This window comes from Meleagris gallopavo, chromosome 3 (assembly GCF_905368555.1).
Source record: "Meleagris gallopavo chromosome 3, MGAL_WU_HG_1.1, whole genome shotgun sequence".
Classification (NCBI taxonomy): Eukaryota; Metazoa; Chordata; class Aves; order Galliformes; family Phasianidae; genus Meleagris; species Meleagris gallopavo.
This window is the reverse complement of record NC_139406.1, coordinates 65,584,092-65,705,987: the sequence shown is the minus strand read 5'-3', so window position 1 is coordinate 65,705,987 and position 121,896 is coordinate 65,584,092. Positions and strand designations below refer to the sequence as shown.

Below are 121,896 nucleotides of genomic sequence, written 5' to 3'. Positions count from 1 at the left end.
CATGACAAAATTGATTATAAAAAAATTAAATAATTGTTGTATAGAAGATCATGGTAAACTTTTGGTTAAAATGATAGCTTGATGAAATCACAGTTTGTGCTTGCTGGTATCTTATAATAAAAGCTTTTTGAAGCTCATGGTGCTGAAGTATATAGCTATCGGGGTGATTAATTGTTTTATATTGCTGTTTGTATTTGCTTTATATTTAAGCTGGTTCATATGAAACCTACAGGTTCACAGGATGCTTACAGGTGCCACAGGAAAAAAACAACAACAACAACGACGAGAACTAGTAACAAGAGCCATCAGAGTTCAAGTAAAAAAGCAAGCACTTATACTTTTGGGGGATAAAGAACATAAACAGCCTTTTACTCTACTAAAATTTTCTGTGCCATTTTCCATCAAAGAAAGATGTATCAGAATGCATTGAAGGCCTCCATTTTTGCTTTAGGAACAAAGGAAAATGAGAAATATAAGGAAGAAACAGACAGAAAATAAAGAGGAATGGCTGAAATTATTTTGTCCCATAACAGAGAAGACTTTGGAAGAAGGAAAATGCACTGAAATAATAATAATAAAAAAGCAATGAAGTAAAATAAGGAAAAAGCCAACACTTTAATATACTGCATTACTTATTCTATTATTATGTTTTCCCGTGACAATTTATTGATGGAGTTTCATGGATCATCAATAAAGTAACACTATATAGATCCCCAGAATCTTATTTCCTTCTGGAGTTAGTGCTAAATTGGTGCTAAGTTGTCATTTATGACAAAAGGGCAACCAGTTTCTTTGCTCAACTTGAACACCCAATTCAGGAACATCAAGATAAACAAATTAATAAATAATTAGTTTCAAGGTAACAGTATTTTCAAAGCAAATGAACAACTTCTGTTACCAAGAAGATAAAGCATTTGACAGCTAATAAGACAGCAAGGCATTCAACTTTCAAACAAGAAAAGGTGAGAGTTTATATTACACTGATGAACCACAAGCATACTGCTGGCTGTTTTTTTTATTAACATTAATGAATGAGCTCATAATACTGATCAGAAGTGGTTGTGGTAGATTTTTTTTTTTTTACTTGTTTAGGGTTTTTTTTTCTTTTTTCTTTTTTTTTTGTTTGTTTTTTTGTTTTTTTTTGTCCACACATCTCACAAAAGAATTTCATGTGACAAACACTATGATACATATGGCAGAAACAAACAGCTGTGGCCACAAATATGTTTTGTTAACTGATGATTAATATATTCAGGAAGCAATCACACTATTCATTAGTAAAAGTTTACAAACATTAAAAAGTGCGTAACATTTGAAACCAACAACAACACAAAAATATATATAATATATATAATATATATAAAGAAAGTGACATCACCTCCCATTAAGAAAAGATCTTTTGACTTTGTGATTAGTGCTTATGTGATTGCCATGGTTTACTAGTCAGTCATTGTCTTTACTCACCTTAATCACACAGAGGTGTAACTGCCTCATCCTGCATTGTTCAGCCTCATGTGTGGCCTTGTCTACTGGGGCTGATGTGGGAAGGAAACCAATCAACACAGCTACTGCAGAATAAGTTATGGAAAAGCTATCCCAGTACTTCAATGAATGTTCAGTTTGGACTGCCATTTTGGAATAGCTGAAATGCGAAAAATCCAGTATTTTGGGTGCTAGATTACAGCTCTCATTTCCATTTCCACAGGTTTGCCAAAGGCTGCTGTAGCAGCTTTTAGCTCTTGGCTGTGCCTAGTGCATCATAAACATGCTACTGGCTGTGTAAACTCAATGGCCTGATCAACTGAGGCAAAGCCAAGGTCTAAACAAAATAAAATATTTCCCCAGGTTGGATCCTCCTCATGATCCACGACTTGGATTATCCTGCAATCAGAAAATCACTCTAAATAGATAATTGGCAATAACCTCTGCCAGTTATTTTCCCACATGTAAACAAGGCCCATCTTTAACAATGTGAACCAGACAAATCTCTAGCACCATGGAATTTGTTTGAATTTTAACCCACAAAAGGTTATAAATGTATTCTTAAAACTACCGTAACGATAAAATACTTGGACTAACATCTTAAAAAAATAGTTGGAGAAAGATTAAGAATTTGGGAGTAAAATTAGAAAATGGGGAAGAATAACATCAAAGATTCACTTTGAGTCTCTGATATGCAACTAACTACAGGCAAGTGGCAAAAATGTACCAAGGACACAAAACACGCCGAAGTATTCACATTAATGAATCGTTTTGAAGGCTCATCTAGTAACAAATTAGAGTGTTTCTGAGTCATTTAGGTTTAGGCATAACCAATTTAGCAGTTGACGTTTTAAAACTATCATGTGCACATCACCACATTATGCAAAAAACCAGCCCTTTCAAAACGCGTGGTAGAAAAATTCACAGTAACAGAAATATTCTTCATAAGCAGTTGAGAAGGGGCAGTGTAGAGCATCTAAGTTGTACAATACAAAAACCATTGTAAGTAACAGAGCTGTAAAACAGATGCAAGTTCTAAAAACAGTGCTTTCTTTACAGTTCTTTTAATGGGTGAACACTTTGGCCAGAGAACTTTAAACTCTGAGGATCACACAAGCCTTTGCTTACGATACACAATTAGATCCTCTAATGTTTCAAAGGCCATTTGCTACAAGATTAACCTGTTTGTTCTACTTTCTAGAAGTGTTCCCATCAAGTAGTCATTATGAAGGGATCCATCTGATGACACTATCCCACAAAACATTACATGTTCAACCATTGCTAATGACAGAGGTAGAGAAAATTCTGTCTTCTGCCACAGCTTGTACCCTCATTTTTAGCATTGCGTTGAGTGGGTTCCAGCAGTGAAGACACATGCACTTTCCTTTCTCCCAGCTTGCTCATGGAAACAAATTTGTTCCAGCATGCTCCTGTAGTCTGAAAACATCTAGCAGCTGCTCCAGTCGGTCAAAGTCAGATGTCAGCTTTCTTGCTTTGCTGCCTCCCCTTGGGCCTCCCCGGTTTGCTCACTTGGATTTCGTTGTGCATCTCCTTCTCCTTCTGCAAGATAGAACAAAAGAATGAGTGATTTACCTTAGACCAAAGATATCTTGCTTGCAGAACCCTAACTCTTCTTCCACCAATCACGAGAACAAAGTAAAAAGAAACTGAAATGGAACACATATCTTGCATTACACATAACACCTTTAACTGCTAAAATAACAAGACCACATCTCAAAGGACACCATGAGCAACAAATTCCTTGCTGCATAAGCCACTATCATTTCAAATACACACTTAAAATGGTTATAAGTGACAGAAGTTAAAAATAATTGTGCTTTTTTGACAATTTACTGTTGATACTATGATAATAGAAAAAAACAAAAACACCTTATCACACCAATTCTGAACAGAGATTAATAAAAAGAGGTGCAGCTTCAATAGACACAGTAGTTCGTTAAAGCTGTATTCATTCTTTGCATTCATTTTCAGTGCCATGTCCCAAAGCTGTCAGCCCAGCTGTCTCACTGCAAACCACAAAACCATCTGAAGAATAGAAAGCATCTTACAATGACACAGTGAGCAGACACCTCAAAGCCTCTAAAGAAAGCTAAGAGGTGCCTTGATAATGGTCTTTAAGTACCTATATGCAAAGCATTATATTGCTTCTTATCTTCTGCCTAATGATTAAAGACCTAACACCTTCAGATGACAAAAAGCTAAGTCCTAATAAGAAAGAAGTCCCTGAATGCTGGTTTAATTATGTAAAGAAATAATGTTAGGACATAGGATGTACTCTGTATCCTGAAGGATTCTGAAACATTTGTATTAGACTGGCAGTAATTAAGAGAAGACAATTATAAAACCTAAGCTGCAAAGAAGTTGAACTAGTTTTAAGTCTATACCTTATTTTATAGGTCACCCCACTATTTAGAGTCTTTAGAATAAAGGCAGAATTCTCAAGGCAGATATTTATTGTTACCCCATTTTAAACCACACCGTACATCTGTAGCCTTATTTCTGTGTATGGAGATAAACACTGTAAATACCTTCTCTTTTCTACATAGAAGAAATAACATAGTGGTAATGGAAAAAAAAAACCTTTGCACTGTAAAGAATACTGCAAAGTGCTCAGTTCGATAGCTGTGTTTTGTGCATGGTCTGTATTTCTGCTGAAAAAATGCCTCAGAATTTTGATAATTACGAAATTCAACCTGATGAAAAGTTGTATGGAAGGCTGATTACCTTCAAAATGTTCGCTGTTTGCTACAGATTGAATTAAAAGTAAGAATTTGCTTTGCAATCCATCTTCTCAGAAAACGCTCCTTATTTCTTATGTTTATTTCCCACATCACAAAGGATTCCAGTAGGATTCATCTGTAGGCTATTACTTCCTACTCTACAGAAAACCCTTTTGCCTGAATTGTCCAAGCATTTTCTACAAAGCTTTCAACGTTTGTTCTGGTACTATGTAAGAACCGACGAGTGTAATCTCATTTTTGTTTCTTTTTTTTGCCTTTTTGCCATCCATACTGACAATTAAAAAAAAAACAACAGGATTCTTAGTTAAAAAAAGACAAAACTCTTGAGAAAAATATTCGCATTTATTTGCAAATTTGAGAAAATTCACCCCAGACATTTTTTTATCTAAACATTAAATGTAGTGCACAAAAATACTGAGAATGAGCATTAAGGTTCTAATATACTACTTCTTCAATGAAGAAAAGCTCAGAAGTGAGCTCTCATAAACTCACTGAAAAACTCACGAGCCTACATCTGCTTAATCTATAATACGCTTTTGTGGTACTACAAACTTGTTCTTCTGCTGACGGACAGACATCCCCTACCAAAAGCCTTCCAATACATTTATGGAAATAATCTTTTGCCTAGGTTCTGAGAATTCAAAAATTGTCTAAGCATACTCTGGAGCTATTCCTTCTGCAACTTGATTGCTATAAGCTATTAAAAGAAAGACTTGCAATTTTTACGTAGTGTTTTGATTCCATTAGGTAGTATTCAAAAAAAAAAAAAAAAAAAAAGATTCTTGGAGCCATAATACACTGGCTATGCTAGCAAAAGCTATTAGTTTTGCCAATATCCAGTTTTTAACACACCTTTCCTCTTAGAACACTACAGGCTCTTCAGTGTCTGTCAGCAGTCACAGTGGTTACATCGTAAACAATTCTACCATGATCCAAAATAATTTTTAATGACAAATTTCTACAGTCAGTCCTCCATTCCACTTCTGTACTACTTTTACATCTCCACTATCTTCATTTTTGTAGATAGTTGAACAATCAGCACTCTTACAAGGAAGCCTCCTTCTCATTCCCGCACTGAAGTACATTCTTTGGGAGATATGTTCTGGTAGATAAGTTTTGAGATGGTAGATATGTTCTGAATATATTTTGTTAGCTAAGAATATTAGACAGTTGTTAACTTATTATGGACAAAGAAGATTGTAACTGTAGTTTCGAAAGGACTATTATAGGTCACAACACATATTACACATGATTATGCAGTCAATTCTTGATTATGTGTAATTGGCTTATCAGTGAGGGGATTAACCAGCACTCACTTCAGGTATCAAGTTGGGCATGACAGAAAATCTGTTGTCATGGAAGAAGGCTTCACCATCTATTGCTGTTCAAAGCTGCTCCTGTTCTTTGCAGCAAGTGTATCTACATGCTGTTCAAAATGAATGTACTAAGTATGCTTGGATAGCTTAATTTACATATATTTGATAATAATTTTACTTTTTTTTTTTTTTTGCTTTATTTGCATTATCCTACTTTGCTGTTACTCTATGCTGTAGAAAGGAGTTGTGCTTGCATTTTTGCAAGATGCATATAGATGTAATAAGAGAAAAAAGAAAAAAAACCCAAACTTGGTGTATGCATTTGTATAACTAGGTATTACTTAGAATAAATAACCTTCAAAGAAATAAGATGTAACTCCTAACATTTGCTTTTCTCTTAACCTCTATTTATGCTGCAAATCTACATCCTGCAAGCACCAGCATATTCTGAACTGAAACTGGGGATGCAAATTTTTTTTTTTTTTATCTTTTCTTCAGTTTGGAAAGACAGGATATGATAACACTGTAATACTCATAGGAATGATAATGCAATATATATTCCAATATTTCTGGTTTGGAGGTTTTTGTCCAGCACCATGGTGTACTAATAATAAAAGTATATTTTCATTGTATCTAATTCAAACTGCATGCCCAAAGAAGTATGTTGCCATTTCTGTATGTCTACCACCTAAGGAAATTTTATAAGCAACTCTGTATACCCCTGAATTATGTATTAACATTTAGGAGAATGGTTATTTAAACCATTTTCATTGCTACAGTGCTAACTGCATGTGCAAAATGCACACTGATGTATATTACAAGTACAAAGTCACGTTCTTTTTATAGTTCACAAAAGAGCATAGTTCTAGCTTAGAAGCACTCCAACAGCTAACTGAAAGGTAGGAATCATGCATATTCTCTAAATGGACAGATCAGACAAGATCAGTGTAAATTTGAGACTGAAGAAACAAAGCAGGAAGGAAGGCTGGCACAATGCATTTCAAATACCTGTCCAACATTTTAGACATATCCCCACTTTAAAACAAATAGACCCCTAGACACATGCTCAACTTTTCTTTTTTGACAGAAAAAAATTAAGAGCCCTGTGCAATTAGAAGTGCATGCATCTAAAAGCTACTATAGGTCCAAAGGTGGCAATGGCAAAAGCAGTGACTTAGGATTAAGTTAGTTTGTGGAAGTCAATAAAGAGCACTACAACCACTACAATTTCATATTGCCAAATCTGATTGTCCAGTGAAGAAATTGTCTCTCTGAGCACTTGCCTACCTCTGAGAAAAATATTTTCACAAAAGAGAAGAGCTGCTTATCAACAGTTTGCTTTTTGCTGCATCTGTTTTCTTCTGCTACTAAAATAAGCATAAATCTCCTTTCCTGAAACCCAAAAAGGCCTTCTGAATATTACTGAGATCAATTCCCACCTAAGTGACAAGAAAATAAATATAAACCATGTTCTGTTTTTATTTAATGTAAAGCCCTTCACTGTACACAGACCCTCCTTTCACTCAGTTGAAGGTGCAAAACCAGCTAAAATTTTGGATAACATTAGCAGCAGGAGTAAGGTTTAGGACTGCATTAGTGCTAATCACCTTGAAAGAAGGAGAAAGCACCATCAGAAAGGGGAAGAGATGACTCATCTGGAAATAAAGATTCAAATGAAAGAAACAATGCATCATTATTTCTTTGTCCTCTGGTATCTGAAAACAAAACTAACCTCCACAAACTTCTAAGCAGACATACGGTCTCTCCTTCCAGCTACAGATTGAAAAGATTCCTTTTAAAGGACACTATGAATAAGCTGGGTCTTAATAAATACTTCCTCATCTTTCTTGTTATGTTTCCTCTTCTATAAAATTTATCTTCAACTAGCAAGCATTCACGGCAGAAAGTTCTTTCTTATTTGCCAACAAGTATCCTTCCCTTTTATGAAATCTGTGTTTTTACTGCAGGCAATATCTGCTTATCCTAGTTGCAGGAAAAAAAATTGTTTTCTGAGGGACTTTTTTTCTTATGAAATTTTAATTAATATATTAAAAGACCAAAACACACTCACCTGCTTTATTTATATCCAGCTCTGATAGCTTTAAAGCCAGTTCACTAGAGTTCCCACCTGGAGAGGACACAAGTATGTCGTGTAGTGCATTTCTTCTACCTGTTCTTCCTGAAGCAATAAAGTCTGCATATGTAGATTCCACATCAGTCATTGCTAACAAATATCCACATAGCAGTACCTGGGTGAGAGAAAACACCAACATTTAGAAGACCAGTAGAACAGATGATGCTATGGAAGCAGAACTAAAGGGCTCTCACTGAGCAGAGGACTGGGTGTGGAGCTAAAGGAGATACCTCGATCTTTAAATCTGGAAAAATTACAGCAGAAACATAAAGGTATGCCAAAAAAAAAAAAAACAAAACAAACAAACAAACAAAAAAAAACCCACAATGAAAAAAACAAAAAAACCCAAAAAGCCCACAAATCAAAACCCAAAACAAACAAACAAAAAAAAATGGTGTGGATTTTATTTTATGCAATTTGTATTCAACAATATTTTAAACAACTTCATTTATCATACTTCATGAAGTGCGACTGAGCACTTTCTAAAAGCAATGACCTCAGCAACATAATTTCTTTATAAAGCTGTTTCTGCTTTTAATATTAGCTGGAAAGTAGGAGGAAGGTAGGGCGTGGAACAAAATTCTTTTCTGCACAAAAAGCAGAGCACAAGGATTAAGAAAGTACAAACTGGTAACACTATGCGCTCATGCACAGGCTCTGATATGTTTTGTGCATTTGCTCTTCCTTTAGTATGGTTAATTTTGGCTTTGTATATGGACTCTTCACATTTATTTTGGTGCTGTAGCTACACCAAAGCATTGAATGCATGACCAAAAAGTCACTGAAGTGAGTGGAGTCAAGCTAACAAAGGGCAAGAGCTGAACTATAACGCATGACTTAAAAAGATATCTGAAAGCTAGATATAGCTCAGAATTCTTTTTCAATGGAAAAGAAGTTATTTTTCATATCAAAATGGAATATGTGATGATATGCCTTAATGTAAAGTTTGCCAACTTGGAAACTTGTATTTCAACCTCAGCAAGAGAATGATTTGCATCTTTGCTGGACTGTCTGCCACAGCTTTAACCAGATAGGTTACAACTTTCTTTTGCTGATACCATTTTCACTGTAGTTCTATTTATACTATTTATACTTTATTTCTGCAAAACAAAACAAAACAACAGATTAACACGCTTTAAATGTAACTTCTCTCACATTTTATGTCTAGATGTAGGAGGACGATCAGGGAAGCTTTTTGGTAGAGCAGTACTCTGAAGAAAAGCAGCATTGGGGAACCACCATACAGCAGCAGTACCCCCAAAGCTATATGCTTCCTTCAGTTCTAAGATGCTCTTCTTGGGCTTTACATATTGCAAAGAGAGAACGTGGCCAGAAGAGGTAGGTTTAGCTGTTATTACTGGAGTAGTTATTTGCACACAGTGTACAAATGCTTTTAACCAGTTCCTACTATATACAGTTCCTGGAAGCCTCTACTAAGAGCAGCAAATCTCTCTAAGTAAAAGGAAAACAAAACTCATTTCATATAAACTCTTTATTTAAATAGATAGATAAGACAAGAGCCAGCTCATTCCTACATTGAATTACCTTCACAAATTCTGTCCATTCATCTTCATCCCAGCCCTCACCTCCACAACTTCAATCAGCTGCATGAGGGGATACATGTAAGTTGCCTGAGAAGCCAAAAGAGGGTTCTAAACCATATTTTATCAAGACTAAATATAACTGTATCAAGTATCACTGCAAGACTGACGTATTTGAAAAAGTTCAGGGCTATCAAGCTTTGGTGTCTCATGCCAAATGCTGGATGGCTGACATGGTAATTTTACTCCTATGAACAACCACTATGAAACAAGAAACTGCTTAAAAAAAAAAAATAAAAAATTAAAACCTAACAACAAACACCCAAGGAATGGAAGGGGTCAGCACTGCCTGAAAGCCTTCCTGACATGCATAAATGGTGCTGTGCCTCACAATCAACTAATAGTACTATACTAATACTAATGCCTTCATGAGCACATGTATGTTTCTTCTTGTGCAGTGCTTACTTCTTGAAGTACCCCAAGAATACTGAAGCAAATGAGAAATCTTGCTTGCAGTTGTTCTTCCCCAGAGGTGCAGTTGTTTCAGTACCAAATATTTCAACAAGGGGGTAATGAAGCATATAAAATGCAAAAGTGAAAAGAAACAGTGAGAACCTGTTCACTGACAAATGTCATCCGGCAAGATCAGAATACAAAATGTCTGAAGTGAAACTTTCTGGAGTTACTATTTGCTTGTGCCTGCAGAAAAAGTACAAGATCTAAGTAATATATGTACAACTTGGATTTTGTCACTAGTTTAGTGTTAGTCCAAAGTCATCATAGGTATCACTCTGGCCAAGCTGTTGATTTTGCTTAATGTGGGTGAAGAGAAAACAGAACCAAACCAACCAACCAAAACCACCACAGAATACTCTTTTACTACTTTGGAAGCTGCAAGTCAGTGCACCAGGAATAGAATAAGCAGAGAAGTCCATGACTGAGACGGAACAAGGTATTTGTCTATAAGACTAGCAAAACGAGGACTGCTCTACTCCATGTACAACTCCCTAAACTTGCACTCCACAGATTACACTTCTGTGAAATTATCATCTTCATGAAACACTCCATAAAACAGAAAACACCAGGGGAATTCTCAGGCTTAACTTAATTTTAGCTAGGAAACAAGCTATAAAGCCATACCAAAATGTACTTGTGGAGAATTTTAAAGGCTCATTTTCTATGGGCTCAATATGGCATTACTACCAACACCCAGAATAGAAAAAGAATGTTACCAAACACACATTTATTAACACTTCCAAGTTTTCCTGTCTGCATCTTTTTTTAAATGTCAAACACCATTCTGTTATGCATTGGCATTATCCTGAGACATTACAGTATTAATATGGAACTCCACTGACATCACCTGAGAGCTCCTCTTCCAGTGACTGCCACAGTGCCCATCAGTCTCTAATAAAGTCACTGAATCAGTCATTAAGGTATTACCATTCACCACTCTTCATTCTGTGTGGAACAAACCGAGTTTGCAAATACTTCTGTGAACCATAATTTAAATTTTCTGATTTCACTAACAGATACTCTTGAAGAAAACGTTGTGGTCCCAGCTTTCTTTCTACCATTTACATATTTCAAGTTACAAAACCAGCATTTTCCCACATGCGTGAAACTGAAAAAAGAAGGCTGAAAACCTCACTGTTTCTGCCAACTGAATCAGCAAACTAGAGGAAGCAGAAACAAGAACAAGAAGAAAGCAGTTGTGTCAGAATAAGGACAAATGAAACCTGGTGCTGTGGAATTGGATACCAAGGTAAGCGGTAAGATATCATCTCACCACAGAATCATAGAATGGCTTGGGTTGGAAAGGATCTCAAAAGTCATCTAGTTCTAACCTTTGCCACATGCACGGTTACCATTTGAAGGCATCCCCCAGCATAGAGCCATTTTGCTTGCTAAAAGGTTAGAATGTCAACTGCAGCACTGGGGATTATCATAAAGCCACTTTCCTCAGCTTCCTAGTTTCATTAAACTTCTCAAAATGCATGAAAGAATTCAATTTCTTTTACCTTTCAACTCCTATGGAGGTTGAAAATTACTTTCAGGCTCTTAAAGAATTACAGAGGATGACGATAGGGAGGAAGGTAAACAGACACAGCATGATCACAGGAGACTTTGCAGTCTTGGATTTTAGCCTGTGTAATATGACATCTTTGTTATTATAAATGACTATCTCAGATAACACAATGCTACACCTGCAAAAGGTCTACTTTTATATCCTATGAAACTGAAGTTGTACTCTAAGCGTTGTGAGGAGTAGAATTAGTATTCAGAGAACTCAGAAGGAGAAAAAGATGACAAGAACAGCATCATAAAGTATGTATGAAAGAATCAGCATTGGTGTTTATAGAAAGCTCCCTGAATACTTCTTGGCCTATGCAATACAACTTCTGTTAAATTTTTCACCTCCAATTTCTTGAGGTAACTGTCAAATTTATACTCTTTTCCTTCCTCTACATACTTGGGTTCTACTGAAAAATAAAAGTCCAACATTTAGTGATGGCTTTCATAAATGAAATCCCAGTTTGATGAGATTTCACAACTCAGTGAAAGAAGTTTAACACAAAGATATTGCTATCAAGAGTTCAGAAGTGAAAGTACATGAAGTTCGTGACATACCAACATAAATTAAAATCAGTGTCTCTGCAGGTCATGGGCTAGAAGTACCCCGAATTGTTGAATTTAATGTTTTCAAGAGATTAATTACCTAAAAGAACTCCAAAACTCTTTAATAAAAAATATCAATTTGCAACAATATTTTATTTTAAAATGGATGACAGAGAGAAAGAATGAGCACTTGATACACGGCTTGTCTACAAGATTTGACATGTGCTACCTTCTAGTACAAGAGAGCTGCAATTTTCTTGGTGAAGATGCAGTGTATGTCTAAGAAGCACAATCCTTCAATGTTTACTTCCCTTCTTTCCTCACACATGCTTAATAATGAGGTTGAATTAAAGGATTCTTAGGTAAAACTCTCCCAGGCTTTGGCTGCTAAATGTTGTATCACAATCAGCACATTATTTAAAGATAATTATCTATGTTATCTATGTTCAGCTTTCATAAAGGAACAGAAAAACAAACTAGAACTTGTCATTTAATAACATGTCTGTGTTAGAGATGTATAATTATGCTTTTAAGATAAATTTTGGTTCTAAATCCTGCTTTAACTTAGAGACAGGACAGAAAGGAGATAGCTCTATTCCACAGCTACCCGTACACTTAGATTTCCATCTAATACATGGACTGCTATGTTGGAAGCAAATGAAATAGAGCAGCAACTTGATAAAAGTATACTTTTTCCACAAGAGATTACATCAATCATGCTAAGGAACAGTACTGTTTTTGAACAGACACAATTGAGCAATAAGACAATAATATCTTACTGGAATTTACTGGGTAACTCAACTGATAAACCATGAAACAGAATAAACAAAATTATCATCCCAGACTTTTTTAACAAGAAAAAATGAAAAGTAGTTTTAATTTGCATTAAAAAAGCATTATGAAGTCGCATATTCATAAGCTCGTAATTTTTATGAAGAAATCATTCAAAAAATAGTTAATATTTTTCCCTTCTACAATAAGTGCTGTTTTAATGTATTCTGACCAATGAGATCTACAGAACTAAAAGGCAAAGATTTAAATATTCTATCTATGCTTAACCAAAATTGACTATGCTTTTGACCACAAGGATTTGGTCTCTCATTTACCACTTAATTTTAGTTCAGTGTTCCTTTCTGCAAAAACTCAGTAGGTACACCAGGACATTTAGTAAAAAGGAAAAAAAACCCACCAAAGTCATGGGTTTTGCTTATGAAGTATCCCTGTCTTCTTTATTCAGGATTCATGCTGCAAACAAGTTATTTCTCTCAGACACTTCTGTCAACAAGTGCCAACCTACACAGATAGAGCTTTAAGGGTATTTATCAACATAATTCTCATCAGAGAACCTAGCTGAATCTTGAAACAATAAGTGGCATACAGACAATATGCAGCACTGTTGAGTACTTTTCCAGTTAAATGGGACGTGGCTGCACTTTGTAAGATCTGGCTCCATCAGGGCTGGGAATAATAAGGCCAAGTTGCTGTGGATAAGGATCAGAGGAAGGCCAACAAGACTGACATCCTGGTGGGATCCTGTTATAGATCACCAAAACAGAACGAGGACACGGACAAGAGATTCTACATGCAACTAGCAGAAGTCATGTAATCACCAGCCCTCGTTCTCATGGAACAACTTCCCTGATACATGCTGGAAATACAATACACTCCAGGGAAGCAGTCTAGGAGGTTCCCAGAGTGTGTGAAAGATAACTTCCTGATGCAGCTGGTAAAATAGCCTACTAGGGGACCTGCCCTGCTAGACCTGCTGTTCACAGAGGACAGATGGGAGATGTGGTGGTCAAGAGCTGCCTTGGGCAGAGCGACCACAAAATGGTACAGTTCTCAATCATTAGTGAAGTTAGGAGGGAGCTCAGCAAAACTGCTACCTTGGACTTACGGAGGGCAGACTGTATAGGACACTGATAGCGAGGGTCCCTCGGGAATCAGTCCTGATGGGCAAAGTTGCTAGCATATGCAGGGAGAAAATCAGAAAGGCTAAAGCCCATTATGAGCTCAACCTGGCCACTGTGGTAGAGGACAACCAAAAAATGTTTTTACAAACATATTAACAGTAAGAGGAAGGCCAAGGAAAATCTCCATTCTTTACTGGATGTGGTGAGAATAAGGGATAAGGAAAAGGCTGAAGTTCTCTATGTCTTCTTACATTTGTCTTTAATGGTCAGATCAGTTACCCACGGGATACCCAGAGTTCTGATGTGGAATTCTGGGGTGGGGAGCAGAATAAATCCCCCATGATACAGGTGGAAAAAGTTAGAGGCTTGCTACTCCACCCGGACTGTCAGAAGTCCATGGGGCCAAACAGGATCCACCTGAGGGTACTGAGGGAGATGTCGAACACGATTGCCAAGTTACTCTGTACCATCCAACAGCAGTCCTGATCAAATGGGGAGGTTCCTGATGACTGGAGACTTCTAATATGACTTCCATCTATAAAAAGGGTTGAAAGGAGAATCAGAGGAACTACAGGCCTGTCAGTGTAACCTCAGCTCTAGGAAAGGTATGGAGCAAATCATCTTGAGTGTGATCATACAGCGTGTGGGACAACCGGGGAATCAGGCCCAGCCAGCAAGGGTTCGTGAAAGGCAGGTCCTGCTTGACCAATCTCATCTCCTTCTATGACTATTTTGATTTTCCTTCTCTAAAACAGTTTCCACTATTTACTGTTGGGCCAAGTTCTAAAATAGTTATGGCCTATAATTTACTCCAGGCAGTACCCCTATCACTAAACTTACTGTTTTCCTCTAGGACAATCTCATTTGATATAATTTGGGAAGGTCTTTTGCCTTCCAATCTCAGAACAAGAGACTTCACTTGCTAGAGTCATCCATCCTGTTACACTGCTCCCATTCCCAAGCGAACAAGAGTTTGCGTTTTCTGATGTTCTGCATTCTGACAATTTGATTGATACAACATCTACAACATCAGCTTGCAGATAACATAAGAATTTCAAAGAGGAAAGTACACAGTTAGACCAGCAAAAAGAAAATGCCTAAATACCACTATAATGACAGCATTTACAACAGGCTATATACTGATCCTCTGAGGAGAGGGAGGTGCATCAGCACTCTCATGAGGTTTCTCCCAGGTCTATCTGCTCTGATTCTTCCATGTTTCATTACAATGTGTAGTCTAGCTATCATGTAGTCAAGGTATATAAAAGCTCCAGAGTTCAGCTATTTTAAATTTCTTCCTTAGTGTTCAGAGGGCAACTGTCCCTTTCCAAGGCATTTTTCTCAATTTTTAAGAAATTGTAACCTACTAGACAGATGCAACGTTATATCATTAATCTTTTCAGCAGGTTCTGTTGCAATAGCTTAACTATCTGCATGTGACTACTTTTCAAAATCATGATTCACCATCAAAGTATTCGTTGCAGCATCCAGAACAGAAGAACTCATTGCTATATCTTCTTGGGCAGTGATAGAAGTAGCAATGGAAGGAAGGGAAGCCTTCTTTTTGGACACCAAAATGATGAACAGCTCTATGTTACCAGATTTTAAATATTGGCTCCTTTATTTGCTCTTAATAAGAAATAATTATCTCTTGCGAAAAGCAGAGTTGCAAAACTACAATGTGCTTCTGTTGAGATTTCACATTTTACATGCAGGCTTAGAGTTTGCCAAGAATACACCCAATGACACTGTACTTCTCAGTATTTGCTAAGATACATACCATGGGCCAGCTTGGAAACCTGTGAACGTGAGACAAGTAGCTTTTTAATAACAGTCTTTTTGTGCCACGGTACCTTAATATTTCATTCATAATATATTTGGTCAACTTCTGGCTCATCAGTAAAAAAAAAATCCAACGCCTCCATGCATTTTCCCTTTTCTTGAAGGCATTTAACATCTACTTTACATCTGAATTAGTTTTTTCAGCCACCAGATTTTCTGTCTTTCTTTTAATGGCTACCATGAAGCTACAAAAAAAAAAAAAAAGCACAGTTTATCTGACAGCACTTCAGCTCTTGATTTAACAGCAGTTCGATTTATTATCTCTCACATGATAAATTCACATTCTGCACTGCATATCATTTCACTTCAGTTTGTCTTCATCTCAGCCTTACATTTTTTCAAGGTTTCCATCCTTTTTGCATTCTGTTCCCATGTGTACTCTGACTGCTTTAGAGTCTAAGGACTGCCTAGCTCTGTTGCTATGCAACAGCATAGCCTACTTAAGGCTTCCTGAAATAATCCTCTCAAATGCCCTTTTTTTAGACTTGTTTCCAGCAGGAATATTTTACTGTTTCATTATAATGGACCACTGATACTATTATCAAAAGATTAGACCATGGTCACCTGGACAGTCTGGGTACTGAGATGACAAAAACAAGGCTATTGCATGTATCTCTGGCACTGAAACAGGAAGGCATAAACATCTCAAATACTGCCATATTCTGGCCAGATATTCTCTAGGTGTAGAAAAGTCATGTATTTCTTCACTAGGGGAAAGTTTTTACCACCCACTAAGGGAAAAAACAAAACCACAAACCTCTACTTAACTTAGAATAAGCCACCAGAAAGAAAAGCAAAAGACAACCAACCAACCAAAAACCAGAACAAAACAAAACCCCAAACCAACCAACCTTGCAAAAACCTCCACTTATCTGAATTCAACTTTAAATTTAACATAATTGAGAGAAGAAACCTGTATGCAAATATTCCAAGTTGCCATTCATTATAACGTATGTCGATTTCAGAATTCCATAGGGCAAGACCCCGCTTCTTTACAATCACACGCTGGATGTCATGAACTTGAGGTAACTTTGTGCTGCCCTTTAGAAGCTGTCCTGTGACATTCAGTCCTTCCAGCCTCAAACTGCAATTTTCTCATTATGACCTTCTAGTGCTGCTGCTGCAAGGGCAGACCAACGTGTTTTGTTTTCTTATTGCTGGCTCATTTGGGAAGCTTCAGTTAATTTATTTCTGTAACAATATGTAGAGCAATATAAACACAAGGCTCTTGTTAAAGCATCAGTCAGTCAACCCAAGAGGGTCAAATGTCTCACTGTGTGCCAGGCAAAGGGACAAAAGAAGGTCTAGTAATACAAAGGAGATTTTAATGAAAGGAAATATCTTACGTCATCCTCTTTTTTTTTCCTGTCCATTTTAGCATGCTCAGCAGCAGTTATGTCTATGGAGAGCAATGCATCAGTCCAGCACTGAGGTAAAAAGAGAAAAGATGTTCCCCAGACCCAGAGAAAGCAGACACAAGGCTTGAATTAAGGCCCCCTCAGAAGCACATCTGCCTACACACTTTTAAAGGGAAAAGGGAACATAGCAGCAATTTCATAATGTTCACAAGATCCTAAGTCTTTCAGATGACGACTTCTTTTAAAAGAAGCATTTTCATACAATACACACTTTGTGTTCATGCCAAGAAATGTTATTCAGCCAACCTAATACAAATTTTCTGCACTCCAAGTTCCAATTCTAGCTCACAGCACAGTCAGAGCATTTGCTGAGTACTAAGAAATGTTAAAAAAAAAAAAAAAAAGCCCAAGAAGAATCTGAACATGCAATTCTTACATACATGCATAAAAACAGTAACATGTAATGAAGTGCAATCCATGTCTTCTCGATATGAGCTAAGGCATCCATATACAGGCATGAAAAGAGATCAAAGATCTTTATGCTTCACAAAGTTCCCAAGGAAGGAATTCATGTTGTCAGACCACATGAATACTTTCACACCAAACCTAAGGCCCTCCCTCTTTTTATCTACCTGTTTGTGTACTGTGGATGATGAAAGAAGTACCAGCTGTCTTCTTACAGTAAGAATGTATGTGTGGGTAGAATATTTTTTAAGTCTTCCAGTTCTGACATCCTGGCAAAGGGAAAAGAACTCCTGAGAATAAGAATCACCCACAGGTGTGAGTTTCTGGGTATCATATTTTCATCAAAAGTCAGGTGCCAGAATAACTTCAGAGAAAGAAGGTAACTATGTATATGAGATGATGTTGCTCCACATCTAAAGCATCAGGGAAACACACATACAGTTCTTGAGGTCACTAGAGAAGAGCTGCCTCGCACTGTAAAAGACCTGATTTAGAAACAAAGAGAATAAAATAGAGAAACTGAGAACCAATGTTGAAAAAGGTCATATAGGCAGGCTGGGATAAAGAAGCATATAAAAATAAATCTAAGTGGACTTTTAAAATTGAGCAGGAAGAGACAATCAACATAAAGTCTCTCCTGTCAACTAGAGACAACTTTTATAACCATTATTCCTCTTTGCAAAGACCTTGGGATGCTGACAACCAGCTTTGAGCCTCTCTCATCCTAACTTAGTGTTCATCTTTAGAACTAGATGAACATGGGAAGTACAACAACACCAGAGGAAAGTAGCAGAAACTAGGAGAACTTCCTAAACAAAGTTTGAATTGTATTATCAAAGCTTTTCTGTGTTAGTATGGACAAGTATTAGTAGTTTTGTTCCTTTTTGCTTATAACAATGCTTGTAGTACTCACTCTCCTTTCACCTTCACAGTCAAGAGTCATCACAGCCCTCCGAAAGAGTTGACTGAACTGCAGGCAAACTGTAGGAACTGCTGTCATCCCCAAATGATGACAATTCTGCCAAGCCCTCCCAGCTATGCAGCACTACAGTAAAAGTAAGAAAAGCAACATGATAATAAGGGAGAAACATGATAATAGGGAGATTTTTACGTGCTGTTAAGAGTTAAAGGGTAACTGTGTACATGCTGGTCTATTGTCCCTGATCTGTACATCAACAGCTTATGTCCAGCTTTCTGGCTGGCAGACACTACAGTCCATGATTAGGAGGGACTTCAGTGTCCAGCTGTTTTTCCATGCAATAACGAGGAAAGAAAAAAAGGAAGATGCACTTCAAATATGATATTTTGAAGTATGTATAGGGTTTATATGGCAATGTTTTGGTAGCAGGGATCTTCAGGAATAGTCTCCATGAGCAGCTGCTCCATGTCAGATTAGAGCCAGCTCTGGCTGCTCCCAAAGGGACCCACTGCTGCCAGAGCTGAGCCATGAGTGATGCTGGGTGTGCTCTGGGAGAGCAGATTTAAGAGAGGGGAAATCTGCTTTGCAACAGCAGCTGGGAGAGAGGAGTGAGAAACGTGAGACAAACAGCTCTGCAGGCACCAAGGTCACTGCAGGAGGGCCCCATGGTATGAAGCCATGTTTGAGCAGTGCTTGGAGAGCTGCAGTCTGTGTGAAGGCCACACGGGATCAGTTGGGGAAGGATGGCATCTGTGGGGTGGAGCAGAGAGTGACAGGAGCAGCAAAGACAAAATGTTATGGACTGACTGCAGCCCCGGTCTGTTCAAGGATAAAAGATGGTGAATGGAAGGAAGGTGTTTTCAGTTTGCTTTTAGTTTTCTCACTGCTCTAGACTGTTATTAATTAGCAATAATTGCCTGTGTGACATACTTTGTCCCTTCTTAAAAAAGAAGGCAGAGGAAGCGTGAGTAAAAAGTGAGAGAAACAGCAGAGGAAACGCCAAGGTCAAAGAAGGAAGGGGAGGCTGTGCTCCAGGCACCAGAGATGCCCACTTTTCCCAGGAGTGGCTGTCAATAGCTTGGTCAGTGGGTCCAGCAGACGGAACCAGCTGGCACTGAGGCTGCACAACGCAGGGCAGCCCCCAGCCTCTCCTCACAGGACACCAACGCAGCCATCCCATTGCCAATACCCTGACACCAGCACGCTCACCAACAGAATTCATGTTTATCACAAGATACTATGCAGATATAAATGGCCGCAAGAAGCAGTTAATAGGCGTTTCAGTGCATTTTTTAAACTTTACTAGCTTGCTGAGACTGCTCTGCTGTCACTTTCTTTCTTCTTCAGACTAGGAAATCACAGGCACGTGATAACCTCGTTTGTCACATGTCCCTGATACCATGTAGCTGATACACGACAGTCTCATTCCAAGTGAAGGCTGTGTGTCAACTATGCTAATAGCATGAGCAGCGGATAAGGCATTATTGTCAACACATCACTCTGTAACATCATAGACCAGGATATTCTCTATGTTCTCAGTAACTGTGATCCTTGTAGCTGTGATTTCTATAAACAACAAAAGCAATGTGATTTTCCCCAAGACTGAGATCCATTTTTTTTTTTTTTTTTTACATGAGAAAGGATGAGGATCTTTTCTCTGTTATTTTAAATAACTTAAACATGAGATTAGTCTTGACATTTTTAGGTTTCTGTACCAGAAGAAAGGTGGAGGAGGAGTACATATCAGCTTTTCAAGCCTATAAGCAGCTTCCAAGCACTATTCACTATAGTAACAAAATTGAGTTCTTTTTTTAAAAAATGACACCACATTATTCTGCTGGATTCTGTCAGAAGAGCAAGAAGGGCCAAGGATGCAAGCATGCTGCATGGGGTGACATTATGGCTTGTAAGCTAAGCTTCGGTTAGTTTGTTTAAAATGCAAATAGTCCACAAGTGCAATAAGTTAAAAAAAAAAAAAAAAAAAGATCTAACATAGTTACAACAGAAAACAACAAATGAAAATACAGTTGCCCATACACAAGAAGTGTGCCAAGTTCAGGTTAATGACCGGTATGCAGAGGCTCGTTTTCAGTTTCAAGTGGCCAAAAGGAGATATTACAAAGGATTTCAAGCTTCAGAACCAGCCTTTACAAAAATATCTTAGAGTAAGCAGTAAAATAAAATGGCAAACCCAGATCTTTTATCTCTTTGAAAATTCAACTTATTGTAATGTTGAAATGTAGGACAGCACCCATGAAATTTGTGTTAATTTCAAGATGTGTTGACGTTGATGAAAACTCTGTAATTTCAGTTGAGTCAGAAATTCACCTACACTGCTAAAAAATTAAAGGAGAAAGACATTTTTCTCTCTGCTGTGAGGCAATTGATGCCCACATTTTCTGACCGCATTGAATTAAAAACGTCAGTGAATAAGTGCTTCATAGGCAGCCTTTAGGTAAGTAAATTTTAACTGATTTTTTTTCTACCCTTACTTGGCAAAAATATTTCCATCGCCTCAACTTTAGGCCTCCCACCTATGGCCTCCTCATGAATCAACAGAAACAGCACCAATGTGTCCACACAAACAGCACAGACGTTTGTGTAACATAAAAATCCATATTTGTGCCTTCCTCACAGACTGAGATGAAATCAGAGGTCAACTGAAAATGGAAAGACGTTTTCATTTAGAAAAAGCTTTTCAGTCCAGTCTTCATATGACAGTTCTTGGATTTAGCCTGCTCAGCCTCAGTGTCTTTCTGTTTAAAATATTTATTTCCAAAATATCCCTCCTTCTCCCTAGCAATTTGCTTGTTAAAGCATTGTTGTGCATATCTAAGTCTGACTTCCAGAATCAGACAATACTTTTCCCCTTTTATATTTTGCCTTTCTTGCTGCTCAGTACCCTACAGGGATTATTCAAATATCACTACTTGAATATATATATATACATATATATAAAGAAAAAATAATATATTTAATTCCATTATTAATTATTAAATGTATTTTGTTAAGAGTTCAAATGCCTGAAACACAGGAAAAATATTCAAGAATCTGTAAAGCTAGAGTGAAATAGAAATCTCTGCTTCTTCTGCTCTTCTGTATGGAACAGTGCTGAATCCACATGTCTCAGCATGTGTCCACTCCTTTCCACAGAGCTAGTTTATATGACATCATCACTTGAACAATGCTCTGTATCCCAACAGCAGTGATCTACATGTGCCAACACATTCTTTGGGAAGCACAACAAATCTTTTTGTCATTTGACTCACAGGCCATATTAGTAAACTTATCTGTAAGCTCAAAGGGAATTTGGCTATTTACATAAAACTCCACATTAAATAATGCAATGATTTCTGAGGTCTGTTAAAGCTATTTTCAGGTGAATTATTCTCCTGCTTGGTAAATCTCAGTATACTGTTTAAGGAGCTGTCAATGCTGATGGGTTCAACAGAAAGTGAAAGCAAACAATCCAACTTTCTCTACAAAAAATTAAATACAATGGAATACTTTTCTTTAAGAATATAAAGCTAGATTGTAGAGAGTAAGAGTAAAGGTGTTCAGTCTCTGAGTTTGATGATCAGAAGATGGTATTATTAGAACATAAGATTAAAGTGAAGAGCTATACCATCCTTGGGACAAAAAACAGCACAGAAACCATACACACTTTAGGAATATAACAATAAAGAAGGAAATTTATTAAAAAAAAAAAAAAAAGCAAGCAAAGCCCATAAAACAAACAACAAGAAAACCGCCACCACCACCACCACAAGAAACCACACCGTGGTCCCAGGGAAAACAAACAAACTACAATTCTCCTATTCTCAATACTACCTAATCCCAAACAAATACATCACAAAGCCTATGTGAGGCACTTGCAATTGACTTTCTAGTTAAGTGCTAATTTGAAAGATAAAAAAAACCCCACACAGAAACAATAAGAGTATCACAGAAAAAACCCTGTAAGTTAGAGAAAACATACTACCACCTCTGATTTGAGGCAAATATAGCTGGTGATCACGTTGCCAACACAAACTGTTTCAGTCCGATTATTAAGCATGTAATCAAATACTCTGTGAGCTCAACTAACACTGCATAAACTTTCTATGAAACTGCGAAGCATTACATCTTTTAGATGCTATGACAGGAGCAATCAAGTATTGCAGAGCTAACCCTTACCACTCTGAGACAATTTTTGCTCTGCTCGGCTTTATATTAGGCTTTCTTCTGCATTTCTTCCTTTAATCTTTGGACATTCTAAACCAACAAGAATAGAGCAGAGGAGGTCTACAAACAGAATTACATCTGATACTAGAGAATGGTCTTACAGATCAAAGGCTGTTAAGATACATGAAGAAGAATAAGTAGCTTTTACTCAGCTTGTATAATTCACTGAGAAGACTACTCTGAGTATACTTTTCCTTAGAGCAGAGACAAAAACACGATATTGCAAGGCCATTTCTACATGCCATGACTGAGCCCCAAAAGCAGGGTTGATTAGGTAATACAAATAAATCAACACAGAATCTAGTAGTCATAATCCTATACTAACTTTGTTACAAAGAAGAAAGAATTATAAACAAGTAAAAGCAAAGTGTAAACTAAGTAGTACAGGACAATTAGACTAGAAATCTGTGCTCTACGTAAAGCAACTTCTTCATATTCTGATGCTATGGGCAATACCAGCAAATATATCTTCTTTTCTGATTCTTCCAGAATTTTTCACTAGCTATCCCTAACAAGCCTGTGCAGAAAACCTTCAGGAGTTGTTGAAAGTGAATACCCCTAAGGAAAAGAAACTGTGAAGTCCAAAACAATGTTGGCAACATTCACAATTATAAAATGCCACGATGTTCTACAGTTCTTGCTTGATTTCTGTTGTTTCTTGCCCTGCACCAGCACAGTTTGAATGCTGAATTATAAACAGTTATTAAGTGTACTCAAATTTAGATCTCAAGATTGCTTCAGTCTTCAGATTTCAGCATGTGATGGAGCTTTTCTTGAATATATTTTATGTGGGTGGGTTTGACAGAAGAGCAAGTTTAGCTTGCAGTGCTTGTTGTCACATATCTATTTGTATTTTTCTGCATCAGAATAAGATACGTTAAATAATAACAAACTCAATAATGCATAAATTTGGGAAAGGTTAGTTAGTTTGCTTCTCATTGTCTTAGTGGGAATTTCACTTTACAAGTCAACCAGGGACATACATGTACAGCTAGGTCCCACAGTGAGTATGGACAACTCCTATCATTGGTCACTTACTCATCATAGAGCTACACACAGTTTGAAAATGTTTTCTTGGATCAATCACAGAATCACAGAATGGCCAGGGTTGGAAGGGATCCTCAAGGATCATGAATCTCCAAACCCCCCTGCCTCATGCAGGGCCACCAACTTCCATATCTAATACTAGACCAGGCTGCCCAGGGCCCCATCCAATCTGGCCTTGAACACCTCCAGGGACGGGGCATCCACAGCCTCTCTGGGCAGCCTGTGCCAGCACCTCACCACGCTCTCTCTTTAAAGAACTTCCCCATGACATCCAACCTAAATCTTCCCTCCCTCATCTTCAAACCATTTCCCCTTGTCCTGCTGTTATCTACCCTAGTAAAGAGTTGACTCCCCTCCTGTTTGTAGGCTCCCTTTAGGTACTGAAAGACTGCAATGAAGTCACCCCGCAGCCTTCTTTTCTCCAGGCTGAACAAGCCCAGCTCCCTCAGCCTGTCTTTGTTGGGATCATCAAGAACCCAGCCTCAACGAAAGAACTGTAAAAGCAAGGGGTACTGGTCTGCATACACATTGCTTAATCCATGATGAGTGAGTTCAAAAAAGTTGTTACTATTATCAACATCATGTCATAGATGAAATAAAACCCCCATTTACACACACATAACTGAGTCTTATTAAGATGATTTCCTGAAATTAATTTGGTGTGCTTTAGAGCTGCTTGATCCTGATACATACTTAAACAATATTTTATTATTGGTCACCTCTAAACAGGTTTATAAAACCAGATTAGAACTCTATTTGCTGGAGGATAACAGATGAGGTTTAGAATGAAGTTGATACTTCTTTCTATCCTACTACAATACAAACTGTTAACATTACAGGCCAAAGCCACTAATCTACAAAGGATTAATCTATAACACTAAACCACAAAGGATGAGAGCTCTGACTTCTCACAAGGCAATCCGTTCTCTCAGCCTGTGGTCTCAGGCAATGATTACCTCGATCTCTGCTCAGAGGCCTAGAAATGTAAGCACTCAGACTGCCTGCAGGAAGCGACCACTGAAAGATCCAACTGGGACACCGAGCAGCATCTATTAAATTACAGTCTGCGTAATTAGGCACAGTAAAGGCCACCTCATCTTCTGCAGAAAGACCTGTTAATTACTTCACTGTCTTTATTCTGCTGCTGTTTCTCGTCCTGAAGGACAAGCTGACATTTACCTCTTTCTTTTCCCCCTACACTTACATCAGTCTATTCCTCTTCTGGAAAAGAGGAGCAGAAGACACTGGTCCCAATATTCAATTAGGAATATGTCCCTTGATATTTTTAAGCCCAAAACATTGCTACAGATTGAGTAACCATTAAAGTTTGATTAATTAAGGTTGCAGAAATTGAAGTATAATCTGATACAAAATTAATGCAAAGCGTTCTCAAGATACCAGCTTTAATTATCTTTACTGGGGAATTTTCACTAGTGAAATCCTCATCAGATTCTACCCACACAGTCAAAAATATTTAATTTATCAAGAGAAGATGACGATATTCATTTTTAACTCCTAAATTTGCAAGACACACACTTTGGGCCTGACCTTAATGATAACTGGAAGAGGAACATTGCTATATATTTTACTACTAACACCTATGCTTGGTCTATATAATAAAGCCTTGCATCTTATCTACAACCTGGGTAGCATAGTACTGGAGACAGAACTATGATCTCCTTTCTGAACTGCCACACAAGTAACAGTCTTACGAAGGTATGAAGTGAGAAGGCACTGAAACACAATCTTGTTTTAAAATCAAATTTTGGAACAGTAAAATAAAAAAAGCATTAAAAATTTCATCTGCTTCCACCTGAAAAAATGCACCTTTGCAGTGGAGTTTCCTCACTAGTATACTGACATTACGAACTGAGAAAGACTTGGAATAGTACGAAGCAAATCACTCAAGACATGTGGGTCCAGAGTACAACACTGACCTTTGCCGCTGCTCTTTATGGGAAAAAAAGAAAAAAAAAAAAAAAAAAAGTAGAAAGGGGTGGATACAAGAACAGACTGAGCTGGAACAGCCAGAGGCCAAAAGACAAAGGAGTCTACAAAGGCACCTCTCATACTGAGTTCTGGCCACAGCAGTGAAAAACAAATAGTTTATAAATTTGTTTGTTGGTATTGTGTATTTTTAAAAGCTGCTTCTCAGAGACTCTTTGTGAGAGTTTACTCATTTTAATTGCTGACGTTTTTTCCTTGTTTCTTCATCTTGTGTTTCTCATGCCATTTTCAATAATTAATTTGAAAGACCCAGCCAGCATACTCTGAGTGCAACTTATACAAGAGGTTTTCTTCATGCTACTAGGTAGCATGCATCTGACACAGCTGGTAGTCTTCTGTTTTCACAGCAGTTTTCATTTCATCTACTGTAAGAGAAGTAGGGAAGGTAATGCAATGTTAAACTGCCCTTTTGATCTTTAGGCAACATGCTGATGTCTGGAAGAATATTACCCTGTTGTAGATGGAAAGAGAAGCTGCAGGGGAGAACAGCCTGTACCAAAGTTCAAAATGCAAAAAGACAAATGAAACAAAGTTCATATTGTCCAACAGAGACAGAGGAGAAAGAACCAAGACACACAACGTAACCACAAGGGATTAATGAAGTGTAAAGCATTCAAATGAGGCAAGCAAAGTGATGAGTCATATGGAAAGAAAGAAATGCCCAGTTTCAGTGTTTTAACAGTTTCATAGGTTTCTAGCAAGAAAGTGATAAGTCTGGTGGATTTAATACATGAAACTACAATGAAGATAAAGCCAGATGGCTGTAAACAAATTCACAAAGGCTAAATTTAAACTTTTCTCCTCCTGTTGTTTAGAGACCAAGAGCTGGAAAAAATATCACAGACATCACAGGAAAAAGAAATAAATTTAAAATGCGTTTTTCAGAAGCTTTGTCAGGGCACTAATGTAAAAGCCCTTTCCTAGCTTTTTATTAAACCAAGGTCTCCTGTAAAATTACTGCCAGGAGACCAGGACTCAGATCTTTTATTAACTTTGCCACATAGACAAACACTTGGAAAAAATATGGTCTGTATTACATAGAAGAAAAACCAAAACCAAAAATCTCCACAATGCCATAGAAGCCTTTAAGATAGCTGAGGAGAATGTGTTGTTCTGTTTGTGCTGTCTTTGAACTCATCTAACAAGCAAACATACTTTGTGAGCCCTACTAAAAGGATATTTAGAGTACTGTTGATAAATTGGCTGTATTTAAACAACATCCTGACTACTTTTGAAGAAATAATTCACGTTTCTTTGAATGCAGAAAAAGGTTCCCCTTGCTGGGGGTCTGGGGTGGTAGGGGGTCATGGAGGAGAAAAAGTTAAGGGAACACTCACCAATATTGCAGAACATTGCAGAGACTGAGTAAAAAAGGGAATGCCATTTATTACTGAGTATGTATTCAACACATAGATTGCTTTGGTATTTAACAAGCAGATAAAAACTCTTGTGAGTAATCCATTTTTAGAAATCCTTTTACAGTGAAGTCAAAAGCAGCTGCTCAGTCTGGGCCAGTGCTGACCGAAACACCACCACATACTTGTTGGAAGACATTCATCACACCTCTATGACAGGTACAAAAACGTTCCAGTGGGTGAAACATGCTGTGAATGTCACATACCACATGCTCTGCTGCAACTGTCGACCACCATGTTGCCTGGCATTCAGAACTAACCAGCAAACCTGGCAGATAACTTACTTGAAGTGTTTGGGTTGGTAGACATGAAGTGGTATTAACTTCAGATCTCTCTGAAATATACAAGTTTACTTCCTGAAGCCAAACAAACTTGCAACCTCCAAAAATACATAGAGCCAGCGTGTTATAATTCCTTTTGTTGGGTTCATTTTTCCTGTTAATCAGCAGCAATTGGCATTAATTATATTACTGACCTTCAAAGATTTAAGTAAAAGTAAAATCACTTTTTATACTACTGTGCCTGGGAGTAACATCAGACTGACAGACATTGGTGATTAAGTTATTAAATTTATCTATTTTGAATAAAGATATAAACTTTTATTTGACTCTCACAATTTTTTTCACTGTTCCAAAACACAAGAAGGAAGAGCAGAAGAGCATGAAAGAAGGAATGATGGGCAGTTCCATTTAAATTTTGGTGTCACTGATTTTTTTTTTTTTTTTTTTTGAGTAAGCTGCATTGAACAATGCGGGAAAAATGAATTCTACTCTGTTTGGTAGCTTGTATACACAAAGCAAAAAGAAACAGACTAACAAATGGGCCACAAATGTCCCTTCCATCGGATGCCACAGAAGTAAATGTATTTCACAAGTTCATAGAAAGAGCAAAAATCAGACAGGGAAGGCTTAAGCAGTTTGGGGACAAAGTCAAAATTATTTCAGCTGATAATACAAAGCATCACATCAGAAATGCACTTTAAGTAGCCAAGACTATAAATGACAAGTTGGCAAAGCCATTTTAGCTCCCTCCCTCAAAGCAGCTGGCAGAATGTTTGGATGTTTGAGGTAAGTCTCACATGTGTAAGTACGCACTCTTCATCTCAGGATAGATGAGAGAGCACAACCTCTTCCAAACCATTATGGAAATAGGAATATTGCCAAAACAGGTATTTTTATCAGAAAGCTAGAGATCCTGCTGCAGCTGCTCCAGCAAAGAAAAATTAAAAGGCAGCAGTATTGCTCAGTGCAGTAGTAGTGGTAGTGTGACTTCTGCCATTCTGAGACGACAAGGAACTCCTAAAAAAAGTTTGTTTGGAGAAAAATGTAGCAGAACGCACTACAGAACAGTAAGCAAGATTCTAGTTACGTTACAGTTGCACACTCCACAAGTATTTGCAGATTTGTTATGATTAAATCTTAGGATACGAGCTAGGCACCCCCATTCCATCTACACCATTCCAGTTTCCACAGGGGAAAAAAAGAAAAAAAAAAAGATCTCTACTTGCACACAGTCCAAGTAGGTGTGCTGCAGATGATTCGAGTGCAAACACTCAGCTGGGTATTTCAGAGCTTATGCCAGTCTTATTTGTCTTGTGTTCAGAGATGTGAAGATTTTCAGAGGATGAAGGATCCTTAATGAGTAACTAGTTACTGTTAGGTATAGTGGCGTGCAGCTTTTCCCACATGAAACCAAGCAAGTAGCTACAAAAGCCAGAATGTATTTAAGTCGTATGCAGAGATCTTGAGAAAGCAGAAAAGTCACAGAAAGTGGTCTATGTTTGGTTATGGCTCTTTTTCAGAGAAAGAGTTGACAAAAGCTAAAGATGTACTGAAATCCCTGCCAATGGTTCAACAGTATAATATGAAACTGTTCTGGTGTTCAGCGTTCACAGACACTGCCTAAATTAAAATGAAGATTACAAGCTTGACCCCTGCTCCATACAAACAAAAGCTGAACAACTAAACCTCTTATCTGTCCCTAAGGATGCCTAGACACAACGAGGTACTCAAGTACTGCCCAAGGCTCAAAGAATGCATGGTGCTCAGTGGGTGGCTCAGATCACACAACCCGGCTAGCAGATTTGTGGCACTCTTCTCACTTTAGTGGGAAATTAATGCAACCTACCACAAGAAGACAAGTGGTCATTAGGATATTGATCCCAGAGCAGTGCTTAAAACAAATTCTTCATCCTATGCATCAAACTACTGCCTCGTAGTTTGCCTGTGCGAATTTTAAATTTACAAGTACACAACCTGCTAATTTTAAAAAAAGAAGTTTGTGATAGTAGTTAAAAGTGCTTGCAAAATAATGTGCTACCAAGGCGATCCCAACTACAAACTCAAAAACTTCCTTACTGACAAATTCAGTAAAGAATATGTTTGGGAGATTTGGAAAAGGAGTATCAGTGCCTGATTTAGCCAGTCCAAAGAAGAGAAAGGATGGTGGGATAGCAGAAATTACATTGAAGAGTGGACTTGGAGAATCTAGCAAACTACACAAAATATACTGGTGTAGTGAGTTGTCCCAGTAAAGTACTTAAGAAGCATAGCTGCAGCGCGTAATGAATAAACACCCTTCAAAAATTGCTTACATGAAGCATAGAAGTGACAGGAAAGAGAATTTTCTGCTTAGAAGGAAACAGTATGGCCCAATGTGCTGCAGCAGCCATCAGACATCAGTGCCTTTTTCTAGAGATCAGCATAAATAACTCCCTGCTTTGTAGCTCTACTCACGATACGGCTGTGGGAAAACAGTGTTTAAACCACACTTTCCATTCTATACGTGTCAATGAAAATGGAAGGGCTGTTAAGTGTTTTGAAGTCTTTCATGATCACAAGTCCAGCACAACTAATACAATTCTCCAAAATCTGAGAGAGGGAAAGTAAAATAAATTATTCTTGCTCTTTGGTTTGTATGGTAATAATGTAAAATGTGAAGAATGTAAAACTGAGAAGTATCCACTTCTAGAATGACAATTAGTGCGTAACACAAGTATCTCCATGCAGCTCCTTCCTTATGCACTAATGAAATCATTCCCCATTATTAGCTGCCTATATATTAAAAGCTTATTGCTATATCTATATATAATGAATATAGAAGTATTAGTGAGGAAGTGATGTCACATGCTTGTAATTCCTTACAAACACTATCTGTGCTCCTCTGGATGTGTGGCTATCATGTTTGTGTTCTATAAATACCCTTGCTGTGTGTATGTGTTGGTGTGATACTTTCTGTGGAGACTGTGCATCTCTTTTTCACCATTTATCAGTATTTGTGCTTCTGTGAAACTCAACAGAATGCTGCCATTGCCCTGCACAGGCCTTATAGCATCACACTCGGTATAGCTGCAACAATTTAACTCCAAAAGGACATGCAGGGTTGGCAATGTTCTTTTCGCATGCTGTCACTCAGAGTGAATGACACTGGCATTACGTAAATCTTTACTGCCTTATAATATTGTAGCTGCCATTCAACATATCAACACTTGCACTTCTCACCAAGAAATCTACACACAAAAGAATTATTCAAGAAGTCCTCCAGCTGTTCAGATAATTCAGGGCACTCTCCACTCAGGATCAATATTCTGCTTGGAAAAGCTTTTGATGTTGGTCTAAGAAATGAATGTAAATATTAACAGGCTGTATATAAGCAAATATATGGTGAAATGTGCTTATCTCACTGACAAAAAGCTCTGGTGTCCTCAGGCTTTTAAGGCATGCTGTAATCCATACTGATAAGCCACGTCTCTTCCTCAAGTCACACAGCTTCTATGTTCACGCATGCTCCATTCACATCTTTTATCACGTTTTAACACCATGAGACTTTATAAATAACAGTTAATTAAAACATGGAGGTCTATTTTGGGGCTGTTTTACTTTTTTATTCATGAAGCATTTCACATTATGCCTGGCTTTTAGAGCATGATTCTTTTTTCCCCCATGCTTATACACATTAGTGGAGCCTTTTCATTCATTTCTGGATCATCACGTCTTTACTCACACATTAGCCCAGCTCCATAACCTGCCATTACCTCACTATTTCAAAGTGTAAGAAATATGAAACAAAGAAGGCATGTATAATCTCTCTTGCTTTGTAAGGCTACACACTATGTGCTGGCTTTTTTTTTTCCTTACGTTTTAAGGCACACACATTTTATAAATTCTCACGTTTGCAAGATGAACATTCTGATAACCAGCTATCAACTTCTACTAACCTCCTGCTAATGACACCAACTCATGAGAGACTGGCACAGTCTCATGGCAATCATCCTACTGTACTGATCCTACAATGAACTTCACAGTGGTGCCAGAGACCAGCCCAAACAAAACACAGAATTAATATCTGTGGGGGGAAAAAAAAACAGTATAGTAGAAATCTAGGAAAGGAATGAAAGAGAAATAGAAATTACCCATACCACCAGGCAGAGTTCCCAAGCTCTTACAGACATACATTTGTAGGAAGGAAAATATATTTTTTAAAAAGTGATGCAGAATCAGATATGGAACAGTCTACAGGTGCAGAAAGAATAAACAGACCAAGAAGAAACATCTCTTGAAAAAAAAAAAAAAAAAAAAGACAATGCAATAGATCTAATGAAATCACCTAGTAAGTCAGGGAAAAGGAACAACTGTTCAGCATTTCTCACATCAGAACAATTAAAACAATTAAACAATCAGGCAACAAATTTAAGGAAAAATGAAGACTTACTTCCTTAAACTCCACATTCACCAAGTGACATAGATGCTAAAGTACACCATGGAGGCTGAGAATGTAAATCTGAGTAACTGAACACATTCACTGAAGACATTATGTCCCCTGAAATTAAGTTGTGCAAATATTACTAGAGCTCACAAAACTCTTCATCAATGCTATCAAGTGCTTGAAAACTCCATCAAAAGATGATTACTTAATACATAATGGAGAAGTAATATATGGATTACTTCTCCATCTATCCTTTACTGAAAGCTTGCCAGCAGTCTTCTTCCACTAGCAGATTCTGCTATTACAGATTAGCTTTGTACTGATATGCTACAAAAATCTCTTTCAGAAAAGTTATGTTCATCCTAGACAGCCTGAGCATACATCTGATAGGCAACATTGTAGGGTAAACAACAACTTTATTTGCTCAGAGCAGGAGATCCTATGAGCAATAGAGCACATCCTTCATTCCTTTTTCTGCTACATATTTTTTCCAGTGTGTAGCAGTGTTTTCTTGGAATTCACAAGAAACATACAAACACCAAGAATGTACCATGCCTTAAGCAAGAACTTCAAAAAGCTTAAGAGCTGCACAGTCTGTTTACTCTGATCACCTTTTTAAGTTTACATCCCAGTGAAGTGTAAATGACAATGAACTGCCACTTGAACATCAAGAACTTTTGTTTGCCTTCTCGTGGATAGATGATCTTGAAGTAAAAATACATTGAATGCATTTCTAATTTCTAGTTTGATCAGGTTGTACCAAAGCAAACAACAAATAAACACCGGAACAACAAACAAACAGAAAAACAACAAAAAAAAAATCTCACAAGTCTAAAGTTATAGGAGAATTACATACTAGGCAGAAGTCTGGAAACTCTTTGAAAGCAAAGTTGAGAATTCAAGTCACTCTTTAGATTGGACAGAGAAAACACAGAACTGATGGAACACGTACTTGGATAAATTTAGTTTAGTCATCTTGGAACTGGCTTTTCCATGAAAAAATAAACGAATAATAAGTAAGTACATCAGGAGATGCTCTTGATCAAGGCATAACTTCTCAGGTTATTCTCTTTCCCTTGCCATAAAGTGCAACAGCTCTGCTCTTGAGTCTTGGCACAAAGGAGTTCAAAGCAACTGAGGTCAAGACAGAGCGCTGAGAAGCGGTGTAATCATGTTTTGAAGTTCTTTGGGTTGATCAGGTATCCACATAGCAACAGCCATTTTCACACAACACCTCGTACACGACTCAATAACACGTTTCTCACTGAAGATCACAGCTTTGACTCCTATGAAGATGGCCTCTTTCCTACCTACAAACAATCAACAGATTGAATGAAGATGCTGAACAGAAACCAATTTAAGGCTGCTACCGAAGTAATAATATCCTTTACCAATATGATCCACAGTATTTTAAGTGAGGTTTAACATGTACTATAAACAGTATCGTGGAAGGACCATTAATAAGCATCTGTGCTATTTTAAAACAACAGGTGGTGAGATCGTTTCACCGCAGTTATGTGCTCACCATATGTGTAAATGGAAATTCTGTAGGAGGTAGAAGGCAAACGAGAGAATAGTTAGCAAATATAGATATATAATTATATAGATATATTAAGCTATATATGATCTCATTAAAGCTGCAGCACATTTTACAGGCTAACTAACAGGTGCCAGGATAACTTCAGTGTATTTTTGAGTCTTTTGGGATAGTTTCTGGAACAAAGATGTGACAGAAAAGCAGTCAAAGAAAGAAAAGCTGAGACTGTTATGTTGGGGTTAGACCTATTTGTCTATCACTTCTGATGAATCACTGGGTAACTAATGCAGAAAACAATGCACAAACGTTCAAAGACCAACTAGCTGCACTGAAGTACTTCTGAAATTGCCTATGAAACCTGAAAAGCCAAAGAACAGTTAAAATAGCCAATTCTAACATTCATTTTAATAACGCTTAGAAAATAGAGTAATTCTGTAAGAGTATAGACCAGAAGACTTTCTTGACACTAGTCTCTCAGTGCATCATGAAATACAAACAAATTCATGCTTGTGTTATCTCTCTTCAAGAGAGAAGCTTCAACCAAATTGCTTTCCCCAAAAGCATACACAAACTCTGTTCTTATATCTCTATGCTTCAGATACTAAATCTGTGTCCTTAGTATACCTGGGTTGTAAAGTGCCCGTGTATTATTACATCAGGTGTATATACAAAGGTACTTAAAGCCTGTCTTTTTTCCACTGCTGATATGCATAGGTTGCTATGAAAGTAATACCTCCTATTTATTTCCATGGAAACCACAACAGATGCAAAGAGCACAATGCTATTTGGACAGAAAAAATTCTCAGCTACAAAACACTGTTTTTCAGCACAGCAATAAAAAATCTGCATAGCTGTCCAGAACATGGTTTGCCTTTCACGTTGCTGTCACCACCGCTGAAAGGCACCACCCACCACCTCACTGCACTCACACCCGCTGTTTGGTCTCCATAAACATTCAGTGTTAACGAATGTCAGTGGTTGCAATTTTTTGTACATGGAGGACTTTAATTACAGCCCTTTGTTTCACACTCACTTTCATGACAGATGCCATTGTGTCAGACCGCCCCTCTGCTGCCATCTGTCGTACAGCAACAAAGTTTATTGAGAGAAAAGGTTCAGCCTTTACTGACAGCCGCCTCTGATGACATGGCCAACAGAATAAAATAAAAGGCATTACTTTTGGAGCAGCCTTCAGATTAGGGATGAATAAAACTTACTTCTAACAATTGTTACTTCTGTATTTGACTGACTACTCACATAGAGATTTTGTTCTGACCACAATTAAAGAGTCCAACTGAAGGTTCACTTGGATAGTAAGAGACAAAATATAAGTTGATGGCTGGCATTTAGTTCTAAAGTGAAAGCTTTTCCTCACCTAGAAGTGCCAATTACATAAAGGGCATCGTATGATTTGAAAGCATTTAAACTTTTTTTTTGTTATGGAGACTACTGCTAAAATACTGTTTGCTTATGTCAAGTGTGTGCATGTGAGTGTAAGATACCTGTCTACTCACACTCTATTGCAGTCTCTTTTTATCCTAGTCTGTAAAGAATTCTTAGTTTGGGGAAAATACTCCAACTCCAAGCCTAATAACAACATTACTCCGGAAGGAATGCTGTTATTTGGGTTGGTTCAAATAGCATTTAGAAACATCACCTTCAGACATTCCCCCGTTAAGACAAATTTATTAGCTGAACTGTTTCATTTCAGCCTCGCAAAGGATCACAAGGAAATCAAACTGTTGTTCTTTCAAGTACATTCAGGGTTACTGGGTTTTCCAGACTGTTCTCCTGAGGAAACAAGCTTCATGCAAATCTATCTGCCTGACCCCTGCTCATAAATTTGGTTAAATGAACACACTGGTTCAGAGGCCTGGCTGTGGCTTAGAAATCTGAAAGATAATTAAACTCCTACAAATTCACAGAACTAATCTAGATGAAGAAATTTAAACTAGCAGGCCCTCAGAGAAAAAGGCAACTAATTCTCAGCTGCTACCCAGTCTGTCCAGCACCAACCAGCTGGCCAACTGGACTGTTCTGCCAGGCAGCAGGGTTCCTGCCCCAGATTAACTGCAACACAGATTGTTTTCTTTGCTTGGCAGAGGGATGGAAGTTATTGTAACAGAAGGTGGAAGAGGAGCTCAGAAAGAGAAATGGATTTACATCAGCGACAGTGTTCAACTAAATTAACTAAATTCACACTGATCATTATACACAAACTTTTTCCCCTGTCTATGGACACATGCACCCTTCCATTTGGCATGATTACACCATCTGTCTTTGGTGTACACATAAGATAAAAACAGAAGCAATTCAAGTTTTCAGTGTCAAACCAACCAGATGTTCTATGGTAACGACTCTTGATCAACCACTCCTTCCTCCCTGCCTCCACATTATTTTAGAAAGCATCAACATTCTTTTGAATCATTATTTACATTTGCCAGGAAGCACAAACAGCTATATTAACTCTGCTAATGTTTTGTCAATATTAGCAGGAACTCATACTACTCTACATTTACAGCAACAGAATGGGAAGCCATTACTTGACATTTTCTTCAAGAAAGGAATGGGCTCAGTATAGAATGGGTGGACTAACATGACACGTATCTGAACTCATATACATGCTTTCTTTCTCCAGCCAGAGGCAATTTAAGGAGAAATCAACCAACGACTGCTACAGTGCAATTGCTGAGACACAGTCATACTCTTTCCCTGGCCAGAAAACAAACAAACAAAAACCCAAACAAACCCAAACAAAAACAACAACAGATGCATGATAACTCAGGCTCCCACCTGTTTTACAAGAAAAAATGTAAATATTTGGTAGGTGACAGATACAGGTTTGATGGAACAGGACATTACTTTCCCTGGTTTGAAAGGTATACATTGGATGCACCACAGAGTGCTTAAATAGTTTATACGGGGCCATAGTTAATGGCTAGAATAACTTGCATGGACCATACTTAATGACTGCTCTACAGAAGAAATATCCATCTGTTGAACTAATTTTCTGACACTGCAATTCACCAGTCACTCTTTGTTTCTTCCTTGTGAAGCCTCAATTGTCTTTTATATGCATTTCCTGTCTCTGTAATCATCAGCCTTCTGCCTACCCAGCAACAGTACTGAGGCAAACAGATGTATTTAAACATCTTCCCAGAAATAATGGCAACAGATCAAGCAACTGCCAGTTACCTCCGTATGTATTATTTTTATCATCAGCACCATGCCAGGGCCTTCAGCTACAACTGAGGAACCACAACTGCAATTACATGAGCTGCTCAATAAACACACAGGATAAAGGATCCCATTACAACAAGCGTGTAAAAGTAAATACATACTCAATAAAGTAACGTTCAGGTTCTAGTATCTCGTTTCCACTTTTCAGTAAGGAAAAATAAATAAAGCAAACCTTATCCTTTCCTCACTATAGGCACAATCACTATTTTCACTTCCAAACTGAAGCATGCAGAGCCAGCCATTATTGAACCACTGCTCCATGCAGACAGAGCTCACTCTAATGATCTACCTACGCATGCCATCCCCAACCTCCTATACTGACATGCCATCTTCGGAGCAACCTTTTCCAGAGCAGAAGAAAGAAAAAAAAAAAAAACACAACAAAAATGCTGAACAGATTCAGGCCAAGCAAGTGCTGTTCCCTTCCTGCTCTGCTCTGAAGGAGTGCTCATTTAACATACTGCTGTGTACGCTCCACAAGGAAGGTGCAAGTCCATTGACCGAGCTACATGGTTGAAAGTGCTCTCATTTTTTGACTTAGAATCATAGAATCACTTAGGTTGGAAAAGACCTTAAAGATCATTAAGTCCAATTGCAACCTGACCATACTACCCCAGCTCCAACAACCGGCCATCATGTCCCTGAGCACCACATCCAAACGTTTTTAAACACATCCGGGGATGGTGACTCAACCTCCAGCCTATTCCAGTGCTTAACAACCCTTTCTCTAAATAAGTGTTACCTGATATCCAACCTAAACTTACCCTGGTGCAACTTGAGGCCATTTCCCTCATTCTGTCACCTGTCACCAGTGAGAAGAGACCAACCCCTCTCTTGCTGTAAGCACCTCTCAGGTATTGGAAGAGAGCAATAAGGTCTCCCCTCAGCCTCCTTTTTCCCAGACTAAACAGCCCCAGTTCCCTCAGTCTCTCCTCATAGGGCATATTCTCCAAGCCCTTCACAAGCCTTGATGCCCTTCTTTGGACCTGCTCCAGCACCTCAATGTCCTTTCTGTATCGAGGTGCCCACAACAGCACAGTACTCGAGGTGAGGCCTCACCATGGGAAAGCTACCCGCTGGTTCTTCTATTTACTAAACAATACCATTTATGTGTATCTGGTATTTCTGTTTCAAACCACACACTAGCTGATGGAAAGTGAAAAGCGGAGAGAGCAAAGAGGCCCCCGAAGAGCCTAAATAAACCTTTTCGCTCTAAGGTCTGGGTCTCCAGCTCCCAGCTCCTTTCAGTTTACTGTAAAGCGACTTCCAAAACCAGGCAGCCCAATGACACGATGGGCTCCGCAGCCCTCCTACCCCCAACACGTCTCTCCTCCACCTGCAGAGCGCCGCCGAGCCCGCAGCGCGGCCCTGCACCTGTCGCAGCCCTACGGCCTTTCGCGCGGCGCGAACGGCAGAGAGAGCGGCGGGCAGGGAGCTGGCACGAGCCACGTCCTGGCGGCAAAAGATAAAACGCAGCGCCGTAGCGCTCCGTCGGGCGGCCCTGCTACTGTAGGAGCGGCGGCTTTCCCCACGCGAGCGCTCGGAGCAGCCCGCAGTGCCGAACCGCGGCCGCTCCGCCGTGCAGCGCTCTCCCCCGCGCTAGCAGTCCCCTCTCACCTTCCCAGCGGCCGGCTCAGCGCATCTTCCTCCCTCCCGCCCTTCTTCCCCTCTCGGAACCGCGGGCCAGTCGGCACCGTGCCCGACGCTGCGTCTCCCTCAACCGGCGGCAGCTCCCACGAACACTTCACCCCCACATCGCGCCGGCAGCTGCCGCTCCTAAATTCACGGCGCTCCGGCGGCATGAAGTCATCTTCCCCGCCCCCTCCCCGGGCCGCCGCACTCCGCTCCCGCCGCGGAGGGGGAGGCCGCCCCCCCGATTCCGCCGCTCGCGCCCCGCGGGTCCCTCCCGCTCCCTCCCACCCGAGGGCCGGCGCTCCCGCAGCGCTGCGAGCTCCGCGATGCCCGGCGGCACGCGGGAGGGCGGCACGTCCCCCAACCCGGCGACGGACCGCGGTCGGGGGTCCCACCCGGGCCCGGCGCGCGATGGGCCGCTCCGCCCCGCTCCTGCCCGCCCCTCGCGGGAGTCCCTCGGCGCGCCGCGGGGCGCTCCCGCTCCGAGCGCGGCCCCCGCGCTCGTCCCCGCGGCTCGGCCGCTCCGTACCAGCGAAGCGTGAGGTCCCGGAGTCGAGGGGCGGCCTCCCGCGGGGAGTGCGTTGCTGTGCGCTCGTGCGTCCGTTCGGAAGGAAATCCCGCTGTAATTCGTGCCTGTGTGTGGGCGCCCGGCTCCCCCCGCTCCTCCCGCTGCCTCGGGGCGCGCAGGCGCCGCGCGGCTGTGCCCCCAAATGCGGCTGTGTGGGACGGAGGGGTGCTGTGTCGGGGGCTCTCTGACTGCGGGTGAAGAAGGGCGGTGCGTCAAGGTCACCGCGGCGCACGGGTTTCCTAGCAGGGGTGTCCTGATATTTTTAAGAGCCGCCAGTGGGCAGCGAGGCTATTTTTGTTATTTATAGAGCGCTGTGCGTATGCTGGGTGACCGACCCGTTGGTGAGAAAAGCCGGATTCCTGTCACAGCCCGCTCCCGCGTACAGGATGAGTGCAGCTGTGTCGCTGCATAAATAATAGCGGGCAGCCCGGGTAGGGCACGTGGCCGAGTCACATCGGTCCCACAGCTCTTCGTGTTCCGTGAGCAAAGCCAACGTGGAAACGTAGTGATGGAACAGCCCCCAGGAATGCGACGCTGTGAGCATAAGTGGCCTCAGGGCACTTAGTTCTGTGGAGCGGGTGGGAGCGGGTGGTTGGGACGAGTTGGGAACACCGCAGGTTTCGTGGTGGTGAAGTCTGAAGCGGGAGCAGAGCTCCTGAAGGAGTTGCTTCAGCGGCCTGGGGCTGCTGGGAAGGTCCTCTGTAATGGCAGAGGAAAGCAGGGAGGGGGAGAAGAGCCCCGCTAAGGTAAGGACGTTCATCGCTGTCTCTCAGGTGAAACAGAAGATCTAAGAGCCTGAGTTCCCCTTTGGAAATTCCTTGTGTCTATTTTTATCACGGTTATGGAAAGGCTTCAAAGCGTGCCATTATCTTTAATTTGATTCCCTGTGCCTGTGCAGTTGCACAGTTGCACTAATTTGGAGCTGCTCCTGTTTATTCCCTGCCTTACTATTACATTGATTGCCGTGGCAGATCTAAGCGTGCTGAGCTGGCTGCATATCAACACCGATGCTTAATCTCTGTTTACAGTTTGTTGTGTTATGTGATTAAGTTCACCAGGCATGCAGAGGAGCCCAGGGGCACGCAGGGCTGTCCCAGGGGGAATGCCCAGCCCCACAGGCGAAGCTCTCTGGGTCACCTCACAGGCTGGTGGGTTTACTGCCTGGGGGGGAGGGGGGGGTAGTGTGTGATATGGGATGCATCATAGGAAAAGCATTTGGGGATTGTACAAGGTTTGTTGTGGGGTGTTTGGAACAAGAGAGCAGGACAGGATTACACTGTTTGTGCCATCTATCTTTGCATGAGTGTTTGTGTCTCTGTTATCTATGAGACTGGCCATGTGTGTATTTATAGTTAGTTGTGTATACATACAAAGCGTTTGTTTTTGCCAGTTTGGAGTATGTGCTCATACTTGCTACTGGCTGGACCTCAGAATGTGGAAGCATGGCCGTGTTGCTTCTATTGGGCTGCTGGATTCAGCAACTAATTCCCGAAATGATTGATGTTCCAGGATCACTATTTCTCTGGTATCACAGAGTCAAGTTTCAGTGCTTTTGGCCCGATGACGTTAATACTTTTCCACACTGTTACAAGAAAAGCAGAAGGGCAATATATAGGGCAAACACCTACAGAATTTGAATTACTGAAAAAGTATGTTGGTGTCCATCTATAAGCGATATTCCGAGAGCTTCTGCTAAGAGAGTATAATATTAGAGGTACTAATGTTATTATAACATTAGATTTACTGATATGGACTCAAAATAAGTGAAAACACAAATCCATAAATGATTAGAAACTAAGCATTTCAACTTTAGAAGGACAGTCTGCAGGAAAGTGAAGAAGAAACTAGTTTGTGAAATTAGTTTAGGAGCTCAATGTGGGCAGAGATTGGATTTATTTATTTATTATTCTTTGGGGAGAACAATGATAAGGAATAACTCCAGACAACTGCAAAGGGGATGACTTCAAACAAGATGTTAGTAGTAGGTTTTCAACCAACAAGTGAAGACAACTCTGTGGCTTAAAGGTTAGGAATAGCAAGGAAAATGTGAGATTTGCCAGCATTCAAATGGAATTAGATTGTTAACATTTTGCTATTTATTTCTGAAATTATTTTAATCGGTTGTTTAAAAAAAAAAAAAAAAAAAAAAAAAAAGAAGAAAGAAATCCTGAAATAAGGAAGCTGAGTTCTTTTTCACTGAGGATGGGGCAAAAAATCTAGGCTTTGCTCCTCAAATGGAGCATTTTGCTTTCTTGATAATTGCAGCTGAAATAAAGGGTGGATGGAGCAAAGGGAATGAGTGTATAAAAATAAATATTACTCTTTTCACTATGAAAATAAAATCAGAAGAGTTTGTTCAAGTCAGAGGAGTAAATCTCTGTCTAAATGTATTAAAAAAGTAGGATATAAAGTCAGAAGACATTTTTATAAATCAGTTGTGGTGCCTTACTCCTGGAGAATTTCAGATATTTAAGTTTTGAGAAGAAAAAAACACTTAAGGAGATTGGTTTTAACCTCGCCAGTTGTTGGCGGTGTTGAACACTGAAATTTGGGGATGTTTTCACCATGGAAGCCATTTTGACAAACTGCAGAATATAAGGAATGGGGTAAGGTAGATAAAATGTACTCATAAGAGACAAGGATTGTGAGGGGTGGCAAAAAGTTGTCGGTTAAAGCAAAGTGAAATTTTAGAGAAAAGTTGGTGGTAACATTTCAAAAAGAGTACTCTTGTGTTTTATTAGTATTTTCAGCAGTGGTCTTGGCAAGTAAGTAGAAATGAATTAAAAGAAACATTATCAATGTAGAGGAAGTAATCACTGACAAAGTATGTTATTGAATAGTGATATATATCTACCATATTTTTCAAACCATTTGCGAGGGAATAGTTGTTCATGCAAATTCTGCTTGAATTACTTTAACTCAATCAAAATCTTACAAATTAAAAAGAAAAGAAAGTCATGCTGCAGCAGAGATTAATTTCTAACCTTCAGCAAAAGGCAGTTAGTCTGGCTCTAAACAGAATAACCAAACTTTGATTGCAAACTGCCACTGCTACTGTACCTCAGTGTTCTCCTCTTCATGCTGGCTGCATACCTTCTTAAATTAGGAGAGTCAAATTTTCAAGGCAAAGACTATAAGTGTTTCAGTTTGTACAACATTGTTAGGTACTTGCAAAATGCACTGATGATTATTTATACTGCATGTGCTTCTAATGTAATGGCTTGACTATGTACAAGACGCAGTTCTTCCTTAAGTTACAAGTTGTTTCAGCTGAAAGTAATGGAAGTTGTGCCTGCACAGGGGTAGAGTCTGGTCCTTCTGTAGGAACAGAAGTGTTTTCCTATTTTCTTCTCTTGGGACTTCAAGCTTTTTCTGGGTGCAAAGGAGTCTGATTTTCTTAACACTTTGATAGCAATGCTGCTTTGATTTTTTTTTTTTCTCATTTTCCACCATCAACTTCATTGTTTGATTTTACATTTTTTAAACTTCATAGGAAAAATAGTCTCGAACTAGCATTTCCTGTGCTTAAACATACATTACTAACACTGTAATATTAAAGTGGGAAAATTTTCCAAATGGAAAAAACTGCTTGTAATGATATAATGCTGTTAATAAACCTGTTTGTGATCTGAGAAACCTATTTAAGACTGGAGTTAGTAAGTGCAGAAGTTTATTGCTATGTTTGATCCTTAGCAGAACTTGGTTGGTCCAAAAGAACGTACTTGCCACTCCAAAGTTTGCAGAGCTGCTGAGAGAATCCTACAACATACGTGAGACCTTTAATAATTAAAAGTTACTACAACATCTAAAGTGCCTAACAGGGAGGAGAAGAACAAAGACCATGAGAGCTGCCAAATAGTGGAAGTGTGCCGGAGTGTTCCTGTGTACTCTAGGTTATCGTTCACTGACAAAACTATTGAAATCAGCCAAGAAATGAGAGGACACCACCAGTTTGATCAGAAAGCGCAACCACTCCTAACTCTAAGTCTAGCACATTCTATGATCTGGATATTAGGCATTATCACGTGCCAGCACCTCTAAAACATCGGCTACAGCTATTTCTAAAACTGACAAAAGCATGTTTTGACTCTACATGTTAGCTTTGCCTCCTGTTTTGCTTTTTGTATTCCTTTCTGTTTAGCTTGTTTGGGCAACAAAATTCAGAGTTCAAAGGAAAGAAAAGGAGATTTCAATTTTGCATAGTAGCTAATCTCAATTTTCTAATAACAAGCTTTTTTTTTTTTTTTTGATAGCTTTTCAGTTGCTGGTGGGTGGGTGGTAGTTAAAAGTACAGTTTTCCTGGTTTTCAACACACTTGCAATTCTTGATTGTTTCTTTGGGTGCCAGCTGCTGAAACTTTGGTCTAGCTGCATACTCCTGCCTTTTCCTACAGAAGTAGGAAGTAGAAGTAGTTCTTCCTGATTGTATCGCAGTCAAGATAATAATTGGACTGTTGATGTTTGAGGTGGCTGATACTCATCCTTAGGAGTTTCTTTTACATCTTTTGCCATTTCTCAAGGAACCTTTTAATTGCTGTACAGATGTTTGTATTTCAGTTTTTTCTTCTTCAACAGGAAAAACAGCTACTGTGATACCAGTAAGTAAGGCTAGTCAGTGATTTGAATTAACTCAGTTGTAGTGTTGCAACTTTTTGCTTAAAAAAAAATAATTACTTCTGAGATCAAGTGCTTTAGTGATTGCGTATCAATGCCAGTGAATCTTTTCCTCCCAAACAGTTGTATAAAAAGTACAGAGCTTGTGATTATTTTGTTCCAATTGTATGGTTTCATTTCTGGATGTGCATTGGAAAACTCTGTAACTTTCTTGTGCCAGTCTATTCAGAAACTCACGATGTCTATAGGAATCCCACTTTAAAGTAAATCTTCTGTTGTGTTGAGGATTTCTTTGAGTCTGTGTATGTTTCTAGAGCAAATTGTGTCAGTCAGCACAAGGAAACAGTAGCCTTTTGCAGATGATTCAGTCAAGGAGAGGCTAATAAGTTATTTGTTGCTCAGGATGAGAAGAAGAAGAGGCTAATAAGTTATTTGTTGCTCAGGATGAGAAGAAAAAGAAAAATGGAAAAGTAGTTCAAATTCCAGAAAGAGCTAAATGGAATATACAGCTTCCACAAAATCCTCCTGCAAATGCCTTTTTGCTGTCAAAAAGGGAAGATTACTAGAGATGAATTTGCAAGGCATTTAGTTGCTGTTTGAATGAACTCAGGTGTTACAAATGAGAGAATCACGGAATGCTTTGAGTTGGAAGGAATCTTTAAGATCATCTGGTTCCAAACCCCTGCTATTGGCAGGCACTCCTCCCTCCAGACCAGGTTGCCCGAAGCCCTATCCAGTCCGGCCTTGAATATTTCCATGGAGGGGGCATTTACAGGCTCACCAGGCAAACAGTCCCATGCTTCACCACCCTCACAGTAAAGACTTTCTTCCTAATATCTTGTCTAAATCTACTCTCTTCCAATTTAAAACCGTTTCCCTTTGTCTTGTTGCTAGAATATAGAGTAGAACTATACAATACCTTCAACATCAATATTTATGATGTTATGATTTTTATGATGGAGTTTCACTGTAATTGTGTAGGTAGGAACACTAAACAAATAGAGTTATATATGAGTCTTGAAAGTCCATGCAGGCTTTACCTTCCAGAAGGAGTATCAACTTGACAATGGAACAGCAGGGCATGCAGCATTTGCAGCCCGCCTATGGGCAGTGTATGTTATCTCAGGGCAGTAAGAATATTTAAGTGTGTAAGTAGCTGGACTTGTAACTTAAAATTTGTAGGCCAAATGTATCTGATCTCTAGTTTTGTAAACTCAGATCTCTGAAGTTGATTCTGGAAGCTACAGTTTCTTTCACCAGCTTCATAAGGAATTTTTTTCACCAGTCTTTGAATAGAATATAAACAGCACACATAATCCAGACTACTTCCCTTTTGAGACTGGAATTTTATTAGAAATATCAACAAAATATGGGATTTGAATTACCATAGCATGAAAAAGCTTTGATCCTAGTCCATGATGTAATTAGGATAGGCCCATTTCAAAGCTAGGCACAAAAATACAAAATTGGACACATAACAAGGCTTTCTCTGTGTAACTTGCGGTCAAAGGATTAAGATGCTGGATAGTATAATAGTTGGATAAATCAGTCCTGATCTTTAGCAGGCAAGAATCACAAAACAGGAACAGCTTTAGTATTCATTTTTTAAAAGCATCATAAAAAGGAGGAGAATATTAAGTAGTAATGAGATGTCAGCATGCGATGCAATGTGTCTTATCTCTGGCCTAGAAGCTGTGCAGGTGAATACTTTTTTTTTAAAAAAAAAAAAAAAGACTGTGAGAGCAGACCTCATAATCATGACTGAGATACAGTGTTTGATGAAGATCATTCCAAAACTGGATGAAGCAATTTGATGCAAATAAAGGTGTTATATGAGTGCACAGAAATTAATTCTACAGTTGGTGTCAATGAGATTGAAAAGTTAATTGTTATAACAACATTTTGACTTTGTACAAGCAGGACGTTTGCCAAAGCCAAGAAAGACATTGTGACAATTCATAAGAACGAAATTTTGGATTTCATGGGTAATTGGAGAACAAACAAACATGTTTTAGAAGTGTTGTAAAGAGAGAATATAGAGACATGGTTATAATACTTAGAAGACCAACCAGAGAGTAAGGACCAGACTTTAGGAATCTGAAGACAGAAGTTAGGAAAGACACTTTAAAGATCATAATGAAGGAAATGGGATGAGACCATGAGCACTTCTTCACGAAAAGAAAATAGGATGAGATTGCAGTGTCAGTAGGTTAAAAGTCAGAAAGGAATAAGGAGTAGGAAGTACCGGTTCTGGGATTCTGGTAGAGTGGTAAGAGGACAGAGCAGAAGCATAGACTTTTCTATTTTTTTTTTTCCCTAAAAATTCTGTGTTTTATTAAAAACTTGCAGCAATAATGTCTTTTTTTTTTTTTTTTGTTTGTTTGTTTGTTTGTTTTTACCTTGCTCTATATTTTGAGTTTTGAGGGATTTGGCAGATACACAGCCAATGTATAGCATGGCTTATCAGCTGAAAGTTGTCATTAGGTCGGGATTAGACTCTCAATTTTTATGCTTAGGTTATTTTGAATGTCTCTAAGACACTTTGGGTTACAGTTTCCCATTGGATTATTTATAAAACATATTCTAAGTTGAAAGTGTGCCCAAAGCAGGACATATTTAGTACTATGGGCTTTTTGCAATATTTTGTTTTGTAATGTCAAATTTATCAAAAATGTGAAATTGAAGACAATCATTTCACACAGCAACATTCCTGCACCTTGTAAGCATTTAATGGAAGTTACCTGTAACTTTTTTTGATATTGATATTGCAACGTTCATTGATATTGCAGCTATAGCAATCTTCATTAGGGTAGCTAGTTGATTGTGCTTTTAATTCTAAAAGAGAAACAATCTGTTAGACCAAGAGAGTTGTGATGATTATTGCAATATTCACTGAAAACTCTGTTGGGCAGACCTTGATATACTATAAAAACTTGGAGAAGGCAATATGTTTAATAAATCTAATGGAACCAAATCTCTGTATTTCGTACAGTAGTATGCAAAAAAATGCACATATTCATGATGTGAGGTAAAATGTGCATGAGAAAATAAAGTTTCCCTGTTAATCTTTGGTAGTGAGATTTTTTTTTTTTTTTGTTGCTGCTCTCTGAAGAAGAGTGGATCCCATAGTGTCCTCGATGTACACATACATGGCAGTTAAGCTCAATTTGAATCACCTCAATTTTGCCTTACTGTGACTCTTGGTCTCTAAATTTTGCTTAAGCCCAGCATGGAATAGCTCTCTAGAACCAACTTCTCTTTGACTATCCTTAGAATTTCTTGTATACTTAAAAATAGGCTCTGGAAAAGTGAGGAGCAACCCTCACTGAGAACAGAGAGGCTTGGCCTTTGCTGAAGACCTATTCATTTTATAATTTGTGTTTTTTGCTGAAGTCTAGCCTGCAGGACAGTTACTATAGGACAACAGCTAACTGATGCTTACAGCTCTGGCATCATTAAAAAGCACGTCCTAACAGTCCTGTTGTGCAGCTATACAATATGGTGTGTATATATATTGTGTATATACATATTTATATCATATCTCATAGTCTGAATTATCAGTGCACAGGGGAAAGAAGAAAGAAAAAAGGAACCTTGAATTTCTGCTTTCCAAATGGAGACTAGGAGTGCATTGAAGGCAAATAAACAAGATAAATGAGAAGTCTGTGACAAAGCTGGAAATTGTACTGACAATTTTGAGTGCCTTAAGCACTCTATTTTCCATTAAGTGTATGTTGTTTTTTTTTTTCCTCCACTCCTGTGTTTATCGGAAGATGACTTTTGTTCTTCAGCCTAAATTCTATTTGTGTTACAGTTTAAATTTGAGCTTTTCAACAGCTGCTGATTTTGCAGCGATGAGAAAGACAATATTGTGGAGCAGATCTTAATTTCTAGATGGAAAGCAGTTATCAAAAAGAACTATTGTATTTTTTTTCTTTATGACACATAAAGGTGTTCAAAGAGCATTCTAAGAGAGAGATCACAGCTTTGAGAGGTGGTTTTTATAGAATAAGCTTGTAATGTATTGGACCAATTATCTCAAGTTTCCTATAGAATTCTTGAGAGGAGAGCAGAATTATAAACTGTATTTCTTCTACTGAAAAATAGTTTTGTTTCCTGTGATTGCTTTTTTTAGTATACGATAAAATAGCAGAAGAGATTCCTGTCAACTTCAAGGTGAATGCAGCCAAACCTGAGTATGTGGCACGTTGTTTTATTTTATTCACTTTGTTATTCCATTATGTACGTGATGCTTTAATTTTAGTCAGTAAACATTAAGGATTATATAAATGTTTTGTGCCATGTAATGAACCTGTACTAAGACATGGCATGATTGTGTTGTCTCAAGAAACAGCAAATCAGAAGAAAACTCCTCTCTTTATCTTTCTACTCTTCCAAGTGGTTGTCCTTCCTATTGAAGTTTCATTTGCAATTTGAAGATTTTTTTGAACAAATACATCACTTCAGTATTAACACAGATATTTAGGCTGTTGTACAATCAATGAATACACAGATGTTATAATTAAGAAACATACAGGAAAGTTAGGCTAAGTAAGATTATTGCAACAGGAAGATAATAAATGGAAAATGCTTACTGATGTTGTAGTTGCACAACATCCTCCATAAGGAGTGATCATCAGGAAGAGATCCTTCAAAAGTGGCAGTCAGCACTTGAATGGAGTCTAGGAGAGGTGGAGCCAGGCTCCACCCCTTCTGGTAGCACAGGTGAATTGCCTTCATCTATGCTCCTGTGGCTGACTCATTGCTTGCCTCAGGTGGTCAATCAGAGATTCAGGTTGTGATTCAGCAGTTCCCATACAGCTGTCAAAGGAAGTGGAAACAAGTCCAGATCAATCTTTGTTTTTTTTTTTTTTTTTTTTTTAAAAGGGGCTCAGCCACTAGAAGTTTGAAATCTGCTGGAAATGTGCTTCAGCTTCACAATGCTAGGTAGATATGATGATTGAGTTTGATTTCAAAGTTTTTGCTGAGGTTTTCTCAAAGACCCACAAAAGTAAGATAATAACAGGCTGAAAAATTATTCATGTCTGCCTGTCCCTGTCAAGTCTTTATTGACTCTTCACTATTCCAGCTCTAAATTGAATGCAGCCTCAGGGAAGGAAACATTTATATAAGAGAGTTACGGTGGAAGGATTTTTCTATTGATCCTACATACAAAAAAAGGGCCTTGGAGCCAGAATACTTTTAACTAATTAAATGTGACAATTCCTCCCCTTGAAGAAGAGATGCTTATCCAAAATCAAACCTGCAAGTTACCAAGGATCTTTACAGTATTCTCTCTTCTCTGTGACAGACAATACTGCAAGTTTAAAAAAAAAAAAAAAAAAAAAAAAAAAAAAAAAGCCTGATAGAATTCATGTTATGCAATATTTGTGTGCACGTATATGTGAATAAATTGGAACCTCTGTGTAGGGATCACTTCCTGACCATATTATTAATGCTATGTAGCCAGATTTGTTTACTTCCATTTTTCTCTTTATTTACCATTCAGAGAAGTAATGCTTTGGGAAGAGTGTTTTTACTTGGCTTTATGGGAAAGTCCTCACCCTATTTGATGATACCAGTAGCAAGTAATAAGGGGATTCAGAACACTGGTATTTTAAAGCTGTTTTACTTTGTGTCGTATCATGGTAAGTGTACTTTCAGTGACTCCTATAATTTTAAATGATGATTTGAAGCAATAAGATATAGAATCATAGAATCATTTGACTTCTAAAATACCTTTAAAGGTCAACTAGTCCAATTCCCTTGCAATAAACAGGGACATCTGCAGTTAGATCAGGTTGCTCAGAGCCTGGTCCAGCCTGACCTTGAATGTCTACAGGGATGGGTCATCCACCAGCTCTCTGGGCAATCTGTTCTAGTGCCTCTCTACCCTTATTGTAAAAAACAAAACAAAACAAAACCTTCTTTCTTGTATCCAATCTAAATCTCCCCTCATTCAGTCTGAAACCATTTCCCCTTGCCCTATCCCCTTTCTTTCTTACAGCCACCCTGTAGATACTGAAAGTCTGCTCTCAGGTCTCCCTGGAGCCTTCTCTTCTCCAGGTTGAACAGCTGCAGCTCTCTCAGCCTGTCCTTGTAGGAGGGGGCATTGGATTATTTTTGTGGCCTTCCTCTGGACGTGCTCCAACAGGTTCGTGTCTGTCCTGCACTGAGGACTCCATTCCAGATGAAACCTCACCACGCTTAGGTGGTAGAGGGGCAAGATCACTTCCTTTGCCCTACTGACCATGCTTCTTTTGAGGCAGTCTGGGATAAGGCTGGCTTTCTGAGCTGCAAGGGCATGCTGCTGGTTCATGTCCTGCTTGCCATTCACTATTACCCCAAGTCCTTTTGGCAGGGCTCTGCTCTATCTGTACGTCCTCCAGCTTGTATTTACTGCGTGGGTTGCCACAACTCAGGTGCAAGACTTTACTCTCGGAAGTTGAAAACCTCTTGTTCTAGGCAAGGTAGCTGCTGTATGTGTCCGTTCAAATCTACATCATGTGAAAGAACATCATGGAAAAAATAAGGCAAGTTTTTAGTTAGAAAGGCTACTGAAGATCAGCTAGTTAACTGTAAAAATTTGAAAATACAGCTGGTGCACTTAATCATGCAGAAGCTAAGTTTATCACTTATTCAGCATTCTTTATCTGTAACAATGCTATGGAAAAACAATGGCATGTTTTTTTCTCTTAAAATGGACTGGGCAGCTCTGTTTTTTTCCTCCCTTGTTTATTTTACAATACACATGTTGTCTGAACACTTTGCATGAATATTTTTTACAGTGTAGGCATTGTCTCTGTCTTGAATGCTGTAGGTTCAGCGTCTTACCATTCTGAAGGTTTCACTTGCATCAGTGTCTTTGTTGTATTGCTAGATTTTGTGTATAAACTGAGTGAAAGGGATCAAAATAATCAGGAAGGACAGACTCTGCTTTCTAGAAGCAACATGCACTGTCTATCTGTATTTTGTCCACAGAATTTGTTCTTGTACAGACATCTTGTACAGTAAGAAGAATTGAAGTTTGCGCCAGTAATATGTCTAACTGACAGTGTAAAAGTACAATAAGCAGCCAACAATACAGAAAATTTTGGAGGTATGACAGTGATATCTGTGACATTTCTACACCTTGAATATACTTTGAGTTGTTGATTCCTATAGGAATGTCATATATGAATATGGCAAAAAAGTTTATATGAGCTTTTTGAAAGGTTGAAAAACTGAAACAGTAAGTATAAAACAAGTTTTTTTGAAGTATGTAAAAAAAACTAGATAGAAAAAAATAGGATAGGACTGACCTAATGATGCAAGAATGCTGGGGGATTTATAAAAGATCAGGTTGTGACTTGTCCCAGATTCCAAATACACAGAGCTAACTTTTGTTGAAGTAATTAAAATTTGCCAAGCAAAGGAAGTTTGTCAGCCCACATGAAAACTTACTGAGGAAAGTTACGCTCTTGGCTAGCATGAACGACTTTTCTGCATTAAAAAAATACAGAAGAGAATCCAAAGCAAAAAGAAGAAGCAAAGCTCAGATTTGGAGTCCATGGAAGTCTTGTTGCACAAATCACATCAAATAATATCAGCAACAATGATGTCTGTAAATTGATAGCATAAATAAAAAGGACTGCATCAATTGTAAGAGTTGGCATAAGTTGTATACCATAGACAAAAGAGAATCTTACAGCTCAGAAGATATTTTGTGAGGAATTGGACCAAAGCAGCAAAAAACAATTGGAAAATTGGCTTAAAAATAATTAAAAATATAATTAAAAATAATAAAAAAAAATATTTGATTGATGTGTTCATGTTGCTAAAAAAGCCCATTTGCCTCAGAAAGAAATAATGTAGGTTATAAAGGAAATATATAGATTTACTATAATATCCAAAGCGTTAGGAGAAATAGTGATGAAGGAGATCTGAAGAGAGAGAAAGTTCCAAAATATGGCTACTTCTTTTAGGTCTCATTAACAGGACACAATCCTTAATAGGTTAAATAAATACAGCATAGAGATAGGCTACCTGCTGCTTAGTAACTGTTGCCCCTGTCGAACATTTACTGAGATATTGTAGGAAGTAGTATTTGCTAGCACAGTAAAGCAAAAATATGTGAAGTACTAGATACTTTATTTCTGTACTAAATGAAGGTTTCTAAAAAGTGAAATTTTAGCAGTTCTATCACAAAATGTCTTTATGATGTGTTAGGCATATTTTGATATGCCTTTTTATAATCACTTTCTTTGACTAAGCTCTTAGAATATTGATATTCTGATGTGATTCATCAATCCATTTGTAAACTAACGCACTAGTTATATGCCTTGCACCATGCCTTATAATCCTTGAGCTGTTTATATACTTTATTGCTTCACTGTCAATGTGTGTGTGGTATTTTCAAATATAAACCTTGTACAAATCTTAGACAGTAGAGCCAGTATTCACTAATACGGACTGATGCCAAAATATTCTTGTTGGTTGGTCTATAAATGTGTTAAACATTAATGTACCTATTACTAATTGTTCTTATTCATAAACAAACAAAAAAAATTGTTATCCATAAATACTAATTTCCCTAATATGTTCACAGAGTAACGGAATTGCAAGGATTGGAAGGCACCTCTAGAGATCAAGACCAACCCCCAGTTCATTGTCCATGTATTTGTATGTCTGTGACAGGAAGTAACAAACATTTAGTTAGAATCTCAAAATCAACAGTTACTATTTGACTCTAATTTTTGCAAAAGGAACAGCATTATGAACATCTCTTGTGAAAATGCTTTTTGTATAGGCTATAGCTGATAGAATCCACCCATTCCTTAACTTATACTCTTAGGAAGGTTTCCCTCTTTATCATTCAAAATCTAATGGCTAGATATAATACTCTGCCTCCTTTGGTATTCAAATAAAGAATAAAAATCTGGAAAAAATTATTACGCTCACTAGATTATGTCAGCAACAGAATGAAACTTATAAATCCATAAATGCTCAACATGATCCTGAACCCATAGTGACCTTTGAAGTTCTCTATATAATCGGCAACTTTGTTGAAAAGTGAAAGCCTGGAGATCCCTACCAAGTATATGGAAGCATATGGAATTATATTTGTATAATTTTCTTGAAGATAGGAAAGTATAACATGCATAGTCTTTTTGTACTGATGTCACATTAAAAGCAGTACCAAAGCAGTTGTTAAGGGCTGATGCAGTTGCCAAAAACTGTGGCAAAGTTGGAAGGTGATCCTGATGGTACCTAGGGAAAGATTGGAGTCATCCTGGTTGGTTTATATTGACTGAAAGCAGCAATGTACTTGTCTTTTTTTGTCTTTTTTTTTTTTTTTCCTCATCCCTATTACTTATAATCTAGTGAGATAGTGGACATTACTATTAAAGAGGAAAAAAAAGATTTTAAAGTCAAATTCCTGATCTGTAACTTTGCAAAGTTACAGTACAGCAAGAGCAAAGAGGCATTGACTTACTTAATTCACAGAACTAAAAGTCAATTTCTGCATGGTTAGAAATTGCTGTCAGAACCACAAAGATCTTGCGGAGGTTTCAGAAACACCAGGGATGTGGATATAAAGCAAAGGGCTACAGGGAAAAGTGAAGAATATTTTATTTAAAAGTTCGTTGTGGGGGAAAAAAAATATCTATTTTTTCTTCATTCAATATGTACAAGTCAACATGCATCAAATTGCTATTTAAAATTGTTCCCAGAATTAGTGAGTTTCAGTACTCAAAATCTCAAAACATTTTAAGTTTTTTTTCAGCAGTAGACATGAAGAGACATATGCAACATTTCGAGGTATCCAAGAGCAACAAAATGACGTAGCTCCCATTATCTTGAAATTCTGAAAGAGAAAAAAAGGTATTTGAGAAGTATTTTTACATCTTTGATAGTGTAAATTTAGGGACATTCTGTGCCCTGCTCCAGGTCACCAATGGCAGGACAGAGGAGTGACAAAAAGCTGCACCAAGGGAGGTTCAGCCTAAGCATGAGGAAAAATTTCCTTACTGTGAGGGTGGTTAAACACTGGAACAGTCTTTCTATTGAGGTGGTTGGTGCCCCACGGCTGTCAGTGTTCAAAAGGCATTTAGATAATGCCTTCATTAACATGATTTAATTTTTGGATAGCCCTGAAGAGGTTTGGTAGTGGGACTGGATGATCTTGTAGGTCCCTTCCAACTGAACTATTCTAATAATAGTTGGAAGTGAATATTCATTTTTAGTTTCTGTTAACTTGCAGACAGAGGGATATCCTGAAAAGTTCCCACTAGCTCTGTAAGCCAGAGGTGATAATTCTATGTCAAAGTTCAGATCGTTTGAATGTAGTAAACTTTTAATTATTTCAGAATTCCGGCTAGAGACTCATTGATTATTTTGGAAAGTAGTCCATCTGATTGTGGATTTGTTGGTTTTCTTTTTCTCTAAGCATGACTAAAGTAGAACTATCGGAAATTATTTTGGTAGTACTTATTCTTTGAAGTACCAATAGCCACAGAGGAAAAAGTGTTTTTATGTTTTCTATCTGTTTTTGATTGTTTATTTAGTAAGGAGAAAACTGTCAATAAACAAAGCTCTGTTTTGCTAAGGGGTAGTATTTTAGACATCACTGCTCTTAGAAAGCCTTGCTGGAATCAGATGATACATGCGAATAACTCCAAATGATATGATGGTACACTTTGTTGCTTTTGCAGCATCCACTGTGTGAGCTTCTGCATTTTCACATTTATTTGCAATAATCAACAAAACACAAAATCAACAGCTTTGTTCCTAGATGCTAGAATTATTTGCAGGATTTACATTGCCCATGTGGTGTCCTACTACAGACAATCCTTGTGAGCAATAGAGAAACTGCTGCATAATGTTAGCAAAAACTATAGCCATACATACCATTCAGAAAGTGTGTAATTACTGAAAGATCTAAATGTACTCTCCTGAAGGTATATCTTTTATGTAGTGCATAACCAAGTAATGTTTTACCAAGATTGTCATGATCCATGGGAGGATGCAATTTAACAAAATAAAAATGAATAATGTATGGCTCTACCTTAAACTATTATTCCCATGCCAATCTCTATAATTAATATATATATATATATATATAATTAATAAGTATTATCTGTCAATCTCAAGATGCTATAGTCTGTAACAGATAGCATTTAGCATGCAGTAAATGTAAAAAATGAAATCTTTACTTGCTAACTGGCTGAATGTACTGCGCTATCCCAGCTTTTGAAGGCAGGCAGAGCAATTCTGGAGTTATATTTTTAGCATAACTTTTTCCAATTATTATTTTAATTGTATCTGTCAAAAGATCCTAATATTCCTGAAAAAAGGTAAGGTTTCCTGTCTTGTAGAGATGTATGCACATTATTCAATATTGAAGAGATTGCACTTAATATCAAGCAGCATGTTTGTCTGGGTAATGAAATAGTCACTGGCTGCAATAGCCTTGATGAAGCATTTCAGGTGGACCTCTGCCTCAGCATCATTAATTCCCACTTTTTTTGCTTCTCTAACCAGAATGCCCAGTTCTTGTCCGGTTGTGGCAGTGGAGAGAGTAGGAGGGGAATAGTCTTCCCCTTCAAATTGTCTTCTGAAAATCCCCATGCATCTGCTCTTTGTCATGAGCCCCAAGGGAGATTGTCTCTTATCCAGTTCCAGTGCCTGGTTTTCAAGTCCTTTGATTTTTCAGTAGTTGAGTAAAAGACAGTGGAGGCTGTCCCAGGAGGCTAGAGTACTCTTTTAAACCTACGAAGCTTTACTCTTTATGAGATATTCACTAAACATTTGTAGTAAAATATGATTGATCATTTCTGCTTATACAATGATTAATTCACTTTTCCAGATTTTATATGCCAGTTTTCTTTCCATGATTACAGTATAAAGAAACAGGACTTTAGGGCAGAGTCTCAAACTAGGAAGCCACATCAAAGATTTTTATTATAGGTACAGGTTTAGGATAATAAAGAAGGAAGATATTTTCTAAAGCTGCATGGTTTTTGTTGAGGGGCTGGGCTTCCTTAGGCTGACTATTACAGTGTATACCCTGCAAAACTGTAATTGGTTCAGTCTTCCTTTTCTGCATGCTACCAACAAAGAAAATGAAGTGATCGCTTGAAATAAGGATGAGTATTTAAAAAAAAATGAAAGAAGATTGGCCATTTTCCAGGCCATGCTGTAATACAGAGCACTTTAGTTCAGTTAATACTATGGATGTAAACACTTATTTATTTTTATTAATTACATGAATTTAAATACGCAGGTAAGGAAAACTGGGTGGAACTATAAGTATCACTGCCATATACAAGTTGAAAATAAGTATTAGGTTTTGACTTGTAATAGCTGCTGAGCAGCATAAATCGGCTAGAAACATGAGGAAAAATAATGATGTTGCAGGAACTAGCAAAATGAAGAGATTCTAAATAGATGTTCCAATAGAGTCAATTTAATAAGCAATTGATTGTATTTATTTTTGATTCATATTCCTTTTGTCAGTCATAATTAAATATACCTGTATTTGAGATTGGCATGAGCTGTTTCATGGGCTTTGCTTATACTCTGATGGATTAACAGGTATATTATAAAATCATAGATTGGCTTGGGTTGGAAGGGACTTCAAGGATCATGATGCTCCAACCCCCCCACCACAGGCAGGGCTGCCAACATTCCCATTTAATACTAGACCAGGCTGCCCAGGGCCCCATCCAACCTGGCCTTGAACACCTCCAGGGACGGGACATCCACAGCCTCTCTGAGCCTATTCCAGCACCTCACCACTCTCATAGCAAATAATGTGGTCTTTCTGGAACTTCTCTTACTTTTATCATCAAAAAGTAAAGCCCCAGGTTTGGTGCATTTGCATGTTCATAAGAGATACCCTTTGGTGGCAAAAATGAAGACTGTAACATCTGGCTGTATGCAACCTCATTCTTCATTTTCTCTATTTCAAATAGAAATAAGCATTTTCTTGAAGAGATGAGATAATCAAAATAAATGAACACAGAACATGGAAAATAAATGAAAACGCATACGAACTCACACCATCCCTCTCATTGTGAGCAATACCTAAGCCGATCTTTTTATATGGATTTTTTCAGTTAAGATGGATTTTTTGGCTAGTTAAGATATTCCAGAAGTTTAGTTTTGTGTATAGAAAATCCAGCTCCTTATCACTCTTTGAAAACTTCATTTTCTGTCAGTGCTGATAACACCACAGCATGGCAGGAGTGGATCCTTCTGAACATCTCCCTCCTCACCTCCCTTAATCCAGATTAAGTGAATGGATGGCATAACACAGCCACAAGGTAGTGTGCTCCAAATAGCATGAATTCCACTGTGCAGGGAAAACTAACTTTTAAACTAACTTTTAAATGTAATGAGTATCAATTTACTTAAAAGTAAAAGGGAATGCTTTTTTAACTTCGAGGCTAATAGGTTATTTGCATTCGTTTACTGAGTTCCATTTTTATTCAAAAAACATTAGCTCTTCACTGAAGTGCATTTTAAACGTAAGAATTGATGTCTCTTGGAATATGTAATGGCCTATAATTTTCCTCCCACTTCAGAGTAATGAATGCAGTCATTTCTTCTTTTGTGCATTATTTTATATGAATTTCTTAATTATTGAATTATTAGACTTATTGGTAATGCAAATATTATTTTTCTTTCTGAAATTTGTGTTTTCACTTCATTTCTAAAAGAAGCATGTGATCTGAAGAAGATAGTGAAAACTGCACTTTTCCTTAGGCAGTTTATAGTTTACTTGAGTTTGCTTGGTGTTAGTCAACGCATGTCTCCGGAATTGTTGAATCTCATCCTAAAATAGCATAGGCTCACATTAACTAACAGTCTAGAACAGTCACGCAATATTTCTTGAAATATCCTGGAAGGGGAAGAATGCTTTTAAACTATTAATGCTTATATATTAGTTTTACTTAGAACAGTGATTTGTATATATCACAACGTACTTAAAGCTACCTTTATTTCTCCTGAATAATAAAAATAAATATATATATATGCACTATAAATAATCCAGAATACAGAAATAAATTGTGATTAAGTATTTAATGATGTTACTTAAAGAAGCTGGAAAGCTGAAAAGTGTCATGCCTTGAACAAAAGTATCTGAAAATTAAAAAAAGAATTAAAAAGTTGGTGTCAGAATAACCCTTTATCAGTATTATGTTTCCAATTTTTGAACACCTTTTTCCAGCTTTTCTTTTGAAGTTATTTATTTTCAAGTATACTGATAAAGAGATGTAATGCTTTGGGGAGCATTTCACGAACTAAGTGGAATTAAATCTGACCACTTGGTAAAGGAACTCAATCTTGAAACAATATTAACAATATTTCAGGACAATACAAAGGACCGTAGTCCTCCCAGAAAAGATTTCAATAGATTTATTTGAGCAAGCACTGAAGAATTGAATTCATAAGTTATAAGGCAGGAGAAATGTATTTTAGGGTAATATGTTTTTGTAATTTAGAGTCTTGAAGAATAATTATCTGTTAGTGAGTGCATACTTATAATGCAACATGGCCTGTATTCTCAGCACTTTATAAACATCTTCAAAAATACTTTTCTAGCAACAGAAGATAGCTGCGCTGTAGCAGTGGATGAAATACAAAGAATTCAAGGTATTAAACGGTCTCTATTCAAATAACTTTTTCACCTCTTTTCAGTGTTCTTAGGCTACCTAAGTTCAGCACTTTCCTTCACCATAAGGAAGACTGAAAACTATATGTAAAAACTCTTGAGCCATTGAACTCTTCTTTTATCAATGAATTAAAATCACATGAATTGAAGTCTTTCCTGGCCAAGGCAATAACCACCAGTCTTTACTGGTTGATTGGCTAACCACCAGTCTTTACTGGTTGATTGGCTAACCACCAGTCTTTACTGGTTGATTGGCTAACCACCAGTCTTTACTGGTTGATTGGTTCATCCAGTGTATTGTTAACACTGTGAAGTCTTTAGTCTTATGGCTAGATTGTCTGAGATTAGATTTCAGTTCTTTTTGTGGTTGGACGAAAAATGAAAGGCAGAGAATTCCCCTATCCTCTGTTGCCCACAGTGTTCTGGATAACCTTGATTGTCATTACAAATACAATGCAGATTTTAATATCTTCATTTTGTAAAATAGAACTTCTAAATATGATATAAAAATGTAGCAACCTGAGCAGCACTTGCAATCCTGGAATCCTTTTGTAGAGCAGATAAACAGTGTAAACGTAATGCTATTTTCAGTCAAGAACAACCCTGTCTTCCAGACACCTTTATGGAGCTCACACTGTCACAAGCTTTCCTTTATCCTTTCAAGAGAAAGAAGATCTCTTACATAGGATGTCTGAAGGGCAGTTAATGAATTATGAAAGTAAAAAATGTAAAGATTTCTCTAGCCTGTGATGTTTCATGTTGGATAATCTGGTTATCCCTGTATCATGAAATTTTGTCCCCTCTTTTCAGATACAATATTGGTACATCAGTAAAATTTGACTGTTCTTCATTACAAATAAAAAATGAAAATAATTCCAAGTTTGTTTCAATTAATGGAAATGGGTTACACTTTTTAAGCTACAGTACAAGATCAAAGTTCAAGGAAATGAAGGGATATCAATCGTCCATTCATCTGCTGCTGCCTTCTTGCAACTCGTACCCATGGGACCTTTTAAAGTAACTTCTATGCGTGGAAAATGGCTGATGGATCTGCAGACTATCCTTACTGTATATACATACCTTATCACAGAAATTGTACAGGTGTTTTCTGCTCATGGCATGAAGAAATAGGAACATGGAGAGTAGTCCTTTAATTGCAGCAAAACTTGTACTTGCTTAGTGGGCTCGGCTATGCTGTGAATTAGTTATTTCTCTTCTGAAAATTTCAAGTAATTAAGATACATAAAAGACCCTTTAATTAATACAAGGATCTCAGTGTAAGTGTATATGTAAATATATATGAAGTTCAAACAACATGGGTTCATAGCAAATTACTGTTGTTCATCTTGCCTTTAAGATGTGCAAAAAGATTTGTTGCGAGACTGCAGGAGTAGCTAAGGGAAAAGGACATTTTTCTGCGAACAAATGAGTCTGAGTTTAATAGTGAAGCAGAAATGAATTTTGTAAAGGAAGCTGGAGATATGGAGCATGGACCTTGCAGAGCAGTTCTAGGAGACCATGGGATTGAATTAACTCTATGAGGCACTGGCTGGAGGGGATTTTGGCAGAATCACTGGGAAATTCCATGTAATTGAAGAAGAAAAGATCTATAATATGTTTTGAAAAGACTTCTAACTGTGATTCTAAACTCTTTACTTCACCCTAGGGCTTACCTCATTTACAGATTCAGTAAGGGCACCCTCTGTTCTAGTGTTCAAATTGTAAGTTCTTTGATAGCTTGTGTACATGTTTTCAGACATGTTTTGTCTAAACTATTGTTTTAGCTACGCCGCCATTTCCTAACTCACTTTTTCTAAAGCTGTCTAAGATATTGCTAAATTCTAGCAAAAGGCAAAATAAATGACTCCACTGCTCCTCTGAGACCACGCGCATGCCCATGAATCCTATCATAGATGAAAATGAAGTTAGTGTGACCAGCTTTTACCTTGGTAGCCCAGCTTGGCATTTGCTCATGTGCTGCACACCTATCAAGAGCTTTTTTATTTCAGGGACATGGCTAATCCATAATGTTTTGTCATCTCCTCTGTACTATGCTCTGTTTTCAAGTGCTTCCATTTGTGCAGCCTGGGTTGGCAACCCTGCTCACAGAAGAGAGGTTGAAACTAGGTGGTCATCGTGGTTCTTTTCAGCCCAGGCCATTTACTTTTCTCTTGTTTTTGTTGTTGTTGTTGAAATATCACTCGTTCTCTATTTGCAAGTGCCCTACGTTCACCAGAGTAAATTCCTTAGACCTAGTGGACTGAAACCATCTTCTTTGTGTCTTTTTAGTTCTTCTTTTTGAATTCTTATTTAAACATTTATTCTTCTATCACTCATTTTAGTTGTCATAAGCAACATTAATTATTAGCTTTTTCTCCTAAAGGCTAACTGAAATGAATTTCAGATCAGATTGGCTGTTTGGAAGAAAATGTGTTTGGTTTTTTTTTTTTTTTTTTTTTTTTTGTTTGTTTGTTTCTGTGTGTCAGTAACTCAGAACAGCTTAACTGCAAATGTGAGAAATTGGTATGGAAGAGCAACGTTTATTACAGGACACTAAATGACTGCCCTCAAGTGGCAAAATGAGAGTAGTACCACTCGCTGTATTTCTGTAAGTCTACATGTAGAAAAAACTCATGGATTTAAACTGAAATATTATTCAGGGATTGATATCTTAGCTTCCTTTTTTTGAAAGTAAGGGCTAGGCCTGCATTTCTGAATGGTTGGGTTCCATGCAAAAGCTGATGTTTCTCACACAGGCAGTGTTTATTTTCTTGCTACGGTTTTTCTGTGCGTTTTTGATTCCTTTTATACAGATTATCAAGTTTATTTTAAAATTTATTTTAAAATTTAATTTTAAAATTTACTTCAGTGATTAAGAACTGTGAAATCCTTCTAATATCGATTAAGAAAGAAGTCATAAGAATATTAATGTTTGACTTTGGATATTCCTACATACTCTTTATTGTCACTGGAAATTCGGAGCGAGTAGCCAACAGTCAAAATCTTTTTCTCATTTTTGCTATGTCTTCTACAATAACAAAGACTTTATGCTTTTGAAGAAAAATAATTTTCTCTCTGTAGCAGCACTTCATGCTCTGTTCTCAGAACTTCATTCAGGCAAGTTTGAAGCACCGAAAAGCAGACAAACAAAAAATGTATCCCTCTAAATCTTCTTCATCCTCTCATTTTGGAGTTGCTGTGATGCAAAGTCAAACTATGATCCAGCATTAATAGCAAAGTGAATAGAAAATTCAGGCAAGGCATATTGAAAAACTGGAGTTTATGCTGGTGATGAGCAGTCCGTACAGTTTGGTAATTGTGGTAATGATGCAGTGCATCCTCTGAGTGCAGATATAAATGATGCATACTGTTGTGGAACATAACTTTTAATTGCCTTTCTTTTTGTCAGTAGGATTCAGGTGTGCTATCTGAAGGGGGAGAGAGGCTGGGAGACGAAGCAAGTTTCCTATTCGTCAGTGTCTTCTTGTGAAGTCAGAGATGTTGTCCATTCCAGATGATAACAAGCATAGTTTTATGACAGAAGTTCTATGTATGGGAACAAAACAGAAGAAATACATTTTTTTCTGCCATTCTGAGTAGAAAGGGAAAAAAAAAAGTGAAAGAGTGAGTCTTCAGAATCTTAGAATTTTTCAAGTAGTGTTGGTAGAAATGGACTCATTTGCAAGCCCCTACTGGGGAAATTCAATACCAGTGATGCAAGCAATTTTTCCTAATGCTAATTACTGCTTAGTTGCTTTGAGTGCTTGTACATTTGTCTATGTATTATTATAAAAACTGTGTATGCTGTAATGGTAAAGTGTAGGCTGTGGTCTGACCACATGGGCTGTAAAAGTTAGGATGATCTAGCCATGAAGTAATAATTCCCAAAGAGCCTTTCTTATATTGTCAGATCTTAAAAAGGAACAGAAAGTCAAAATAAAGTGTACTGAATCTAACTGGCTTTCTCTAAGTTGTCTAGAGACAATCAGTACGCATGAAATTTGATACATATGGAAAATGATATCTTTATAAAGAAGTTGAAGATACATTTAAATGCCACTTTTCTCTTGGGAGAATTTCAATTACATTCAGTGAAACTAAGTGCAAAAATAAACTGAACAATCTGTGGCCTAATATATCTTCCTACTGGCACCAAAATGTAAACAAAAAAGCTTTTAGACCTTTTTTTTAACTTGCATTTCCTGACTTTGGACTTTCAGCTTCATTTCTGCATGCCCACTCTGAATTAATTACAGCTTATTTCACGATATATCCTTGGAAAGAAAGAATACAAAACATTAATAAGCTTCTAACGTACTCAAGTGGGAAAGTACCTGTATGTACACCACAGTGCTGTCTGTTGCATCTATTTCTGTATGCTGGATGAAAAAGAGTACTATTTACTGAGTCATGATGAGCATATTCTGACAAACTTTCTTTCTTAAACTCAGAAAAACTGATAAAGATTAATACGTTACAAAAAACATCTTGCTGAAAAGTAAACTATAACCATACAAAGTTCTGTGCGTTATTCAGAAATGTAAATAATACGATGTGTTAAAATGATGCAGTAATCTCAAATAATGGTACTTTTCTGTAACACTGGAGAATTGAAGGAATTCAAATAAATTTGAAAAAAAAAATAACAAAAAATCCAAGGCAAAAGCTCTGATAGACTTTATAGACAAGCGGTGTGGTGAGCTCAACACCATATGGCCCAAGTGACAGTTTGCCATCCAGAGGGACCCAGACAGGCTCAAGCAGTAGGCCCAGGAGACCCTCACGACGCTGAACATATCCACTGCAGTCTTGCACCTGAGTTGTGGCAATCCACACTGTCAATACAAGGCCACTGGAGGATGTAAGGGTAAAGCAGAGCCCTGCCAAAAGGACTTGCAGATATTTGGATGGCAAGCTGGACATGAACCAGTAGTGTGCCCTTGCAGCCCAGAAAGCCAACCATATCCTGGGCTGCACCAAAAGAAACATGGTCAGCAGAGTGAGGGAGATGATCCTGACTCTCTACTACCTGAGCCTGGTGAGGCCTCGCCTGGAGTGCTGTGTCCAGACGTGGAGTCTTCAGTACGGGAGTGACATGGACCTGTTGGACTGTGTCCAGAGGAGGGCCACAAAAATGATCCAAGGGATGGACCTTTTCCCCTACAAGGACAGACTAAGAGAGCTGGGCCTGTTCAGCTGGGAGAAGGCTCCACGGAGACCTGAGAGTGGCCTTATAGTATCTAAAGGGCGGCTATAAGACAGACTCTGTGAGATCTGTTGTGACAGGACAAGGGGAAATGGTTTCAATCTGAATGAGGGGAGATTTAATTGGATATAAGGAAAATGATTTTTACAATAGAGGTAGTGAAGCGCTAGAACAGAGTGCCTGGGGAGGTGGTGGGTGACCCGTCTTTGAAGACATTCAAGGTTAGGCAGCACCAGGCTGTGAGCAACCTGATCTATCTGAAGATGTTCCTATTCATTGCATGGGAGTTGAACTAGATGACATCTAACTGTTCCTTCCAACTCAAACTATTCTGTGATTCTGTATGGGAATTGCTAGATCATGGCCTGAGCATCAGATGAAAAGGCATGGCTAACCCAGGGAGCACAGTCACAAACCCTGCATTCTCCCTTCCTCAGCTTCATTTAAGGGTTAGTAAGCTGAGAGAGCAGTTTCTCTACTTGGAGACTGTGCCCTTATTGAGATTCCATGAACCTTTGGAAAGGATGAACTACTTTTTTTGTGTCACTTTCTAAACTAAATCTTGATGTATGCCTTTACAAGCATGTTCCTCCCCTAGTAGAAGACACTGTCATCGCCTTCCATCACTACACATATTCCCTATAGCTTTCTTTTCCAAAACATCATTTTTTTATCTGTAGCTTTGAGGATGAGAATTACCTATTCTCTCCTTCTGTTACATTACCTAGCTATGGCTTCTCATAGTATTGTGGTATGTTTGTTATTGCTGTTAAATGGCAGGGTTCAGAATTAAAAGTTAAATGGGTCAAAATAGATATTTCTCGGCTATTCTTAAAAGTAGAAAAATCCTAGTGTTGACTACTGTCTTCAGTTATATAAAGATGTTGTCATAAACAAACAAACAAACAAATAAAACTTGGGGCTGCTTCTGTTTTTTGTCTCTTCTTCATCAGCTACATGCGTATGCCTCAGTCCTCCTCACATCATAGCGTGCAGGAGGACATGCTTCTGCTCCACAGCTACCATACAGCTACTGCAGGATGGTGCATGGTGCCGTGTCACTCCCATGCTTTTTATGCCTTTTCAGCACTTGGCCTTGACCTTCTAAGATTACAAATAGAAGTCTGGCAGAGGAAGAGAGATCCTGAGGTACGTTGCACAAACATGAAGAATGGAGGGTCAGGAGCCCATCAAAGTGGTTGTCAGTGGCAGCTGGGAAGTTGGAAGATACTGGATCTTTGTTTTTCAAAGCAGAGCTTCCAAACTGAGCCTTGTTACATGTATGTATATGCAGAGTATAGTTAAAAAACATCACCCATAGGATTCAGACATTTGCCTTATGTGCTGCTCCAGCTTCTTATTTAAGAGGGAATATCTGCTGCAGCTCTTGTGACAGCAAAATAGCATTGAATTTCTCCTGATTTCTGGACACCTTTATAACTTGCATTAGAGATGTGGGGCCTACAATTTAAGTTTAATCTCTTATAAGTAGATTTTTTTGTGGTTTGCTATATATGAAGCTATTATTCCTAGTTACCTATTTAGACTCTTTGAGAAACATTTCACAGATCTTTCAGGCTGAAAACCACTGGTAAGAATTAGAGCTCTTTCTCAAGAAGGGGTATGTTTCATCTATGTCTACATCTTAAACAAAGATTGCATCTGAATCCAGTCTGTGAGGTCTTGCAAGTTTACTACTGCTGCTTCCATGAGCTGGCATTCCTCTCAGCTGGAGAGGAATTAAGTTCCTTTAGCTGCCTATACAAAAGTATTTGCTGATCTCTGAGGCAGTGTTGTATTTTATTCAAGACGTCTGCCTGGACTGACAAAGATGACACAGAATTTCTAAGAAGCTCCAACTCTTCTGGAGAGGCATCTAAGATCCAGGCGAGGTACCAGAGTGCATCTCAAAACGCTCTAAATACCTCAGGATAGCTCCCTAGATAATCTGCTAGATTGTAAGATCTTCTCATATTTCAACTCAAAACTGAAGTAGGGATTTAGTTCTGAACTGAGAGACAGAAATGTAGTTTATATAATGTTATTTGTATATGTGAGTCCGTAATAGCTAAACTCTCAATACATCCAGCTGAGATTTAGGGCAAAATTCTGTTGCTGTGACTTAGGTGTTACCAAAAATCTCATGTAGACCTTCTATACCTGCAGAAGATTCTCCTTGGATTTCTGTTACATTTGCCAGATCTTGTGGTGTCTCAAAAGTCACTGTATGCTTATGTTCAGGCCTCTGAATTGAGAGTTTTTGTCCACATACTTGATGGAACCTGGAAAGCGACTTCTCCAGAGTAGATTCTTAGCTTCCAGACGGTGACATTGAATTACCAAAACTTTAGTGCCATTCATTTTAAATGAATGTCCTCTCTTGTGAGCTATCCAAAATTAATTCTTATGGTGGTGGTTTTTACTCCCCAGGCTTTTAAAAATGATTATGGGGTTTGAATTTGGAGTAGGGTGAATCATACTATGTATCTTCTTATTTTGTCGATTGTTATGAGATTGAGATAACAGCAGCTGCAGTAACTGGGCCACAGTGGCATCCCCTGAGTCTGTACTCACTTGTCTTCCTACTTAGAATCTTTAGCTTGATCCCAAGGAGGCAGCCTTCATTGTCAAGTTTTATGTCTTTCCTGAGTTGAAGTTCAGACTGATGTTCTCAGAGAGGTGTTCCCTGCACACCGAGAAATCCTCTTAGCTAGCAGTGGAAGAGCCACTCTTCTCCTGTTGCGCTTGGGCAGTGTGACCCCATGTCATGATCATCTCAACAGCCAGCTGAAAGAGTTTAGACTGAGTTCTGCTTTCTGCTATTTGCTCTCTACATCTTTTGTTTGATTAAATGCTCTCCTTGTTTGCTCTCTGCCATTCTCAGCCTCTCATTATATCCCCATATGTGATGAGAGTGGTGTGCTCCTGAACAGTGGGTCTGGATTGGTTAATGGCTGTAGAGGTCTGAGGACTCTTTTTCCTTGTCTGTGGGAGAATGTGTTGACTGCTAGGCTGTGATATGAAAGTTCATAGCTCTGTTGTAGCTCTTACTCCCTGAGCCAAGGAACCACAGTTGCTGCTGTGTTTGATGCTCTCAGTATACACTGAATGTGATCTGTGAACATCTACTTGTTTGGGTTCTTTGAGATTTTTTAGGTAGTAACATCTAGTTTCTGGGCCCCAAGTGGCACTGATAAATGTAGTAGGTGATCAAGCTACCTTCGGTTAATTTGCAAGAACTGTAAAGAAATTGATGCCAATGCAGCCTTCCTGAATTCATGTAATTCAATATCTTCAGTTTTAACCCTTGCTTTGTAATTTCTTAAACTCTAGTGCACTCTGGTAAATACAAAGGAAATGAAAGAGAAACAGACTAGGTGTTTATTCTTAATTGTTCTTTTTTGAAGTATTTGTTGTAAATTTGGAAGAAAACAATAGTGCTTCTCTACTGTTGGCTCTATGTGTACATTTTGAAATTTCTGAATGTAAGATATGTGGATATAAAGGCTCTTAATTTAAAAAGACATTCAATATCAAAGATAGCTGTATTTCTAGTGCACTTGTGTATTCTGGCCTCACGGTGGCACAATCGGTTAAGAAATCACTCATGTTCTTGTAGTCTTGTGCCTTCCCCTCATTTCTCCAGAGTGGCACATAGATGTTCTGGAAAGCAGTATTTCCTGCTTCATTCTCTACAGAGAAAAGAAAAATTTTCTGACTCAAACACTTCCTTTGTTTATAGAAGTCTGTGAAATGCTATCTTTGATAAAAGAAGTGAGATGCCAGCCTAAGAAAGCAACAGCAAACCTGCCTGGTTTTACAGCTTTCTACAAGGGCATTGTTTGAAGATAACTCAGTGAATGCATTAGTTAGAGACAGCTAGTATTTAGAATGGCTCATGGACTTGTGTTTTGATCAATTGCTGTTTGTAGCATTTCTGAAGTAATAGGCATGCAGTCTATGGAATAAGCATCTAAGCTGCTATGTTAGCTGCCTGGTGTCTTGTAACAGGTTATCTTGGGCGAAAACTTGCTTTTGAGTCTGCCGTGGAAAAAACAGAGGTCAAAGCCTTGTCTTGTTACAATCAAGATGAAAATCTTCAATGTTTTTATGCGACTAATGTTTTACCTTAAATTCTTTTCTGTATGTTATAAAACTTAATTCTTTGGGTTGTTTTTCTTAAATTATTAAATAACTTCTAAGCTACTTGTTTGCAAATGTTTTCCAAAATATCATGGCTAACATGCAATTTAAAAACATTTCCCTGGCTTTGCTTAGCTTTGAATGTTACTGTTTGTGAAGGTAGGTGTTGGCACAGTTATTAACATTCTCCTTATTCTTGGCTCATGTAAACTCCTGGTTACGTTGATGGAAGATCTTCTAAGATGAATAATGTTGAGATCCTAATCTGAAGACAGTCAGGCCAGCTACTCCTCGCTGACACTGTGAGAAACTATTCTTTCATAAAGATTCTTCTGTGTGATTAGGACTTGGGTATTCAATAAATAACATTTGATATATTTCTTTTCTTTATGTCATACCAGACTTTCAGCTGAGAATAGTTCTTAAATTTCTATTTTTTTTTTTCATCCTGATAGTTTTCTTATGATCTTGTATAGATTAATAGCAATGCACCTACGCAAATTTCAGCACAACAGAAAGGAAGAAATACAGACCAACAGCTTCAGAGAGGGATCTAGGATAATCTCTTTTGAAGAGCAGCTCTGAATTGTTTTAAACAAACTAAACTGATCCCATAGAGTTTCATAGACACTTTATTTTCCTTTATGGAGACTTAAAAATTTTTTGCTTGGCTGCTGTCACAGATATGCTTTTACTATGGAAATTTTAATAAGAGAAACAAATATGCTTCTATCCCCAAGAAGGGAAAGGATTAATGGAAAGGAGAAGAGGGAAGACTTTTTTGAAAATACCTTAATTTAAACAAACAAAAGCAATCTAAAGCAATCTAGTGTTTTTGTGGTAGACAGGGAAGCTGAGATTTGGATTGAGACTGCATCAGCAATTTGTTATTAATTCATGAAAACCAGTTTTTATTTCTTTTCTTCACAGTGCACAAGTACAATGTTGTCTTTTTTTTTGCTGATACAGATTCTCTGTTTTGACACTATATCCGTGTATACATAGAAGGACAATGTTTTGAGGAAAATCCTTTTCTTCACATAATACTCTTGGCAGAATGTATAGACTTATAGTCTATTTATCTCTCAGAGTTTTATTTTGCTCAGATCAGAGCATTTTACTTTTCAAACAAAATAACTGGTAGACAAAGGACAATGAATCTAGCCATGGAGTTGCACCATGCTCAAACTTTACCCCATTGCTGTGCGTCACACTACCAACCGCTGCTTAATCTCATTCTGTCCTTCCATGGGACCTTTGCCTCCTTCAGGTCAGATCAGATTGCACTGAAATTTGTAGAAAAATCCTCACTGATTTCACTGATTTCTGTGGGCTCATGCTCAGCCTCTCTGTGTGCCTGTTAGACAGTGAAGAAGGCTGAGTATTGAACTGTACCAAAGTGCTTGCAGAGGGGCTTTGGCAGCACACAGTAAATAAACTCTGTGGGTCAAGTGGAGTATCACACAGCTTGTGTTCTCTGAGCATGATGCATCCTAGGCACTGAGTGAGAAAACAAGACTCTTTTGTTTTAATAAGAGCAGCAGTTATGTGTGGAGAGAGATGACAGTAATGTATAGAAAGGGCGGAGTTAAGTTTGCGTGTACTTTTATTGTGAGTGTTCCGTTTTGCAAACTTAATGTTTTCTTAAAATTTCTTTCTGAAAGCTCTGCAAATCTCTCTTTTTTTTTTTTTTGGCCATGTTATCCAAAGTTAGTGTGTCCTCGTTTAAAATAGATTGAGCATTTTGGGTAGTTAGCTTAGAGCATCCTGACTTGTGAAAGAGGATGAGCATTAGAAATAAAAGAGTAAATTATTAATGTTGTGTCATATGAGCTTGCATAGGGCACTGTCATAGCAATAAAACTTCATCAGAAACAGAACATCTAGACAGCACAGTTTCTGTGTTCTTGAGCTCTGTTCCTGTGTGGGAGAAAAATGTATACTGTCTTCTCTATTATAATAAATATAATATTTATTATAAATACAATAAAAAACAATAAAATTGTTGATCTGTGGATTCTTCAGGCATTTGCTGGATCTAGAAGAACCACCTTTTGTGGTATAACTAAAAAAGTTGTAAAAACTGTAAACTGCTGAGTGTCTTAATAATTCAGCTTCTCATGGCAGCCTATAATTAAGATTTCCACTGGGAATGATGGGATTGAACCCTTATTCTCACAGAATGTTAGGCAATATGTAATGAGTTTATTCCCAGGCAAGAAATACAGACCTAAAACAAACACAAAAGCATATTTTTTCCAGGAAAAATACCCCCCAAAAGGATGTATGAGAGCCATCATTCAATATAGATTATGGATAATTAGTTTGTTTATGGTTTTCTGTCTGACTCACTGGCAAAAAAAAAAAAAAAAAAAAAAAAAAGAGAGAGAGAAAAAAAAGCCTCATTTTGTTGTAAAATGAGTATTTTGTATTTTGTATATGGCAGGTATACTAGTCCATTAAATCTCTGGGCATTCAGCCCAAATGACAGCAAAGGTGTGGCTGCTGGTCCATTTCCAGACTAATCTTGTATTGGCTGATATTCACTCAACTCATATAAAGGATTAAAAAATAGGATATTTTAGGAATAGGAATGTAAATGTTCAATCAAAATATGTATAGAATCTTTCTAATGCTCATAACTGTCATTTTGCTGTGTTATAATCTCAGTTATTCAGATTTGTGAACAGGAGGGAGTCATCTGGAAGAAACATATTTCAGCACCAGAAACTGAAGGAAAATAAAAGCTAAATAATAATAATAACTAATATTAATATTAATAACAATAATAAAAACTCTGCATTTTGGAAGAAAGCATCTTTAAATGCATTCTATTTCAGTTTTATTTTCATGCCTTCCCTTTAACTAAATTAATTTCCACATGCTGTTGCAGAGAAATAATGTCACTGAAATCCAGGCAGTCCTTCCTTATCAGTCAACAGCTGTCCCCAGATGCAGCATTTTAATTTTGAAAGGAATATAAGAGCAATACATTTTCACTGACAACCATGCAGCAAACAGCCCTCATTCTATAATAACTTGTCTAAGGTGTTTCTATTCATACTTGCTTTCTGCCTATTTCATGTAACTGAATTTTATATTCACCTTTCCTACACTGTTTAAAGAGAAGGTTGTCCATTTCTGTTTATAATTTAAAAGCTCATTATTTTTGCTGGCTTCCATTCTCTTCAGCGCTGCTTCTTGTTTGATGTGTTCCTGTTGTCCTACCAGCAGGAATTCCATTGTAACCAGACTGCTGTGCTCAGTGTTCCTGCTGTTTTCCATTTTAATTGCTATTATTATGTTTGCCCCTCTACTAGAAGACTTGGTAAATAAAGTTGTCACTGTACACCTTAATCTTTGAAAACATATAAACTGTAATAAAAATTCTGTTTATAAACTCTTTCATAGATTCATAAGATCTCTATGGAGAAAACTGTAAATACTTTAAAATGCTGAATAATAGGACATAGTCAGATTGTTACTAAGAACTTAACATCTCTTTTTAACTAATCACTACGTCTCAATTAAAGTTATAGGAATATTTTCCAAAGGAAGTTAGCAGACTGTTGTGAGATACTCTTTAACTATCATTACTTGTCATTCACGCACTGATATCAATGCCGTAGGTGGTTCTAATTCCTTGTATAAGAAACTCTCAAGAAACCATTGCAGTAGAAGAGGTAATCTTGCTAGCTATGTCTTGAGTGTGTACTGTAAGGAATTTGTGTCAAATAATATTCAATTTGTTAAGATATTATCTCCAGTGTTTATCTTAAAATGTACTTGGAAGCTAAAGACTTTTCTGCATAGCTCTGACTAAATATAGTCTTGTTTGGCTGAGCCTGAAACAGAGAGCATTACTATAGCTCCAAAGCTAGTAAAATGGATGAGGGGTGAGCCAGAACTATCACTGTACAAGCCAGATGGGGATTTGCCCAAAAGTCAGGTCATGATTTGACTCTTCCCATTATAGATTGGGAGCAGACACAAAACCTTGGTCAAAATCCAACTTTTCTCCAAGGGCATGATGTGTTTTCAGTCAGGCTTTTCTTTATATTGCAGTCACTTGTCTGAGTCTACTGGTGAAATCTGTATCAAGAGTATTACTAGGAATTCAAGCTGTTGCAGGATTCATACCGATGGAATCGGAATTCCAGCTGTTCCATCACCAGGACACCACTGGAAAACCAATGCACTCAACTGATTTGGTGTAATTAACCTGATCACAGGTTTTGTGTTTTTGCTTTGAGGATTTGGAGGAAAGATGGAGTGCCAGACAAAGAGAGAATTCCTTGTAAATGCAGCTGTCTCGTTCTAGAGAACTGAGCCAAGGCTGCAAAAGCTGACTGAGAATTGCCTGTTTTTTTTTTTTTTTTTTTTTTTTTTTTTCTGGGTACTGACTGCTGTGGTGAAGCAGTCATCAGACTGCAATTAAGGTTTTTGTGAAGATTTTCAATTTCACGGAGTACGGATTTATTTTTATGTTTCAAATTGTTTGAGAATATTGCAGCCCTGTATACAAGGATTATTATTTTAAAAGTGCTCACATTTCTGTGCTTGCTATTTTTTCCCTTTCTATTCATGGTCCAAGCAGGCTGTGATAGATATTTGTGAACCCTTTTGCTGAAAACAACATGAGAAATTCAAGGCCTCAAGTACCCAGCTAATCAAATACAAGCAATACTGGAAGCAGTAATTAAATACACTGGAATGATGCAGTCCTGAAATGCTGTTTTTATTTTTGAAGCAGTTTTTCTTTATTTCATATTGCATTTTAAACCTGCTTTTTTTTCCACACTTTTTAGTTGTGCAATTGTATGTGTAAAATACTTGAACACAGGGACATTTCATGCATGTAGACAGAGATGTAGGCACTTAATTTAAGCATTATATGCATAAATATGTCTGATCAGCCATCTATATGAATGGTTGCTCCATTTATTTACAATTGGCAGTAATTCTACGTGCAGATTAAATGTATACTTTGAATATAACAGACAATGAATAACACAGATGGGTTGCAACTGAATGGTGGTTTACTCAGTTATTCATTGCTTTGGTCCATGCTCTGCTTACTATGTATATTATTTTATGAGACCAAGATATGGAAGTAGCTGTGTGTGGGTGAATAATATTGTCAGCGAACCTGCAGGCAGTCCCCGAATGAACAGCCATCATAAGCTTTTTCAGGACAGGTGATCCCTTTACATGTACAGCACAGAGGGCAGACAGAACACCCTCCTTCAGGTTAGAAACTGTGAATGTTTTCTGCTTTATTGTTCGCTGGGGAACCGCGAGGTCGGTTAGTCATGAATCCAGGAATCAGCTGTCATGTTTATAAATGTTATCTTGCAATTTGTCAGCTGTTGCTCTTTTTGTAGTATAGTCTTTGCTCATTCTGATGGAGTGGATTGAATTGGAGGATTAATGGCATAATCAGATAAAGTCAGTAAAAAGAACCGGTGTTAGGCTTCTACCTGTTTTTGCTCCAGTTGGAGTGCTTCTCTAATAGGCCCCAATGATTCCCAGGAAAAGAAAGAAGTGTTTTCCTGCATATTTAGGGACCCATTATCCATGGGAGTCGTAGCTCCTCAGAACAGGAGTTCCAGTAGAAAAAGAAGACTATAAAGAGAAAAGGATACTTGCTTATCTGTCTGAAGAAAGTGTCATCCAGTGATTCCTTGGATACTGAACTGTGAAGAGTCTAGGTAAATCTGTATTGTTTCAGAGGCATGGTAGATGTATAATGGCTGTGGTGAAGATCCTTTCCTTCACATTCATAGAAGCTAGTGAAGTATACGTAATTGTTGTACCAATAGATGATATGTGCTGCCTGCACATATACCTATTGAACTACAGCTCAGCTCCTCTGCAACCCTCCTACCCAGTCAGTTTCAGTAGCATGTCTATTATTCTGCTCTTTGTTGTGGAGTAGTTGCACATCCAGAGCATCACGTATGCTCTGTACGGTGACAAGTTTAGTTTTCTATCACCAAGAAATACATACGCTCACTGAAGGCTGTAATCTGACTGTGGAGCAGAATGATCTTTAAAACAGAATAGAAGCACACAGCTTAAATAATTCCTTTTCTTCATTGTCAGCATTCACACAATGTACTTAATACAGGTAATGACTTCAGATACGTACAGCGTACTCTGACTATAGTCATGCCAGAACCGTGTCATGAATGCGTTCATTTATATTGTTTTAGCAAAGGCCATTACCCTCTATTCATTTTATACCTGGCTGCATCTTCTTACTTAGTCAAGAGAAGCTTGAGGGCTGAATCATTTATAAAGTGTATAACCTTGTTTTTGGTCAGTTTCCTTAGATTTCACCGGCTGCCTGTGCTAGCATACAATGTGTAGTAATTCAGGAATTTGTGGTGGATTTATTATACTTGAAAATATTCCCAAGCATATTTGGTAGAACGGTCTGAATATTAATGCCTCTCCCGAGTCAGTACAATTCTTCACTGTTCTGTTGTTACTGCTTTCTTTGAAATTCAGTCAACAGACTGCAATACCAAAACAACAGAAATATGTGCACTTATCTTCAGGCCATTAAAATCCTACAGCTGTGTTTACCTTCCTTTCTGTGCAAGGAATGAGTAAAAAGCTTTCAATCAAATGCATTTGAAAAAAAGAAGGACAGGGGAACTCCCTTGCAGGGATTAAAGGCTGTAGCCTTCCTGGCACTTGCTGAAGAACAGAAACATTTTGTATAATGTTAGCTACTCTTTTCTTTCCTATTGAACCAGAAGCAGAGTTTCTAGCACCCCCTGTTTAATGGTGCAGGGCCCATGGGTACAATTCTGCAATCTAATCATTCCAGGTAATTTGCTGTATGGATGATTGGGTTAAGGCAGAGTGGTGCAGAATCTTGAATTCATTTTTACCCCTGACTCATCGTCACAACTGGAATGAGATTCACATTTTAATCTTAAACTTTTGTCAGTCAATGATTCTCCCCTCCTACCTCTCACACCGTGTGCAAAGGAAAATCGTGTGTTTTTGTTTTCAATTTGGGTGATTAAAAAAAGCAGAGAACCTAATATATGAATGGGAAGGAAGGCACATTCCGCTAGACTAATCTGCTCTTTTGATTTAATACCTATATAGTCCTGCAAAGGCTTCCCATGCCGCTTTTTTAAGAGCTATATCTGTCCTGATAGAAATCTTAAGTACGTACTCCTTTTAGTACCTAAACTATTTTGATCTATGCATGGATTTTTTTTTTCTATTTTTTTTTCTTATTTTTATTTTTTAATACCTTGCCTTTTCTCAAAGGGAAGAAAACTAGCTTAAATATACATTTTGAAAACTGAAACAAGCAAACAACATCCCTCCACCACACAACACACTCTCGTTACTTACTGGAGTAATCCACTACAGGAAAATTTTATTTATGAACAATTATTCAGCCTCCCCCTCTCACTTGCTTTCCCCAGAAAACAATACAAAGGCCTAACTTTTCACTGAGCAATTTTTGGGAGGTAAAAGAGGTCACTCGTTTCTCTTTTCATTTTCAAATCCCAAGAGGAGATTTTCAAGGATACTAAGCACCCAATTCCCACTGAGAATCAGAGAGAATTGGACGACTGACTGCCCTTTGTGTCTTTGATTTATTTCCCTCTTTGGTCTTTACTAACAACAATTTTTTCTCATTTGGAACACACTGATTGAAAACATCCAAGGTCAAATTCATTTTGCGGAATTCTAGTGAAGTCAACAAAGACACACACCAAGATGGAGTTGAGAGTACTTTTAGGCTATCTTTAGTACCTCTCATTAGAGGGGAAAAAAAAACACTCTAATTTTTAAAACAAAATTGGGATGAAAAACAAATTGAAATTCTTTTTTACAAATTTCATTAAGAATGAAACCAACAAACAACCCATTTTGCTAGTTGTAAGTTCATTTTTTTTTGTTAAATTTATCATAGTTTGCTATTTGCATGTTAATTTTTTTTTTTGGGGGGTCAAATGTTTCATCTGAAAACTTTACAAGAAAAATACTGGCTTCTTGATTAACTGTTCTTTTTTCTTGTTGTTCCCTTTTCCTGCATAACTTCAGAGTTGTCATGCAGAAGACATAAGGTTGTTAAGAGTGCAGTTCATCTCACATCACCTTAGAAGTCTGCAGCCTAACTGTCCACATTTGAACTATGTTTCCTAGGCTCCATTTATAGTCTAAAGGAAGACAAAGGCACTGCGGGACATAATTAATCTGACCTATCCTAAATAAGATGTGAAGAATAACAGCCTATGTGTACTTGTTTTTCTCCACTCGCAAGAAGGGTAATCCAGCTGGCAAGATCAGATTTACACTGTAGGAGGCTACATTTGATCAGATGAATCCTCCCTGCTGTCATACATTTCTTCTTCCTTCCAAGGCTAACCTTGTTCAATCTGATATGATTGCAGTTTGTTTGTATGATAAATTGCATTTGTGAACCTTCATATATTCCAGTCTTTTTGATGTTTGTGCATTAAAAAAGACAAATTCCAAAGTCATGAATATGATGAATCTGATGGTGTACAATTTGATACATTTGTCTGTCTAGCGTATTATATTGGCCTCTGTCACAATAATATATGAGCACTTTAACCATCCCTATTCATTTATATACTTCATTAAAAATCACTGCTCTTTATTCAAGTGTAGTAGCATTGTTCGGATGTAATGCAGAATTATCTAGGTTAAACCAAAATACGTTTTCATTCGCATTAAGAGTATATAGACAGTTAAGTGGAAGGATTATGATTCAGGAAATTGTAGTATCTGTCATGATGAGTACTGGTTCCAAGTGACTCTAAACTGGTGATTCACATCCAAACCCCTAAGATGTCCCCGAGCAATTCCTTCTGAAGTGCTATTGTGTGGGATTTGTTATCTCTGGGAACAAACTTTCCATCCAGGTTACTGAAGATGCTACTCAGCATTGCGGTGTAGTTCAAAGTGCCATACTTTCTGTCAGTTATTGGAATGAAATCACACTGCAGCTGATATTATCATTTCAATGTAATTCTCTATGATCTTTTATTGCTGTGGTACTTTTCCTGTTATAGTGTTTTCATACTTAATCCTTGTATCAGTATTTTAAGATTTGATTTGCTCATTAAGTGTCAATCTCCTTTGATTGTACTGTTAAGTGCAGACAGGAGCACTGACACAATATCTAAATTGTGGCTGAAAATGAGAGCTGTCCATCCGGTTCATCTAATTTTTTGAGAATATCACTGCATGGTGGAGGAAATGGAAGATGTACATGACTATTCTGCTATTGACTTAGGCCTCTTTTAAGTTCACTGTTGAGCTGGATTGAACAGTCATTTAGGGTACACTACATATACTTGAGAAAGATTTTTTTTTTAATCAATTTTAGTTTTTTTTTAGATATTTATTTAGATATTTAGATAATCATCTTCTAAAATATATATTTTTAAGTAGAATGGTAGGACTGATGGGTAGTCCTGCAAGGTACTTTGCCAGACCACTTCATCCATGACTCAGACACTGTCAATTTGGTCAATTGTACTTACTCTGTTCCTGGTGATTCCTCGCTTCTGTATTATTAAAGGCTAATGAATGAGGAAGTGCCACAACTCCAGTCAACATTCACCAATGCTTAATTTTCTTCATTTTCTTTAAATATTATAAAGGGTTTTTATTATTTTTATTATTTAGCCCAAGTCATTTTTGCTCTTTAAACAGAATTTCACTAGATTTTTCTCATCTTCAGTATTTTTGGGACTATGTTATCATACTCTCACTTTGATCTTCTCTTCTTCAGTCTAAACAACAGACATGTTCTATCTTTCCTCATCTGTACTATTTTTAAGATGTCTGATGATGATTCTTGTTCTCATCCAGTGTCCACATAGGCTAGACTTCTTTATTTTTAAAAATCAGTCTGTCAATCATTGCCATCTTGTCATTATCTGCAAATGTAATTATCTGCAAATTTAGTAAGTATACTCTTTATTCTGTCAACAAGGTTAATGAATACTACAAGAGGTACATACCCCAAGGAGACTCTATGTTCTTTCATTTTTGTAATGAACTATTGGTAACTACTTTGAGTACAACTACAGAACTAAGCATGAAGCAAATCATTGAAAATGAGACCAGTGAAACTAAGTAATTACTGACTAATATTTTTGACAGCTTCTTTTGTAAGTTAGTGTCTTATCTTCATTCTTATTGTCCCCTCCCTTTTTTTTTTTTCCCATTTAAAGAAAGGACCAAACAAGAACCAAATTGCTTGCTCTCTGGAATGAGGCATTATTAAGATGGGAATCGCTGTTATGATATTCTATTTCTGCTGTTTGTATAAGGCAAATTGCCAGTTCCAAGTAAGCTAATTTATATATTGATCAGCACACCACTTTGAGCGAAAGCATATTGCTTGTAGAGATAAAAAGCAAAGAACTCAAAGCAACTCTAAATTAATAATGGAATGTTATAATGAAGATTCTGATGAGATTGATAGGCCCGTTATTTTTGTGGAAGTACATTGATACTGAAAGTATCTCTGGGATACTCCATTGTCCATGTATAAGCCACAGTGATTATGATTCTCTGGCTTTCCATTTGAGCTTCTGTTTTTAATGCGTGGCATTCTGGTTCAGTTCATGGTTTAGGTCAGAATTTTCGTGAAACAAACATGTGCATACATACATAGAGTTCTTCTATGACCCCAATTCAGCCTTTTATTGGTATACATGAAACTCCATTCAAATTTTTGTAAGGTTACATATTTGTGGAATAGTAGCCAAAGTTTATATTTTGGTCTACAAATAAGTATGTTATTTTACATTTTATTTATTTTATATATTAAGACCTATAGAAAACTTTCAGATGAATCTGAGCAAAGAACTCCATCTCTTCCATTGCTTATGGAAACCAGAGTGCAGATGTTCAGCTCTGGCTGCTTATTTGCACTGTTACTGTTCAGGTCATGGGTGACCATCTGTTTCCTTTTGCTTTATGACACAGCACTTGCCCTCCATGAATCTTTGTGAGTTTCCCTCTGATATGATGGCAAAAGAGGAATGAAAGAAACACTTATTTGGACAAGAGGCAGAGAAGCTTGAATGAATAATATTATTGTAGTAAAACAGCATGATTCTTCTCTCTAGTTTCCAAGCATCCCTAATGGTGCTGTTAACTACTTTCCAAACAGAGCAAAGAGAGATACACCCAGCTCTATAGCTGGATTTAGTCCTTATGGAACTCTTTTTCTCACTATCAACTAGATCGACACCTTTGGAATCTGATAGAATAGCTGTAAGTGCCTAAATTAGCTGCCTTAACATGGGCACCTCTAAATATTCAGACTAATGCTTGGGGAGCAAATATTTGTCTAAACTTTGTAACAGTAAGACATTGGCTCTTTCAGAAGGCTGAGCTGGCATTCAGTATAGTTTCATGAATAAGAGGTCTTTTCTGTAACACAGTGGGCATTTTTTAGATTAATTCTAACCCTATATTATGAATAGTTCTCTTCATGAGTGTGCCTGAGTTTATTTCTACAGGGAAATAGTATCTTTTCTTATTTGAACAAGATACTTCTAAGCATAAGGAAAGAGAACAATGAGACAATGTTGAAAAGAAAAAACAAAATGCAAAGTTAACCACAAATTTCCATAATGAGGAAACAAACCACAATGTACTTGAGATGGTGCCAGTCAGTCCCTCATTGGTTTTCATTATGAAATAGAAGGCAAAATAAGAAAAGTAAGGACTTTTCAAATGATCTACGTGTCCAGTTGATTATCCCTGTGGCCTAACTTCTCTTGTCAAATATATGTATGCAGCCTCATTCACTTGAATGAAATAAAAGCAAACTTACATCCAATGTATACACAATACCAGTAATCTGATGTTTGAGAGCCTACTAAAGTCCCAAGTGCAGCGATTCTCTGGAAAAATGGATTTTATTTCATGTATCTTCAATAATCTTGTTGCAAAATGTTAACTTCGTAGTACAGCTACTGTGCTTAAAAGCTTAGTATTTTTAATGTTGTGAGTCAGGTTTATTTCAACATAACTCTCTTTGTTCTGGCAGTGTGTACAGGGCAAGAATTTAGCCTATTCTCTCCTACAAACTCTTGTTCTACCTAAAAAAATGGCTTGGATGTATGATATCCAATTTAAATAAGTATCTACTAGCTCTCAGAGATCTTCCAGCTTAGCTGCAAGCAGTCTTGGGTCTATATTTGACTACATCCACTGATGTGAGAGTGAATGTACTCAGATTTGAATTTTTTTCATTCCAAACAGCCCTAAAATATTATATTTAAAACAACTCCAGAACCTATGGATTTAAACAAAATTGGGTCTTCAAGTTGATTTTTGTCTATCTTTACAAATAGTAGATCTAAGCAAGCATGAAAATGGATCATATACAATGGTGTTCTCTGTCATCATTTATTGGGGTTTGATGCATGCAAATGACGATTTCTAATGTATGCTGTTGCAGTAGAGAAGTCCAATGGGAACTTATATTTTTCTACACTCAGACTATCACACTTCTCTTAAATGAAGTAACTGTGGAGAAGAGTGAATAATTCCTTTGCTTTCCTAAATACTTAAATATTCCTTTAATGGAAAAAAAATTGCTTATTCAAATAATCAAATATGCACAGGAAATATGCATTTAGCTTGAGAGCTGAATCTCACAGGATATGCAATCAGCAGACCCCAAAATATTGATGAATATTTAGCCATAACTGGAGTGGTTATTGAATAATATTTTCATTGGGGAAAAAAAATCATCCGAAGGACGCTGATATTTGATGGAGGCTTCCACAATTTATAACAATTGTATAGATCGAATTGAACTTCCTGAAAGTACATATAGAGCAGAATGTCACTATTTATTTACTTAGCAACTTCTTTCTAATTTATAGAAAACTATATGAAACACGGTATCTCCTAATCAGGTAGTATCTCCAACAGAAAGATGGTCTTGATTTGAGTGTTATTTATTTTATTTAAATGTGAATTTGCTATCATGAGCCAGGAAATCAGTGTTATTACTCTGTTCAGCAGTGAACCACCTTTAAAGTGTAATCATAAATATCACAAAGGACAAAAAGCTTTTGGATTTTTTACGTCAAAATGTACATAGAGCTGGATAGGAGAATTTCAGCACTGCTCAAAGTTGGTTTCTGCCTCTTCTAAAGTAAGTAGCTTTTCTACAGGTTTGTGCCACTGTAAATAAGAAATTAACCATCCTTTTTACTTCAACCATCAAAACAGAAAGTAGATATGTAAGTGAAAGAGAAGTAGTATGCTCTGCTCTTTAATTTAGGAACACTTGAGAGACAATGTTTACATTTGACTGGAACTTTATAAAAGTGCAATGGAATCCCTGTTTCTTCTCATGGGAAATTATTCAGTAATCTAATAGTGGTAATGCTCAAGGATCTCTTTCTCATAATTTTTCTTTATCTTGTACTATTAATTTTATTTGTGCATGTACTGTATGAAGTTATTTTTGTATCCCTTTCATAGTAATGTCATTCAAATAGACTGCTGCTATGTTTGCAGCTGTCTAGCTTACTGCATGGAAACATGCTTTTCCTTTGCAGAGGAAGTACTCAAAAGTTGAAAAAACAGTTAAAGGCTGTGTATGTCAGTTCTTGTCATCTAAAGTATAGTTAGGATAATGCATTGAATGACATGGTCACGTATATATATATTTTTTCCAGAGCTTCAGTCAGAGATCAATATAAACAAGCTATTAGGAAATTCTGTAGCTAGAATTGATAGTTAAGGAAAACCTTATTCAGTGTTCTGGGGAGTATGGAATACATTAGACAGGAACGTATAGCAGACCCTTGCGATGAGCAGCTAATTAGAGTCACTGAGATCATATCTTTTTGACTGCATGAGTGCAGGGGAAGTTGATGCTGCTGGCCACATTTGCATGATAGCCTAGTAAAGTAATTCAACTCTTTACTAAAAGAATTCTTTGATCTAGCTTCAAATTGAAACAGGATTTTCACATTCAGCTTTTGTACTCTAGGAGGGCATCTGTACTAGCAGTCCCTGGAGAGATCTGACCAAGACTCTGAGCTTCTCTTCCTGTTAACACTGCAATATATTAGAGCCAGAAAGAGAAAGCCCATCAGACCAGATAGTAGGGACCTGACCCTGTAAATAATGGTTTGGGAATTTGGCCAGAAAGGCTCATGTTGGTTCTAGTCCTGCAGTTTCTTTTTTTTCCTACGGGCTAATATTTAAACTACCCTGGGAGCAAACTGGTACATGAGTGGAGGAAGTGGTTTCAGGCACTTGGCACCTGGAGCACTGAACTGTGACCATGAAACAGGTGTTGGATTCAAGCAAAACATTTTAGGCACATTGAAGCTGTCTGACAGAGCGGTATTATGCATCTTCATGTTCCATATACTGTCTGCTTTGAATCCCAGTCCAGAGATGCCATTTTTCTTCCAGACAATGTAGAGCACAGTTGGATGTTTGACTCAGCTTTGTAAATTTCCTGTTTGAATATGCTGAGTATATAACTTCTAAGCATTGCAGCACTGAGCACTATGATGTCAGAAGCCTTCTGTTGAATGGCTGTTATGATGAACAGCACTCTAAAATTATGGTTCTAGAATTACAAAAGTATTTTCATCATTTGGCCTATTGAATGTCTAATTTTTTTCTCATTATTTGCATATTGTGCAAGTAGAGACTCAGTGATACAGGCAGAGATAGCAGACAGTTTCATAGGTTGTAGTCACCACTGCCAAGGTTTTCATATCCATCTTCAATTTTTTTCCCAGTCTCCATGATACATCATTCTTGACTCATTCCAATATCCAGTTCTCTGTTCTCCTTTGTCCTGATTCTTCCTTGCTTTTATTTTACTATTTTCATTATAAGTCTATAAAACAATCTTGCTCAGTCAGTTCCAGAGTCCTTTCCCAGGTCTCATTCTTTAAACCAGACTGAGTATTACTTCTGGCTTCCCACTTCCATGACTGGCTATCCTCAAGTAGCACTCTTCTTTTCATCCTCCAGAATCTTTTCCTATCTATCATAGCCACTTCTTTCTTTCCTGTGTGTTTGTGTTGACTCATTTGCATTGGGAGTATATGGCTTCTTTTTTTTCTCTCTTGTTTTTTTTTTTTTTTTTTTTTTTTTTGGTTGCTAAGTGTGGAGCAAAGCCTAATCCTGTGCTTAGGAAGAGGATGCACCAGAACAGAAAGCAGGGATAGCTACAGGCAGTCTGAATATACAGTTTCAGATCTGTCTGAATTACACAATGTAGAGAAAATTTTCAGGGGATTTATTCTCAAAATCAAAGTAGTATGAATCTAATACATGTTAACAGTAATTTTTCAGGGGATTTCAAGGTCAGAAATCAATTCTTCAAAATACAACTCAAAGACCCTCTTTGTTTCTATTTACTCTTCTTCCAGCTTTTGCAATAGTTTGATTACAGATGTCCTATACAAAGCACACCATGCTTGCTGATAATTAACTATAATGAGAACAATCCAGCTCCGTTTATTCAAGCATTCCACAACTCTTCAACTCTTCTGAATATGCATTCACATATAGCCAAAATAAAAGTATTCCTTCTTATGTCTTCAGACTATCTATGTTGCATGAAATATATGAACAACATTCATTTGGTCATGAGAATTGATTTGTGACCCTTCTCTCTCCAGTCTCCTGATGTTGCAAAATGTGTTGTGATCACACAATAACAACATATAAATGAATAACTTCAATTTTGTCTGAGTGACATAATGCGGGAGACAAAAGATGTAGCATACGAAACCTCTTTGGTGTCTCCCCCTAAAAGGCTTGGCATTGCTGCTCTGTCCATAGCTGATGTGATTCCCCTCACCTTGAAGTTAGAAATGGTTGGTATCTTCTGTTTTTAGTTCTCTAAAACAATAATAGCTTGAATCTGAGCTGAGAAATAAAGTTCAAATGATTGGAACTTCTCCGAGTTATAAGTATCAGAATTCAGGGATTTGCACCAAGAATGTAGCTTTAGTAGTGCATAGATGCTAACTACAGTTTTGTTTTTTTTTCTTCTTTCCTTTTAAGTTAATACCTCCAAAACCTACTTAAGCAACAAAAAGAGCCCATTATTTTCCTGTTAAGGATAAGACTACTATTAATATCCATCCAAAATTTGTAATTTTCTGTTGCCAAAGCATAATGCAGGCTCTTGTTTAATTGTTTATTGAAAAATCCTGCTGGATTATGTGTGTATGTGTTTGAATACTTGAGAAGGTGTCTCTGAATAGTGCAAGAGCTATACTTCCAACAAAGTCTCTTTCCATCTTGATTCCATAAGCGTGGGCTACGTGCCAGAGAAAAGCTTTCTACCAGGAAGATTGTTTGCTCCTCCAGTGCATTCTTGAAAAGCCTCCTGTAAATAATCTATACATAGAACTTATCGTATGAAAGGTGTTTTGTTCTTTCTCAAATAGCGGAGCTCCAGAAAGCAATATGCTATTACAGAGGTGACTCTGATTAGTGATGCTTTACCCAGAAGTGAACCAGTGTGTGGACATCACAGCTCTCCAGAGCTCCAACAGTTCTACCTCCCTGTCAGATTCATAATGGCTTTTTTTACTGTGGTACCAGCATGTATGAAATCAGCAACACACACAGTTTTGCACCAACAAGCTGAATTAATCTCCGGTGATTCACTCCATTAAAATTGATGGAGTTATTCCTGAGAAGATACACAGGAAGCAGAAGTACAGGCACTAGAGGGCTCTGGAGTTCTGTAGACGATGGTTTTTTTATATGAACATGTAGTAGAAAATTTAATAACCTTCAGAATTGAAACACAGTTAGCTTAGGTAGTAGGCAGTGGTTGGAAATTTTCTGTGGACTTCAGAGGAAACCATCCAATCCCTGCAGGAAAATGGGGATTACTTCATGGTAAGCAGTCACAATTCTTAGCCTTCCAAAAGCTGTTCCACCTCTTAAACAAATAAAAATGCAATTGTTGTTGTGTTGGAAATTCTGGAAAGTGGGAAAAAAACAAAACACGACAACTCAAAAAGCTGCAAATAACCTTATAAACAAACTAATGACTCACTTTTTCTTGCCAATCAACTCTTTTAATAAGATTTTATCATTGAAAATAGTTCACTTAAAAATAATAGAATAATAGCAACCTTATTGAAAAGTTTCTCCCTACACACACCCAAATGTACAATTGCCTATTTATTTTCTTACAGCTATATTACAAATTCCCATAGGAACATAGATCTCTTTTTGATTTCAAGCAGGAAATATCATTCTGTCAATATGCTTGTCTAACATGCACTAAGTCATTTTCTTCCAAATAGGTGACATTTTAACATTACATTTCATTTACACACAGACTACAATATTAAGAAAACTTAATGTAATCATTATTCTTGTTTGAATAAGAATCCAGATACCAGTCTGGAATGAATTTTTCCAGTGGTGTTAGAGGTAATAATGGTTAGCTTCCTAACTGCTGATGCTTGGGTTTTGGCTTTTCCCACTTGTGGTTGTTCAGCTTCTCGAGTAGCTGTGAGTAGCTTGTTTTTCTACTTGATATTGTAAGTTTAGTGAGGACTCATTCCAACAAAGCTCATAAGTAAAACTTAAAGCAGTAAAAAGATCCAGTGAACCATTTACTTGAACTTACACATATGCTCTGCCCTTTTCTTGGCTGACAGCCTGCGTCCTAGTTGGATACTTTATTCCTCAGCTTCATTGGTGGGTCCAGACCTCTGAGAAATGTATATCCAAGAAAAAATACAAATACTTATGATGTTCCTAAATATGTCTGGCAAAAGCTAGACACAAAGAAGATGTACTATAGTAGCCTGTATGAGGATACAGAGTTGTGCCCAACTCTTTACATCCAATACAAGCACTTGCTTATCCTCTGTATGAGACTATGCTGTAGCCATCATATCCCAGTGTGTATAAAATGGCTTATTTAAGTGCTTAATAAAAACATAGGGCATTATAAAACATATGGCTTTAATGAATGACATATCTGTGTGACTAATGATACAAGAACTACAGTCTGTATGTGTCGTAGCTGGAGGCTTGTACAACTTGTTGGTAAGTAAAAAGAGGAGTTTCCGTGAGGAGTAGCTGTGCTTGTGGATGCCACTTATTCAACATGCATATTCATTTGGTTCTTTTTTAATGGTAATATCTTAATGGCCAAACTGCAACCTTGGTGACTTCAAGCGGTGTGTGCATTACTGAAGGAATATATTTAGTGCCAACACTGAATGTTCCTTGGAAAAAAAACAACACACACAACACCACTCTACTTTTTTAGTTTCACTTTCTAACTTTCCATGGAATTAATCTCAAAATGAAGACTCTTACTTTTGGTTGTGTAGTTGTGTAATTGTCTTTATCTGCACTGAATATCTAAGCTGCTGCTGAAATCAGTGGTGACTGGCTAAACATCATCAGCAGAGCCTGAAGGATCTTTCAGCCAACACTGGCAGGAATTAGCATCCTGTTAGGTGGATGGTGCTGCACACCTCATTGGTGAGGAGCTCGATTCAGCAGCCCTCAGCTCCAAAGGCATGCTCCCACCTCCGGGACTTGGACTCCAGCCTGCAAGGAGTGAGCCATCTGGCTTGCTCCCAAACCACTGCTCTACCATCACCTTCTCTTACAGAAATCTCTGGGTGTTAAATTGGTTGTTATTTCAAGAGAAGTGGAAGGAGGATTTCATACAGCTTTTGTAACATAAGTTTCAGGGTTACTAGCAGTGGCCAGGAAGCACTTTTTCCCCCTCTTCAATGTTCAGTATGGTTTGTGAGTTTTATCTTTTATTCTTTTTTTTTTTCTTTTTTTTTTTTTTTTTCTGGAGGACAAAGTGTTACAATGTGGGCAAGAAGTGCATATATTCTTATAAGTATTTGATAAGCATTCAGAGTTCTGACTGATACGTATCATCTGGGGTTTTATTGATCTCCAGATTTTGATTTAAGAGATTACAAGATCAAGATCACACAGACCTCTCGGATTTTGCCTCTTATATTAACTATGGGCCAGAGTGTACTTGACAGAATTTCTTGGCCAGTTTCACTTAACAGATTTTCATCTATTGCAGTGACTCAGGACATCAGTGATGACTGTGACCATAAGGTTACTTTAGTAGCATATTTACATTGTCTTAGCTCTTGTAATGGCTTCAGTGTTGGTCATGGCATCTGTTACCTGCAAATACTGCAATTAAGATACACTGCGTACAGCAGGGAGAGCTCACAGTGCTTTGTAAAATAATACTTTCCTAAAACTCATTTCACTTTATATCAATGTAATTTGCATCAATAAAATATCAAAAATATTGATTTCTCTTGAAAACCCTGAGTCATGAGTAGCTTCTGTTTTTTATTCAGGTTACCCTTTTCCTTCCAGAAGTAGTAAAATCTTGGAAATTTTATCCTTGGATACAAAATTTTTAAGTACTGAAATAACATTTTTGTTTCAAAATCATGTCTGTCTTGGTGATAAATGTTTTTCATTAAACTCCAGACCCATATGCATAATATTCTCATACTCAGATGTACAGCGAAGAAGAAACTGCTAGAGATGTTTTTTGTCGTTGTTGGTTTTTTGTTTGTTTGTTTGTTTGTTTTTGTTTTTGTTTTTTTTCCAGAAGAGTTTTGTAACAGAAAAAAAACCCATGGAAGTTCCTTGCAGCTTTAGGTTTGAAGTATTTACACGGTAGATAGGCCTGGATACCAAAAGCAAACCAATTTACATAAAGAAGAAGGCTTTGTATTTCTCCAGGACTTGTAATTACAGTCAGACCATGGCCAGCATATACATCATGCTCCTATCAGGAGCAGTTAGCTTAAAAATATTTTATTTGTTAAAGGAAGCTTCAAAGTATTGTGCTCTACTACTTCATGCACCACATGAGCATTCATTTTGTGAATTGCAACATTATTTAAAAGCATTATAAAAAGATCAACTGCCTCCTTTTGTTCTCTCTTGACTGGTAATTTTGTACTGTCTGCTGAAATGGCAGCATTGGTGGCTGATTACAATGCTGATGTCAAAGAAAGTGATGTCAACGAGATTCTGCATCCTAAGTTAAAAAGGCTACCTCCATTACACTTCTGTTTGGTCATATGTATTGCAAATTCTTTCTGAGCATTAAATTAAACTGCATGACATTATCCAGAAATCATGTTGTTTTTTTTTAGCCATTTTTGATTTTCCCAAGTCATTTCTTCTTGTACAGAATGACTGAAATATTTTGATGCTAATAATAATAATGCCTTGACCATTTGATTCACAAAAAAGCACTATTGCATTGTCTGAACAGTGAATTATCTTGAGCTTAAAATGCAACTACATACAACTACATAGATATATTGTTTTTTTATTCTCTTCTCTTTGTAGAGATCCCCTATTGGAAATGACCTCAGAATTTCAGGAATCACATATTGCGTTTAACACATTATCAACTTTAAATATATTAAAACAGTAGGAATGTTTTACAACATTTCATTATCTAATGTGACTATTGTGTCCAATAATTCAGTGCTGGTTATGGAAGTTTAACTAAGTTCTCTTGTCCTCCAGTGGTGAATAGAATGAGCAACAACTGAAGAAAATAATGAAAATCGTTAAAACATTCACAGATAATGTAATATAGAAAGACAAAGAAATTCTCCTCCCCCTTTACCCCAAGAAAATAAAACAAAGCAAAGCAAGCAAAGAAAAACCCTGACACCATTCTCACCTTTCTAATACTATTTTAAATTATGTCAGCTTCAACAGAAATGACTAATAGTGGAAGAACACAGGCAATTTTTTATCCTCTTCATATTTGGAGGAAAAGCTGTGAGGTAACACATACAAAACAACCATTTTTCCTTTCATGGGCACCCACAACTCTATTGCCATAAATGCTGATGACTGTTGTTGATACAAGCAACTTGCTGAAGTAAAAAAACACATAAATAAATAAAAAATTAGAAGAGCAAGCTATATCCATATAAATAAAGAAAAAAATTAGAGGACTAAAATGCTGCTAATCATTCTTCCACAGAGGTTTTTAGATAATAATTGCATTGCTGTAAGTTTATTCAGGACAACAGAAAATGCAACTTCAGTTGGTCAAAATTTCATATTGATATTGATCCATCTCTGAAATAGTCATGATTCCCACGTGTCCATTTTGTTAACTGTAGATTTCAGTAAGAATGGATTTCCTACCTGTCTTCATTGAACTCAGTGGTAAAAACCACACACTAAGGATGTGAGCTTTTGTATCATCAATACTATTTTGACCAAAGAATATGGTATTATCTATTGTTACTGAAAAGAACAAGCATATGCTGTTGTGCAAATGTGTTCCTGTTTATGTTTTGAAATACTGGCTGTTGAAAGCTATACTGAGGTCTAAACAGAAACATTTATCCCCCTTTCCCCATATGCGCACACACAATTTCCTACACCTCCTATCTACCACCCAGAGAGAAGGATCGCATTTCCACTCCTCCTCTGCTCAGAGTGTATTTCAGAAGCTTTTTGAAAAACTCTTGACCTCACACATATGTACCATTACCACAGGAAGCTCCTTTAGCTTTCCTCTGATACCTACTTCTGGGTAATCTCATATGGAGCTAAAATTAGGGTGAATAAGGAATATTGTGCTTAGAGAACTACTGTTTTTCTTCAGATATTCTTGTGAATGATTATTAACAAAATATTTAAGCAGAGTGTTCTCCACAGCTCTTTGCAGAAGCTCTGACCCACACTGCTTCGCACAACACATGTACTGTTGAAATGCACTGTATTTTGAATATAGTCAGTTTCATAAATACCTGTGTGTGTTGAGGGTACTCAGTTTATGAGTACCAGCTATTCCAGGAAGTTATCTGGAGGAGTTGGTTGATACAAGGATCTCCAGCACTGGAAATGTTGATGGAAATTCCCCTTATATTCAAGGCAAAGGCACACATAAACCCAGGTAGACCAGGTAAATGTGGATACATTTTGTACTTTAGAGAGTAACGTAGCTACTGACCCATCCAGCTGTGTTTGACACTGCAACACCAGTGGTGATCTGTCTGTATTACAGCAGAATCAAGTTCACAAGAAAAAACATTCTGATGCTACTTAATCTCCATGTCCACATGTTCAGTTTTCAAAAATACACCACAGGTTGAAAAAGGAAAAAACACAGGATTAAATGTATTATTTAAAATAGATTAGTCAATTTATTTTTATTTTTATTTTTATTTTAAATACTGTCCAATTTGCTTTCACCTGTCTCCATCAACTACTATCATTTTTGATCAATAGTTGGATTTGAAGTAGGCTTTAACGTAGCAATGACAACTGCTTTCTCACAAATCCTGTGAAAATCTATGGCTCCTTAGAGAGGTGTGGCGGACAGAGCAGAGGTCTTACATGTTCTGCTCAACATAACAGGCTTGTCTGTGGATGAAGATGCATTGCTCTGTTGCCCAATGAATGTATCAGAGGGATATGGAGGCAGGCCTGAAATTATCAGCACATAAAAGAAGGAGGAAGAGATTAGGAAAGAAACCACAATATTTGGTTGGAACCAAGCTTCATTAGTTTTACTGCTTGTGTTCCTTTCTTCTTTAATTGCAAGGTAAACTAAAGTTTTCTTGAGGATAAATCTAGATTTGCTAGGTTTTTAATTTTTGTGTGTGAAGAGCCGATTTACATCTCTGGAATGTATTTTAACCAAAATTTCTGAGATAATTCCACCTATACTTAAGATAATTCACATGTTTTAGAAATTGTTTAAAAAGTTGTACATAAGTACTGAACTGTGTAAGTACTGAGATTAAGGATGATTTTTTACAAGCTGGATGGCCATATTGTACAGCAGAACAACAGGAACAGCCAAGCCAGTTTCTTCCAGCTTCCAACCTAATCTTCCTTTATGCTTTTGAATATTGTGTCAAGTCTCTCTACTGAAACATACCAGGTTCATTTTCCTCCTGGACTTATATATGCCTTCTGCTTTTTGTTTTGTTTTTGTTTTTGCTGTTTTTGAGAAAAAGTGTATTCAAATTTGTAGCCATTTTCATTTGTATTCTTCAAAACAAGATTTTTCTTATCCAACAAGATCTGAATAATTCCTTCCAGAGAGGATGTGGCCAAGCATTTTCCTCCTTCAAAATGATTGCAGCTTCCTATTCTCGACAGGTCCACGGCTTCAGGCTGCCCTCAGAGAAGGTGGTGACCCCTGTTTCAACATGGTCACCTCACTTGTTATTCTCACTGCTCTCTGTGGAATGAGCTTGACAGCCCTGATCTAGGTGGAATTCTGACTCCACTTCTCAAAGCCTGTATACCTCCAGGATGCTGAAAGACAACACGCTCATCTGCCTACACTCAGAACTGAGGCATTACAGCATTGGACAACTCTGATTGATTGAATAGACCCCGAGGGCAGGACCCTATTACCAAGCCAATGCTCAGAACTGATTAACCCCTTAGCCAATGTCAAATACAGTACATTGCTGTAAGATGACTATAAATCATAGGATAACTGTAGGGTCAGGCCTACTGTGTCCCCCTTACATGTCTTGCCTAAAGCCTACTGTTGATCTTTTGAAACAGACTATGTTAGTGCTCTTCTAGCAGAAGGAAATTGCACAGGAGTTTCCCATCTAGATTTTTTATTAATTAGAGCATGCTTGTAGCATCTTCATTTTTTCTTTTCTCTTGATTAGAGAGGAATGCAGTCAAAGTCTAGCTGTTGGGACAGCTGTCAGGAGAGATTTTTAGACTGTACTAATAGTCTTGTACCTTTGATAAGTCGTCTGCACTCCCAAAAGTAACTTAATATCAAGATTTTCTTGGGATTTCCTTATCCCACATTTCTGTTCACTTTTGGAAAAGATAGCTAGGTTATTTAGTGTTTTAATACTGGATCCAGCAATGGATTTTCAGTATTTTATTTTATCGAGGTCCCTTTCAATTCCTGACATTCTGTGATTCTGTGATTTTAAAAGCTAGATGCAATGCCAGCAATGCCAATATACAGCACTGTAGAATGGAACCTGGCAATTGGCACCTTGTGGAGGCTGTTGGCAACATTCCTTTGAATCTGAAAGTCTACTCATTTAACAAGGAACACCTGAGATTAGCAACAGCTGACAGTAGACAATAAGAAATGCTTTAAGAAAAAGCATACAATTTTAGCTGTGCTTGAGGTTTAGGAGCCTTGCTTAAGTCTCCAAATGGAAATGCTCAAACCCCTTCTCTTTCAGAAAAGGAGCACAATCTGCACAGGTGAAAAATAGAGAGAAAGTCCGTCCATACGATAGTGCTGGTGTTGGTGATGGTTCTTTGAGCAGCCCAATGACTAAGGCACTTCCCTGATGGGTGAGAGCAGGTAGACCTCCTGTTCCTACATCCATAGCTGTATTTTCCATAATATATTGTTAATACAGAAGAGCAATGAACTCAGGCAGAGTCCATTTCTCCAAATGTATGTCATGTTTGTTCTTGCTTCTCTCTCTGGCCCACTGAATCATGAATTTGCCTTTTGCATGTTAGCTGTGCAAAAGACAGTGGGTAATGCACCCTCTCCTGAATAGTGTAGGATATGGCTTAGCACAGAGTACTGCTCAAGGCATCCTCTTGGGAGGCAGAAGATATAATTAGAATATCCTCACACAGAGGAGAGAGCTGATTCCAAGTCATCCACTTCCTGGATGAATGCTTAAAGACAAGTGCCTGCATTATCACCTCCTTACGAAGGAAAATGAAAATGGCTCCTCATCTAACAGCACCTATCTTTATCAAGATAGACATAAAGGGCAAATTTTTCAAAAATGGGTTAGGCCCAGGTCCTCAAAGACATTTAGGCATTTGATTTTCTTTGATTGTAGGGGGAATTAGCTTCCAAAGTGCCTTTGAGGATGTGGACCTTAGAGATTTAAGATACTCAATGTCATTTATCAAACGTGGAATCAGTAGGAGTCGGGCATCTAACGAGAACCCCACAGTCTATATATTTCTAAATTATGTATGCGCTTTGAAAATGCTATTCCTTTATCATGCAGAAAATCAGAATAGATGACTGATGATCCTTTCTCATCTTAAAATCCCTTGTAAAGCTGGCTAAGAACATGTAAGCAGTGTGATGGACACATCACAGTCATATGTATGTCATGCATCCTGAGATATTTTATATCTATATACACTTCTGATGGACAGTCATTTTCCTTCCAATATGGTATGTCTTATGACAGACTGCTTTTTAATTATTTAAATCATGTTTGAATTTTCTGATATTTAGATTTTATGAGTATGTGTCTCATGTTCTAAAAGAAAATTCCATATATCCTTAAGTTGATTGCAGATAATTTCTAAAAGTGCAGTGTTTCAATATTTGTTTTACCTTATAGAACCAATTCTGTGAATAACATCTACACTGTCTATTGAAAGAAAAGTCTTATAGTATTCACCCTGAGTTTTTGTTTCTTAAAACTGATGTATAGCTTCCTGTTCCTGACTTTTTTTTCTTAAAACTTTATCACCTTTTGAGAATGTTGTTTCTAAAATCTTCAAATTTTATGTTTTTATGTTAAACATTTGCATTACCTCTCATTTATCAGTTTAGGCAGAAAGCTACTGGATGTCATTATGTGCTAAGTATTGGTGAGGGTTTTTTTGGTTTGTTTTTATTTTCCCTCTTAGATTATATTTTATCTAAAGTGCTCTGAGAATTTCATGGCCGCATGGGAATTTTTTGAGATCCTTTACTCCAAGCATTGTCATTTGTAACACTGATAAGCTTTATCACCTGCTCAGTGTTAGTCTACCTTTCTGTAATAACCAATAACCAATGAGTATTCAGCATCTTAGAAATACACACAGACTCCAAATCTGATGTTTTTTGTTTTGTTTTGTTTTGTTTTTGTTTCCTTTCCTCTTTTTACTGCTAAGGTGATTTGCCACCACCTTAAGGGCAAGACTAGATAAGTTCCCTGTTGCTAACATGACATTCATCTTCTTAGTCCTGGGTCCCTTTCAGACTTAGCAAGCCGTATAAATTGCCTTTATCTTGTTGTTTATCTTCAGCCATTCTATGATGAATCTTCTTCATGAAATCACTCTATTCTTAAGTTTTGATAGTTTATCCACTGCTTTCCATCCTACAAGTTCATGTGTGACCTGGCATGTAGCTTCCAAATGAAATAGAGGATGAAGCATTCATGAAATAGAATACACTGAGTAAGAGGAGAATTATTATATATAAACATCATCAAGGGTATTAAAAAACATGAAAAGGGGCACAAAAAGCTGGAGTTGGGAATGCAGAAATGATGGAATTCATCTATAGTCCTCATAGGACTAAGTGGCACCTAGAAGGGTGGTATTGGTAAAGGCAATATTATAACATAACTTTAACTTTTTAAGTAAAAGTAAAAAAGAACAGCAAAAAATTAAAGTTGCATAGATACAACATAAGTAAATTATAATTGCATAGTATTTAGTGGACATTTACTTCCCCCCCACCACAAACAACACTCTATGCTGGGAAATGATGATCATTAGGGCACTCTGCCATCCTTCAAAGCAGCTTATTTTAAGTTTACATTAATTCAGGATTGACATTATCTGTATTTGTGAAAGATGAATGGGAAGAAGAAATAGTCGTGCTGTTTTTTTTGTTGTTGTTGTTGTTGTTTTTTTTTCCCAAAGAATCTGTCAAATAATCTGAAACTTCATTTTTTTTTCAGAACATAAAATTGGAAGAAGAGAAATGAACCTAAATGTATGAGGAATATCTGAAGAAATGTGAAGTTTGTAGAAGGAAAACCTGCGTAATAAAAATGAATCTGTTGTAGCTCTTGTATGCTGAAGTAGTTAAGGAAATGAAAAGGATGCTAAAATTATTTTGAGGAACTAAAAATCCTTGAAATAAAATATATTCATGAAAGAAAGAGGGGGAGATGATGACATTAGTAATGGCTAAAACTTATTGAAATTCAGTTGTCCTTTGGAAGATCTTTGTTAAGTAAGAAGCATAAAAAATAAAGCTTATGTAACAAGCAGATGATGACCTTTTCAGATATAAATTGATAAAGAACAGACAAAAGAGTACTTGAAAGAGTGGAACATTTACAAATTATTCAAGCCAACTGGTAGTAAGGTAATTAGGAAATTCATTTACCCTGCCACAGGCAATTATTGCTGATGTGACATGGAAATGTGGTTAACTGCAAAAACACTGCAGAGAAAACAAAAGAAGTTCAAAAGGGAAAAAGATCTGTGATTTTGTCAATTATATGCTGAAGATTCTCTTTTTATCCCAGAGGAGTAGTGGAAAAATGTTGAGAGAAGAAAAAACCTCACTGGGAGTTAGACTACCCACCATCCCAGAGATCATGTCCATCCTTAATCCCCCAGCCAACTTCACTTGAATTATGTGATCAGGCTGAAGAGATAGTGGCAGACACAAGTGAAAGAAAGAGAATTTGTTTTCTGCATCTTCTCATAATGTACCACTTAGAAGCTCAGAAAGAGAGTACGGAGTAATTGCCTTCACTCACAAAGGAAAGCGAGAAAGAAGGGTTTTATTTTCCAAACAGTTTGTCTTTGGTCTGCAACAGAAGCAGCACTTTCCCCGTGGGAAACATCTTCATGAACCTGAGAATCTAGAGCAGCAATGAAGTTTGAAAATGACATCTTGATAGACAAAGATGATAACGTTTTGCTGTGTGCGCATGTAAAACAAATGTCTGAAAGAAAAGCAGTAGAAGTTTGAATTTTGGTTAAGCTTTTGGCACTTTGTTTCATGAAGGCTTATTATTTAATTTATAGCCTGAAATATGACTGCAGAACCATAAAGCAAGAAAAAAACATAAATTGCCATAGACTGAAAAGGGAGGAGCTTAAGTTCTACTTCATTTAACATTCTTCGTATTGTTTTTGAAGTGGGGTAATAGGTCCATTTGTGCAATTCGTCAGTGGTACTAAACTGAAAAGTCTTGCAGTCAACTACAGACAAAGCAAAAGAAATTGTAAATGGAGCTAAAGGAGTTAAAAAAAGGATGAGAAAACAAGAAAATGAAATTCATTGTGGAAAAAAACCCCATATATATCTCTCTGGGGTAAATATAATTTAAAACTCAAATATTCACAGAGACAGTGAAACCTGGAAAGAAATAATGACAGAAGGGCTCATGAATGATCATGGAAAGAAAAATAGGCACAAATTTGCAATGCAGAATGACAGCACTGAGGTTCAATGCAGTACTAGGCAGAATCTACAGAAGTGTCATGTCACAAAACAAAAAGATAATAAACCTGTTGTTTATAGCCCTGGTACAACCTCCTTGGGGACACTGAGGACAGCTTATTACTGGTGACCACTTAGAGGGAGTTTAGAAAAACATAGCAGAATTCGTTATGAATGTGTATGGAGTTGAAAAATGCTAGGTACAGATAAATATAGAAACAATATATATAATTTAAAAATATTATATAAATCTATGATTTAGATAATCATAAATAAAACATTATATATATTATATACATGAAATATTATATATATGAAAATCACATTAGGGTGTCACATGTTTGCCTTTCTCTTCCACCCACTACTTACAGGACTAGCATGTGGAACTATGCAGACTTTGCCATCTGGAAAAATAAGAATAGATGAGGAAGATGGTTACAGGAATATCTTGAACCCCAAGCATTCCTGGTTTCTACTATACTGATCAGAATCTGCGCAGTTCATAGGAGAGAAAGGAAGAATTCTTTCCCAAGTATCGCTTGGTGCACAGGCTAAGATGCATGGGTGAGAAAGTGTGGTCTTTGTAAACAAACCAGCGGCTATTCCATGAAATCTTGAAAAACATTAACAAGCACTGAATAGATCATTTATTTTAAGATTCAAAACACTGAGAGTAATTTAAAAACAGTATAAAATAGGAAGGAACTAATTTAAAAATAATTTGAAACACATGTATATGTGTGTGATAAATAATTGGTTTGTGTGAAATATGGAAAATATGTGCAATTGTAAGGAAATAACACTCATAACTCATGAGATTTCAACTGGCCAAAACAGTATTACAAGGCCAGAAAAACCACTCACCAGGAGAAAGAGCAAAATTCCAGTAACAGTTAAATGAACTATTTTATTCATTTATGATTCAAAAAAGTCCTCTACTAAATATGACAAACTACATCCAGGTAGCAGAATAATTCAGTGTGCTATGGAAAAAGAAAATTATCCACCCAGTGGGTTATTATTTTTTTTTCTGAGCTTTTTACCCCTCCAAAAGAAAGAAAGAGATGAATAAATAAAAGAAATGGTTTAAAGCCAAAATGGAATATTCCTCATAGCAGGCATTATATGGTTTGTAAACAAGCGTCCCAAAGCAACAAAAGCTATGGATTTGTTCATACTAATACCCATTAGAAGATTTTATAATTCTCTCAATAGTTAGTGACCCAGAATTGGTGAACATAATACTATTGCTGACATTTCAAAATAACCCTTTATATTTCCTTTAGTGTGTCTATGAATTATGCAAATGACTTTCAATGCAGTTTTTCCCTTTCTTTAAACACACATGGGGCAGGCCTTAGACTGAGATTCGGGATATATTCATTCCATAACCACCGTTGCAGATGTCTATCACCTTTGTTTGTAGGAAAAGCTTAAGTTTCTGAATGTGAGCTATAGTTCTTAGCTTCTTATCTGTACCCTGCAGGAAAATATTTAAAAAAAAAGGCTATTTTATTTATCTAGATATCTCTCTCTCTATATATACGTAGACATTTTATTCACTGTTTAATTACTGGTTTAGTATCAGAGGCTGGGTGATTTGCATACAAGGTTTACCCTCAGCCTTTAGGAGACAGCTCTATTTTTAACTCTCCACACTGAAATGGAGGGTTGAGAAAACTTTGACAGAGCATTTTTTGCCAGTCTTTACCAAAAATATATCAATTGGATTCTTGCTCCTTTCCCAGTGGGTGTCAGGAAAACAGAGTTGCTGTGTTCCCAGTTCTGATGCTGTTTCCAGAGGTACCTCTCTATAGGAAAATGCAGTGATGCAAAAATAACATAATTAAGACCTTATTAAGTAAAGGAGTGGCTGAGAAAATAGCTGGCCTTCCAGATTAAAGATCAGACCAGTGTTCTCAAAAAAATCCTTTTGTGTTTTATTCAGTACCAATCTCACATTAGTGTAATTTCACTAAGGATGAGTATAAATTTGGGCAAATGCACAAAAATCCCTCTTTGATAACATGGAGAATATTTTAGAATTGTGTTTTCTTTTTAATCTAGGGAGAAGAATAAACTCCTATGGACTGAAGTTCAGCAATTTGCAGTCCTTTTTATAGAGTATCTACACAAGAACAGTGCTTTATTTTAGATGAAAAATTCACATTCAAGTGCTGTGGTTTTAGTCTGGGATGAGCATTCATACATTTTAAAAAGAAGTGGAAAAAAAGAATGACTTCTTCTAATTATGTAGCTTGATCAATGTATGCATTAAAGACACATTTCCTAATGTATTATGAATTCAGATGAGCGAGAGAAAATCAAGCTTAAACAGCTTTTAAGAGTAACTCAGAATCCCCAGTAATTTCCCTCTACTCACCTATGCATGCCAGCGTTAGCATAGTCTAAAATACTTCTTCAACTACTAAATACTTCTACTACTAAAAGAAAGCTCTAGAAGAGATGGTTAAATAAAATGTGTTTTCTAGCTGCAGTTGCACACAAAATGCTAGCGACACAGCATCTCAAGAAATGTTTATTATTTGTGTTGTCTTCTGCAGCGAGCTCATTCACCCAGGTTTTGTGCAAAGATTAATTCTGACAGTGGAGAAGTAAAGAGAGGATTATTAGTCAATCTCAGGGAAGTCTGGAATTATTAAAGCAGAGCAGCCGCTAACCTGCAGGTCCCTGAATCTTTTGGAGTATGATATGATGATTGATAACCTGACCTACACTTCTTGGATCACTTGGCAGGTAGAAATATAACATCTGCTCTATTGTTAATGCAATAAATTAAATCACTTTCAAACATTATTTCAATAAATTAAGCCCATAGATCTGTAGTAGTTTGCATAAACTATGTAAATAAGTGCTGTGACTTACATGTTGCTGCATGGACATAAATTCAGTCTACTTCTTTTAAAATGGGGAAGTTGGATATGGATATTTAAGATGGCTTGTGCAATCATATTAATCTTTCTACTTCATATTTCACATTTTTATGAGAACTTTATTACTAAATAATATATCTCCATGTTCCCTTTTGTAGCTGTGCTGTCCATTACTTGCCTAAACTACTTGCTGTCATTAGTTATAGCAGTTTTATGCTTCATATACTACACAGCCTCTGATGGCTGTCTCCCTAATAAATTCTTCATCACCTCCAACATGACCATCTGCATTGCAGCTTCATTAATATCCTTTCATTCCAATTTCCAGGTGGGCAATGTCTTGCTTAGTTAAAGCTTTTTGTAAATTATTAATTATTGCAACCAAGAAACCTCCTCCCTGGGCTTTCACTGGTATCATGAAATAGTGATTTCATGGATATTACAGAAGTGCCGCTCATTGCTGCCTTTATCTGTTAGGTTAATGAGGATCATTCTGCTCGAACACAATGGATCAAAATCTGGCCTTTGGTGCACACAGATATTTCCCATTGATTTCACTGAGCTCATTGCACCTGGAGCTTCAGGCTTAGCAGCTTATTAAAGTCGCATGTAGAGTGCAAAGCACAGATAGATAAGTTTACCCTGGTAAAGCAGGTGAAGCAGAAACTGCAGAAACCTGAGACTTGAAAGAACTTAGACCAGTACAATCAAAAAGTGAAAAAACCTGAGGACACTGGGCAGGAGATCCTGTGTGATCTCAATTTTCTAACTGTATAGAAGGTTAAATATAGCTCTTAAGCAGCCAGGCCTTATGTTATTTGATTCCTCAGGAAGACTCTGTTAGCTGTAATATTGAATAGATTCAAATACAAGTACCAAACCCAAGAGCACATGTATTTTGTAGCAAGAAGTGGATGCTTATCATCACTTCTTACACCTTAAAGCTTTTGAGTGTTCTTCATACTATATTCTGCACCTGAGTGAACTGGCTGTTTAAGAACGGCACAACTTCTTTTTGTCTACTGCTCTGTAGTCAGTTTGGTGGGCTCCAGTAACCAGGGAAATGCTTTGGACTGACTTTGAAGTTTTGAATACATAAACACAGAGTTCACTGTAAACTGGATGCTATTTATTCAGCTCGTACTGAGTTGATATGGCTTATATAGTTCTTCAGCAGTTCTTCAGCATACGGTTATGATGAACCATGCAGATGAGGAAGGCAAAACTTATCCTGCATCCTTATATTGTGTTACCCTGCTTTCTTTAATTTGTACATTTGTGTAAACCATTATGTACCTGTAGATGCGCACTGACTATATATACAATTACATTTACATTTTTGTATAAATGTATTAGATGTATCAAGCCATATTTTACGCATGTTTAGTAAGGTAACAAAAAAGTACCTAAACTAAGAAATGAAGGTTTAAAGCTATCTAGAACTCCATTCATCTTTCTTGTGATTTTTCTTGTTACTTATCCTAATTATGCAGATTAAGGCCCAGTGCCTTATTTAATGCACTTTATTTAAACCTCACTCCATTGGCAGAATTTTTCCTCATGTGTTTTTTTTTTTTTTTCTTTTCATATTGTTTTGACTGTGGTAATACTGTATGATTCATAAAAAATAATTCATTTTTGCCACATGCAGTCTAGTATCTAGTTGGAGAAGAGCTCCATGGGGTTGCTGAATAATCACTTCGTCTCTAGGGAGTCTTAAGCACACTTTGTAGGGTTGAAATCTGTAGAAAGTTTTGGCTTACGAAATAGGGAAATTAATATAGGCAGAAAGAAATTTTTCAAGGACGTGCCTATGTTTGCCCAGGTGTTATAACAGCAATAATATCCTTGTTAAGATGGTCAGTAATAATGCTGAATTTTGCAGCTCTGCTTCAGAGTCTTTGAAAGATAAGGAAGGTTACTAAATTATCTTTTATATTGACAAAATAAATTATTGTTTTAACTTAGGCATGCAAATAGCTAGTCTGGTATGGCTTGACTTTTTAAATATATCATCCTTTTTCATATCCACATGGGACATAAATAAAATTTTACCAAATTTGTGTCAGGGATTCTTCTTAGGAAATAAGTAGTTCTATGAATCCAACGTATGTTATGTCTGCATTCCTACATATACACAGATTTGGAGCCTTTGCAGTATAATTCTGATTCAAAACCTGTCCTTTAAATTTAACTTTTTAAAATGTCCTTTGTTCTATGACTTGCACTGTATCTCTATTTTCAGTGCATTCAAACTTCCCTTTAATTTTTTTTCCTTCACATTCTCTTCTTTTTGTCCTCTGTCCTCCTACAGTAACTCATTTTGTCTCTGCAGTCTGAGAGTCATTCAGGCATTCATTTGTTTCAGCAGAAGCCCAAAGCAGATGCTATTTTTTGCTCTGCCATCTAAAAAGATCCCAGAGATGGGTTGGTGTATGACACCAGGGTGCAAAGCAGAGCTTTTCCATGTGCCCCTGAAAGCAGTCCTCTGAAACAAGCAACATGACAAATGAAGAAAAGTAGCTTGCTGAGCAAATAAGAAACTCTTTGCCTTGCAAATGAACAGAAACAGAAGAAAAAGTGGTTTGGTTTAAAGAGAAGATATTCCTGAGATGATAAGAGAAGCAGTTTCTTGGATTGAATGGTAACATGTAAATTGCTGCTGTAAACCAAAAGAATTGTGTCCTTGGAACAGGTCAGTACAGCATCACTGTTGGACAGAGGGAGCTTTTGAGGCAGGCATGCACCTGCCAGGGTTTTGACCAGCTCTATTATCAAAAACTCATATTATTCCTGAAGTAACAAGTATAGTTTTATTTGAGTGTTAATTAAAGACTTCTTCAGCTTAGTGGCTGGATCTTGCTGACTTAAAGAGTAGCAGATTCATGTGAGTTTCACCATACTGAATGTATTCATTTGGTTTGCTTAATTTATGTAATGAAGTAACCTAGTTCTGTACACACCCAAACACAAACCTGCTTTTCTTAGGTGTTCTTTGTTTTTTTCCTCTGGTTTTTATTTTTTTTTCCATAATGCTAATCTATGGTTTATACAGACTGTGGGGCCCACCTACTGTGGAAACCTTTTCCCCAATATAATTGTTAACGGAGACTCCAGCAGTTTGCGAGAAATGAAAACACAACCTTATTATCCAATAAAGGATCATTAAAAATTCAGCAGCTAACAGTTTTTGGCTGACAAAATAGTTGAACATACCAAGAAGCAGAAAGTGAAATTGGCTATTTTCTGATCACAGGCCTAATTAGAAATGAATGGCTTAACTGTAGCATTATGTGCCAATGACTGTGACCTGAGCGGTATTTTCATTTCTGAATCTCTTCATATAAAGAATTTCCTGTGAGATTTTGTTACTCTCTAAATGCCTCTATATGGTATTGACTACAACTGAGGGCCAGGTTTTGTTGTAAAGAAAATGTCTGGCTTTAATGGTGTGGAAGTTGAATATGCATACATATTTTTTATTGGGCCAGGTTCTAAGACTGGATATTCCAAAGCACCAGTCTTGTGCTATTTTGTTTTTTATTTTTTTTTAATGAATTCATTTTTACAGCTAACAGCAGCCAATTGAAAATAAGACAATAAAGGTTATGTGAGAACTGCTGAACTATAGGACTTTCTGTAGTCTACTTCAGGAACTGAAATGCTGCCCTGACATACTCGGTTGCCTCTCTGGGACCACACTCCCTGCAAAACAGGGAAGAATTAAGTTTTATGAGCTGGATTCTTTCTCATATTAACTCTCTGAAACCAATAGTTCTAAGAATAAATTTGAACCAATCTAGTTAATGCTTCTGCTCCAGAAGCCTACATCCTCTGTAGTTTCATGATCATTTGCCCCATTCACTTCCAACTTGAGACAAAGGTCTTGCTGCTGAATAAAGCTTCATTATATCAAAGAAATAACATAAATAATTTAGCAGAGTTTATCATAATTGAAGGTTTCTTTTCACAAGAGGATAAACTGACCTGGGGGCAGAATTAATTCACACCTCTGGAGACAATCAACTGCCAGATCAAGTTTAAGGTCTTTGGAAAGTCCTTATTCTGGACGTGCATCCTGCCAGTCTCACCCCTATTCTGATCAGGTCTCCCAGCTTCACTAGCTGTTGAATCATGATTTCTACATGTGAGAAATAAGAGTGTTAGGAAAACTGCCTCTTTCATGCAGCTTAATCCAGTGCCCTGTTGTTCTGTTTCTGAAAAAGAATTGGTCTTAAATAGACCCTAGGAACACTGAAATGATTGCTACTGGCTTGCTTCATAATAGATGCTCCATGATTACAGAAACTGCAGAATTGCGGCAACCATAGCAAAAATAGTAGAAGTTCTAAAAAGATAGAAAACGAGAAGTGTTTTTTCCACTAGCATTCAGAACTGAGTGAATTTCTTGTTTTATTCATTCAGGTGTAACCTATGATTAACTCTCCTAAATTCTGCACACCAGTTACAGATTTCTGTCAAAAGAATAAATTGCAGAATTTATGATTCTGACTCAAAACTCAACTCCTTCCAATAACAGCATGATACTACACTTGCATAACCAAAGGATGCTGCATTGTAGTGTCAGCAGATCATAATGCAAGCGGCAAAAATACATGGATTTGTCCATATGCCTGATGTTGTATGTATTAAGGCCTCATTTTGCGTATGCCCTGACACATACATAATATAAGCACAGAGGTCGCCTCCCTGCTTTCCATCAGATATCTCACATGAGTAATGTCAGCTTTGTAAGTAACCTTTTTGCATGATAAAATCACATGCAAAATTGTAATAGACAGTCAATGCATTCAAGACAGCATTTCTTCTCACTGGTGTGATAGCCCTTGCTGCTTCTTACTTTCTGCAGCCATGCAGGATTCAAATTTATTGTGAGACTATTCTCTGTTATCACAGAGCAGAAAAAAATCATTAAATAAGTCAGGTACCATTGTTCATGAATACACAAGGTGACATGAAACTACATGACTTTGTGATTTCCTATTTTATTAAGAGCCACATACTTTGGGTCTTTTATGACAAATTAAATTATAGCATACTTTGACTGCGGGCAAGCTCTAGCAGAGATCTGATGAAAAAAAATATTTATTTCCATTAAACAACTAAACAGAATTTTTTCTTTTGACCCTATTTTAAAGAACTGTGTTGCTAGAAAACGTGGAGTAAAGAGGGGATAGAAATCTATTGGTTACAGAGCTTGTATTACCAGCTCAGGTGTCTTGGATGTCATCCTTATGGTCTTCTGATGTTACTTCAGAAAGATTGTACTGTCAGCAGGAAAATGGGTCTTTTTGAAAAGATTTTCTCCTTTACCAAAGGCGTCTTATGAGATGTTAAGCTCATTAGGAAACCAGAAGAAAATCCAGCTGAACTTTTAAGTCTTTTTTTTTTTCTTTTCCTTTCTTTTCTTTCTTTTTTTTTTTTTTTTTTTTTTTTTTTAACTTTTCGTCATTAAGAATGTGAAAAGGGGCTTAGCTTTTTGAGCAGCTCCAGGGAAAGATGGGGAGGGGAAAAGTGTTGAGATCTTATGACTACAGTTGTTAATATACAGTGGTGATACTATTCAAGCTGCGATAGTTAAAGGACTGTCAGCACTTCCATTTTAAACCTGTTTTTTTTTACGTTTATTTTTCCAAGAAGAAGTCCAGTATTTTAGCATACAAGAATTCATCCAGGATAAAAATTCCCTTTGTGCCATTTCAAATAGATGGTTTGCATTGTACATGTTAGAAATAATTCAGAGTGTTCCAGTCTGAGACATATTTTTGCATTCATATCCAACTGTCAACCATTTATTTGTGTGTGTATTCGTATATAAAGATCTATGAGTATGTGTTTTGCATATATATATGTTAGTATATATTATCATACAACCTACAAGAGAACTGCCCATATGCTTAAATGTTAATATAGGCCTGATCTTGCCACAGGTTATCAGCACCTTGCAGGATGAAGTCTTTATGGCTGTTCAGTCAACAGGACTAAGATCCAGCAGTTCTATTGCCAGGTCAAGTAAGCAGCCCCTTATTTTGCACAGACGTTTCAGGTTTAAGATAAATTTTTTTTCTTCTGTGGTAACAAATGCATTATGCAGACAGCATGAGCAAGAACATTCCCCTTTAAAAATAATGTTGATATGGCAGAGGGGCAGGAATCCTTCAAGAAAAGGGAAAGAAGTGGATTCATCCCTCTATTTTCAGATGCAGGAAGGGAAAAGTGAGAATACACAGAATTACTGATTTTCCTGATTTCATGAAAACTTCATTTACTAGTCACTCAGTTACAAACACTACACTTCGATATGTAGAGCTAATATTACCATTTTACAAAACATGTGTATAAAACAAAGAGCTAGAAATTTACCACTTGTCATCCTATGTTCTTTCGTACCTACTAGGGGATTTCTACCCACCTTGAAAAGTGAAATTATGGCAATAATGATACAGATTGGTAAAATATTGTTGGTATGCTGTAACTCCATTTTCAGAATGATACTTCTTTGGGGTGGCTAGGAGGCATGCCATGCTGAAAAATATGTTTCACTAGCTTGTTGGAAGCACAGTGTTTGTAAAAGTAATAGGTGCAGATACTCCTCAGTACTCCAACTACTCTTTGAGCGAGGAAAGGGCCAAGAGCAGAAGCCACAATCGTGGTGAGTGATGTGGCGTGCTGAATGCACAACACAAGCTGCTACCAAGGGATTTGCAGATGTGGGACTGTAAGGATTTTGGCCCAAGGATGAGATAAAAAAGTCAGTTTCCATCCATCACGGACTATGCAAGAAAGCTGTCTGGAATTTTTTTTCCTGTATAAAGCCTGGCTTTTAATGTATATACGAGCAAAACAAACACTACCATCTGGAAAGATAATGCACTGTGTATTATTTCAGTCAGAATGGTAATGATGAGAACTGGAAGATTCATCACGAGAGGTAAATTTTCATTTTGTTTGAGCTTGTTTGCTCATTTTCAACCTTTAAAAAGTATTCTACTCTCCATTTAGCCCTTTTAAGTGAAAGTCTCCTCAGAAAGGATCTCTTGCATTTCACTGAATTATTCCTTGGAAATTGTACAAATGTACTTTCGTCAAGATTTTATATCATACATTTTTATAAAAATTACATGATGCATAAGGTAAAAAGAGACCACAGATAATCAAATCTGATCATATAAAAGTACTCATTTTGCTCTCATTCACTGTTATCCCTGCCTGCATGTTAAATTTAGATTTGGACAAACTTCTGCTTCAGAAAGTCATTATGTCTTGATCTGAGGAGCTGGAGAAGTTAGCAGTGTATTTCCAAATTTGGTCTAGCTGTTAATAATTCCCACTGTTAAACAGTGGTGATATTCATTTTTTGATTTGTCTTTGCTGAGACCCTCTAGTGGGGCTACAAATTTGAACAAGAGGAGCTTTTCTGTTCAGTTTGTGATTTTGGTCCCCAGATTTGGTATCAAAAAGGTCACGTTGTGTGTACATTAGGAGTATGGAATATTTTAAATAGGTTGTGAAAAGATAAATAACAGGAAAGTCTTTTTTGCCAATGCAAAAATGAGACCACAAAGATAAAAAGCCAAAGTTAATGACTAAACCATGTTTGACTAGAAATTTAAAGACATTCTTAGGTACAAACATGTGCTCAAATACTTTGTCTGTTATCAGAATTTTTAAATACATGCTAAAATACTGATTTCAGGGGTATATCAATCACTGCCTTAATGGTGGATAAAGAGATTATAACTGTTTCAGGACATCAGGTGGGATTAAATGGTGTAGACCAATTGCTTTTACAGTTTCAAATTAATGACATTCTTAAAAGGCAAGATTTAGGGAGATTTCTGGTTTATTTATTACTTTTCAGGCTTTCAGTAGAATTAATACAATCTCATAGTGGCCTGTTATAAAGACTAATTTTAGCTCTGAGCTAAGAGCTACAGTTAAGCTGTCTAATAATGTTCTCTTTTCCTGTACAGTGATGGCTACTTTGCAAAATGTCATACTTGCTGCCAGCGACATAACTCTCTCTCTTTCCCACATTCTCCCAGTGTAAAAGGAAAAAGATGGGACAGAGACATCTTCTACTCTCTGCAGATTTCACAGTACATCCGTGGGCAGAGAACACGTGAAAACCCTTAAGCGCTGTTTTACATATAGCCCCTGCAGCAGTAATTGGGCCCTTTATTCTAAGTCGCTGCTGCAGAGCAGTAAGGAATTATCTCTTATTCCTATAGCAACTTGAAAACTTGCTCCTAGGTCTACAAGTGACCCATGGTGTGAGATGATGGGAAGACAGTCAAACTTTAAGCAGTTTTTATTTGGATTCAGTTGAATGCCAAGAGAAGAGTCTGGCTGTTTTTTTTTTCCTTCTTCTTTTTTTTCTTTCGTCCCAAATATTTCTCTCAGCCCAAGATGAGAAGCAAAGTCTTATACTCCATTGTTCCTTTTTCTTTCCCACGGCAGCATATTTTAAAGATGGAAATTTAGCTATCTGTATTTCCTTACTTTTGTCAGTTTGGGTCATAGCCTTAATGTTACTTAAACAGATTCTTTAAAGTAATGGAGCCCTTAATATAGACTTAATAAAGCAATGTAAGGCGGTATGGATTTCCTTCTGTCTAAGGTTCAGAGGCCTTTATCTGAATAATACATTAGATACTTTTATTCACCAGTGAGGCTTCATAACAGGAAAAACTTTGAAGGGAACGTCTGTCCTATCATTAAATTGATAATAGACATGTTCTTTACTTTTTATCCCTTTTGTAGTACATCTTTTACCTCTGACAGGTTTCTCTAGGAATTAAACAGGGACCATAGGATACTTTTACCAGCATATAACAATGTGGTCTTCTAACTTGTTGTAAGCGTAAATAACTGTGGTGAGGAAAACCTTACAAAAAGGTTCTTTTATACTTGCATATTACCTGTATTATTGTTATACACTGTGCTGTCATGTAAAGCAGAATACGTTTTTTTTTTGCTGTGTGTAAGAGAGATGTAACAGGAATACGTAAATATATGTTCATTTTAAAGTTAAATTCAAAATTGCTTGTGTGAAATACATGGTAACATCAGTATAACTAGTTCAGACTCAGTGATATCTATGCAACTAATCTTTCTGTATTAAGTATCTGTGCACTTTCATTTGAAAATAGGAGGCTTTTAAATGTTTTTAATATTGCAAAATATGATAATTTTTTCAACTCTGTTAAAACAGAAAAAGCAAATACAACTGTTTGACCCCGAATTTCATATGCAGCATCTGATTTTCTTATGTATATGTATGTAATCCCAGGCTTAGGGACCTTCAAAAAATCCACCAAACTGACTATTATTTGTTATAAACTTCTGTTAACTAGTTTATATTGTTGAATAACAAGAGAACGACTTGGCCTTTCTTGTTCCTATTCATAACTCATTTTCCTTATCTATCCTATGTTAAGGTTTCCTATTTTTCAGTAAACCTGCTAGACAGAGTATTTCAAATGAAGAGATGCCAAGAAGGCATAAAATTCTGAACAAATTTGTAAATAGTGCTTTCACTGAATATTTCAGACCAAATTCTCAGTTCTGTAGTCCAAAACAACTTGAACTTCAGTAACCTGTTTTGCATTTGCCATAACATTTGACCTAAAAGGCTTAATAAAAGTGAATATTTGGTTCCTCTGATTGTATCTTAACATTGTGATATGCATTAGGGTAAAAAAGAACTGATTATGAAAAAAAGAGTAAGAACTGGTCCAAATTCCTTCTCCAATCAATCTCTAGAGGTAAAGAGAATGTATCTGGATATTTCCAGGTTTCAGCTGCGACAGCAACAAGTTTTTGGATGGCTATCATGGGAAATAGAAAATTTACAAGAACTTGTTTATGAAATGACTGATGTTTTTTCTTCAATTAATTTCAATTAAAAAACCTTAAGGTTTTTTATATTACTCTAAACTACAGTTGAGAGAAATGTCTGGGAATATGTTGTATTTGGATGACTATTTTTTACAACTCTTCATGTCATTTATAGATATGTATTGTCATCCAACTTGAATCTGAAATCTGTTAAGAAGTTTCTTGATTAAAGTCATATACTCATGCAAATTCAAAATGGAGTGAGCAATATTTTGCAAAACATAGTGCAATTTTTGGAAACATAACAATTCTGATTTTATTTTTAAAATGCAATTTGTTACAAATTAGTAAAAATACTGCAATTCTTTCTATAATGAGTAATAATACCAGATATTGGGAAACTTAAAAAAAAAAAACCCGAGAACATTAATTCAAGTAAGACACATCAGCTGCCTTATTCCGTTCTATTTCAGTTATATCATAGAATCAAGGAAACTTAGAATGGCTTGTGTTGAAAAGGACTTTAACGATCATTGAGCTCCAACCCCCTGCCATGAGCTGGTTGCCACCCACAGCTCAGGCTGCCCAGGGCATCATCCAGTCTGGCCTTGAACCCCTCCAGGTATGGAGAACTCACAGCTGCTCTGGGCAGCCTGTGCCAATGCCTCACTTCCCTCTCAGTAAATAATTTCTTCCTAACATCATGAAATGAGTGAAATTATGAACTGCAGAAATATCAGATTTTGTTGACTCCAGAATGCAGCACTTTATTTTAGTTGCCATTTGTATTTATTTCATTTCAGTGAACTCAGTAGTTTTTCTCAGCTCCATACTGAAATGCAAAAGACAGCAATTGACTTACTAAAGACGTTAATATACCTTATTGCTTCTGGCTAAATGCTATGCAAACAGGTGGGTATTTAGATGGGTTTTCCTCTATATGTTGTATACTTCTATTAAAAAATGTTCAGTCAGAGGGATGCATGAACACCAGCCATGAGATTTAACTTTTATGTTCCTTTTTGAAATTTTTCATATAGCAAGAAGTGAGAATATATCTTCTGAAGGTAGGAATACACAGTAGCCGGCAAGCCTCTAGCTTTCCATGTGTAATGAATAATTTCTTGCTGCTTTTAAAAATTATCCTTGAACTTTAAACACAATTATTTTATTAGATGTATTATGTTAAAGTAATCTAATTGCATAATATTTCAGTTTTGTTCAGTTCCCTTCTTTGAACTCAATAGAACACACTTATAATTCAAGCAGAAATGTTTCTAGAACTGATGACACTACACTTAATGACTAACTTTTTTCCTGAGGAAATTATTAATAAGGAAAATGGAGGTAAATAGTCTGTCATTAGTTTCTAAGGAGCTTGCTTATTTACTTTAGTTTTAAATTTGAGTCAAATAACTTAATAACATCCCTAATTGTACTGTAGATTCATAAACATATATTGGGAGAGGAATGCTCATAGTCTCTTATATATTGCTTGAATGCTCTTCCCAGGTATGTTCTATTCTTCACAAGTATAAATTATCCCAGGTATATACCTGGGAAACATTAACATTTACTGTTTCAACTGCAAACCTAAATCTAGCAAAAATATTGGATAGATTATATGAGCAGTTTTGTAATCATCCCCTTGAAATGACTGTATTAACTAAAACAGAATGGAGATGAGGAATACAAAAAACCATTCCTTTCTTGTAGATCTCCCTACTTTGAGAATCAGAGGAAGCTGAGCTCATCTGAGACGTGAAAATGAGATACAAGAAAAACAACATGGCTGTATGGAGTATATTGCTGAACTGTTCAATATTTCTTGATGAATGAGACTATTATTCTGTGAGTTCATGACAAAATACCCTTCCTTTGTTGACAAGGCGACTTTTTGTTGAAAATTCATATTCTAATATATAAAAAAAGTTGGCCAGCTGATGCTTAGCTTGTCAGTTGGGAATAACTTTTGATCATGGTGTGGATAAGATCTGGCTGACACCCAGTTCCTCTGGGAAATAATATGTTTATTCAAACAGAAGTCTGAGCTTTCTGGTAGAATCGTTTAGACAAAGCTTTTTAAACTTGTCACTCCAAGGGATTCTGCTCTCTACACCCTCTGTCTGCAGCATGGAACTCTCTGGCATTAGTGAACGTAGTAGTACATCAGTGACGTATCAGAGAGGCTAATTTTGCAGCCAGGGCCAAATGTTCTCCATACAATTGAACAGATAATTACTGAAATGCACAGAGAAATAATGTGAAAAATATGAATGGGAAATTCCAGAATTTGATTCTTTGTAAATGGCAGTAGCAGAAGTGACCAAATTGTGTGCTAGGAACCAGGTTCCCCCAATCTTGGGTCAAAGAATATATTTGACCTTTCTTGTACACTACTATGTTTTCTCTCACCTGCATAGTCAGCAAAAGGATGTGTCATTTCTCGGCACTGTAACACTGCTAGGCCTAGATGGGATTCTGAGAGAAAAAAAGGAAGTGACTTTCTTCCTCAGAGGACTTTCTTTCTACCATATGACAAAAGATTTGCTTCACGTAGTGACAAAGTTTCATGGATCCATTGGGAAATTTCAGATATCTTAAATACAGGAGGAGTTAGTGCCTGTTTCCCCCATATTTTTCTGCTTCTAATATAGCATAAACATTAACTTTGACTCAGCGTTGGAACTTTCTGTACTGTTCAGTTTCCTGTAGCTGAAACTTTACAAATTCAGTTTCAATCTGAACAACTGAGCACAGCTAACCATTTTACAGTTATATGAAGTGTGTGGGCTTCTTTAAACTTAGTGATTATTTGCATGGCTGAAGGTAGAAAGTTGGTGTAGCTTTTCATCCTCAAAGGAAAAACAAGAACAAATGGAAAACATTTGTTTCAAACTGGATTATCTGTATTTTTGTATATTGCTGTTATTTGGCTATACTGTTCACTGTGTTTTGAGGCTTGCATAGAAAATACACTAACACAAGAAAATGATTGTTTTTTTGTAGCATTAGTAGCTATGGAGGCATTTATTAGAAACTGTCTTATTCAGTGAAGAAGAAACGAACAATTTATTTGTTACTGACCCTTTTGTTAAAACAGAGCTAATTGCATCCAACTTATTAATGAGTCCAAAAAAAAAAAAACCAAAAAAAAAAAAGAACTCAGTAACTGAGTAAACCCTTGTAATTTAAAGAAGAAATCTTTCTTTTAGTTTTACTTTCCTGCATGCCACGGAGCTCTTTTTGGTATGACTTGTTTTTCAAGGACATTTTTGATGGGACGCTGTGAAAAAAGCAGTGTCACTTTAGGACAGATCATTTCTCTTTGCTGCAATTTTAGCAGCCCTTCTTTCTCTCATTTGCTTTTTAGAAAGTGAAAGAAAAGTTTTTTCTTGTTTTTCTTTCCATTCACCAGATTTATATAGTGATCGCAGGAAGTTTAAAATTTATGAGGAATGTGAGATTACCTGCTAAGTCTGTGCTTAGGTGGGGTATGAAACCCTAGTTTTTAGATTTTTTTCACTATTAAATACCCCTCTATTTAATTGTAATCTATATGGCTTTTAGGCCATACTTACACATTGTTTTTACTTCCAGATTTCACTCTGACCTGGGGCAAATCACTTAACCTCTCTGTGCTCCCACTTACTCATCTGCAAAATGGACAAAATAGAATTAACCTAATAAAGATTCACATTTGTCTTGTGCATTATCGTTAATGGGGATGTGAATCATATTGGTAGAGTGCTTTGATGTCCCCTGATGCTGCTGTAATCATCAAACTGTTACTCTGTATTTGGGCAAAATATCTGAAAATGGATCTGCATAAATTATGCAGAAATAAACTATACACCTAAATAACTGCATACTGTTGTTAAACTGCTAGTGGCCTGTGGAGTGATTTGTGAAGCTCTTCCTATGTGCATAAGATTCATAGCTTGGTTCTTGCTAAGTTTGTTTGTTCCTCCTAAAGGTTTTATAGTAATAGGCCTTAACTTTTTTTGTTCCTCATCACTGATTTTCTCTAGCACCGTTAAAAAGTTTTCAGTTCATCCCATTTGGAAATAGACCCACAGTGGGGCACAGGGCCTGAGGCAAAGGGCAGTGTGATTTAAGAAGGGGACAGTAGCAAGGTGGATCCTGAGAGCCTTCTCAGAGGTGTGTGGCACCTCGCTGAGGGGCCGGAGAAGACATGGTGACCTCATGCTGACAACGAGTTGTTCCATTCCTGCTGCACACACTAATACAACTGAAAGCCTTCCCCACCTCCGCTTTATTCCTATGCACGTTCAGACACAATGGAGGGAGGGATGGGTGAAAGGCAGGCTTTCAACTTACCCATCTGAGATGAGAAAGTGGGAACAGGCAACTGTCTTCAAAAGGATCAGGGCTCAAGTACTGCTAACATACAGTCAGACCTTGACAACTGAGAGACTTCCTATATTTCTTTGTTTGTTCATTTGTTCATCCCCTTCCATCCATCTTCCTTCTTCCTTCCCTCCCTCCCTTCTTCCCTCCCTTCTTTCCTCCCTTCCTTCCTCCCTTCCTTCCTCCCTCCCTCCCTCAACCAGGACACTAATTAATATCCTCACTTATTCCTTAGGCAACTGTCATTTTTCCCATGCTGTCACACAAATCAATCAGCAGTATATAGCCAGGGGGTTAATAGCAGTAAAATAATGAGGAATATCCAGGTTATCTTGAACCTTTTCCATCTCTATAGTTCATCATTTTTACTTTTACATCATGTTTACATGTTTTGTTCCTATTTGAACTAGATAATGGTAAGTTGAGCCTATTAGGTGAAAGTTGTAATTAATGTAATTAAGAACTTGGCCCGGGTAATTTTGTTGTTTTGTGAGTTACCTGCAAACTGCTGATCAAAGAAAAGTGCCAGTTGGGTAGTTCTTATGGAATATGATATCGGTAGGGGAGTAGGTTTGTAGGCATTCAAATGAATGTTATTTTACCTGTTTTCAGGGTTAAAGATAGCAGCAGCAATTCCACTCCTGAGAGATGCCTATCTCCTCATAAATTTTCCAGTGTTGGAAATCTTCAAATCCTTGGGACAATTTGTTCATTTACTACCTAGTCCTTAGAAAGTTTGTCTTAATATTTAATAGTGACTATTTATTATTTGTCACTTGTTAGTGCTGTCTAGCATAGAAAAATACTTCAAAAGGAGCCAGAGCACTGTACAGGTGCTTTATCAAGTGAGAATAGGAAAGAAAACGGCATCAAGTGACCTGATTGGGATGTAGATACTGATACACCACTGACTTCAGCATTAGTTTACTGCATCATCTTCTAAATACCTTTCTGAGTTGGACCATAATAATTAAACTGAGTTGATTTCACCACTCATGGCATTAAAATCATATTCAGTAGGTAGTCTATGGTACATGTAGAAACCTCTTGCGACTTAGGATTTGTCATTGATAGAAAGCTTTTCACTGAGATACTGAAAGGGGAATCATGGCAGGGTAATTTTTCCTTTGGAGTGAATCAATGCAAACAAAACTTTGGGGTATTTGTTAAATTCTATGAATTTCTGAATATCGATTTCTTCAGTAAGGCTGTTTTTACCTGAAGGGAATTCTGAAGGGAATAGTGTTCCCGTGCTAAAAGCATCCACAACAGGAAAGCCACGTTAGAGGTGGATGGTGAAGAGTGGGAAACAATGCAGAAAGCAACAAGTATAATGAGGAAACAAAATAGACTTTCATGTCCCTCCTCTATCTGAGGACTTGGTTAAGGCATATCAATCTAGTGTCAGGAGATTTCACAACTCATCCTACATTTTTAATCCAAAATCCTTAAAAAAAGCTGGGCATACAAAATATTTACAACTTGGTCTAAAAACTATACACATTCCCTTCCAGAAATTTGGGGGAATTAAAAGTATCATATTTTAATGTCAGAACAAGGTGAAACTCATCTGTTTTGTGTTCTTCCCTCCTCTCCCCCCCCCTCCCCCCCCCCCAAAAAAAAATAAAAAAATAAAAAAAGAGAACTATTGCTTTCTCCTTTACCCTCAGAAAATTTATGTCTGAGTTACTGGAACAACTGGTCTTGATTCCACCAACCTGAAGATACTGTGTGGACAGAACTCTCCACTTCTGAGTATGAAAACAGTTGTTCCATGCTGAGAGTTTCCCCTCTGATTATGTAAGCTCTCAACAGAAGCAAGATCTGCTGCCTTTATTTGTTAGTGAGCACTACCTTCAAACTAAGATGTTGCTCAGTTTTCTTTTTATTCTGTCCTGAAAGAAATCAGTGAAGGAATTCCTCACTATAACTAAGCCTTGTGAACTTTCATTTGTAACCTGTAATAGAAGAAACATTATTGATGAGCAAGCTTAAGTCACTTTCAGTTGTGCTGCCAGAGATACAGCCCTTTTGCAGGCTTTGCTATACTGGTAATGAGTCTAGTGCTGCTCCTCTCAAAGATGGGGATCTTTGCCTCTTGGTCCCAACTACATACAAGGCAACTTTTTTTTTTTTCCTTTTTTTTTTTTTTCCTTGAAGATACAACAGAAATACTGTGAGAATTTGTTTTCCCATTAGGTTATAGGCTGGAGTCAGTCTAGATCTCAAGAACTATGAATTCATATCATTGGATGAGGGAATCTTTCAGTTTCTCTTCCAGACTGAAGGCTATGGCTCTGGGTTAAAATGGTATGAACCTCCATATCATTCTTGCCTTCATTGTTAGAAAGAAGTTTGTATGAGTTTCAGTTACAACATGTCTTGTTTTACCTAAGATAGTGCTGAAAACATTACTGCTGTTTTACCTTTCTCAAATGTGGCCCATTATTCATTATTTTTCCTACAGTAACATCTTGTGCATTTCTTTATGTTAACATTTGTTGACCCAGCACAAACACTTTCCTCTGCATGCTTGTGAAGCCCTGTTGTATTGAAAAACAAAATTTCTGTTCAAATACTCTGTTTTACAAAATCTGATTCTGAAGTAGCAATGTCTAGGCCTCAAAAGCCTTCAACAAAAGTACATCCATTTACTTATCATGTTCTCCTTTATTCTATAATAAAAGCATTAGCGCTTATGCCACATTTTGTCAAAGAATCTTCTAGGCTTATAAGAAATCTTTGCAATTCCTATTTGAAGTACAGACTTCAAAGCTCCTAAGCTAAATCCATAACTCTCCCTAGAAAAAAGTAATAATTAATTGATCTTGCCATAAGGCTTGTCACTCTTAAAAGACATGGATTTTTTAACCACCTCCTTAAAACATTGTAAGACATTATGAGAAAGTGTGAGAGAGGTTATCGGGTTAACAGTAGTCTTTCCTTAATGAAAAATTGTAACTGCTAAAAAGAGTAACTGGTTTCCTAATTCCTCTGAATATGTTTGTCAATGTACTTTCAAAAATATTTGGAACCTCAAGATACCTAGACTTCTGCAACTTGTCTGAAAGCACACTGTTCTATTAACAATAAATTTTCCAATAGAGATGTTCACATGAATTTCTGGTGCCTCCCAATTTACATGTTATTTCATAGAATCATAGAATGTCCTGGGATGATAAGGACCATGATGATTACCCAGTTTCAACCCCCCTGCTATGTGCAGGGTCGCCAACCACCAGACCAGGCTGCCCAGAGCCACATCCAGCCTGGTCTTGAATGTCTCCAGAGATGGGGCATCCACAACCTCCTTGGGCAACCTGTTCCAGTGCATCACCACCTTCTGTGTGAAAAACTTCCTCCTAATATCTAACCTAAATTTCCTCTGTTTTAGTTTAAAACCATTCCCCCTTGTCCTATCACTATCCACCCTCGTAAACAGCCTTTCTCCTTCCTGTTTATATGCTCCTTTCAAATATTGGAAGGCCACAATGAGGTCTCCCCGGAGCCTTCTCTTCTCCAAGCTAAACAAGAAAATTGAAGAAAAATATTCTATGATGATGGAAAGACACATTTGCATATAGAAGACAATTCAAACTTCTCTTTCCACCATTTCTCCCCTCGTTTCCCATTCTAAACTGCCTCTTTGTTTTTCTGTCATCTCAAATTTCTCTTGCTGTTTGTTGAACACTAAGTATATTTCAGTGCATAAGCGGTGGATCCCAGAATGTACCTCTGAGAAATCAGCACATTATTATAACATCATAATGATCTCAGTATCTGCAATTCTGCCTTGACTGGGTCCTAGACTGTCCGTGCTGTAGCTGTTTGCAGTAATGTACCGTTTAAGGGAAAAGCACACAAAAAAATTACCTACAGTACTACCAACCAGACCTTTCTCTTATCTAAGCTGTGGCAATTGGCAAAAGAGAATTGGACGAGTCACTGTCACTCCTTCCATGCGCAATAGCTAAAATCTCTCCTTGGGTGCAGATTCCACTTGTCCACAATCATCTGAAGTGCAGGTTGAAAGTGAGTTGAACCAGAAATAGAAAGTAAAATAAGAATGAGTAAGTCCATCTGCTGAAAATTATATGCATTCTCAAGTGATGTAACTCAGACAGAATTTGTTATTTTTCTCTCACACATTTAACCTTTGACTTCTCTGTTCTGTTCAGTTCCATTCTATCCTGTTCAAGGAATGTAAATATCTTCTTCTTTCTGGAAATATGGGCTTCACAGAGCTGGCCCATAACAATGATTATCAACTCTTTTTTTGAGTTATTACGATCTTTGTGAAACGCTTTTATATTTGATGTGTTCTGACCAGTGCAGGTTAAAGCTTAAGCTACATCCCTGCAACACCCTGTGTGTAAGAGCAACGTTTCTCTTCAGTGGATTATAGCTAAGCATTTCAAAATGTGTGACCTTTCTTTTCCTTTGCACAAATATACACTACAACAATACACATACTATTCCTGAAAAAAAAAAAAAACTTTCTCTTTTTTTCTCCAGTAGAGTAACAGAAGTGATCTCCATGTTATGATGATGGACTGTAATTCATCCCCTCCATGCATTTATAAGTTGCCCATTTCTTCAAGGTTATTTTTTGTCTAATCAGTGCAGTGAAAAGCAGAGCTCTGAAACATAGGGAAGATTTCTGTTATCCAAATTATTGATATTCTAGGAGATAGTGGCCTTGCAGCACATTCAGAAGAATGAAGGCTGGACACCCAATGTTATTAATAATCTTTCTAGAGGCAATAGATTCAAATAATACAGTTTGCCCAGCAAAGTTTGGATTTATTGAGATTGAAAGATCTGAAGCACTGATTCCTACCTATGGTGGGCATAAGAGCTGCACTGGTGATTGTGCACTGAGGTGTATGATTTATGTTCGAAGAGCTGAAGTCAGCTGTGGTAGGAGGGGCAAATCTTTAATGATACTTTCCTTCAATGGATTTGAATGCAGAGGTGCAGACCTCAATGGTATGAAAGAAACTCTTTATATAAAAGAAGTTCTATTGAATATAACCCTTTTCGTTCTCTTCATTATGAGCCAGTGTTTTTTTTTTTTTTTTTTTTTTGTCCCAGACTGTATCTGTTGTGGAAAAAGTGATTCAAGGGCAGTAAAGGGAATACTGGACATCATTGAAGAAGACAGATGAGATAATTAGTTCTGGAATAAAAAATGCATATTTTGGATATAACAGTAATGCTTTCACCAACTGCTCTCCCCTCCCTCATGAATTTAGGCAAGTCAATGACGTCTACGCTTGCTTAATTATAAAGCTTCGTTATTTCCTATACCACGAAGTCTGCTTTTTGTTTTTATAGAGGCTTGGCATAATCTTTTTTTATAAATGCCAAGAACTATTCCAGTTAGCTTGTGGGTAATAGTGATCAACTAGCAGAAAGAAGTCATCTGAAGTCATATAGCTTTGACTTGTGCATAGCTCTGCTGAGTTGTCTGATGCCTTCTTCCTGATGAGCAACAATCAACCAAACTGTCTCTAACTGACCACGAGGAGAACATCCAATTATCAGAGGCATGATGTATGCATGTGTATATATAAACTACGTTTTGCAGTCTGGAGACACAGAGGGTATATATCATCAGGCTATTTTTTACCCTTTTCAGTACTGGCTGGCATTTTCTGAATGGAAAGTTTAAAATGCACATTCTTCCAAGCAGGGCAACCACAAAATGGTTTATTTTTGCAGCAAGTATTTTTGGAAACGTATCCCTTCTCTTTCACATTCCTTATGCTAATGTTCTTTAAGCATCAGTTTTAATACATATCACCACTGGCTCCTTCTTTTAATTGAACTTCCAGCATTTCTAGACAATGTTCTGTACTTTCCTTACAATGTGCTGCATATTCTTGTATCAGGCATTTGTATACTTACTGGAACACTGTGCTTGCTCCAGAATTATCTGGCAGTCCTGCTTCAGTCTATTTATTCCATCACATGATTGTTTTAGTGTTGTTTGAAGCACTATTTTGGAGCCAGACATAATCATATTATACAGTTCCTCACCTTATTAACTGACAGAGAACTGTTCCCCATTAGACAATTGATCCTGGGCAGATGAAGCCATTAAAAACAGTACTAATTAGCTGGATAGTGGAGACAGTAATACAGGCTGCATCACTTCCTTTCATGCTTAGGGAAGTTCATTTTCCAGACAAATAATAATTGATATGTAGTCTTCCTTAATTGTGGTTGTTAACAGCTAGTATTATAATGACAGGCTGACAATCTCTGTCTAGCCTATTGTATGCTTATTTCTAAATCCAAGAACCACTGAATAAGGTTTAGGTTTAACTTGAACTTTGCAGAATATACTTTAAATGACATTATAATGAGAGTTGGGCAGCTAACCTTATGAGTTATTCCTTACAAGTACATGTCTCCAGGTGTCAGCTGTTTGTTTTGGAAGACTAGGTGCCCATAATTACATGGAATTATGGCATGATACATTAGAAGAAAAAAAAGTCCAACAGATGGTTTGAATAGGAATCCAAAAAAATACTACATTTGATCCGTAAGCAGGAGCACTAGGCATCTAACTAAATTTCAGTTTACTAACTGTAACCTACAGGGTTAGAAAATCATGTAGACTAAGCCAAAGAATGCTTTGATTTTCTTCTCAAAGAAGTGTGTTCAATTTTTGAAGATCTACACGCATATATGCACTTGTATATATATGTATATGCAAATGTAATGCATATATCATATTTATTACAGGAAGTTGGTAGAATTCTCTATAATTTAGTTTATAAAGACATGTTCACTGTTATCCTCTATTTTCAGTCATAATTATACAAGTTTGTTTGTTTGTTTGTTTGTTTTAAATAAAAATTCTAGGTGAAGGGTGATTTTTGTTCTTTCAGGTATTCCTTCAGGTACATCTGTCCTAAAATTCAAGTACAAAAAAATGATGGTAATATCAGAAAACTTCAGTTTCATCAAGAAGAATTAGCATGTGAAACAGCAAATAAATGCCTTTATTTGATTCAGTAAAATTGTTTTTGAGGTTAAATGATTATAACCTTCTAAAAGGTTTTAAGTTTTAAAACCTTTTTCTCCTTTTGTAGATGTTTAAAAGAAAATGAACTAAAAAAAAAAATAAAACCCTTATTCCAGGAAGACTGAATACGTTAAAAGTAATAAGTGAGAGAGATTAAAAGATGATAGCTATAAAAATTTGAAATATTACATCTCTGACAATAACTGGCTAAATATATTGAGTTTCTCACTATTTCCAGTCTTGTCCCTCCACTTACTGTTCTTCTGTTATCAAACTGTGCTGTATTTTTGGGCTTGCGGAGGAAGTTTGTAGTTTTAGAATAGTGTTCTGAGTTAGTGGCTTTGGATTTTATAGCTGTCTGCAAGATCTTACATAGGTCACTGACAGCCAGATTCCCTTTGCTTCATTTATTTGGACAATCAGTCCTATTAAAACCTGTTGATGAAATTCTGGCCATGTTGAAGTCAGTGGCAAGACTCCAATTAACTTTAAGGGAATGAGGATTTTCTGTTAAGATTCTAGTCTCCTGTATATATCTAAGCAGTTAAACATAGTGCTATCTTGTTCCACAAGATGAAGTTTACCATTCATTCACATTACAAGTATTCAGAAACAGGATAAGTGACAACTTCATCACGTTCTACAGATTTCAGAGGAGGGAAAGAACTTGACCCTAATTATCATCTTGGCATGTCAGATGTTACTCCCATTCATATGGTCTTGATCATTCAGGCACATGCAGGGAGGGTGTAAACTTTCCATTATTTAGACATCAAAAAAATACCTGGATTTAAGCTTTTCTACAGTAAAGTGAGTTTCCTACATTTTCTTGACATTACTTTTTCCTGCCCATCCTTTATTAAAATGAAAGTTTTGTGTTGATGAAAAAAGGCAAATTTTCCCTTTAACTCAACAAAATTACTAATTTTTCGTCAGGTGCGCAAACTCACTTGAAGTCACTGGTCTGACTTTGGCTTCAGTGGATTTTCGATTAGGCTCAAATGCTATTGGCAGAAATAAATCAGCAGTGAAGAAGGAGAAAGTGTATGTGGGGAGAATGATACTCTTCTATAACACTGGTGATCGTGATTCATAACGCTGGATGCATCTGGGATGTTTTTTTTTTTTTTTTCTCTTTTGGAGGAGGACACATGGAAACATTCTGAATATTTGCATATTTGATAAAATATGAGAAGAATACATATACAGGTAAGTAGACACATGTATGGGATTATAATACACAATTCTTTACTGATTTGGGATCTGATGGAGTCAAAAAAGTTAACTGATTTTGAAAGTAATTCAGAGACGTCTTTTGTCCTTCACGCGTGGAAATGGCTCTAGGAGTTTGTGTGTCGTGTATTTTGACATGTAACATACTTTTCTATATTTGCATACTAAATCCAAATTTTTCAGTGTCCAATTTTTCCATTTTATGCCATTTGTGTTATTCATATGAAGCCAAATATTACATGGAAAGCTGTGCGCTGAAATCAAATTAAAAGCTATAGTAATCCAGTGCAAAGTCCTCAAAGGCGAGAGCACAGGGGCCTTGTCATTCTAAGAAACTGTACAATAGGAAACTCTCCTGATATATGTCCAAACTAGACAATACTTCTGGCTGTTAACTAATCAAAAAATCTTGCATCAAATACAATCATTCAACAACCCTACAGAACAAATTCAAGTTAAGCTGTGTAAGACACAAAAATCTCTTTTTACAAAAAGGGCTGGAGAAGGATGGAGAACCAAGAGAAGCTGTTTACTGAAGCACAGGTAGAAGAGTGCCATGCCAGGCATGCTAAATGATTTCTTCTGTTTTTGCTTGCTTAATAAGAACTGGCATAGTTTCAGTGGTCACATTTTTAGAGATCCATTTATAAATTAATTTAACTTGAGAAGAATATAACCTGCAGAAATGTGAGTAATTAATTAATCTTTATAGCTGTACCTATTTCCATGGAAGTGATATCAAAACTAGTTGTTCAATTTACTGTGAAGTAATAGTAATAGTAGTAGTAACAATAAATTATAATACAAAGACTTTACTAAGCTTGCTAGATCAGTTATTATAAGTTGTATTAGCAGAAAGATGACAGAAGCAATACTGGTTTATACCTCTATAAA

General features: G+C 37.2%; 1 protein-coding gene and 1 long non-coding RNA gene across 4 annotated transcripts; one reads left to right on the top strand and one right to left on the bottom strand.

Moving 5' to 3' along the window:
• Positions 1-591: 591 nt before the first annotated feature.
• On the bottom strand, positions 592-38,816 carry PKIA (cAMP-dependent protein kinase inhibitor alpha). 3 transcript variants are annotated; one of them, XM_085221320.1, is made up of 3 exons: positions 38,687-38,816; positions 7,632-7,809; positions 592-3,042 (listed from the first exon to the last, which is right to left on the bottom strand). In XM_085221320.1, the coding sequence occupies exons 2-3, from the start codon at positions 7,780-7,782 to the stop codon at positions 2,963-2,965; spliced, it is 231 nt and encodes a 76-aa protein (XP_085077446.1). In that variant the 5' UTR covers positions 7,783-7,809; positions 38,687-38,816; the 3' UTR covers positions 592-2,962. The 3 variants fall into 3 exon arrangements, with proteins under 3 accessions (XP_085077446.1, XP_085077444.1, XP_085077445.1); XM_085221318.1 differs by lacking the exon at positions 38,687-38,816 and adding an exon at positions 38,143-38,317; XM_085221319.1 differs by lacking the exon at positions 38,687-38,816 and adding an exon at positions 9,240-9,264.
• Positions 38,817-38,959: 143 nt separating this feature from the next.
• Positions 38,960-94,212, top strand: LOC146544755 (uncharacterized). The gene is made up of 2 exons (XR_014882578.1): positions 38,960-39,261; positions 94,106-94,212. It is a non-coding gene; the product is annotated as an uncharacterized LOC146544755 (long non-coding RNA).
• Positions 94,213-121,896: the final 27,684 nt, after the last annotated feature.

Bases quoted from the DNA above. Each gene is read 5' to 3' on its own strand.
- PKIA (XM_085221320.1), bottom strand. From the start codon at position 7,782: ATGACTGATGTGGAATCTACATATGCAGACTTTATTGCTTCAGGAAGA. The intron at 3,043-7,631 runs GTGAGTGTGTTT...TCTATCTTGCAG, and splicing joins GCTGGATATAAATAAAGCAG to AAGGAGAAGGAGATGCACAA.